At 39.8% G+C, this 144,179-nt stretch overlaps 1 protein-coding gene across 3 annotated transcripts; it reads left to right on the forward strand.

The window, feature by feature from the left end:
- The first annotated feature begins 13,709 nt into the window (after positions 1–13,709).
- Positions 13,710–104,076, forward strand: LOC146621779 (spermatid perinuclear RNA-binding protein-like). 3 transcript variants are annotated; one of them, XM_085367530.1, is made up of 19 exons: positions 13,710–13,919; positions 23,376–23,536; positions 53,250–53,368; positions 62,073–62,302; positions 63,656–63,821; positions 67,667–67,811; positions 76,740–76,858; positions 81,830–81,925; positions 82,126–82,237; positions 85,882–85,979; positions 89,095–89,188; positions 89,385–89,453; positions 96,166–96,374; positions 97,777–97,920; positions 100,681–100,815; positions 101,949–102,089; positions 102,303–102,426; positions 103,585–103,635; positions 103,736–104,076. In XM_085367530.1, exons 3-19 carry the CDS (start codon positions 53,366–53,368, stop codon positions 103,819–103,821), a joined length of 2,022 nt encoding a protein of 673 aa, XP_085223656.1. In that variant the 5' UTR covers positions 13,710–13,919; positions 23,376–23,536; positions 53,250–53,365; the 3' UTR covers positions 103,822–104,076. The 3 variants fall into 3 exon arrangements, with proteins under 3 accessions (XP_085223656.1, XP_085223654.1, XP_085223655.1); XM_085367528.1 differs by lacking the exon at positions 23,376–23,536; XM_085367529.1 differs by lacking the exon at positions 13,710–13,919 and having other exon boundaries at positions 23,276–23,536.
- The last annotated feature ends 40,103 nt before the right edge of the window (positions 104,077–144,179 follow it).

Raw genomic sequence — 144,179 nt, forward strand, 5'->3', positions numbered from 1 at the left:
GGGCTGGCATTTCCTTGCTGGCCCACCTTGGGCTAAGTCTCTGTCACTTGGGCTTTTCTTCCCACATTTGCTGCAGTTCTCTGCCAGTGTCATCATGGTGGTAATCAGGCCCACTTCTTGCCCTCTAACCTTGTTTTTTATCTGCCTCTCAATTGCCTGCTTCAAGTCTGACCTGCAAACCTGTTTACCTGGATCCCTGCTCTCTGAGGGGTTTTGCAAACACCACAAGTCACCTGAACATGATTATCTCAGTCAGTTCCTTCACCTGCAAAGAAAAGTACTTACCAGTTACTCACCTAGCTGTCCACTCTTTCTGACTCTCATCCACATACTTGAGATATTCACCTGCCTGCCAGTAACCCCTCCAGAGCTCCTGTTTCAGAAAAGAAACTGTTCTCAATAATTACAATATTTCATTGAACTCACCTTGGCTACTCCTAACTCTCCTCCCTGTCTCCCCTCTCTGACAGGGATGCCAGGAATGTTTCAGTGTCCCACTGGGGAGCTGGAGGAGGTGGCTGTGGAGAGAGGGTCTGGTCATCTCCATTTAAACTGCTGACCCCACAACCCAGACCCAGATAAGTGGGAGAAAACAGATGGATGGACTTTTGTGACTGATCCTCTGTATAAAAGCTACAAATGCAATCCATGCAATGCATAAATTACAGTAAGAAAAGGGTGTGCAGAACACAGATTTTATGTCTGTGAAGGTTCTCAGTCATCCAGATCATTGTAGTCTAAGGAGCTTGGAAAGAAAAGCGTCTGGACTTCTTTAAGTCCAGACACTTTTCTTTCCAAGCTACTTAGAACACAGATTTTAAGACTTACCAAAACCTTGAACAAATCAATGAACAAAAGAGATCGTCAGCACAGATTCAGAGGCAAATCTGAACGTATTTACACACAAAAATGACGTAAAAATTCTATCATTATGTTAGTGAGGGCAGGAAGGCTCCTGGAAGTTTTGTAATTTGCATTTAGAAGTAGGAGGGGAAAAAAACTTAACGCTACCCAAGATTAATAAGCACTGCAAAATGCCCCTGAAAATCAGATTAATAGCTCGACACTATTTAATTTCAGGCCAGAACTCAAATTCAAAAACTGATTAAATTCTGCAATTAAGTACGCTGGACCCGAACCTGTGAACACTCCCACCAGAGCTGTCTGCCACTGTGTTTCACTGCTTCAGCTTCAGAGAGCACTGAATAAAAATCTGCTGCTTCTGGCTCGTCACGGGCTTTCTGAACATCCACTCGCTTGTCAAACAAAAGCTAAGCTCAGCATTTGTGATGGCTGAGTGATGTGTGCATCCAGAAAATGTCCATCTGGCAGTGGATTTCTCATCCATGTGTTTGTCTCCAGAGAGTTACTGCAGCTGAGTAATTTAACTGGGAACAGCTACAATGCAGAAACTCAAAACGCAAAACAAACACAAACATATTTTCAACAATATGAAGTTTACAAAACTTCATCTATTTAATTTCTCTGAGCACACAGGTTCACTGTGTGCATTAGTTGCTGCTTTCCTCCAGAATGCACCGCTGTGAATGTGTCCTCTAGCTTGCGCTGAACAAATCTGTAGGGCTGCCTTATTTAATCTGTGCAATAGTGTCAAAATAGAAGCATCCTGTCTCAGAGTGATGCTACAAAAAAGTAATGCATTTGTTATTTGTAGGCTGGACTGTTGTAATTCCTTATTACCATAAGTACTAACAGGGACTAGAAAGAGAGATTATATGCATTTTAGCTTCCCTTAACTGGCTCCCCGTTGAATTATTCTGATTACATACAACATCCGATGATCAGGACCTGTCTTACTTCAAAGCCCTATTAGTATTGTATCACGTCGACCGTGCACTTTGCTTTTAGACTGCAGGCTTACTCGTGATTCCTTGAGTCTCTAAAAGTAAAATGGCAAAGCCTTCAGCCATAAGCTTCCTGGGAGCTCCCAGTTTGGGTGGAGGAGGCAGACACTCTGTTCTTTTTGACAAAGCTTTTAGTGAAGGCAGAGGTTAGTAAATACTAGTGATTAAATGCAGATTGGTGTATAAACACATAGTAAGTATCCAGCCCTATATGCCTATATTGTCAAAAAGCAAAGATTTCAGCCTAATCTTAAAAAGTCAAGTCAAGTCAAGTCAAGTTTATTTATAGAGCACATTTAAAAACAACCAAGGCTGACCAAAGTGCTGTACAGTAAATACAGATAAAAATACAATAGAACACAATTTCGTAATAACACCTCGCTGATAAAAATAAAATAAAAATATATAAAACAAATAAATTAAACCTTTCTAAAAGCCAATGAAAAGAGGTGAGTTTTAAGAGCGGTTTTAAAAGTTTCTAGGCTTTTGGAGAGTCTGACGTGAGGAGGTAAACTGTTCCACAGTCTGGGTGCAGCCACAGCAAACGCCCTCTCTCCCTTTGTCTTTAATTTATACCTGGGAACATCTAAAAGCATCAGGTCGGCTGACCTCAAAGATCTCCTGGGGCGATAAGTACTAAGGAGTTCTGACAGGTAAGAAGGTGCAGTGCCATTTAAAACCTTAAAAGCCAGCAATAAGATTTTAAAATCAATCCTAAAGGCAACTGGGAGCCAGTGGAGAGAGCAGAGAACCGGAGTGATGTGTTCTCTTTTTTTTGAACCGGTCAACAGGCGAGCGGCAGCGTTCTGCACCAGTTGAAGGCGATGTAGACAGGAACGATCTAGGCCAGCATAGAGGGAATTGCAGTAGTCTAGCCGTGAAGTAATAAAAGCATGGACCACTCTTTCTAGATCGTTCCTGCAAAGGTAAGACTTGACTTTGGCTAAAATCCGCAAATGATAAAAAGATCCCTTAACTACAGAGCTGATTTGTTTATCAAGTTTAAAAGCATTGTCAAAAATAACACCAAGACTCTTAATGGAAGAAGTGCAATCGGAGGTTAGGGGTCCCAAAAAGTCAAGAGAGAAGTTGGGATCTTTAGGAAGCCCAAACACAATGACTTCAGTTTTGCTTTCATTAAGGTGTAAGAAGTTAAGAGTCATCCAAGTCTTAATGTCAGACAAGCAGGAGAGTAGCGGCTGCAAAGAAACATTGCAGTTCAACCTCAGAGGGAGGTAGATCTGAATATCATCGGCAAAGATGTGGAAGGACACATTATGTTTACGGAGCACATCGCCCAGAGGGAGCAAGTACAGAATAAACAACAGGGGGCCTAGTATGGACCCCTGAGGTACGCCACAGGTTAAAGGAGCTCTGGGAGATGACAGTTCACCAAGGTGAACAGAAAAACTCCTATTAATCAAATAGGACTGGAAAAACTTTAAGACAGTGCCCTTTAAACCGACACAACGTTGAAGGCAGGATAGCAGTATGTTGTGATCAACAGTGTCGAAGGCTGCTGTCAGGTCCAGGGTTACTAAGACAGCAGCACAACCAGAGTCAACAGTTAAAAGCAAATCATTAAAAACTCTCAGAAGGGCGGTTTCTGTGCTATGCCGAGCTCTAAAACCAGACTGGAACTTCTCATAGAGATTGTTATTGTCAAGAAATAGCTGGAGCTGCGTGAGGGCGGCTCGTTCCAGTACTTTAGACAGAAAAGGGAGGTTGGAAATGGGCCTATAGTTAGAGAGTAGGGATGGATCTAGATTAGGCTTTTTAAGGAGAGGTTGAACAACAGCGTGCTTGAAGGGTGTTGGAAAACAACCAGAACTGAGGCAGGCATTGATCAGGACCAGAAGGAAAGGTCCGACTGAGTCCAGAACCTGCTTCAGAAGCCGAGAGGGGATAGCATCGGTGGAACAGTTGGTAGTCTTAACCTTGCAGACTATTTCATGCAGCTGAGAGAGAGAGATTGGTTCGAACTGATTAAAGGCAGAATGGCACAAAGACAAAACACAGGGATTGGAAGGTGAAGATGGAATGACAGACTGCAGGGAGGAAATCTTGTTTACAAAGAACTTTAGAAAGTCATTACAGAGGGTGGCAGAAGGTGTGAGGCTGGTGGATGTGTAAGGATTTACAATGGAATTTAAAACACGAAACAGAGTCTGAGGTTTATGGACACTACTGCTAACCAGGTTTGATATGTAGGAGGACTTGGCCTCTTTAACGGCTTTCTGATAGGTTGAAAGAGAGTCTCTGAGGATATTAAAAGAAATGTGCAGCTAAAAACAGAGAGCGTGTGTGTTTCCGAATACATACTTGGAGCTGGTTTCACAGAAGAGGGGCCTGAAAGCTGAAGGCTCTGCCTCCCATATCCTGGGAACCACAAGTAATCCAGCAGTCTGAGAGTGAAGTGCTCTATTAGAATTATGCAGTACTATGAGGCCTTTAAGATCACGTGGTGCCTGATTGTTTGTTGTTTTTCTCTGTCTATGCTCCTTTTTCTGTCTTTTTTCCCACCTTGTAGTTTTTCCTCCCCACTGTTGCCAAGAGCTGCTCAAAAAGGACCATCTGTCAACATCCTCTCTATAATATTGCAGGATCTTTACAATATAAATCACCTTGACATAGCTGTTGTTGAGAATTTGCACCATATAAATAAAACCAAACTGAACTGAACTTCATAAGTAGTCAGGGATCTCTTCCATATCGAATTCTCTTTTCACTGAAATCACAGAAAGAGAGGACTCCTTTTTTTTATTTGCTCTGCTGCGGTGAATCTGAACATGGCCTAAAAAGTAGTCAGACTTTGCATAATGTAGCAGGAATGAAAGTCTAAATATCTAAGTTTTCAGCTTACATAAATCCACAGGATTGTAATAAGTGTGAAACCAGAACGATGCCAAGAGTGGAACAATCCAAACTTGTGCGTGTTTATATGAAAACAGGCTGTAGGGTTGCAGCAGTGAGGGAGGCTCTCTCACTCCACAGTCCACCTGCTGCTAAGTGACGCAGACAGGGCTGCCACACACACACGCGCGCAGGCACACACACACGCTCACCCCTGTAACCCGGCACTTTGCTGATGCAGCAGTACAACAGCCAGTGTGTCTCTCCATCTAAACAGTGTTACTTGAGAGCGGTGCAACATGACAGATAAGCCTCGTCCTTCTCTCCACTTGAAGGGCTGAGACGGCTGCTGATGCACACCGTTACAGATAGACGTGGGGGACCTGACGTCTGTGGCGTTAAACGCATACCAGATGGAGGGAGTCAGCTTTGTGCGTGTGTAAATGTGAGATTGTGTGTGCGTTTGTGTGAAAGAGACAGCTAACTTTAAATGTGAGAGAGAGAAAAAGAAATATCGTAGGAGAATGAGAGCAGAAAAAATAGCGCGAGTGTGTGTCTTTGCTGCAGCGTGAGAGATACCAAACACAACAATGGTGCGCACACACCAGTTCAAACCACAGGAGCCTAAATGATCAGCTGTCACATGTCGTCTTCATCAGCCCCAACTTTCAGCTGAACCAGAGTGTGATTATTAATTAACGAGAACAACCAGCTAAGCATGGAAATTGCTGCAATTATTGCAATTTTCAACATGACGTGGCATAAAGTCATCAAAATCAAATGCTCATTTGGATAATATGTGATGTATATTAGCACGCTGCACTTCTTAGTTTATTCATCTGCACGGTGGTGGTGACTCACCAGCAGGATTACTTTGTATTACCTGAATTGCCTGGGCTTCTGCTGCCAGAGAGCTTTTTTTGCCTCTACACCTGAGATCAGTCAAAAAAGTGTGATGCTCCACTCTGCTGGAGGATCTAGGAACCAAAATCACCTCTCAGCATAACATTAATAATAATATTACAATATATCCATTATTGACAATATATCAATATTTCATCTTTAAGTGTGTCAGGATATGATTGACAACAACAGGGAGACATATCTGAGTATATGGGCAGGACAGCTCGCCGTAGGGTTGGATGTGAGAGAGTGTGGTTGTTTGTCTCTCAGTGTTTTCCCTGTGATGGACCACTGACCCATGTAGTGTAAAATTCACAAAGAGCCACACTAGAAAATGGGAATCGGATCAAGGTCCTGACATGTTAAGTTTACTGAGAGGCATTAAAACAAAAGTTGCCTTCACGGCGCCTCATTTTAAGATTTGGCTTGAGATGACTCACTGGTGCACCGCTCGTTCCAGTTCAGTAGCTTTGTGTTTCCTGTCTGTAACTCCATATTTAGAGGTTTAGAGGAAAGAAAACAAAGTATATTGAATTAATCTGTATTCATTCATATCACAGCCAAATTAGAAACGAGAACAGTATGACAGAATTAACTGTCAATAATCCAGTAATTTAAAAAAATAAGGGGGTGTATTATAAAACCAGCTGGTTAGCACATCTGTACAATTCAGTGATTTGTCATACATGCTGATGTGAAAGTGCAGCTGGTACCTACAGCTGTTTCACTTGCCAAACACTCGGTGGAAACTGGGGGTTTTCTCCTGGTGACCAGAATAATCGCTGTGAAAGATTTCATCACTAAAGTGTTAAAGGAATTATTAAAAATTTGTTCAGACCACAAACTCATCTCCACCAGACATGTTGGCAAATGTGATTAACAACAGAAAATTCATTTGTGAAGATGAGAAATCAGAGTAATTATGTATTCACTTGCTGCCACTACTTCTGTTTGCACGTATCTGATACACAGATCGTGGCTGATCTCAGGGCAGTCAAAGCAGAGCCAGGAGTAGCTTATCTAACATGCTGGTCTCCTGTCAGCCTCCCATCAAAGACCAGAGGGTTGTCCACAATATGCAAACAACCAGGAAAACCATACGCTTCAGAGCTTGACAAGCTGAAGCTTTGCAAGTGGAGCAAAGACACACCCAGGAATCATCTGTGGCTCAAAGTCGAGCTAAATCCAGAAACAATAATCAGCTGTAGCTTCGAGACGACAGTGATTTACACGATGGATGGAAATAGGCAACATGAGATCCTTTAGAGGACAGAAGACTGTTAGAAATGTAAGGAGAGAGGACACTTTTACTTTGTTGGGCTTTAATTGATGTCTATTTTTAGATGTCTCTGGGGAAGTATTACTTGCATTGGATGGATGGATGGATGGATGGATGGATGGATGGATGGATGGATGGATGGATGGATGGATGGATGCATATCTATAGAGAGAGATCTATGTAGATATATACAGTTTAAGTGCTTGCATGGACATGCTCTACATTATCTCTCAGGTCTTTGACAATGAGGAGGTTAGTAATAGGGAAAGAGATCGCTTTCTTTTATGGAGCAAGACACATAAAAGTGTGTGTGTGTGTGGGGGGGGGATCATGAAATCTACCGGCCTGTGGCTTCAACTGGACTGAAATCATCAGCAGACCTCAGTTTGAGTGTGTCACTGCAAACTAAACATCCCTTCTGAGAGAAAGCAAGGCTATTTGAATAGAATAGAATAGACAAGGAAAGCAAAGTGCAAGTTATATACTGGTGGAGTTATGAATTTAGATATCATAGATTTGATGCCATGTCCAGACTGCAGAAAGCAGCAGTCAGTTCTGCCCTTATCTGACAGTGCAATCGAAAGAAGAACTCGTGCCAACTCAGATGAGCTGTTTTGTGCAGATGATTATTGTGGTGTTCCCTGAAATTTTAGTCCTTTGGTGCAAAAAAAGTTTGAAAACCACGGGTAAAGCTTTTTTCAGACATGGGATCATCGCTGGTTTCATCCAGTGGTTAAAGTGACATCATTCAGACATGAGTCACTTCTCTTTTAATGTTCCTCACAGCTTCACTGTAATAACACTAACTTGTGTTATTTTTTATTTTATTTAAATTAAATGACATGTAAATTTGATCTAAACTGAGTGACATGTAGCTGGCACAGGTTTGTTGGTCAGAGCGGTTGGAGGTGCTGCAAAATCTGCCCAGATGTTGTGAAACAACCTGGAATTTTTGACATACTGCTTTTAACATGCTCCGTATCTGGGTCAAACTAAATCTTCTTTTAGCATGCTAATATGGTAACTGGAACACATCCTCCATGTGCCCTGTTGGCCACACCTCAAAAACGATGACATGACTAGCAAGCCTTGTCATAAATATTCTTCCACAAAAAAAAAATCACGTCTTTTGAGATAAAAGGAGATATAAGATTTTTTTTTTTTTTAAATAAACAGAGAACCTGGAGTGTATGTTTGAATGCCGACATGCTCACAGAACATGTGGTTTCCCTTTTTCTGTAATTTACACAGACATGTAATAGTTGCATTGCTTGAAAATGAAACTTTAACAGTCTTCACACCTTTGCTGTGGATCTTCACACAAATTCCACTGTCCCTCTCTTTTATTTAAATGAGCCCCACATAACAGGATTCAGCAGGGAAAAAAGAAGCGTTCTTGAATTTCATCAGTTACAGGACAGACTGTCCTCGTGTCCCTGAAACAAACATTTCATGGTACGTGCAGCCATTTATAACAGTGCACAGGTTCTCTGAGGTCAGCGAGGGGTAACAAGCAAAGACCATCATGCACAAAATCCAGACTGTCCTCGTTTAGGTGAAGTGGGAAAGCACCTCCTTTGCCAGTGCACATCAATTTACTTTTTGTATTTATTTTATTTGTTTTTGTAGTAGTAATAGTATAAGTAGTGTATTCATCTGCAGATGTCCAGGTATCATAGGCTGAAAGGCAGCATACACCCAGGAAAGCTTTTGAGTCCATCACAGTGCAAAAACAGCGAGCCAGACAACCACACACTCACATCCACACTTAAGGCCAATTTAGATTCAACAGTTAACCTGAAAGGCCCATGTGGTCATTTCTATGGGGAAAACTAACATGGCTGATCATGCCTTCTGCCAGGCAATAATGAAAAGTGGAAAAAGGGTGAAGGAGAACACGCATGGGTGCACCTGACAACCAGGTTCAAACCCAGAACCCTTTCTTGTTTTTTTTTTAAAGGATATGATCTAATAGCACTTCCTACCGGTATGCAATTTACAGCCTTTTGGTGACTTCAATATTTCATTGGCACAATTGTGAGTGCTGTTGTCTGTCTGGTTGTACTAATTACTGTTGTTTCTGTGGTGTTTGCTGTATGCACCTTAATCCATCTCTCACTTACTTGTAGCCTACAGTATACTCTATGTATAGAAGAATAGCAACAAAGTTGAGTTTATCGCCATCTGTGCTGCAGCACAATAACTTATGTTTAAAAGAGATTTAAAAATACTTTAACACAAACAGAGGTGTATTTAGAAGATACGTTTAAACAGAAAGCCAGATAGTTAAGTCAAATAAAATCAAGGTTAAGTTAAAGTAAAGTGCAAAAAAGGGCAAATAGGTGAATGTTAACATAAATAAATTAAATGAAGGAATAAAAGCAATAGAAGATTAAAATGTCAGTGTGCACGCTTCTTCAGGTTGTTTTACAAGTAGATGGTCCTGATGCCAAAACCGCAGTCACCTTTAGATCTAAGGTACACTCGCGCTGTCTTCACTTTAAAACTACAAATACACCCAGTGTCCATGAGGCTGATGTGTTTTATAACCCCTCAGTAGAAACCCAGTTTAAATCTGAAACGTGAGAGTTAGTGTTTTAGTCCAGACCAGCTGTGGAGAATAATCATGCAGGCACTCATATTTACCTCTTAGCATGACTTAAAAATCAAGTGAAAACACATTTCAGATAGGCTCACATTCCTTTTGTGATTTCAACCTTCACGTGTGGGTGTCTTCACATCGCCATGACTTTGTTTGGCAATGCTGGTTCTAGAATTGCTCTCATGCCATATTTGACTGGCAGTGCCAATGGTTTCTGCTCTGCTAATCTCTTTTTGCTGTTCTTGTTCATCACTTGTATTATTTTCAATGTAGAACCAAGCCTTTACTTGCATAAATGCATGCAAGCCTATTGCCCAGACACTCACCTAGACCTAACAAACAAAACAGGGTTTTGATGGTTTTATGTGGATGTGATCTTAGTTCTCAGCCATGAACAGCAAGAAGGGCCCCAGAGAAGAGAAGAGGTGAAACTAGGATACGAATTCTGCAATGCAGCCTGAGGCCAGACCCAGATGGGTTTTGAAAGATTACAGTAAAATCTTAAGATTCACTCTGAAATGAACAAAAAGTTAGGAACTGGGTGAGGCAATGATGCCACCTCATCCACTTCCGACCAACAGCCAAGTTACTCCCTTCAGAGGGAGCCTGAGTAAAGAGAATCCTTTATGATAGTGTGTGAATGTGTGTGTGAATGGGTGAATGACTGAATGTAGTGTAAAGTAAAGCGCTATACAAATACATGCCATTTACCTTTTTTTTTTTTTTTTTTTTTAGAATGGAGGGAATTATGGAAGTCAAGGCTCCAGAAAATAAGAGGCTCAACTGAACGAATGGTTTATTTAATGGCACTAATTTTGTAGTACATGTTATAAATTGGATGTGTTTTTAAATTTTGAATTCATGTCTTTGAAAGCTGGTTGTCAGTTGGTGGGCATATGAACTGTACAGCTGTGTCACATTTTCTGTGGATAATTCAGCAGCAAAGTGATTCACACTAACTGGTAAGTGCACTGAGTGACTTTGTTGTGGGCCGAAGTCAAATTAGCTTTGAGAATATCGCGTTACAACCAGCCAGACTAGAGGTGCACGCCGGCCGCCGCAGAGGTCTGAGTGGTTGTTTTGCAGCAGCCTGCTATTGACTGGGCACAGCTTAAGAGTAAACAGTGCACCAAAGCACGGTGTGCAATGTCACGGCAGTTTTCAAATTAGAGGCTGCAGATGGAACATTTAAACAGTTGAATGGGAGGGCTTGCATGCACAGTAAGAATAGCTATGGACGATCATCCATTAATCTTCACCCAGCAGAGGCTAGCCTCCTGATGTAGCTACATTAAAGTTGTAATTTTGAGCTCTATTTTTAGTACAGCTGTGCCCAGAGTCCCTGAAAGTCCTTGGCTTGTGTTATCTAATCTGCAGGGAACTTACCTCCCCCTCAGCCTTTACACCTCAGCCTGAGTAAGCTGCACATCTCACAGAAAATCTTATCAACACTGCATCTAAAATGCAGAAAAGTACAGATTTACAAGCACAGTTTGCTTTGCTATATAGTGTACAGCACATTTAAGCCCAACAGTAGAAGCTCTTTTAGGCTCAAATTAAACCTGTATAGCCGAGTGAAAATCATGAAAATGCGTGCATGGTTGGTTGCAAATAGACAGAAGTTGCAGCACATAGATACAGTATCTGACTCAATCTAAATACCTGTGAACCCGAAGCATAACTGATCTATGAACTATGCCAAGGTACTGCAGATGGCATACCAGCATCTTCCATAGCAGCTGTGTGAACGAGTGAATGAGAAACACACTGTAAATAAGTTTGTAGAAGCACAAAGGTTAAATAAGCATAATGCATCTACCGACCATTGTTTCTGTGTTATAAATGAAATTGAGTTGGATGAAGAAAAGAAAAAAAAAACACATAAATAAACTGTAATCTGGAATAAAAATCAGATGGAATATTCAGTGTTCCCAGAGCACTGACTTTTCTATTATCAATAATCTTTATTATTCACCATTCATTACCAGCCATCACTAATGAGCAATAAAACAGCTTTTAGTTTTAGTACTAATTTCTATCATCCATGGAATCAGGTATTTTTCTGTGTATTACTGACTGAGAGTGAAACTGTCAAGAAGCTTTAGCTTTTGTAGCCTAGACATACACAACAAATCACATAAATATAGACTGCCTGAGCATTGTGCTGATTAGACACATTCAGTTTTTCCTAAATTTAAGAGTTAATAGAGACCAAGTGTGGGAGAAATTGATATGTTTAATCTCATTCATTTTAGATTATCTCAGAATATTTTAAGTTATACCTTTCTTTTCCAAGAGTCTGGGTTAACCACCAGGCACCTATTGAAACTCAATAAAAGGCTAGATTTTAGGGAAAATTAAACTGTATTTGAAAATATTTTATATACTATATCAAATATATGATAGTCATGGTAACTGGTGGGTGCAGACTTACAGTGTCTCTCTGATAGAATAGCATTAGCTTTTATGCAGTTTTCTGTGTGTTCATAACTTGAGAAAAACTCCAAACTGAATTATAGATGAAAAACAACTTGCAAAAAATAAGCAAATTTCTGATTTAATTTTAATCCAGTTCCATTCTTTCAGTAACATTTTTCCACTCAAAAGGTCCTTAAAGGATACAAAAAAAAATTCTACTGGAACCAGTCCCTGAGGATTTTATCAGAATGGACCTGGTGGGTTGTATGATATACGATCTTAACCTATATAATTTTAATATATTTAATCATCTTATAATTTCTTTTTTTTTTTTTTTTTTTTTTGCCTGTCCCGTTTGGCTCTTTTGCCATCAGAATTGTTGTCTAAAGGCAAAGAAAGATGCCCAACGGATTTACTTTACCAAATTGACCATCCCAGCCTTGCCATAATGGTCCATTTGATTCACCATTTATTGTTTATTTTATTTTCACTTACTGAACATGGGACAGACTTGACTGGGGGAAAGAAGGGGAGAAAGAAAGAGGGAAAGAGAAACAGCTGAGAAGAGGGACGGGGGAGAAGGGCAAAAGACAAAAACCAACAGAATGAGCAGAAAAAGAAAAAAAAAGAAGAAAAAAAGAAAAAAAATGCATATATCAATCACCTGGGTCACCTGCTGAGAAAGAAAAAAGAAAACAAGCAGAAGAGAACAAGAGTAATAGAATAAACAACATCACAATGATATATGGGAATATGACAGTAAATACTAAATATTAAACATTATTGTGCAGCACATAAGATCAACAGAACACAGTGTGCTTTGAGGTAGGAGCCAAAAAGGGTGTAGTTTGTGGGTGTGATCACCCGTGTGTACACCTGTGAGCATGGACGCGCTTGTTTTTTTAAAAGGTTCCTTCATGTAATGATCTGCTAGAGGGTGTGGGGGGGCCACAGCCCCGTCCTCCAGGGCATGAAGCAGGTATGGAGGAGATCAAAACTCCAGACATCCAGAGGCCCCCAGAACACACGAGACCAAGGAAGACCAACAGAGGGGCAGCCGCGCCACTGTCCCTTATAGAAATCATCTTATAATTTCTACAGAATCATGGAGGAATTTAGTGTGCATCTCATTCTGCCAGATTATTCCTTGGGATTAAGTGGAATAGGTGTTGAAAAAGGGGACAAAGATAATTAAAGAATTAGTGTAATTATTAAAAAAGAAACAAGCCCACATTCTCATATGTTTTTACATTTTGGAAATATAATATAATATAATAATATAACTACAGAATTTTAAATGTGCACCTTTTAGACTTTTAACAGATTTAATGCTACCCCCTTTTATTAAAATTATGACTTAAAATTATGACTGCTCTGCAGGTTAAAATATTATATAGGGGAAAAAAGACTGGTCCCAACAAACAGATTTTTATGCCAAAATGTTTGTTTGTTTTGTTTTGCTTCGCTTTTTAAAAACTTTTTTAATGGGGGATTGCAGCTTTTATATTGCCTGGTCCTATTGATCTGAAAATGTAAGACTGCTTCCATAGGCAGAAAAGGACAGAATGTAAGAATATTGCTTGAATTCTTGAATGTCACTAAATCTGAAAGCTGTACTGTACTCTAAAGATAGTGTGACCAGGGCACAAACCCCATTTATAGAGACAAACTGGACTGCAACTGCTCATTAGACGATCTCTGTTTTTGCAGTAGCGATCGTCGTGCGCATGCGCGGCGTCAGTCTCCACTCTCTCTCCCTGCGCTGAACGCTGACAGGCAGCAGGCTGGCCGGAGACCGTTGGTGCTTCCGCCGCCACCGGCTTCACTCCACGTTGTGAGCTTCCGTCCGGATACAAAGTGACGCCGGAGCGGGACTTACATTCAGTTAAAGGACAGAAACAACAGCAGCAAAGTGTTTTCGGAGGCTTTGGACTCGCTGACCGGCTGAGCTTTCTCCTCTCCCGTCCTCCTCCCGGTCGTCCGCGGACAGTGGTTTGAGGTAAGTGTCCGCTTTTTGTGACAGTTTTTGGGATGAGCGGTCGGCTGCTGCCCTGCGGGTGCCTGGTTTAACTTCAGACCGGCTTTAGCTCAGCTTCAGGACTCCGTGTTTTGTTTGAACGTGTTTGAACCAACTGCTCGTTCACGAGACGGACAGTTTAACGGGAAGTTTTCCTCGCGCGTGGAGACCCGCGAACCGTCCTGAATGTGGCTTTTAAGAGAAAACAAACTGTCAGCACTCCTCTACAGGGTATAAACCCTCTCCTGTAGGTAGCGTGTGTACTACCTGCTAGTAAATGCCAAATGAAGTTTTCGCTGGCGTTCATTTGTGGCTCTGACCAGCGGAGAAAGAGCACCTGTTTGTTGGAGTATTTGAGGAGGACAGGTAGGCCCGCATAGCGCAGATGCACCTACACCCTGCATGATTTATCACACATTACCCTGCAGGTTTCCACTGAACAGCATCAGTACTTTGCAGCCTTGGTAATGCTGCATGTTTAGTCTGCTGCACTGCCTCATAGTATTGCTGTAAATACAGCACTCCATCTGCTAAAGGCTGAAATATGGATCTTTTGGACAAACAGCCTTAATATTCATGCTACTCTCAGAGGCGTGTCGGGGGGGGGGGGGGGTCATTGGGTGGTACTGAGCCCTCTTAGTGTAACAAACAAAAAACCCACAACAGGACAAACTAGGAAGTTTTCAGCAGGTGCGCATTTATTTACCACCCACATCAGAGGAGAAAACCTTTGCTTTCCATTGAATGTGCTTCCTTGTCAGGAGAACAGACTGTTACGTACATGTTGTAGCTGTGCAGTGTCACCAGGGGGCAGTGTCAGAAATGTGTGGACCAGGTCTGTGGGCTACTCAAGCTTGTGTTTATGTGGTTGCTGTGTCTTTGTAGCTATTGCTGTTCAGTGCATGACTGTATCTCAATACCGAAGTACGCAAGTTTGTACTTGTGTACTTTGCTAGTACTTCCAGTACTTCCAGAGGACAAGTGGAATGGCAGTGTATCTGATCACATGACATCTCAGCTCAGCCCAACTCATCTCCATGTTTTTACTCCAATCCATCCATCCATCCATTCTCTTCCGCGTATCCTTTTTAGGGTAGCGGGAGGGCTGGAGCCTATTCCCCCCACCTTGGCTATGTTTTTACGCCCATTCCCCCTTAATTTCACGGATTAATATTTACGGTGGAAATTGCCCATGATATGCTTAATTACTAGATTTCTTTGAAGAAGAACAATAAGCATAAAAAAGCCATCAAGGTGAAATAATATAGAAAGATTTAGAAAATAGCTTAATTTAGAAAAATTGCAGTAAACACTTGTCGTTGGCTGTAGCTCAGGAGGTGAAGCAGGTCATCTACTAATCGCATGGTTGGTGGTTTGATCCCTGGTTACTCCAAGTTGGCGTGCCAAATATCCTTGGGTAGGATGCTAACCCAAAGTTGCTTTCCGATGCATCCATTGGAATGTGAATGTTAGATAGAAAGCACTCACTAAGAAAAAGCATAGAAGAAAGTGTGAATGGGTGAATGAGGCGACTGTTCTTTAGATCTTAAAACAAGACTAATATGATAGTAGTCAGAACCTCTAGATTTAAAATGTAATTTATATGGCACATGTATGCACATGTTACTGAAATGGGAAGTGGACTGGTTGTTATATGGCACTTTTCTACTCTGAGCACTCAGAGCAACCTCACTGCTTTTAGTCTTCATGATTATTATTAGTGATTCATATGATCTGTTTCACACTGTTTATTGAACAAAGACAAACTGTTCAGATGCTAGAATGATTTCATTTTTATTCTGGTAGACTCTCACAACTTACAACAGACAGCTGGCGTTTAGAATAGAGTTGAGTAAATATTAAAAACATAATTTGATCATTTATGGTTTATCGTTTCATAGCTTGACATCTGTCTCCATGAACAGCATAAACATGCTGGCCCAGATGTTTCTGCTTCCAGAGAAAAGGCTCATACTTTCCTCCTGGATTAAAATATTTTTAATGTTCGTTTTAATTCAGGAAAAGCTGCCGTTACAATAAGTACAGCACATTTCTACTTTAGGGAACAAACCAATTTTCTCAGAAACAAGTAAAACACTGAAATAAACCAAACATCAACAGTTAGAAATCATATGAGTGAATTATATCTAGTGTTTAACTTTCACTGAGTGGCAAAAGGGTTTTGAAAATGATGTGCCAGGACTCAGATTTTCTGCCAGGTATAATGATCCTTGAATGAGTGGTCAGCTGACAGCTAGTGGGGTTAGACCAGCAGAAATGGATATCTACAAAAACATCGGAGCACTTTTGCAAGCAGGCAATGTCTTGCTGATAAATCAAACAGATATTTGAAGTTTACAAATCTGCATTCATGCCTAAAAACATTTTAAAAGTTTAATTCATCAAAGACAGTAATATTTTAAATTTTACTTACAGTTTTGGCCGCTGTCCTCCACTATTGCCGCTTTTGAGTTTCAGATGAAATGAATTCTGGGGTACTTGGCTGCACCAAGCACACACAAGTCATGATTAATGTACCCTCGATAGAGTGGGCGGAGCAAGAACACATCTGGGCATTTTCAGCAATTTTGAATTGGAACTGTACTGGGGTTGCTACTTATTACATTTCATAAGTACAGAAGTACACACATGTGTGCATTTTGAAAAACGGCCCATACCCAAAATAAGATTTGTTCTAGGAGTGTGCGAAAGGGCTCCTTGTTCCGTCTTTTCACAATAAAAGTTCTTGTCATACACTGTGTGACTGGGCTGTGCCATTTCATGTCATCCATGTATAATTTTTTGGAGTGGAATATTTCACAATATCATTGCTATCGCAATGCCATGTGTTTACATATCCAAGTGCACACAACAACAAGACAAGCCTCAGCAAGCCTCAGAGCTGGAGGCAAATCTCAGCCTCTGATAAAGATTTAGTACCTTCAGCAAACTCCACCAAAGCACAGTGCTTTGGAAGATATTCAAAAAAACCGTTCTGCAGCCCAAAAGTAAACAATATGATGGAAATTACTGATATGGTTATGTGGTGGAAAAGCAGCGATTTAAGCAGCTGGTTACAAAGACTTGAACGAAAATAAAACATTCAAGGTAAAAAAACAAAAACAAAAAACATTGTTTTATTTTGTGGCAGTGTTTTGCAGCGCTTCTCAAGTTATAAAGTTAAATTACTCTAGTTGTTGTTAGTGTTACAGTTATTTTATACTTAAAAGACTGCATAAAATTTCCTGGGAAAACATTCCTACTACTACCAGCAGTTTGGTCTATAAAATGACAAAGTGGCCTGTCCAACACAAGCATACAATGTACTATAGTGAGTTTTAAGGTAGGGCTGCTCGATTATGGCAAAAATGATAATCACGATTATTTTCACTGAAATTGAGATCTCGATTATTTGATGATATTTATTTAACAATAACAATGTATTGAATAATGGCTTTAAAGATTGTCAAAAAAGAATATAAAATAGTGTGCAAATACTCCTGCAAACAGTGCAAGTGTTTGCAATATAAGAAATAAATGAAAAATGTAAACATCTATGTTTAGTGAACTTTGCAGTGTTGCTCTGTGGTGCAGCTACGACACCGCAGCAAAGTTTACACACTGTCTACTTGATCCACGTCTGACTCCGCGAACCCGTAATGTTTCCACACCACTGAAGTTTTTTTTTTTTTGTTTTTTTTTACCTCTCTTTTCAACCAACGGCAGTCACTCTCCTCTCCAAATAACTTCTGCTTAGCTTTCCAAGCTTCCCTCGGGTCCTCTTAATTGTTGTGATGCGTGTTCGAAATGCAGAGAGGTGCGCTCGATTTGCAACACGGAGCAGCGTGAGAGTAAAGCACGAGGGAGGTGATCGTTGAAAGCCCAGATCGTAATTTAGATTAAAATTCGATTAATTGAGCAACCCTATTTTAAGGTTTGAATAAAATATATGTAGGCAATGTGAAGATACATGGACATAAAATAAATCACCATAGTCCTGCTGCCATAAGAGTAAAAGCAACAAAGATCTTTCTCGTCTCAAAGGACTGATAATAATAAGTCAAATAATTTCATCATGGTTGTTGAGAATAAAGGCTCAGAGCTCTGCAGCCTCTGCAGCTGTAATGAGGATGTTCAGGTTACAAGGAGGAGGACTGGGTGAGACTACACTGGCTGTGTAATCATTGCCATCGCCTTGTGGTCATTTGAACACACCCTGGACCATGTTTGTTTAATGAGGAAAAGATTTGACATGCGGAAAAGAGTTTATGTAGCCATTGTTTTTGAAATGTCTCAGTTAGGGAACTTTAGTTTGTTTATATTTTATTTAAAACTGATTAAAAAAAATCATTAAAACCACAGGCATTCCTTAGAGAAAATGTCCTCATTTTTTGGAAATCTGATGTGTCATGTTCAAATGCAAAATGAGAATTCTTTCCTATTCAGACATTAATATTAATATGTACAATGTACCATTCATGCCTTGTAAATAATTCATTGTGTGTGTTAAATTGTGCCAGGCATCTTATAACTGTTTAATTATTAATTGGAGGATTAATTCTTCGCGCTATAAATAGCTGCAGCTGTGATTGTTGGTGTGTAAAAATGGTTGACGTGCCCGGCGTTTTTGGCGAACCTTGCCATTAACCTTGCCGAACGTTTACTAATGTTTCTTTCTTTACATCTGCCAAGGTATTTTTCCCTCCATTACTTTTTCCCCATTTAGAAGTTTTTGTTCTATTCACAACCTGAAAAACCATCAAAAAACTCACATTTCTTCTCTCCGCTTTCTGCTGGTCTTTGTTGGCATTTTTTTTAACTTCTGGGAAAAAAAATATTTATAGGTGGAAATAATACAACGTGTGTGTGTGTGTGTGTGTGTGTGTGTCACACTACATGGCTATCTGCTGACTCCAAACACTGGCTCAGTCTGACTGGAAGAGACCTGGGCCATTTGCCAGTGATCATGTCTTATTCACATGTATAATTAGCCTGACAGTTGTTAAGTGTGTGCCCAATTTTAGACAGGATGCTACAAGATCATCATCAAAACAACAGATACCAGTATTGGGAGTATCTTTTGAATCTGCGAGGTTCAGTAGAGTTCTCAGGCAAACAATGCCAAGCAGCACCAAAGCTTTTGACAAAAGACGTTTCACACAAAAAAGAATTGAATAAGGATTTGGATTTACCATGGCAGTAGTTGAAGCTTTGTGACATTCAGGTGTGAAATTCATTTTAGTTAATTGGCTGCATACAGGCAGATATCAAGTAGGCTGAGCCGGTCAAACCTTTGGATAACAACTTTTATCTTTTTTTTTTTTTTTTTTTTTTTTGTATGTTCACATTTCATGGGTTACTTGATGTTTTTTGTGTTAGTTACAGAAAAATACTAACTACTAAATACTAATACTAAAAATACTAACTGTTACTAATACTAATGTTTAGATTTGTATAGGGCTGAATGATAAACAAATTATAGCAGTACTAAAAATGCCCTTTGTTTAAAAAGAGTGTAAATCATTCAGAAATTAACTAAAACTATCAACAGAATGTGAAGATGGCATCTTATGTATTGTGCTGCTTTGATACTGGTTAAAGTTGAAATGGGGACCATTGCGAGAGGGGAGAAATTGAAACCTGGGGAACACAACAAGGTGGAGATAAAATGAGAAATCAAGACAAATCCAGTGTGTATTTATATCAGACATCACAACTTCTACTCTTCCCAGAAAGTTAGACAAATTGATTCATTGTATTAAAATGCTTAATGAATGAAACTGCACATTATATTTATATGTCTATGTAAACGGTGAAGTTCTAATCTGAATTTTAATCACATTCAGGGAATTTGTACAGTTTAGATTTGTGTCCAAGAAGAGACATTTTAAAAATTATTAAAACTGGTGTTGGCTCAAGGTTTGTGTAGAATTCATGTTATTATTGTAGACAGTTGACATATTTTGTTGGCTAGAAGAGCTGATATTCCATTTATCCAAGGTAGGGCCTGGCACTAGGAGACACAAGCTAGTGTCACAGACCCTGAGGCTTGTTCTCTTCCAGGTCTGAAAGAAGGGATCTTTTGATGTAAAGTGAATGTATTAACCAGTACACCAGGGAACCATCGCTTAATCAAACTGAGAAAAGTAAAGCAAAATAAAATATAAAAACACACCATATTTATATGCTAAAAATGGGTAATTGTAGCCTGTTCCTAGGTGGTTGCTAGGCAACATGATGGCATCATGATATCTGATATAGATACAAACCTTCAGGTTCCTAAGGTGTACCTGGTACAGGTAATCAAACAAACCCACAGACAGAGTTGTGGTCACATAGAGCAGAGCAGCAGGCAACACAGCAGCAAAGAATCATACAGGAATCTTCCAAAACTCTGCCTTTAAACCTGAGAGAAATTATATTTTTATATTAGTGGTGATGGTATTTTTTTTTTGCTTTGTCACCCAACCCTTTTCTTATTTTACATCCACTAAGGAGGTTGACTTGGTTTGGTTTGTCTGGATTTTTCAAAAATATCTGTATGTTAGCAAGAACGCTTAAAGTTGTGGGTGGGTTATTTTGCCTGAGTTTGGGCTTTGCCCAACTTGTAAATTATTAACCTTTAGAGTCATAACCAAGGACTCTTGATTCTTGGTACATTTGTCATCACATCTTCACAAATGCATATCAAATTAAGATAAGAAAAATTCAAAATTCAGAGTTCTTAAGAATTGCCCACACCCACCCAAGAAAATAATCCGAGACTGAAGTCATGCACTGTGTGGAGTGAATTTTTAGCTGTGGGGGAGGCTTGGAGTCTTGGACCGCTCTTATAACAAGTGAATCAGAGTCATTGGATTCAGAGGCCAAAAATAAGCCTTTTTACCAGATGTAAAGTAACTTAAAAAACCCTCATGCCTAATCTATGTTTAATTATATTACTCTGTCACATGTCTGTGCCAGATTGAACCAGCTGATTATGACTTAACAGTCACTTCTGAAGCTGCTGCTGTTTTAAATGACAGTTTGAGGCTCAAATGAAAGCAAGTTGGTATGGAACAGCAACAGATCCTCTCCTCCTCAGGTTTTACTGCTTGAAAGGCAACGGGGAAGAGAAATTGGGATCTTCTGGTCCTTACCTCTGCTGTAATGGACAGTCAGCAGCTTAAAACATGGAAATATTAGTGTTTGGGAACAAAGAGGAGCTCTGTACTATTACTGCTCCCCTGCATTTGCATTCCATGCATTTGCCTGAACCTGATAAATACACACACACACGCGCACACGTCACAGGTTCAGGTTTCAGATGGGGGGGTTGTACTCGGTGAGCAGAGCACTGCTCGAAGCAACTGGCTTCTCCAATCCCAAGGAAGGTAAATAGAAACGGTAACCAGAGCCTAACCTTGGAGCTCAGCCTCCTTGGGATGGGGTGCAGCTAAAAGTGTTGACGAGGATGCAACACTGCTCTTGTAAATGAGGATCAAGTGTGTGTGTGATATTTTGATTTCAATTAGAGTTGTCCTGTGCTGTATGTAAGGAATACACAAACAGTGAATACTAAGAGTTTATTTGAAGCTGTGGTGACCAGTGGTGCTGAGGTTGACTTCAGATCAGCACAAACTCATTGTGTCTGACATAAAAAACAAAAAAAACAAAACCATGCAGTGTTTATTTTTCCACCATAAGTGTCATGAGCTTTAATTTTTTTTCCTTGATACTTTTATTAACTGAGAAGTTAACAGATTAGGATGGGACAAGTTGGTAACTGTTTTGAATGACTTCCTAGTTCTTATGCCAATCAAGAGAAGAGATGTTACGTCACTGATATTTTTGTTGCACATTATGTAGAATTTCTATTGTAGTAAATCAAAGGAAACCCATTGGCTTGGCTTCTCTGGCCTAACTACTCAGAAAAATCTCTGGACTCATCACTTAAAGCATTAAATAACAGAGAACATTATCTATTATTAAAACTTTTTTTTTCTCAAATGTAGTACTGCCAGTAAATCTCTTACTTATGTAGTGGTGAATGACAGGCCAATGACAGGCCATGATAACTTTGTTATGAAAAAGACTATAAAATGAACAATGATCCAGATTCATCTCGCTCAAATGAAATGAGGAATTCAGACTCCATGGGCGTAATCGATTGTTAAGGACAAAATACAGGTAAAAGTTAAAAATGCACGCCCTCCTTTTTTTTTTTTACAAAGTCATCCAGTGGACGGGATTGGACGTTTTTGGTGGACTGCATGCTGGACATCCCAGCTGTGCAGCTGTCTAAAATCACTTCACGGTCTTTTCCCAACGTGTCGGTTGTGACATTAGCTCTGGAGCACCATCACATGGTATGTTTTTTTTTTTTTGTTTTTTTTTTAGCTATCCCCAGCTGTTGTGGGTCACTTCAGGTTCTGCAGTACATGCAGGGGATGGCAGTGATGCTGTCCTTTTGATTTGCCCTCCCTGCAGTAGCACACAGTGTCTTTATAGCAGAGCTGCCTGCACTAAGTGAATATCTCAGGATGTTTTATATTCCCTGTTGATCTTCCATTTTCATGAATAACATATACTGAGCATGCCTTTATTTTTTTTAGCATGGAAAGGCTTTGAAAACACATTTAGATGATCGCGGGAAGCTAAAGCTCTCCATGGAAACCAGCCTCATGAAAGTATTTGCTGTTAGAAGATCTCAACCCAGACAGACCTGCCACACTTATTTAATAACTACATGTATGAATGAGAAATGGTGGATTAACTTGCTAAAAAATGTGGTGATTAGGCCAAAACCGCTATTAAGTATTCACTGGGAACTGTTGTATAATGACTAGCTTCAAGGTAGCATTGTTTTACTAATTCTTATAACTTTTTTAAGGCTGTAGTCGTTTATTTTATATTATTTAATATTGTACTACACTATATTTCATTCATCTCATTCTCTTTCTCTTGACAGTAATGTCTTTAAAGATAAGAAATGTGTTTTGGGGTCAACTTGAAAAGCAGATACAAAATGTCAAAGTGAGATCAGAGGTTAAATGTGACATAATATTTGGATGCTAACTGTATGACATTTAGATTTCCCATATACCTTAGTCACCCTTTGTAAAAATACACAAAGAAATCTAGCAGTGAAGGTCATACTTTGCTTACATCTTGTGGGAATCTCACTGGTGCATATCAATAGTGAAATATCTCTGCATCTCTTTAAGCTACAAGCTTCTCGTTTTTGTTGAAGAGTGGGGGATTAATCCTTTTAACCTGAAAAATATGTTCATAAATTGACTGTGCATTATTGAGATGAGATTATACATTTTTCCACCAATAATGGTGATGTTTAAAACTCGCAGTCAAACAGTAAATTTAGAGTTTATCACAGAAATAGATTGTATTTTATGACGGTAAATAGCGGCAATAACAAGTTCCTCTTACTTTCTTCTCCAGTGGGGGAACTTCAACTCCACTGTTGGACTACGGGGCGGTAGTCCTTGTTCTTCTGTAGCCTCAGTGAGCTGCAGAGTTACAGAGCAGAAGAAGAATTGGCATCGCCAGCCACCATCAAGAGTTCATCAAACTGAGCTGAAAGACCACAACATCGTCGACCTGTCAGTATTCTGGACCATAAGTCCATGACTGAAAGGAATCTTACATATAAGATGCATCTGTGATGCTGCAGTTCAAGAAATATCTAATAATGAAAACATAATCAAAAATCAAACATAAATAATGGAGATGGGAGCAATAAGATTTGATGTTCTTTAATAATGCATTATTACAGTGGAGGCCACAGATTCAGCCTGTTTTTAGAGACGGATAACTCAATATTTGGCTAGTAGTAGTAGTATGGCTTCTGTAATTCAAACTGTTTTTCTTTTCGTTTTTGTCCTGATATTTGTAAATTTGTCAGATCCGCACAAACCCATTTGTCCTTTTAAAAGACAGCCAATGCCTGAGATTAAGATTAAAACTTCATTTTCTTTATTTCTTATGACAGAGAAGCTTTGCAATGCTGGACACATGTAATCACATAAATTATGAATTGAAACTGGCTGGCTGCCTCTGCCTCAATTTTATCCCACAACTTAGACATTCACATTATTCACACTCTCATTACACATACATATAGGATCTTGGGGGTGGGCACAATCACGGAGTCCAAATTACCATCAGGGTGTATACCTCACCCCTGACGTCGTTGCCCACCTCTCAATTTTAAATACACTTAGTCATTGAGGGCCAGCAGGAGGGACTATGCGCTTACCTGCTGCTCCTTGGCAGGTAGCTCCATACCCTCCTGGGTTTTAATTGCACCTTAGAACACATATGCATCAACACTACAATGAGCGGGTGGAGGGAGGTTTGGAGTCTTCTTCCACCCCCATTCTCTGCGGCCTGCTGGAGCGGGAGGGCTAGTAGGAGGAGTTGGCCGTCCGACTGCGGTCTGGGGTGTGGGGCCTCCCTGCTGCTGCGGAGTCGGGGTGGTCTGCCTCTCCCCACCGCAGGGAAAAGGGTAACACCACCTGGGTCTGGGTGCAATTCCCCCCTCCAGGGGCAAGGGTACCTAGACCCGGTTTGTAGAGTACGCTTGGGGAGTGTGATTGTGTGTACAGCGTCTCTTTATGTCTGTCTCCACGTTGATTGAGTGTGGAGTGAGTGCATATGAGAGCATGAGGGTGGGAATGGATGTTTGTGTCTGTGTGTGCCTGTATGTCTGTGTCTATATGTCAGGTTGGGTATCAGACGCCACCTCTCTGGGGACACCTCAGGCCCTCCAAGGTTTGGAGGCCTATCTCCACCCACCACCACTTCCCCTGCCGGTGGCGGACTCCCTCAGGTGTCGGTGTGTTGGTGGTTCTTTGTGTCTGGGGGTGGGCGTCCGGGTACACACCGGCTCACTCCTTGGCGGCCGCTTGTCGGGGCCTGGGGCTCGCTCGGGCCCCTTTGGAGGTGGGGTGCCCCCGGCCTCTCGGCCTGGGGCTCGGTCACTCAGGCACAGCTGGGGGCCGGCGGAGCTCACGGGCGCGTCACTGCAACTCCCCCTGACTTCTGCTCCGCGGCTGCTGGGCGAGCCCTCATCTGGACTCTCCTCAGCTCTTACTGGAACAGTGGCGCGGCTGCCCCTCTGTTGGTCTTCCGTGGTCTCTTGTGTTCTGGGGGCCTCTGGATGTCTGGAGTTTTGATCTCCTCCATACCCGCTTCACACCCTGGAGGACGGGGCTGTGGCCCCCCCACACTCCCTAGCAGATCATTACATGGAGAAACCTTTGGAATGCAAGCATGCTGATCCACACAGGTATGCACACATGGGTATTCACAGACGCGGACTAAAGCTTTCTTGGCTGCTGCCTCAAAGCACACTGTGCGCTGTCTATCTTGCGTGCTGCACAATATCGTTTATTATTTAGTAAATATTGATATCTATGACTAGCTAGTTTATTGTGATGGTGCTTTGTTTTCTCTATTATTATGTTGCTCTTTGTTGTTTGCTGTCTCCTCTGTTTGTTTTTTTTGTTTGTTTTTTTTTTTTTTTTCTCCATACAGGTGACCCAGGAGTTCTTTTTTTTTTTTCTCTCTCTTCCCCCCCCTTCTCACAGTCTCTTCTCCCCTTTGGTTTTCTTTCTTTCTCTCCCCCTCTTTCTCTCATTCATTCCCCCTGTCCTATTTATTTAAAAAAAAAAAAAAAAAAAAAAAAAAATGACAAAGGATGAACTGAAGCTCTGCCATCACGTAATGTCGCATACTGCTGTTTCTGATGTCATTTAGAAAAAAAAAGAAAAAAAAAAGAAAAAAAAAATGAATTGAAACTAACATTTAATGAAAATTACATCAGCATATTGTTCTCTCGACCTGCTGCCAGCATTGATCTTCAGACTCCGGTCTGCTCTCATGTATTGGCTGGTCTGCAGAGGCTTCTTGTTCTCTGTAACTGAACAGAGCTGTTGAGGTAAAACTGTGAAACCTGAGTAGAGACTTTCCTACCACCATCAGCTCCATCTTCTCTTATTTCAGCTCATCCTTCGCCCTCATTTCACCAAGCTAGAGAGCCCGGCTCATCCTGCATTACAAACCTCAGAAAGTAACCTTGCTTTAGAGCCCTGATGATGACAGAATCCAGTTGGAGCCGGCATCTCTTTGGTTTTGCTAGGGTGAAATGAATATCTCATCATCTGAGACATTTTTTTTTATTTTTTTTTAACTTTTTTTCAAGAGTCCCTGAGGACATCTCTTCTCCTGAGCTGTTTGATGTGCTCTGAAAACAGAAACCCTGCAGCACTCTGGATGTTTGAATTGTGGTAGCTGCCAGTCAGTTTATTTCTGCCAGCACCAGAACTTGTTTACCAAACCCTGCATGGACTTTGATCACAGCCCTGTTAGATTACATTTACACTCAATTCCTCAATGACATGCATCAAAAGCCAGAACTCTCTTGAAGTATTTCTTCATTTGCTATTTAACTATTTAATGTGTGTTGTGGTTGTGACTATGAACTTGTGTGGTGCTATTCAGCAGCTCACTGTGACTAAACTATGTCTGGTTGCTAATTTTATTTCTACTTTGCATGAGTGGCCAGTTTTCAAGTGGACAAGTCTCTTACTTTTATTTTGAAAGTTCCACTAACCAGCTAGCCCAAGCAGTACATCTCTGGAGTTGGAACAATTGGTGGTGGGCTATTTAACTGCTGGCTGGTATTTTGGCCTGAATTATAGTCAATATTTAACAGTTTAACTTTTTTAAAGTAGTGACTCGATGTCATAGCCTCTGAATAGCAATAAATGAATGTATAGATGGATGCTACCACCTGTGGAAAACCATTAAACCTGGAGCAGTAAAAGGTTATGCAGCAGCAATAAAAATCAATGTTCCACCGAAAGTAGTGAAAAGGAAAACATGGGCAGTAAAAAAAAAAAAAAAGGTGAGGAAGGGCTGAACATATCAGATCTTTTAAAAGGGAAAAGAAAAAAGAAGGGCACTGGGAGATGATGCACCCAGATGTGCAAAACTGACATGTTTTCAACAGCACAAAGCAACTGGAAGCTGTGGATAAAGAGTGAAATGTTGAAGAGTTCAGACTTTTAAGTATAATACTTGTCAATCTTTTACAGAGAATTTTGTATGCGACATTTGTATGTGGCCAAATATCACAAATCTCTTTAATTTTTTCAAAGATGACTTGCCTATGAGAAATACAAAAATTCATTGTATCCATTGTCTTTTTATAGTGACAAAAACCCAGTCTTCCACCAATATTGACCTATAAATTAGCAATGATGATCTTAGAAATTACTTTTGTCCTGGCTCAGTGGCCAAGTTTCTGCCACAGAGGTAACAAGTACTTCTGAAGGAAAGATAATGTACTCTGGTCAGACATGCTCCATCTCCACCAACTTGGACTCCAGCTGCTGACAGTACTGCTTGAGCTTCATGTAACAGATGATTATGTTGTTTAGCTTTTTATTGGTCATGAAATATTTTGCTAATACAATGATTGCAGGAGAAGAAACATGAACAAGATTGTTTGAGAGTTCACTTAGAAAAGCAAATGTACCAATTTTCACTTCATCTGTGCCTATGTGTGTGTACACATCGGATATTTCCTGACTCAAAATGCATTTTTAAGAGAGAGGCTATTGTGCTTGTTACCATGATTAGTGTATAGTTGATGCAAAGAGTCCATGCCACCTAATTGAAGACGTCTTTGCATTTTCCTGGTATTTCTGCTCATTTATTTTTATAACCTTGATCCACAGATAATGAAATATTGTTATTGCCACTCTAGTGATTTGACTTTGGGAGAAGTCCAGAGTCTCTTTGGGGAAGGGTGACAAACTTTTTTTTTTTTTTTTGGTATAATATCCGCTGTCACAAATACAATGTAAGTCTGTGAGGGAAAAACTGTTCTTCATAGTCTGATTGTCCTAACATCACCCTGTAAGACTGCCAATACCTGATATGATTGCTGTGAAGATGGGTGGGGGAGGTGAGCATCATTTTAAATCCCTGTTTCTGCTGGAAATAAAACAGTGCAGTATGAGATGGGAGAGCCAAAACAATAGTACTCAGAATAACTGCAAGGTTACTAATAAATCTGTCACTTAATCACTTGAAACAACTCCTGTCACATTTATTGGGTTTTCTATGTAATTTCTAATGTAAAAATATTGATTAATTGATCTTTCAGAGTCAGCAACACATGAACCAGTCTCACTTTAGGAGTTTGTGTGCTGCCTTAGTGCTGTCTAATTTATAAATGAAGATGCATTAGTAAACTTATGAATTTTTTAATCTCTGTATGCTGAACTTGCACAGACATTAATGTATACTGTATTACATTTTGGCACTGGTGCAGCTTCCTGATCAGCTGTCAGGCTCAAATTCAGTTCTGATGTGTTTACAGGCTGCTGGAAATAATGCATTGATTATAATGGTCAAAGGTACTCACAGTAACATGTAGGGGGTCAGTTGTGAATGCTGGGTTGCCAGTCCCAATCAAAGTCTGACATATATTTTATAACAACCAATCAACCCTGCAAAGAACTAGGATTTGTACCAGTCCTAACAAGCTATACGCATCCCAGTGCATTACCTGCACTAACCAGGCTGTAGTCTCCAGTTCTTCCACACAAACTCCAGTTACTGTGCTGAATCAGGGGTGATGGAAGCCTCCCAGGGATACAGGACTAGGATGGAGGATAGTTGGTTTCCAGATTTGGCAAGAACAATGTTCGCCTTCACAGTAAACGCTGTGCCTTACCCCTGAAAGCAGCATGTTTCAACTAAATGCTTTTACTGTCAAAGCGAATTTCCGTTTCTGGTTTGCGTCATTCTCGTCACACTTTAGCTACCTCTTAGCGAGTAGCTGGTTTAGTTGGATACTCATTTATTCCTAGCGACCAGTGGTTGCCAGGCAGTTGCCAATGAGTCTCTAGACCGTTTGAAAGAGATGGACTTGAGCCACTGCTTGTTTGAGGTTTGCTGGAAAAAGGCGCATAGAAGCAGGGTACTTTGCACACAGCATGAAAGGATGGTCTTCACTTTCTCCTCTGTGCATTCGCGTTCATCCAGCTTCCTGCAGATGAAGGACAGAGCTTATACACTGGATAAGCATAAAAATGGATTTCAGGGTGACACTGGCACATTGAGCTGAAACTAGCCCTTTTATCTATCATCAAGACATCAGCAGCCAATGATCCCTAAACACAGCATGAGGACCAAAGAAATATGCTGTGACTTTATTTCTGTAGATACTTTTTGTCATCATTCAATCAGTCAGCAGGAAATACTATCAATTATCTGTTGACTAGACTGTTGGTGTCTATTTTTCCTAATATAATTCAGGTTGGTAGCTATGACACCCAATTAGGGCAATTAAACTGAAAATAATGTTAAATTGAAGCGTATCGTGCCAAAATAATTGAACTTTACAGTTTTCTTTGGAATGAATGTGACATGTTTGACTGCATATCATTTTGCTGTCCAGTAAACGATGTGAGCAACAAAGGATACTGGAAAACTTTCTGGGAAAATCTGGGCTGATTAAGAGAGACGTGCATCTCACTGTAGATGCACAGCTCTCATATCTAGAAACATGCTGAGTTTCTATTCTGTTAAAGGAAAGAAAAAGGAAATGTCACTAGTGTGATGTCAGTGGAGAGTTTGTTTTGTCTCAGTGGTCCACTCAGACTCTCAAATATGCTGTCTGTATTTTTGGCACGTAAATATCTGAAGTAGACTCAGATGGTTTGGATGAAATTACATTTTTTTTATCACCACAAATGTAATTAATGCTATTGATATCTACGGTAGTTTTTTGGCTCTGATCCCAACCCAAGTTCAGTAATAGAGCAGACAATATTGAATTGACTGGAGTCCAGTGTTTACCACAGAACTGCTTTCTACTTGTGGTGATAGCAGGGGTGCATACACGTGTGGATGAGAGTGCGCATGAAAGATGGCGAATGCTGTTCGCATCCTAAATGACTTCTGTTTAATAAGTGATGACCTAATGATCCTATTTCTCGTTCCTTAAGCCTAGCGCATTGGATGAGCTCTCATCCTCATAATGAATATTTTCACCTAACAAAGCCACGCCAGGTGGCTGAGTTTGTTAGCTGCGTAAATCCATAATTTTTCGACAGTCCTTACTGTTATCATGGCTTCTCAGGGTGTGTTACCTGTTTTTGTGAAAACATGGTTTTGACACAGTTTAATGTGTATTCTGCTCTGTTCCTTTGTTGGGTTTTAAATAACTAGAATATCCCCACACTTCCAAATTAGGTCAAAAGGCGACAGTGTCCTCGTCTTTTCAGACTTGGGCTGTGTGTTGGGGTGCTAGCGCTGTTGCTTTAGTTTTCATTTTGTCTTTTTTTTTCTTCCTACGTAAAATCCTTACATACTAGTGTGTAGCAGCCCACACATTAGCACATGTGATGCTGCTGGCTATGCTCTGTGTATCAACCTAACCTGACATCGCTGTAACTCTATTGCAGCCACATGACTGGTCTGTGGGGTGCTATTACCATTGTCACTGGCTGTTCATGTTGTCTGTGAAAGTATGGATCTCTGTCAACTTTATATTGATGTTTTATATTGCGATAGAGGAACTTTTTTCACGATAATTATTTTAATGTTTTTATTGTCCAGCTGTACGTTGCTGTGCTAATATATTTATATTAGCATGCCTATAAGTCTTTTTGCTAGCCAAAATAAGCTCGACTTTACCTCCAGACATTGCTGGTATTTAGTTTTCCATCTTTCTACACATCCAAAGTTATAGCACTGCTCCTTTTTATTTATTTATTCTTTAATGGAAGCTTTAGAAACCAGATAACTACCCCAGACTCTGTTGATGCTTGTAAATCATTTTTTTCATGTCTATGTTGATATGAGATTTTCTTGTAACTGTTGGGAGAACAGTTACATGAGCTGAAAGAGTTAGCTCCCGGTGGTCTCAGTGTCTGTTTGCTTTTGGGAACTGGATCATTTGAATCTGAAATGAATAATAATGTCAGACTTAACAAGTGGATAAAGTAAGAGTCTCTACTTTTTGGAAGCACGCTGTCTTTTCTTCTAGCTGACAAATAGTCATTATTCTGCTCTGTAGCCCTGGTGAGCTGTAGGTTCTGTTTAGAGCGACCATGTTGCTCACAGTGGGTTTTGTAGAAGAACTACCATCTCAAGCTGTGATCCACAATAGTGGAGTTGAAATCCATCAGGCCACAAGAGAGACAACTTTCTGAAGAAGCATTTTAATGATATCAAGGACCACTGCGGTAGGGGTCTGCAGCTATTAGGAAAATCTGAAACTCTCATGTGAAATTTAGTATTTTGCTTAGTGTGGCCTGAGTTTGTTATAAAAAAACAGATCAAACTAATGAAGGAATGTAAATATTTGGTGATCAGATTAAAACCTGACAATTGAAACAACAAAACTGTCCAAATAACTTATTTGCAGGTTGTTTTTCTGTGTGGCTTAATATAACCACTTCAGTGCTTACATCTCGAGGTAAGGACTGTCTCAGGGTTTATACTATAAGATGGCTTCGACTGTCAGGCTGATGAGAGCTTACATTTCATCTCTTTGCTAACCCTGAGTGATATCTCTCATCTTTTGGTAGCATCATAGAGCTTTTTTTACTCAAGTCAGACTTTTGAAATTACTTGCTGCTGAACTTTAAATCAACTCATTAAACCAGGTTTAAACTGGAAGAAAATAAAAACACTTATTGGTGTATATGAAGTTAAAGCTGAGGTCATCTGATGCTGTTAGGATGGGTGATTTATTTTTTTTTTAAATATTTTTTTATTTCCCCCTCCCTCTCATTTCTTCGCTTCTTTTATTTCACACAGCAGGAAAGCTGTGAATAGGTATGTAAGCTGTGAGTGTGATGAGGTGGAGTCAAGAGGCACACTAATGAAAGCCATCAGTGGACTGAACTACTTCAGAGGAGACTCTCCCACAGCTTCACCTGAGCGCTATCCAGTACGGGAATTGCATCATGGCCCTCAAAAGCTGCCAGGGCTCAAGCTTTCATCTTCACTGTTGAGAACATAAAAGCTCAACTTTCTTTGTGTTTTTCATAGTGTATTTAGGGCCTGACAGTGAGTAGGTTTGGCTCAGGGCTCAGGACTGTTTCAGGCTGTTCTGATGGCCCAGCTGGTGGAAAGTACAGCCACAGCAAGCTGGTTGAATCTCAAAATGCTCTTTATATGTGAAAAATCACTTTAAAGTGAATGGACCTATTATGCTAATTTTCAGTTACAAGTGTTTATTCTTAGACTCCACTACAGTGGCTTTGCATGATTCACAGTTATGATTCATTTATGTTCTGCTCGGCTTTGGTACAGCTCCTTTATTTATAAAAAATAAAATAAATTCCTGTCCTAGCTCTGAAATGTAAAAAACAAACAAACAAAAAAAGGTATTTGAGTCCCTAGTTGTTGTTGTTGTTTACATTTATAATAACAAGAAAATAAATTTTTTTTTTCCAAAGGTACAGAAAATTGTATACAATAAAAAAAAAGTTTTTGTTTTTTTTACTTTTAAAGTTCATCTTACAAAACTAACTGCTGGTTTCCTGCTGTCAGTGTTGGAAGTCTGTGTGTGCAGGGCCACAGATGGCAATGGACTCTTGTACCTCAGGAGACCAGCAAAATGTAAAGCTTGTTGACTCTCCTTTGCATCATTTGGAAGAAGAATAGCTACTGCACTGCTGTCTCTAATGGCAGATCTTAATAAACTAAACTAGTCATCATGGCTCACGCTGAACTAAACTATATATGAGTTTGCACTTTGAAATCAACATTACAGTTTCCATGTCTTCAAATTTAGTAGGATTTTTGTGCGTGACCTCAATTTTACCGTAAGATGGTAAATGCAGCAGACTGTGCTGATGCTTTTGAAGTCATAACCTCTCTGAACTCGCCACTTTCCTACTTTACAGGTCTTTCTGTTTGTTTAGTTTGTTAGGGCTCTTCTTCTTCCTCGCATGTTTGGCATCATTTTGAAATGCTTTGTTCCTATAATAGGATCAACCAATCATCTGTCATTTGCATGTGACTGCGTATAGATCCACAACGGACTATAAAGGCAGGGAAAAATGCATCGCTATAAAGGAAAGAGCTGTGTTGATTTATTTAACAAGAATAAAATAGAGGAATAATGTTACCCTCATTATTTTGTTTTAATTGTTATTAGTGGCTCTATAGTGTGGTGGTGTACAGTACGTGTTTGCCTCTGATTTTGATCCTGGGAGGAGACACCTTTGTGGTTGCATCATTAAGGGCATCTGGTATGAAAAGTCTGCCAAACCAAACATGCGGCACAACCCACTGTGACAGCCACCTGTGAAACAGGGAGCAGCCCAAAGTAGCTTTTTCATTTTGTTTTCATAGTCAATAAAAGTTAAAATCATAATGAAAATGTAAAATTCATAAGCAGCCCTATCTCAGTCATGAAAAACAGTTTTTCTTGGTGTTTGCTTTCATTTTCACATTCTGGTTAGGGAAGGTGGTCCACACTGCTAGGTTTAGACACCCAGTGTACTGTGCTGTGGAAAGAGATTAAACTTTAGGCCAAAATACATTATAGGAACATCTTACAAAGCTTAACACAACATTGATAATGAAACTTTTACTTGTGCGTCTTCATACGACCGTAACATCACCACCTCTTAAAGGCAACAGCCTACTGAGGCACCTAGAAGGTACAGAGACTCGTATCAGCTCAGGTTGGCCGTTCATTGAACTGAACTTTCAGTGAACACCGAGATCAGGTGCTGAAACCTCCAGAGATAATATTTAAAGAGCAACTCTGATGGTTTATGTGTTATGGTAAAGTCAGAGTAGAGAGACCGCTCAGGCCCTTGTGTGATTTGCTCTGTTTTGTGAAAGATTAAGGGATTCAAGGTAAAATCTAATGATGCTGCTGTACCTTGGATTTGGAAGCAGTATAAAAATGCATGTTTTTGTATTTGTTTCAAAGCACTATTTCTACGTATACTATCTCTTTTATGAAAGAAACCAACAATTTTCACCATTTGTGTTACATATCGTTTGAATTGAAATAAAATCCTTAAATTTCATGGCCACTTCATCAGTATTTTATTTTGATGCCAAATCTTTGCAAGGTTGCATAAAAGAGCTCATGTTGGGAAATGGATTTTTAAAAAATAAAACATCATAATATCAGGACAAAAACGGTCCCTAAATCCCTGCATAGACTGCCCCGAACTTTGAAAGTGGATTTCAGAGTGCGGCTCACAGCTTTATTTGATTCCTCAGGTGTAGTGGCAGCAGGTCTGCTGGAGCGCCGCGAGGTGAAAAGTCTGGCGGTGAGATAACTCTCTCCCAGGCACTGGATTGTATGAGGTGAATGGTTGTACTGAATTGGGCTGAGTCCATGAAGGCTGCCTGGACGGGAGCCCAATACTACGCTGCTGTGTATTATATTTAGCTTCTTACACTGGAACCTTATTCAGGGCTCACACAGGGCTCCCAGGGAAGTTTGGGAAAGGCATTTCATTCTGTGCACTCCCTTCAAAATACACAACAACCACACTAAAATAACAATGAAGGCTATGCAAGAAGCAGAAAAAATAGATTGAAAGAAATTTGTTTGGGCTCATTGGTGAATGGGTCAAATGTTTCAGTTTTTATATCATAAAGGGATGAGCCAAATGCTCAAATAATTCTATGCACCATTTACTGTAGCACACAAATAACTGCAGTGGGTTTTTGGTCAGTTTCCACAGATGATTTTTGTGCTGAACTCACTCCTGAGTGGACATTATTTACCTCACTTTATTTGTCTAATCGTGAAAAAAATCTAGCTTCTTTATCTGGCGTATAAACACATATTACATTACAATGTTTTTACGTGTCATTGTTACATGTTTTAAGTAATCATTTGAAATTGATCTTAAATGACAGTTTTGGCTTCCAGTGTTTATTATAAAAGAATCTTTGTGCTTAAGATGGTTTTTCAGTGTTTCTTTTGACTTGTCAGGTGTTAGGTGTTATTTATTCTTTTTTTTAATGCCTACTTAATCATTTATAGCTTAACTGTAAATTTAGTTAATTACCAAAATGAACTGAAACATGAAGTTAGTCTTTTCTAAAGCTCCAACACTTCAAGTTCATATTTGTAATTTATATTTTATTGTGATTTTATTCGTACTGCAATTTTACTGGAAAGCACTTTGGTGTACTTCGGTCTTAAAAATGTGCTATATAAATAAATTTTGATTGATTGATTGATTGATTTACTTGTGTTCTTGCTAAATGAAAAACTACACTTGTGTGCTATACTCCGAATGTCAGCTTGTTACTCTAAGCAGTAGCCTGTAGTCAGAGTGATACTGACACCCATTTACTCAAATATATAGTTGTTCAACAGTGCAGATATGTGAAATCGTTTAGGAAGGAAACGGCCGAGTGTAAGTGTCCACGTTCTCTGCCCTCTGAGTTCCTCTCTGCTGAGCTGTGAGTGGTCAGCCATGCATGGCCACATGATGTCTCCATTACCTGGCTGAGAGGCGGACATGCTGCCTGCCACACGCACACTTATATACCACCTGCTGCTTGTGTTCACTGCAGGCAACTCGCTTCATTGTCACTCTCTTCTGATTGGTTGCAGCCCGTGCCATGAGGCGAAATTGGATACAAGAAGTGTTTTACAGCTGCACATATACCAAAGTCTGCTCGCCAGCTTATTTGTTGTTGTTTAAGGAGTCCTCTGCAGGGCGTTTTGCACTAGTTCAGTGGTTCTTAACCTCGGTTCGATCGAACCCTAGGGGTTCGGTGAGTCGGTCTCAGGGGTTCAGCAGAGCCTCCACCGTGACATGCACGGCTCATTTTGTGCACCAATAAAAAGCATATCTATGTCTTGAATTTGAAAAAAAAATCATATTTTATTTTTCACTAAAGAGGGGTTCAGTGAATGCGCATATGAAACTGGTGGGGTTCGGTACCTCCAACAAGGTTAAGAACCACTGCACTAGTTATTCTTTGAGGCTGTATGGGTTGCATCCCTATTGTTGTCTGTTTTAATTATTTGAAGCTGACAGCTAGGAGAAAATGAGCAATTAATGTGGACTTGAAAGGTAAAAAATGGGTTTATTTAATGTGAATCTCTGTTTACAGTAGGACAGTTCAAAGCAGCTCTTTAACCAGGGTACAATAAAGCTGGAGTTTCCATTAACAGTTTACTTTCTTGATTAAATTTTTTAAGCCTTTATGAAAGTTGATATTTTGTGGGTTTTTCCTTTTTTTCTGTTTCTCATGGGGGTAAGAATGAATAGTAAAAAAATAATATTTTTACAGTGATTATTTTGTTTGGTGAAGGACCCGGCTCTATGCTAGTAAAATTCAAGAATTAAACATAGAGCTGGATATAATCATAACAGGTCCGTGTGGAATAAAAACTTCAGGTATCTTTAGTTCAGTAAAGAAAAGATACCCAAAAGATATTCAAATTTAAGAGCAGCACAATTTAACAACTCTGAATATTTTTTTTTTTTGCTTGAAAAATTGCTAATTAATGAATAATTGTCCTGCCTATAAAAACTGACTTTTTTTATCTGGACGTAGTTCTCCAACTGGAAACGCTAAGTTCAGATGAACAGAACTGACTTTTCTTACCTGGATGATTGAGCATGCATCAAGAAATTTATTGGACTGGCTGTTCCTTAGATGAGGTGTGGCTTAAAAGCTGTTAATGGAAGTCAGGCGAAGGGCAGCCAGTCAGAAAAAAGGCTCCTAGGGAGCAGAGCTTTAAAGAGATGGGAGCAAAACGGCGGTTTTTCAGACAAAAGATGCACTAAGGCTCTCTGTGACTTCATGGTATAACATAAATAAGGATTATTGTGAATTTTGAATCGCGTAAAGCTATTATAAAATGGCTCAAGAATAAAAATATAGAGCTGGAAATGAGTTGGGTGAGGCAAACAACCTAAAATCTTCAGTGTGAAAAAACTAATACCTGAGTCCTGACATTGAAAAATTACTGCCTACCCACTGAATGAAAAAACTGTTTGGGTAAAATTTTAGCTTTGAGTTTCCATAGAACAGATGCAAAAAGGAAAAGGTTGCAGACTCCTGAAACTTTTCAAAGATTAATCCAGGCTTCATGTTCACGGTGACAGAATTTGAAGAATCCATAGAATCGACAATAAAACCAATGGATGTTAGAAATGCATTCAACAATGAAGACTAACCAGGCTTACCCTTACAAACACAGCGGTACTGTCTGTTAAAACAGAAAGCGGGTTTCTATTCAATTACTGTTGGTAAATATCCACAGTGCAAACTCAACTTTCCTGTTAATTTCCTGCAGCAGTTCACACAAACAGAAACACACGTACATGCATGAAATGTAAACTTAATCTGCTGCATATAAAACTTTCTTGGGCAGAAGCAAAAGTGCTTTACAAACACTATAAGGATAATAAGGAAGATGGTACAGCAAGCAATAAAAATGCAAGGCAAGCTTCCTTCTATGGATGAGAATAATAAGGCAGAAGTGAAGAAAGCGGCTGCTCTCTGTTCTGTCTCACAATTTCCAGGCGGAAATTCTTCTTTGAGTCATTGTCGATACAGAGACAGCTTTATCTGGGAGATGGTTACACTTCTGTGCTATGACAACATCCTCACATTCACAGTTTGACTCAGTTTTCCTTTGCAGGAAAACTTTGGTGGGTAAAGTTTTGGCTATTGTCAGCAGAGTCTGGCAAGTTTGAAATCCCTTACCTGCAGGGAGAAAGAAGGACAGAGAAGCACAGCTTAGTTAATGAATTCAGATCCTGAATTAGCTTAAAATGCTCAAAAAAAGTTAAAGTAAACATCTATGATCAAATAACAGCCAAGTACAGTCCATCTGGAGAAGCTGTTCAGTGGCAGCAACACAGCCAGACTCGAAGTTTGTGTCGTATTGTTATTCCGTCTTACCTGTTATACACTTTAGCTCAATTCCTTTGGGAGGGATTTCTATTTTCCTAAAAAAAGCAAGTGTGCACTCATCTAGAAGCCAAAACAACAACAACAACACAGTGCTGCTGAAGTATATTTGCTTTATGGTTTTTATTTTTCTCTTTTTTTTTTTAACTCTGTCTGAATGCAGTGCAAAAAACGAGTGCAAAGAATAAAACACTTTAGCACTAAACAAATTTACAAATTATTATACAAGAAGCTCATTTTTTGTTATACATTTGTAAAAATCTCTGCAGTAGATCCTGAGGTAGACATTCTGTATTAACTTAACTTAAATTTTGCAAATATATGTGACAGATTAGGTTTTTCAAATTAATAGCTCCAGAGGGACAAACAGAAATTCTGGTACCTTGAACCACTTTTGAAAAGGTTTTTTAGACCTGTCTGCTGCCCTGTTAGTGGGAATAAGTGGACAGATGGTAAAGATGGACAGTACTAGGTAATAACATTTGCTTGTTCCTTTTTTCCGTTTTTAAACTTCTTGGATGCATGAGCTAAACCCAGGCAGGCTTGAAGTCCAATGGCAAAAACTTTGCTGACAAAATGATTAGGCCTACTTGTGTCAAAGTACCACATTAATGGGTTATTGAAGGGTTTCACTTGCCTAGCTGAAATATAAGGTTCTTGTTAAAATGGTCCTGTTTGGACCATTTTGAGTTCTTACAACAAAACTGCTTAAATTTAGAATCTCTTCGTCCTAGTGTGACACAAGCCCAGTGCACAACATTTGTCTAAAGTGTGCATACAATTACACAAACATGGACACACACTGCTGCTGATGCTTTTTAGTATCAGCCAGGGATGAGATTGTTGTGCTTACTTGGATATTTTCAGGCCCTCAGTGCAGCGCTGATCCATTAATGCATTAATGAAGGCCTAATCCTCCTCTGGAAAAAAAAAAAAAACCCACTGAAGCTGCCGTTTCATAACTAAATAGTTGAGTTTCCTGAGCTCTCTGTGTGGGCGTCACCCGGCTGGGCTTTATAAACTTCACCTTCCTCCAAAGGAGCCTGACTGCAGGTGATCGTGCAGATAGTGGGCTCAGTCTATTGCTAAAACTGCTGCTAATGATCAGAGGTTAACCGTTCTGTGGAGAGACCTGAACACATGCCGCGAGGCGCCAGCCTAAAGCTTTATGTTCAGTGTGCATGCTCCAACACTGCAAAGATGACAACAATTACTCATTTATACATTTTTCTATCTGCTTGTTAATTTTTATTTATTTTTTGTTATCATTTTGAGAGCTTACATCTGTACACATAACTCCTGAATTAAATGTAGGCATGTTCAGCACCAGAGTAGTTCAGCTGATTGTTGTCTGCACGACTTTGATGGTACAATTTTAAACAGCTGTAGAAAATAACAGGACTGGAGGCTGAAGCATGCTGTGCCAGACTGCAAATCGGCAAAAAACACAGCAGGGTGTTCTCCATATACCTGCATATACAACTGACAACCACAGTAAATAAGTGAAAATTTAAAGTACCGTTATTTAGCTTTAGATGTACATTTATAATAAAATATTTAAGAGGAAAACATTATTAGAAACTGTTTATACAAACAAGCAGAACATGGGTCAATATGGGCAATGAATGCTCTGTCATTGTGCTACGGTGTGAGCTTTGCACCAGGTGTCCTTTGGCACTGATGTCATCACTACTGTTGGATGCAGAGAGGGATCACTGGCCTTCTAAAATGTTTCAGAGCCCACATTTGGATACTGGAGAGTGTCTCTTAGTGGAGACTGTGGTTAGGGTCCAGCTCAGGAGCTTTCGTGATTTTTGCTTTACTTAAGTGCTGCCAAGCATTGAGAATTAGTTTTATTTTTAAAATGTTTTTTCAGACACAAGCTAGCTCTGTTACACTTATGTATTTAAAAGGCTCGCCATGACTGTTAATTACACATGTAATGACAGAAAGAGTTACTATGGGAAAAGAATGCAAAAATATCAAAAATCCAAATAAAAGTTCTCTGGGCAAAAAGGTCCTCAGCTGATATCAGTCCGGAGCGTGGTGCATGAAATGATTTACTGTTCTGTCATCAGTCGCTGTGTGTCTGAAGTAGCAAGAACTGCACCTAAACTCCCGCCAAACAGCTGTTATGGCTTTGTCACACAGTATGTAGTGTGGTGGGTGGATAGCCAGTGGGTCTAACACTTTCATGGTGGAAATCCAGAAAACCATCCACTGTTAGCACTGTCTTTTTTTTTTTCCACAATCACTTATTCATTTTCATAGTCAAATGTGCAAATGTTTGTAATATTTGATTATATAATCAAATTTAGAATATTTTCTGACAGGCTTACCTGGCTCAGCTTTGACTCGGTGCCATTATGGTATTGGCTTAAAATACACTCCTTCAGAAAATTAACCCAGACCTTTTTTTTTTTCTTCTTTTCTTTTTCTAACAACCATTTAATTGTGACACCGGGGGATCCTTAACAAGCTTCCAAATATGGCAAGGCCAGACTTTAACAAATACTGCTGTTCTGTTAATTTTGTCCAAATGATGATTTCAACAGAAGCCTGAAGGCTCTAGTCAGTCTTCGGACTCTCCCTGTTGGTCCGAGAGTCTTGATGGTGCATTAGGGTTCAGAGCCAAAGAACAGAGCTGTGTGTTTGTTAAGGAAAGCTTATTTCCAACAGTGATACAATATATAATCTGCTGATTATTGAGGATTTCACACGTACACTTTTATTGCGCGGGCTGTCCTGGTGTATTGATGGCCATCTGTGCATAGTTTGTCACGTATTTTAATGTTTTATCCATCCGAGAACATGCAAACACACACGTGCTTCCATCCACACTTCAGCCGCTAATACAATCGAATTCTGTGGAAAACACCATCAATAATTTATAATTAGCAACTTTTCCTTAAAGCTAGTATGAAAGAAGCATGCAGTCACCCATTGGTTAGTGTGTTCCCACGACGAAGTCTAGAGCTGAGCATTGGTGGTCGGATCTCAGTGTGAAACTGTACGTTTTTTGGCTAAAACTTTAGTGCATATAGTTCATCATGGAATGAACTGTGTTCCAAAAACTGGGGATTGAGCCGATAAAGGACCAGTCATGTCACAGAGAAAGTAAGCATGTTTTCCCAGACATGCTCTTTTTCTTAGAGGAGTCTCCCCCTCCTGGCAAGGCCTTTTTTATTCCTTACAAAACTGAGGCTCACACCCTCGGGCCCACCTGTGTTTTTTTTTTTTTTTGTGTTTTTTTTTTGTTGTTGTTTGTTTGTTTGTTTTATATATCTATACCCATATAAGCAAAAATACATAACAAATGAAATTTTTCCCCCTTTAAAAAAAAAAGGTAGGACTTGTGTAGTTCATCTCACACAGCCAATAATCTAGTTACTATCTCAAGACACCTCAGTTGTATATCATAAATCTTGACCTCAACTAATGGATCTTTACAGCCAGTACCAATTTAAGATTTAAACGCAAACAATTGCAGAGAAAACAATTGAGCCCGGACAGGCCGTGGTGTGAACTGTTAGTCGATATGCTCTGTTTTAAATTGTGTGGACCGTCACCCTTTGCTTTGTCTGCTTAAACTACGACCAGGATGCCTGATGTTTGGAGGCCTCTGCCTCCAATTAGCACTTTTCTAGAGACCCTGATGTGGTCTCGCCTTTCATCTTTAAAGCAAATGTGTAGAAATTCTGCAGATCCCAGCCTGTGATATGGGATAATGGCTTCTTTAAAAAGACTGTGAGCAGCAGCTAAAACTTCACAGACAACCAGGTGTTAATTAACATCCCTCTTAATTTTGATGATATTTTACACGCTATTTTTATCTCTGGCTGTTAGCCCTGACTCTTCTTTCCAGTGCTTGGCTTTGTTAAGATCTAGAAATTGAGTCTTTTGTACAAATCTTTAGAGGCTCACTGAAATGTATAACACTTATTGTAACATTACTCCCTTTTTCTCGCATTCTAGTCTTACACAGGAAACTAGGCCTGGCTCAGACATCTCACCCTGTCTGCGACTCCTGGCTATAAATTCAGAGCATGCTGTGATATTTTTTTAAGGTAAATATTAGAGATGGCACGATACCACTTTTTTATGTCCGTTACCGATATCATAAATTTTGATATCTGCCGATACCGATATGAATCCGATATAGTGGGTTTTTTTTAATCAATAAAACTGTTTTTGTTTTTTTTTTAATATCTTGCTGCATTTTGTATACGTTCATACTCAAGTTTAAATAAACAACAACACTAAAGCTCATCAATACTGATCAAACTAATAAAGTTAAACCTACTCCATCCTTCCTATTCTGGTATTTTAAAGAGTACTTAGCAGAAATATTAAGCAACCTAACTAATAGGGTTGCAAACTCCCAGCAAAGAAAAATAGGGAACCACCCCCCACCCTCCACCTCATGATGCTTAATCGATGTAATCAAATTTAATTTGATGCAGTGTGAAAAAAAATGCACAGAAATAAATTATTTTTCAAGAATAATTAAATAGATTCAACATCTTTCTTCAACAGAATTGCAGACTGCACAGATGGTACCTTCCCAAAGGAAAAAGTACTATAGCTTACTAGGGTAAATGGTAAATGGCCTGCATTTGTATAGCGCTTTTCTAGTCCATAGGACCCCAAAGCGCTTTACACTACATTCAGTCATTCACCCATTCACACACACATTCACACACTGGCGATGGCAAGCTACATTGTAGCCACAGCTGCCCTGGGGCGCACTGACAGAGGCGAGGCTGCCGGACACAGGCGCCACCGGGCCCTCTGACCACCACCAGTAGGCAAACACGGGGTTAGTATCTTGCCCAAGGACATTTGGCATGCAGCCAGGATGCAGCCTGGGATCGAACCACCGACCTTCTGATTAGTGGCTGACCTGCTCTGCCACCTGAGCTACAGCCACCCAGTATATTAGACTTAACAGTTACTATATACAGTAATGGACTTCTATATATTTCACACAAGATTAAAACTTTGGGTGTAAGATCCAGATAATTATTTATTAAAAGCTAGACATTTTAATGAGAATGAGAATAAGAAAGAAAAGTATGTCTTTGTGCCCCCTTTTCCCTGTTAATGCCCTATCGGCCCCCCTGGCTAAACTTTGCTAGATCCGCCCCTGCACAGTTACCAGCCATCAGCTGCGTAGAAAAAGATCCTCGAGTAGAAAGTAATAATAAATAAATTCTAACAACAGCTTATCAAGCTTAAACGTGCTGCTGTTGTTCAGCCGCTGGTTTCCTCTTTCTGGTGCAAAGTGGGCCAAAAACAAAGAAGAGAGACGGACTCGCGACAGAAAAGCCGATCAGCTGATCATTGATCAGTTTCATGATTGAAGTAGCAACAGGAGAGGGAGGGAGAGAGAAGAGGCAGTCGCTCCATATATCGGTTGTTAAGCTTAACGTGTGGAATGCTTTACAAACATTCAGAGATCAACTTACACACTTGCTTTACTTCTCTCTGGGAAAACTTCCTCGGAAATGAAATGCTGGTTTGGTACCAAGGCTACAAATACACACAGCCGCTCTATCACGTGAGCACACTGCTCTGAGGTGCTACGGTTATGAGCCGAGTTACGCCATGTCGCAAGTTTTGCGAGGTGCTTTTTTGATATTTGATGGATCGGATTACATTTTTTATTTCTCTCCGATATCCGATCCAGTAATTTACGTCAGTATCGGACCGATACGTAATATCGGATTGGTCCATCTCTAGTAAATATAGCCTTGTCCCTAAAAGCATCTACCTTCGGATGTGTACCTTCGGATCTCTGTTGCTGAGTGTAGCTCTTCCCTGCCAGCTGTGGCTCACATTTATAACATTTGTAGTTGGGTTTATTGGCTCTGCAGCAGAGTCGGACATCTCGGGCTCTGCCAGGAGATCACAGAGGATCTGTGCAGCTGGTGAAATATGTTCTCTGCTGTGCTGTGAGGCGTCATAATGTTCAGGGTTACAGTACCTGCACTGAAACGCATTATGATTCTGCAGAGCTGGTGGGAGCGCCCACACAGATTGCCTCAGTGTTAGGAGAAAGCTGCAGAGAATGAGGCTCTGTCACCGAGGTTAGCGGGTCAAGACTCACATTGTTTTTGAAATTAAGTATAGAAGAAGGAGTTTCTGACCCGTCTTCACATCCTGCACATCTGTCATAATATGTGCTCTCACACTGAAAACCTGCAGCATGCCCCAAAAATATCCAAATCCGGAGTGTGTTCTGGAAATCACATTGCAGTCAGGATAAAGGAGTGAGTGTGCACAGACTGATGGACGGGGGAGATGGTGAATGAGGCTACGGTTTCATGTTGTCAGGACTTGCATGTATTTTTCTGTACAACCCTTATCAGTTTGATTTTACATTACACAAATTTTTCATAGTAAATTAGAAAAGTGTATACTTGAGTTTTTTAATGCTTATTTTTTCCTTTTTAAGTTCTCTTTTTTTTAAATGAAAGATGTTAATGTATGGAACATTACAAATAGTAATGAGAGAGAGACTAGGATGCAAAGGTGAGTCTCAGCTTGAATCTGATTGGCTTGCTGAAGCAGCCTAACAACTTCCTGTTTAATATTTGACACAGAAATCCAAACTGACAAGCATTTTGCGTTAGATTCATAGATTGTATAAAATATGGATGTAACTTTCTGGTCAGAAAAATGTCAATTTGGAAGTGCCTTAAACCTGCAATTTATCTGAAGGTCACCAGATGGCGATAGTTGTGGTTGCAAAAACGCTTGCAATTGGCTGGGAAATGGCTTTCTTTCTGGACCTCTGTAAATACTTACGAGTTTATGGGCTCAGTTGCTCACCTTGTGTCATACTGAATAAAACCAACACTCTTATTTTGTACATTTTGGTCATACCACATTATAAAAAGGTGGATTAGCCATGTTTTCCACGGCACATCGACTAATGTCAATCACAAATCAGCAAGCAGTCAATTTGTTTTGGGTTTTTTTGTTTTTGTTTGTTTGTTTGCATTTTTGTGTAACCAAGATGGCGGAGGCCAAACATTTTTTTTTTTAAATAAACCATGCTCGATGTAGACAATTGGCAAATAAATAACATTAAATGTTAAAGATTTATCAAGTCAAGCTCAGAATGAAGTTTGAAAGGACTTCACAGGCAGAAAAACATATTTAAAAATGGGAGAAAATTAAAATTTATCAACATATTGAAAATGCGAAACATACAAATACACAAGGAAAAATCCAAAACAACCAAAACTTTAACATGCATTAAAACCAACCGAGAGAGAAGATGAGAAAGAGCGAGAGGAGGAAAAACACACAAACTTAGAAGAAAACCAAACAGCCAGCATGGTATAGATAAAGAAAATGTGCATCGGCTTGACCTGATTACTAAATGTGACTGAAACCTAACAGTTGGTGTGTCTGGTCTCTGAATATATGCTTGCTCAAATTGGATTCAGATTCATTTTTGACATTGGCTATTTGAGAGTTTGGCCTCATGCTTGGAACAAGCTGCATCCTGTTTTGAATGAGCTTCATTCTGCTGAAAGTCCAGCAAACAACCCTTGTAGTAATACAGCTTTCTAGAAAGGAAATGAGCGTGATGCATTGATTACTTGACAGTGCAATTCTGTCGGACACCTGGCAACAAATCTCCTGGGAAAGAAACTAAAACAGCCAGGCTATAGGCTTTTGTTTTCCCCAAGCTTTTGGTAGTTTTTCTCTGCTTAAGTGGTGGATGGTAAAACTGGAAAATACAGAGGAACTATACTTCACAAAATAAATTCCTGAGAGAGAGGGTCATGGAAACAAAAACTAAAACATGAAATCATGTTAATTTTATTCTCATTAGTTTTTGAGCCGTTTTACTTTAGTTTGCAGGTATCACTTCAGAAGCAAATCTCAAGTGTAGGAAACAGTGTCATTCTCAGCACTTGGATTATTATGAGAGAGTCTGGATTGTCTTTTGTCGTCAGATCAAATGTTAGTCAGAAAAGCTTTGTATAAGAGAAAAAGCCTTTTTCTTCTCTTCTTCCCATCCCCCCCTGGTGCAAGCTCACAGGATTGCGCAGGGCATTATTTGAAGTCTTGTATGAACATAAAAGCCTGCTCATAAAAGTTCCCTGCAGTGAAAACGACCTAAATAAACACAGCCCTGAAATAAAACTCTCCCCAGGTTCAGCTAACCTTTCCTCAGAATGGAGGATGGGGACAGGAGAGGCTAGAAGAGGCATTAGGGACCGAGTGCCTGAGCATGGGATGGTTTTGTAGTGGCAGAATGCAGCTATTTGGTGGATGTAGTTGTCCAGAGTGCATTACAGCAGCATGAGTGGTTGCATTTTTAGCCAGGCTACAGTCTGACCTCTGACGCTGGTAGTGATGGTAGTGTTTCAGTCCCACTGGGGATGGAACCAGTAGCACTTCTGCCTTTCTGCACACACAGTCGCACACATTCACAAAGGTTGTATGTGGAAGTTGTCTATTTGAATTTCAGTGAGATTTCTGAAAATATCTTGAGCTGTGAAGCTGTTTGTTTGTCTGAATGCATCATTCATTCATACCTTAGTCGCCTACTGTGGCTCACGCAATCCTAGCAATCTCTTACAACATCCTATATTCTGCCAGTTGTGTTTCTAGTTTCCAATCTTCTGACTGACACCAGGTTTACTGCATCTGCTCACGTCTCCTATCGGATTGCTTTCTGTATATGGCCACATTCAACAGAACATGTAAAATACAAACTAAGTGTAACACATCCGAAAATGTGATCTGCAGTATTGAAAATACTGTGTTATTCAGGCCACTCTCATTCCAAAATCTTGTGACGGTTTGTGTAACACATCCCAACCACCTAAACATTATTACTGCCCAGGGCACACCCAGATCTCATCAACCTCTCCCACAGTTCAAGGAACGTGCTCAGAAAGAGCCCATAGCTGAGTGACTGTCCAATAAAAGTATCTGAACATGTGTCAGAACAAGCCTGATCTGCAGAGGTCCCAACCCACAAGCCACAGTGCATCCTCTGCCAGTGGTGTGTGGTAGACACCAGAGGTCTTTTGTCCGTACCGCAAAATATGAGAGCTGTTGTGAAGCATGAGTGGGACCTACCCACTGTTACATGGTTTTAATTTTATAGCTGATCAGTGTGCAGACATTGTTTTTTTGGGCTCAGCCTATGACCTGTGCTTTTTTGCAACAAGCCTTGCCACTATCGCCCTGCAATAAAAGCTATTTTCAGTTTACTCTTTACCTGAACCATTACACACCTGTGCACACCAAGACAGAACATGATCTTAATATAAAAAAGGTGGCTAAATGGACCCCAATGACAGTGTAGTTCACTACAAATCATGCCAAACATATCAATAGTGTCCTTGCAGTTAGCTACAGTAATTAAGGATGCCTTCATTTCTTTGCCATAGCTGTTGCTTAATCCTCCTCCTCCTGGTTTGTATGTTTTTTTTAAATTCATGCATTGAAGTGCCACATTTCATTTTACAACCTTTCGAAGCCCCTGTTGGTAAAGTAATGAGAGCTCAACAGCAGTGTTGTGGGATGGTCACGACATGGGAAGATATAACTGGAGAATTCCTTTCACATTCAGTCTAATTTAGAATTCACGTTAATGTAAATCTAGACTACAGGATACTTTTAATTCTTATTGTTGGTTAAAAACATATTTTAATACATTTTAAATGCACATAATTTGCTTTGTTTTTCATGTAACTTGCAATAATTAAAGAAAGTGCCTCACAGAAGAAAAATCAAGCAAATATAATAAAAGTGTCATCACACTTGTTGGCAGATGCTAAATATTAAAAGCCTAGGTCTGGATTATGATATCTTTGTGCTCCTTATTATTTAATTAGGGACATGTAAGATCCCTTCGTGTAACTGATCCCCCTCTCTGTGCCTGTCCTCACAGCCAAGTTGTTGCCTGGCTCGACCCTCCTCTGTTATAAATAACCAGTCCTCATAAGCAACTAAGGTTATTTGTATTTCATGTGCAACAAGCACTGCATTTGTACCACGTCACTGAAGCGCAGTGAAACTAATTTTGCTTTTGTTGCTTAATTCTTGCAAACATTTGTCTTTGACAGGAGTTTAATGATGTTAATGACTGTTTGACAGAATCAAATGAAATGCATTTGCAGAGTTTTTGTTCTTGCCGAAGCTCTGAGATTGGGGAGTGCGTTTTAATTTATTGTCCTATAATGTGGGTGTTTTGAAGCCCTTTGAGACTCTAGCTGTGATTAAGTTTATGCAAATAAACCTGACTCAAAGAGAGTGGCTGCATTTAACGCAGTGTTTACATCCTTTATTATGCAGGCTTTTCAGTGTAAAACATGTCAGTCCAATGATAAAAGTTGTGTGGAAAGTGTATTTTTAACAGTCTTGCTTGCTAGTGCTCGCTCCCTGGCCTGCTTTTTACTTTTTTTTTTCTTTTCTTTTTTTTTTTAAATCATCATTGTCTTTTTGTCACATGCTGAGCTCACCATCTGCCACTGCTGCAGTATCGTCAACGTCCTTAAAAAGTCATTGCTGTATACTTAATTATCTTGCTTTAATCACCTGCCCTCTTCAGGGAGATGAAAGGTTATTAGAAAATGAGCCCACACGGGGATTTTATTAAAACTGAAGCACAACTCTGTATGCAAGTGTATATACAGCCACGGTTGGGGATGTAGGTCCTGTTGTCCTTGTACCATGTGCTTCTTTTTTTCTTTTTCTTTTTATATGTGGTTGAAGCTACATCCATCACACTTGAATCCTTCCTCTGGCTGTATTTATATTAGTTCTGTATGACTTGTTTGTGTTGTTCTGGTTTTTGTAGTGTGATTGATTTTAGATCCTCCTACAGTTCTGATCAATTCCACTTTTAATCATAAAATGCTGATTTAAGAAAACAACACAGTCAATGAGATAATTTTGTTTTTGAGCATATTGAAGTTCCGACATGTCACGTCACAAGGAGGCTCGCCTGCTCTTTCTTAACGAAATTAATATAATATAATATAATATAATATAATATAATATGATATAATATATGACACTAAATAATGGCACATTAATCAGCTGCCTCTGTAGTGAGTTTCCTTGGGATACCTCTGGGATCTTGGACTGCAGCGGTAGTCCAAGGAACACGAGGAAATCACCCAAGTAATAGCAGTGTGTTTACCTCCACCTGCAGCTCTGTAAAACGGTGAGAGCAATTTTGAATTTTTCTATTATTTTGTCTGCAAATGTGTCACTTACACGAGTGTAGAGAAACCCGTGGCCTGGTCCTCGGTCTGTCTGCCAACAAAAGAAGTGGTAACTACATCACCTTACTGCGTCCTCCATCCTCTTCCTCCTCAGTAATCCATCACTGGCACTCAGTCAAATCACACTTTTCATGCTAGAGATGTGTTAACCAAATGGGAGCAGAGATGTAGCAGAAAAGTGGAGCGAGGAGGCCTGAATCCTGTGGCAGAAATGCAGCTCTCTTAGTGTGAGAAGCAGGCTCGTTAGCATTCATGTGTTGCGTTCCTGGTCTCTCACACGTAGCAACATCCTCCATTATTGAGCAGTAGTAAATGCTTTGAGGTTGTGCTGTTTGGGGAGTTTGTGCTCCAAAAGAGAGTAGGAGTGGGGACGCGAGGCTTTGAAAGGCAGAAATCTCAGCTAGTTATTGTGTTGTATTGATCAAAATCCTTTTTCCTGATATTTCTCTGCCCACTGTTGCACTGTGTTTTTTCCTTTTACTGGATGGTAAAAAATGGCTGTTCCACATAAAGCAAAAGAAGCAGCAGCACCACCAGCCTGCTCTGGTCTGTCATTGAAAACAAGGTCAAGGTGACGGAGAATCTAATTGACGCTTGGCTCAACCCCGCCAGTCCCCCCGGGATGTTTAACAGCAGCGCTGCTCACTCACCCTCCTGCACCGCCATTGCCACGTGGTTACACCACAAGCTGCGACTTGCATCTCATTAGCATTTGACAGTGTGGGCCAAAGCTGCAGTTTCATCTAATGCATTTAATGGTGAGACTATATTCAGAGTAATTTAATTAATGCCTTAGTGTGAGTCTGCGGTCAGATAACATTAAAACAATTTCACAGCAGCGTCACAATCAAAGTGGTGTGTTTCAAATTGTTAATAGCTGGTTTATTTTTATTCATAATAGGGAGCACATCTTTGATATCATCCATATTAAACATAAAGCACCATCAGTGGGTGAATTTTTAGATTATTATAGCCAAATAACTTACACTTGGTACATGGTACATGTTTACAGGTCTGTGATTTGAAGGAGTTGTTGAGCAAACTGAAGAAATCCTATGGATGTCATCATATATCTTTTCTTTCTGTTTTTCTCTTTAATTTTGACTGTTTATTATTCTGCACATGTGAGAATTCAACCTGGTAAATATTTTCAAGGTGCAGTTGCTTAGTAGCGCCACATGGTAGTGGAAAGGCAGTTCCTGTTAATAACGTTGGACAGAAATTGGAGGCAGCCAAGGGTGTAGCAGGAGGTAGCCCTCGGCGAATGGAGCTAAGGGACTAAAATACTTATTTCTACATTTACACCTGCTTCTAGACTTTTTAAAAATAATTTTAATTTTCACAAATGTGAAATGGATGATCTGATTGGATTTATAACAGGACAGATTCCCCTGATTGCATTAATTTCCAAGCAATAGCTAGAGATTAAATCACAACAGAAACTTGGGTGCGTAACAAGCTGCTGACTTTCTTGTGTATAAAGTACAAAATCCAGAGTCTAAATTCCTGAATATATTAGAAATATTTTGGTAAAGAGTTGTGGAAAGACACTGATATGTTTTGCTGAAATATTCTGCTCTTTTAAGACAATACGTTTATTGGTTTATTCATTCTTTTCAGTTATTGTGGAATGGAAAGCAACATTTCAGCAAAGAGTCGACCAATCACACACATTACTAATGCAAACTCCTCACAGAAAGTGGTTATGAAATTCAAATCTAGAAACAAATAATGCGCCATTGTGGCACCTATAAAAAAGAAAATCACTGCTCAGAATAATCCCCCCTGGGATTTACAGAGTATGTGATAGGTTACAAAAATTAGGTGGTGAATGATGGTTAGCTTTCAATTCAGTTTCATTCAGTTTCATTTCATTTCAAATCTCAAACAGTCACCTCAAGGCACTTTATTTTGTAAAGTTAAAGCCCTAAATTATTAGAGAGAAAACTCCAACAATTGAACGATCCACCCGTGAGTAGGCAATTGGTAACAGTGGGAAGGAAAAACGTCATTTTAACAGGAAAAATCCTCTGACAAAACCCGGCTCAGGAAAGGCCAGCCATCTGCCAAGAGAAGAGAGCAGAGGAAGGTGGGACAAAAGAGACACAAACGAGAGAGCTGGAGTTTAAAATTACTGACACATAACTGTAAACAGGACTTTAACTCGGGAGATTGTGGTTCATGCCCTGTGTTATTACTAGAGATGGCACGATACCACTTTTTTATGTCCGATACCGATATCATAAATTTGGATATCTGCCGATACCGATATGAATCCGATAGTGTTTTTTAATCAACAAAACTGTTTTTTAAAATATCTTGCTGCATTTTGTATAAGTTCATACTCAAGTTTAAAACAACAACTACACTAAAGCTATTCTGTTATACCTGTATACAAAAAAAATATTTCATAGTTCAGCAATACTGATCAATCTAATAAACTTAAACCTACACCATCCTCCCTATTCTGGTATTTTAAAGAGTACTTAGCGTAAATATTAAGCAACCTAACTAATAGGGTTCCAACTCCCAGCAACAACAAAAATAAATAAATAAAAAATAGGGAACCACCCCTCACGCTCCACCTCATGATGCTTAATCGACGTAATCAACCTTAATTTGATGAAGTGTGAAAAAAATGCACAGAAATCAATTCTTTTTCAAGAAATATTAAATAGATTCAACATCTTTCTTCAACAAAATTGCAGACTGCACAGATGATACCTTCCCAAAGTAAAAAGTACTATAGCTTACTAGGGTATATATATTAGACTTAATAGTCACTATATACAGTAATTGACTTCTATTCATTTTACATCAAATTAAAACTTTGGGTGTCAGATAATTATTTATTAAAAGCTCGACATTTTAAATGAGAATAAGAAAGAAAAGTATGTCTTTGTGCCCCCTTTTCCCTGTTAATGCCCTATCGGCCCCCCTGGCTAAACTTTGCTAGATCCGCCCCTGCACAGTTACCAGCGTCAGCTACGTAGAAAAAGATCCTCGAGTAGAAAGTAATATTAAATACATTCTAACAACAGCTTATCAAGCTTAAACGTGCTGCTGTTGTTCAGCCGCTGGTTTCCTCTTTCTGGTGCAAAGTGGGCCAAAAACAAACAAGACAGACGGACTCCCGACAGAAAAGCCGATCAGCTGATCATTAAGCAGTTTCACGATTGAAGTAGCAGCCGGAGAGTGAGAGGCAGTCGCTTGTTAAGCTTAACGCAGGAATGCTTTACAAACATTCAGAGATGGACTTACACACTTGCTTTACTTCTCTCGGGGATAACTTTGTCGGAGATGAAATGCCAGGTTGCTAGCGAAGCTCCAAATGCTATCCAGACCACCGACAGGTCCCGCATGCCACAGCCGCTCTATCACGTGATGCATACTGCTCCGACGTGCTAACGTTCTGAGGTGAGTTACGGCGTGTTGCAAGTTTTGTGAGGTGGTTTCGTGATATTTAATGGATCGGATTACATTTTTTATTTTTCTCCGATATCCGATCCAGTAATTTAGGTCAGTATCGGACCGATACCGATACGTAATATCGGATCGGTCCATCTCTAGTTATTACCATTTTTTTATTTTCAGAGTAGAATTTCTGAAACAACAGTGGAGTCTGTGGCAGATTGACGTCAGCAACGTCAGATTTACGTCCCGCCCTCACATAAAAACTAAAAGATGTGGTGGATTTGTGGAAAGTGTGGTTCCACTCCAATCTTTGCTTTACTCTGATGCTTTTCTGAAAGTTTTCTCAGTTTTCATACCTTCTGTTTTAAGTCCACTATAGTTGTACGAGAATGGAAGATTTGTGATTAATAGATGTGCAACATGGAGCACAATGTCCAAAAATGTGACATTTGGGATTATTGTTTAAGTCTTGATAATGCAGCTTCACATTTATAGCATGTAGCTGATGTTTATTCAGAGCAGCTTAGAATAAGCTCTAAATCCTGGATCACCCACATTATAAGCAACAAACTGTACAAATACAAAGATTAAAGCAATACCAGCAATCCAACAAATGAATAAACTCTCTGAGTGTGTGGGTGTAACAAAGGTTAATGGAGGACTTAATCTTTATATTTTGTCTCCGCAGTGAGACTCTGACCGAGGAGCCGACAGTCGAGAGGTGTTCGACTGCATGAAGAGGCCGAGTGACGGGACTCTGGTCCTCACCTAAACCCCTCCCACGACCTCTCCAAAAGCCTGGACATGGTGAGTCTCCTGATTATGTCTGGTGTTTGTATATTTTGTGTGTTTAGCTATCAATAGTGTGTTTCCAGCTGTTATATACACATATTCACCTGTAGTGTGAACACTGATCAGGTACATGATCAGTCAGCACGATGACCGATCATGTCTACCTCGTTCAGGGAGAGGAAAAATAGATTGAAAACAAAATTAAAATGCTAGAATTCTCCAGTATAGCACGACAACTTGATAAGAAGAATAACTCTACTTTTCCATGTCCTATTTTTGAGAAAAAGCTGATTGGATGATGCCCTGTGATCTTATCACCCCAATCATAGCTGTTATTAATGGTTATCAGTCACATACACATCCCCAGCGGGCATCTTCTCTCCCGTTGAGCAGGCTCCATAGACTCTTACCATTCATTGTAACCACTGACCAGCGGAGAAAACCAGATTATGTAGACATCTAGTGGTTGTGTGAAGAAGTGCATGTAAAAGCTCTGATGGTAAATGCTGTGATAAATGTTGTGACAAAGTTTAACAGGCTGGGTTTTAACCCAGACTGTGATTTATTTTTTATTTCCTCACCCTAGAGCTAATTGTCAACAACTGCAGTTCCTCTAGAGGCCACTTGAGGCTGTTTCAAAGGGAAGTAAATCCCTACTGACTCCCAGGTTACAATGATAAACTTTACAGCTAAAATAATAATGTACCACAAAAAAGGTTTTGGCCTGTATGCCTTGTTCCCTCTTTATATCGGCTTTATGGTGGATTGTTTCTTCTCCACTGTTGCTAAGGCTTTAGGTGTATGAGCAGTCAAACACCTAGTCATACAACACGGGCAGCTGTTCTTGTGATGCTTGTGGTTCTTGTGCCCTTTGGACCATTTATAATGGAATTATCTAACAAATAATTCCAGGAAGTTTGGTCTTGAGATTAGTCTGTCAATTGGCACTAATTGGCACGCAGGCCTCTGGGCTTTCACAACGCAGTCTTGTACTTAATGAATGACAACAAGATAATCACTGCATATTGGGTACTTTCAGAATTGCCTTAAACTTTTATGGCATAGGTTCAAGAAGCATTTGTCATGAATTTTAGTGCATGTTGACATGATAGCATCACACAGGTGCTGCAGGTTTTTCAGCTGCACATACATGATATGTATGTTCCAACACATCCCACAGGTGCTCTGTTGGGTTGAGATTTCAGAGATGCTGTTCTGCTTGCTTTGGTTGAAAGCAGTCATCTGACACTAACAAACACGTCACATTCAAAGACACTTAAACTGCCTTTCTTCCCCATTCTGATACTAATTTTGAAATTCAGCACACGACCTTGACCATGTCTATGTGCCTAAATTCACTTATTTTTACAACCATATGATTGGGTTGATTAGATATTTTACAAACAGTTTATCAAGTACACCTAATGAGGTAGCTGGTAAGTCTAGTCTATGAACCAAACAGAATTTGTGAAGGAAATGTTGTTAAATTGCAATCGAATGATGGATCCAGGCACCGCCACACCTCCAGCCTTCAAATGTAGATTTTTGTTGTTTTCTTTCTGACTCGAGACACAGCAGGAGAAGAAAATAACCACATTTGCATTAGAGTATACAACACTTTAAGCAGAAGAGGCCACCTGCGTCTGATAACGACTGATAACAGTCATTTAGTTAAGTAACGTTTTCACACTCATCCTGATGGTAAAGATTCTCTGAGGTAAACAACATCCAAGGAGTAGAGTCTTCAAGTACTTTTCTGATAAAAGTGAAGCATTAAACACAGTAATGGAGTCCAAGTCTTACACTCTCACCTGTCAGGCTTTTAAACCTCTGAATCACTTTCTCTTAAAGTCGCAGTTTGCACCCGGTCCTTTTGAGCTCCAAACAAAACCGTTTTGAATGGTGCCAGTCAATCATTCCTGGTGCTGAAGGACTCACTAAGAATGGACTGAAAACAGTCTTTACCATCAGACAACCCCCACCTTTTATTATTAGCAGAAAGTATCATCCTGTATGTGTCAGCCTGTAACATTTTGTGTTCACGCTACTTCCTAAGTTTTGTTTTTAACCAAACAGAAGATATTATCTATTGCATTTTTGTTTGTGCACTCACCAGAAATAATGTCTTCTGGAGAGTACTGGCAGGTTAGTGGCTTGTTTATGTGTCAGACAATATAATTAATCGTAGACATTGAATGTGCCAGCCAAAAGGATTGGAAGCTTGTTTATGTTTTGTTGGGGGTTTTTTTGTTCATTATTTTTAATTTTGCCATGTTAAAAAACACTTGCCTCCTTTCCTGCTCTGAAATGGTCTAAAATTAGTGGAACTCTTGTCAGGCAGTACGCTGAGAAAACCAAAATAACTGCAATAATGCCTAAAGCTATATTACATTAAATTTCACGAATGCTAACTGTTAAAAAAAAGTGTCTTTACTATACAGATTTTAAAAACAAATACAAATGTATATTTTACTTTGTGGTGGTCAAAGATTCCACAGGTGGTTTAATTACTTGCTTTCTGTATTTAGAGCACATTTGCAGACTGTCATGAATGAGGTGTGCGGACAGCTGAGGTAGGGCTGTTTGGTATAACGATCTATATCGGATGACGATGTAAAAACATCTATCGTTTCATTTTACGCTATCGTTTGTTTCGTGATGTCGCAAAATAAACTGTTTACGGCAATATTTTTTGATCGTTTTGGTGGTCATTGTAGTGGCTACATATATATTTGTTTAAGTTCTCTCTTTCTCTTATATTTAATATAAGCACATTATGGACGGACAACCGCCTGTTTTTATGTGTTGTTGTTGTTAGCAACAACGACGGTAAAACCATCACGTATCCACTTGTTTATTTTCCACATAAACCTTTCACAATAAAGCTCAAGATCCTGTTGAGACTTTTCAAAATAAACTGAATCCCGTGAACTAGTATGCAGAGTGTTTATGGATGAGAAACAAAAAAGAGCCGCCAGGTGCTAAAAAATAAACCTTAGACTCAAACGTTAGAACAGGCTATTCCCCGCAGCACGCCGTGTAATAAATACTCACAAAGAAAACGGCGGCCGTTACAACTTGTGTCTAAAAATGTATCGTTTCATGCATCGGTTAAAACACTCGACTCCAGGTACACAACGCCCAGCTGGAAACACTTCACGCAAGTCGAGCTGCCCGAGATTCACAAAATTTACAGAAAATGTTAAATTTTTGTAATTTGTATCATTATCGGGACTGATAGATGTCTTATATCGGGATATGAGATTTTGGTCATATCGCACGGCCCTAACCTGAGGTCTGATTCATAGTAGGAATTTCTCGCATATCTTAGAGAGGAGATATCTGCAGACCCGAACCACCTGGGTGGACCAAAATAAGTATTTGTAGACTTGAGCAGAATCACTAAAAGTTTCCATCATGTGTCTTTTTTTTCCCGTAAGTGAGCCTCTATATTCAATTTTAAAGTAAATCTATATTCAAAATTGAAAAAATGAATATACTGCTCTTTGCCTTTGGCCACTAAATTAAATAATTGACATGGCTATAGAGTGAGTTCTTAAAGGCTGGATGTAAGGAGTTTTTGTTCTTATTAAATTCAACATCTGGTTAAGTCACTCATTGGTTTCTGAAGCATACAGAAGTCCCATTGACCTTGGCATTTTAAAACTGGATGTGATGAGCGAGTGGATCTGACTGTGATGCCACAAAGTTCAGGTTTAACTCACTTTCGAAGCCAAACGTAAGTGAACTACTGTAGTGGCTTGCCGCTTGGTTTAAGCATGCAGCTAAGATGTCCTGAGAGAGCGTTTATGTACATCTTTTTATCAATGAAGAAAGACTTCTGGATCCATATCTGTATATGTCTGCTGGCTTAACAGTAAACCCGGCTGATTTTACTCTGTGAAAACCTGTTTGTGTCAGGTATCATCCTCCTGAGTGATTCCACAGTGAAAACAAAATGTTAAAGGAATTACTTCTGATTTGTATGTTAGATTTAAGTACAAGACATCCTCCGAAAAACCTTGCAATGCAATTAATTAAAGCAGTAGATTTGATTATCTTCTAATTGCAGCGCGAGGTTGAACTCCCAGCTGACTCGTAGGCCACAAACAAAAGGAAGCAGCCCGATATGAAGCCAGGCTGTGATCCAAATCGGCGCCGATGCCATGAAACTCTTAATCTTTCATGTAGATCTTGTTAATGTTTGTGTGTTATGGTTGTCGACGCTGCCCACACTTGCCGCTACACAGCCACGAATGCCCCGTGGCAGTTCAGCGAGAGATTAGCTAGGTCGTGATGAATGACCCCCGCAACTCCAGCACAAGCCCTCGAGATTCGTGGCCATGAATTATTAAAGCACCGTCATAAATAACTCACCGTAATGAGGGGTGCTTACACGCTGCAGGCAGGGAGAACAGGAGGAGAGAGGGGAGGACTGGAGTAGAAGAGGAAGGGATGATTGAGAGAGGTAGCAGTTTGACCTTGGACTGAAAGCCTGCCGTGATGTTCGACCGGCGTACTCTGGCTTGTAAAAGCGAGCGCTGATACGCTTTGCACATCAGCCCTTTTTCATCTACCCCTCAGAGAGATGGGCTCCATCCCTAAGCACATGCCATAAATGTTAATGTTAAGTAACAGCAGCAGAATCTAGGCCACGCACAGATTGGCAGCAGCGCAGGTTGCTTCAGGTGTAATGCTGTCATCGTGCTGACTGTGAGGAATCTTTCTGACACCAGAAACAAGCATTTGCAGCAGCAACAGGAGAAGCACCGGGAATCGAAGTATAAACGGTGTGTTCAAGTTCAAAGAAATCGATTTGGCTTTGGATTTAGTCTGCTTCCTCCAACAGCGGCTTCAGCTTCAGCCTGCTTTCTCTGTAATTAAAAGGAGTTGGCAGTGCTTTGAAGATGGTGTTTGATGAGTAACAATGATGATGATGATAATGATAATCCAAATTGCAACCATTGAACCAGTTTTCTGGTATTTTGGCATTGATGACCTTTAAAACTTGGCTGCTGAATATCTGCATATGTGAAATCTGTTATAATCATTGATCAAATTTGGCACTTTAGTGACATGGCCATAAAACGAGAGAGAGAGAGAGAGAATATTCTGCTGCTTTAAAAGCCTCCAGGTTTCTGGGAAGACCCTTCCTACATATGCAATTGCAGACTTGGTTTTTACCCTCAGTTCAGCTTTGGTCTGGAAGAAATTTGTGTTTTAGCCCCGCCCCCCTCAACATTGCTCTCATTGGCGGCCCCATGTAAACAAAAGGATTGAACAGCAGATGGTTGGGGCTGCAGTGTCTGAGGTGACCATCATGTTGTGTTATATAGTCCTGATCATTTTGTTTTACTTGTTTGGGAAGCAGGTTGTAAATGAGTAAATAAAACTGTGTGGGTGGACCTGTCCTGCATTTTATCTACTGTAAACCACATCAGCAGTTAGTTTGCTTATTAAATGCTCTATTTATGGCTTTAAAAGCAATGGACAATGAACACAAAGAGTAATGAACGCACAGAACACATTCTTAGTTTGAATCATTACTCTACTCTGTTGACAGCCTGGTGATGATCCAGATCATCAGCACTGAATAATTTCACTCATCACTGGCAGAGGAGTGAGTTAAGAGAACCTCAATTTCCAGGGTTGTTGTTGGTGAGCAGATTGTTGCTCCACTAACTCAACTGTCGTGACAGAGCCTGTAGAAGCCTGTAAAAGATTCCTGTTATTCAGTAGTTATTACTCCTTAGTTTTCCCTGTAAAGAAAGTAAGTTGTTATATTTTTGCAGTAATATATAACACTAAACTTTTCATATCTCCATGTATCTGTTTAAATCTCTATCCACATAAGCGTAAAAGGAGGGTTTTAGTAGCCTGTTTAAATAAAAGCTGACAGCCAAGTCAGTAAAAAATCAGATATAACCAAACAGATGTTGTGTAGAAATGCAGAGTCCTACAGGACGGTTCACCTCTGCTGTCGTCAATTAAGCTTTGGCTTCTTGGTTAGGGTCTGCATGCAGTCAGCTACAGGCTTTTAGCATCATAAATCCTGCCTGTGACCACGTTAACGTGTTGCTTTTGTAGAGCTTCGACATGTTAACTGGGGTTGTCACGATGCTAATTACCCAATACTAGAAGATACACAGGAATATATTCAATACTTGATACATTTTTTTGATATGACGGGAAAAAATTATAAAACAAAAATAAAGAGGCATTAACATAAACGATGGCACTAATTTTAATCTGTCGAATGTACTGCAAAGAAATATAGACATTAACATAATTTTAAGATGTATGTATATGACAGATTCTCGTAGGTAGTTAATAAAAAAAACAAAACATTTTAGGCTTTTTGACTTGGTGCTGTGTTTCTGGTGACTTGGCTCCATATTTTCATTGCTGACCAGAGCTGGTAAGGTCGACTACACTGTTTTTGTCCAGCTGCTGCTAGACTTTTCACAGCCTCAGTCTGAGCTTTTAAGAGTAGTGTTACAGTTTCTAGACACAAACACTTGTATTATTCTGTTCTATTAATGTTACAGACAGGGACTGATAATGTTTGATGCCAACTCTCACATAAATATTATTTTATTATTAGCCATAGCTGCTAGCTGCTACCTTAATGATAAGTTAACAGATAGCATTTTTGATCTGGCACAGGTTTTATGCTGGATGGCCCTTCTTGACACAATCTTCCTGTTTATCCAAGCTTGGGACCGGCTGAGGCCGGTGATGCTAACAGTAAAGTGCACCGACCATGTTACCATTTATAAACACTGTTCAGTACCTGAGTGCTGTTAAAATGGGAGCTTTGCTGACCTCACAAAATTTCTCATAAAAGGCACGGTGCTTACCTGTCTGCAGGTGCTGCGGGGAAGTTGTGCATTAGCGGGAGAGGTGTTTAGTATTAATTAATATCTAAATAGTGACTTTTTTCCCCTTAATCTATTTTTTAAAATTGTTTTTCCTTTGTTTACGGTCACGTTTTGCTTTTCCCTCCATGCAATAAGAAGTTGTTGTTGCAATAATTGTCCTTAAATATTGTACACCTCACTGTTCTTCTTATTCTTATTCTAAATGACTTGAGTTTGAGTGAATGTTGCACACATATAATTCTTTCTATCTAACCATCCTGCTAACTGAATAGCTTGCATAGGTAAATAACAACTAGTTTAGTGATTAAGGGTGTAATGTGTGATGTTACCCAACACTGTCCATTCATGAACTTTACATGTATACGTCTAGTGTGGCTACTTGATTATGGCAAAAATCACGTTTTGATCGCGATTACCTAAAATCGATCAGTCACAGATTGAACAATATTAGACTTAACTTTGGAAAGGAAGAAAGTTGTCATCTTAATGAAGTCAGTTTCTTTGAAGTTTAGTCAAAATAAATAAATGATTGTGAACAGAAGCAAGCTTACCACAGGCTGCTAAGGAGTGAAGCACATGTAGGAAGACACTGAGGTGTTTCTACGCCAGACGAGAGACTTTATCTCTCCGGCATGTCCTGGGTCTGCACAGGTTCACGAGTTCCCAGTAGGACATGCTTGAAATGCCTGATCTAGGAGAGATCCAAGAGGCATCATATGCTTAAGCAGGCACCCTAACCACTTCAACTGGCCTCTTTCTATATGGAGGAGTAGGACCTCTACTTTAAACCCCTGCTGAATGAATTAACTTCTCACCTCATCTCTTAAGCTGACCCCAGTAAGGAAGCTCTTTTCTGTCGATTGTAGCCTTCTTTCAGTCACTAACCACAGCTCGTGACCATAGAGGAGGGTCAGAACAAAGATCAACCAGTAAATTGACAGCTTTGCTTTGAGCCTGGCTCTTTTCACATCAACGTTAATGCGTCTGTCGTTCCCTTTCTAGACTCATCCTCCAGAAGAAGCTGTGATACTCAAACTCCTGCACTTGAGGCAACGACTTATAATCTGCACTCCACACTCTGTCAGCTGACAGCCATATTTATTGCAATCAAATATTATTCTGCAAATTATTGTAGCAGTTTTTAGAATTTTTGTTTAATCTTTCTTGTGAGATAACAACGACCGACTAAGTTTCCCAACTAGCCTGCTCACTGCTCAGTCCACTGTTTTGGCTCTCAGGAGCTTTCAGCTACCTCAAGACCAGTTTGATAAAATTCATCACTCTCCAACACTGCCTGTGGAAATCAGTGTCTCTCTGTTGGCTAGGGGCTAATTTCATCCGTGATGTTTGGTGAATACAAAAAAATGTGGATTCACAGTCAGGGAAATGGAGTCAAACATGCTCTCACAGTCGACAGAAAATCAGCAAAAAAAAATTTTCTGCTCTGTGGTTTTGTTTTAATAGGAAACTCTTTCTGTTATTTATAACTGAGAATGTTTTAAACTGTATCTTCAAGTCTTGTTTTTCATTTTAAAACATTTTCTACTGAAAAAAGAAAAAACATTACAGCCTCTTTTCAGTCATTGGGTCATTATGTGCTCACTGGTGTGATATTTATGCTGATTAATAACGTTAGATCAACTAGACCATCTCAAAGGTCACAAGTTGTAAAGGCCATGGGTCTGAGTCCATTTAAGTCCATCAGTGAACATATTTCCTGTCTCCATGTCTTTGAATCTCACTATGACCCTCCACCTGCTCTCTCTGTGTGATTCATGCCTGATGTAAGCACCAGCTGGAAAGACAGTAAAAAATTCTCTCTCTCTCTTTCTCTCCAGAGGTCGTTTCGGTCGTTTGCAAACGACGACCGCCACGTCATGGCCAAGCACGCCAGCATCTATCCAGCCCCTGAGGAGCTGGAGGCTGTCCAGACGCTGGTGTCTACCGTGGAGGGAGCCCTCAAGAAAGTCTCTGATTGGATGGATGACCTCAGCAAATCCTCAGGGAAGACATCCACCAATAACGAGGCCGGGGATGACACGGTGGAGGAAGATGCTGCTGAGAAAAAGTACGTCCCACGGCGAGTGCTCTTTAATGTTTGTACCGTGACCATGACTTTTATGTTCGTGCAGTATTTTACTTCAGCTCAGTTTTATAAGAACGCGTTTTCAGAGCGTAACATGACATAAATTTATGTCTTGTTCTAGTTTTTAAAGAATGTTTTTACCTTCAGCTGTTTCCTGTGCACAGCTCGCTCCCGTTATAAAACTGTGTCGTATATCTTCATCGGGTAGTGAGGTGTGATGACTGGGCAATTAAACACGCACAGCGGTCATAAATTCACTGCATTTGGCTTGTAGCCTAAACATCCACACAGAGCTTCTATATTAGCAAAACACCTATATGAAGATTTAGTGCAGAGCTGGTTTTATACAAATAAAAGGGAACCAGGACGGTTAAAGAAAATCTTTGGTTTTTCATGTGATGGTGCAGGTCAGTACAGACACATGTTAGTACACACATGAACTGTTTTTCTTTGGGAGGAGGGGATCCTGAAGGAGCTTTGTGAAGTACACGTGGTACCTGCCCCTTTGCTCAGCATGTCATTCACGATCTGCAGGACTTCTGCAAGTGACACGCACATACACAGATTGAATATATAAATACACCAAGCCTGCATTCTCTTTAATGGTCAGCAGGGGGTGACTCATCTGGTTATAAAAATACTTCTGGTTGTACTGAAGTCTATGGGAATGTTTGGCTTCCGTGTGCTTCACAGGCATTAAAAAATATAGTAAAAGTGGGAATGACCTGCATATTACAAAAATCCCAAGCACCCAACAATAATAAAATGGGCCAAATTTAGATTGGGTATGGGTATGCTTTCATTTTTTTTTTTTTTATGGAAAGAGCTGCAAAACTCTGATTGCATACTTCATACCACATATACTACACATAAAGCATTTTTAAAAAATGTATTTTTATTAGCCTTGAAACTAATCAAACGTATAATTTCCTACTATTATCTCTTATTTTTCATATTTAAGGAACCATTAACAAAAGTTCTTGTCAATGTTTTCTGTTTTTAAGTTAAACAATTTTTAAATATTTATTGGCCTAAAAAACTAGTGAAAAAGCTAACCAGTGAGGAAAAATACATGAGAAATATTTGTTTTAGCTCAGATTTGTTTAAAAAAAAAAAAAAAAGAAAAGAAAAAGGATCGTTACCTTTGCAGACAGCAGAGATCGTTCACTAGATTCTTGTTCAGCATTGTTCAATGTTGCTAATCCATTTGGAATATCAGACCCTGTTGAGCAGCCCAGGGCTCGTTCTCTGGCTTCAGTGTGTGTGTTATCACCTCTAAACTCTCTGCATGGCTGTGGGATAATCTGACGCTGGCTGCCTTCCATCTGCCCTCAGGCTGGATGCTGCATCGGTGCTGTGTGGGGTGACGCGTGTCGGCCTGGTAGCCAAAGGTCTCCTCATCAAAGGGGACATGGACCTGGAATTGGTTCTAATGTGCAGAGAGAAACCCACCAAACTGCTGCTCTACACCATCAGCGCCAACCTCCCCCTTCAGATCCAGGTACGCTCAGCCACACCACCACTGTGGTGTTCAGCACTCCGCATTTAAAATGAGCCACGCAGCTGAGGGAGGCTTTAAAAAGTGTTTATGATCCAAGCTTCAGTGGAACAACACCCACAGAGGTTGTTTGGTGACATTGAAGAACAGACGTGCTCATAATGATGATGATGATGATAAGACCAGTAGAGGAGCTCTCATGTGGCTCAATGGGACAGTAATGTATAGTGTATAAAATGCATCAGCTGCGATGAATATCAAGCCTTTCCCTTAAAAAAGGTTTAAAGTAATTAAAAAAAAAAAGAAAAGAAAAAACAACTTCTTTATAGACAGTTCAAATAATTCTGTGTGCATCCGAGCGAGTGCTTCAATTAATGCTTCATATTAATTGGAAATCTTGGAGACTGTTTTTCACTTTGGTCTCTCCGACCGTCATCATGTAAAATGTTAGCAACCAGGTTTTTTGTGACTCACTTTCTTTACGACCACTCGCCACACAGTTAGAGGATAGACATTTTTCCACTGTACACTAGTGACTAATGGTTGACATGCAGTGGTGACTGGTCTCTTCGCAGGTGTGACTGAGGCCTTGATTAAAAAAATTTATGTTTTAAAATATATTCATTTGGATTTTTAAAATGATGCAGGCACTCTAATGAACCGTGGACAGTAAATGGAGAAAAGCAGAAATAAAAGTCAAGGTTTCAGACTCCGTTCAATCCAGAATCCAAATACTTTCTCTTCACTGTGATGTGTAACAAAGATAGGCTTTCAAAACTAGGAAGGATTACATGGTTTTGTACCACACTTGCGTTTGGCTTGTTTATAAAAGCCTAAATTTATTAGATCATTTTCATGTTCTTAGGTTAATTAATTTTAATATTTAAAATGGGTTGTTATTGATATTCCAATCCATGCAAAAAACAAATAATCGTTTAATCATTGTTTAGACCTCTAATTAAGACTCCTGCAGAGCTTTAGCAGCACATTTAAAAATAAATTTAAGCACAAACCAACGGAGGAGCGCTGCAGTCTGAATGGAGCACAGACTTTTATAGACATCTGTCTGGGTGACGGTGTTTCTTTTTTCTTAAACCAGAAAAGGATTATTTTTAGTCCATGGGAGAGGAGAGGGTACAGAGGAGATGATTTGAAGTGGATATGATATAAGGAAGTGACTGCTGCTGCTGCTGAGATCGTACTTGATTTATGTCTGCCATTCTGTTTCCTTTAGACATCCAAAGCCCAGACTCTATAGTGTAAACTCACCCCTGCACCTCTGGCCACTGGGACTTTCCCTGCTTTTGCTCATTTCACTTGAATATGATGCATCCCGACACTCTGAGAGCTCAGCGAGTTTAAGCATCCCAGCTCTGAGCTCTGTGCTCCTGAGTCGTACAAATAATTTCATCAGAAGATCGCCTCCCTACGCAGTGTTTCCCCAAGCAACTGCAGTCACTAACAAAGCAGCAGTGTCATCCACAGAGCCTAAATTTCTTCCTCTTCCCCTCATCTCAGTTAATTACCTGCCAAAGCTGCCGTGCGTGCTTTATCATCAAGGGAGGAAACCATTTGAAGCTCTCGTTTCCTGGGCCAAACTGGGAGAGATTGGCAGGCAGTGGGGTGATTGATGGGGTAATTTCTCAGAGAGACGCGATAGAGAGAAAGCACTTGAAAACATGCCACTGAAGGTAACAGCAATCTTAAGGGTGGAATAAAAGAAAAGAGGCATGCTGGGAACCGGCTGGCAATAACAGGCGTGTAAACTCGAGATGAAAAGCTGCATGTAAACACAACTGTTTGTGCCTTTTGCCGCCTTGATGGGCCTGCTTAGTGTTTCATTGTTGAGATGTGCTTTGCCATTATTTCTTTCAGTGCCTAAAGGTCATCTTTCACACGCATTTCCATAAATTATAAAAAGATAATCTGTTATTTAAATAAAGGAATGGTTGCAAATGGGCAGAGGCTGTTCAATAATAAGGTCAGCAGGATTATTTAGTTTTAATATAATGACTCATGTACAGGTAAATTCCTGATATATATGTTCACAGCTGTTACAACCCCACTTTGCTACGTGAAGGGAGAGCAATATTCGTTAACCAGATAGCAGAAGGTTTCGTGAGCTGCAACACAACGCAAAGACACAGAGTAATAAAAGCGTAAAAGCTACCAGAGGAAAAAAATGTAATCCTTAAGTCACTGACCTGACTGACTGATATCTAACAGCTTGGTGTTTGTAGAAAAATTAGTAACAGTTAGTACCTCATCCAGCTTTCTGCCTCAAACAGAGAGAAACATGAGCAGCTTACTGAAACTGAAACCTCGCTGGGAGAAAACCCACAGCACGCAAACCTTTCTATTGATGCCTGCTATGTTTGTAAAGGAATTAAGTAATTTTAATCAAGTACCAAACAACAAAGAGGAATGGGGCAGACCGCTCGCTGGACCAATCAAAGGCAGGACACAGGAGGAGTCAGGAGCTGAGGAAGACATGGAAAATGAACAGGTCTGCACAGACTAATCAGAATAAAAAACTGTTAAATTACACAAGCAGGGAGGATTGGAGTGACCTGGGGCCTTAACAAAAACACTAATCCCACCAATACGACAGAGGTCATGTGACACCCACCGATGGGGCGCTCTGAGTTTCTCTTTTTAACACAGTAATTTTTTTAATTCGCTCATAATTCATACATATTTTTCTTGCTTGTAATCACTGTAAACCCAACATTTCATGAAAATGTTCAAATTCCTACCAGGAAATAGACTGTTTATTCAAAATGTCTATTGTCTCAAACATTTGCTTCTGAATAAAATGTGATGCTCACTTTGTAAATAATGTAGGGAAAAAGTCAAACTCTAAATCTTTAATGTAAAGGAGGCAGGGGTCATACACAGGAAAACAAACAGCAAGACAAATATTCCATGAAATGGAACAAAAGGTCATACACGAGGGAAAATGAAAAACAAGAGGAACAACAGAAACCAGCTAGAAAGCCTGAGCCAAAAAACAAGACCATCTGGCGAGTGGAAGGTGAAAGCCGTGAGTTATATATACTGAGGTGACTGATTGAACACAGGTAGGCAAATTATACAGAGCTGGTACTAACAAGGGCGGAGAAGATAATCACAAACTGACAGTGTAAATAGACCAGGAAGTGTAACATAATAGAGGAAATTACTTTAAAAAAAAATCACAAAACATGCCGGAGATTCGTTTAGGAAGCCAATGAAAAAAGAAAGCTGATGATTTCAAAATCGAATTAAAGCAAAAGTATAGAGCATCACCTCTTTTCCTGTCCACTGATACTTTTTAACTGCACATGACCAAAGCCTACTCAAGCAGTAATTGAGCTCAGACTACAAGCTGAAAAGCAGAAAGCTCCTGGGAGGAAAAACTCTGGGATCTTGAGACAGCTGTGTGACATGAAGGACTCGGGGGGGGGGGGGGGGAGGGGGAAACACCAACCCAACCGGAGATTTTCCAAAAATGGTAATGAGCTGTTGCATTCAGCAGATTAGGAATAACATAAATGTATGAGCAACTTCATCAAATTCAGTGCTTTTTAACACCCAGCATGTGGCTGCTGCTTTGAGTTTCTTCACATGGCTGAGACTTCTCATAAAACAAGAGAAAATACGAATAGCTCTGTAAAAACTAAGTATGTCCGTTCATATTTTACATCTTATTTTCTTAATTTAACAATAAAATCTGACCATTAGTTCCCTGAGCTTGAGGTAAAACAGTCTCCAAATAGGTAGAGCAGTGATGCCTTGTTACAAACAGCAGGAGTCAGTGCTACAACTGTGATTCGATTTTTAATTAATCGTGCAGTTTTGCTTTGCAGACAATGACCGACGACAAATACGAGGTGCGGTCGTGCGTGCCCGAGGCGGCCATCCAGGTCTGCACCACCAAAGACCCCCATCTCACGCTGAAGATCACCCTCTCGTCCTTAGCCATGAGGGACGAGCAGAGCGCCACGGAAGAAGGTATTGACTCCTCCTCCATTCCCCTTCCACCCCCTCCCTCCACCCACCTTCATCTGTGCCTCCTGCTTCGGCAGGATGCCTCACCTGTTTTTATCTGACCTTTTTATGACTACAGAAGGCTGAAAGGGAAGGAAGAGGGGAAGGGATGTAAAGGTAAACCTGAGCTTAAACTAAAAGACAGTCTGGGGAAAACTGGAGGATGATACAGCAAGAGGTCTGAAAGCTGAGAGGCAAACGGGCAGAAAAAAGGAGAAGGGATGATATGGATCTGGGTCAAGTGTTGTGGAAATAGCCAAGGAGAGATGATTTCCACTGAGAATGTTTGGCTTGGATTGACGAAAAAAGATATTTCCGTCTTTGGTGTCCTTTTGTGTCATCCTGCATTCCTGCAACTCTGATAAGAAAAGAGTCAGCCTTCTTTTAAACAGAATAGATATATTTTAAACAACTCTGGCTGTACAAGTGAACCAATATGTGTCACCAAACAGATATTTCATCTCGTGTAACCAGCTGTGGAAAAAATAAAAAAAATAAAATCTCATTTCAGGTGACCAAATTTGATGGGAAACGTGCTCAAGAGCCGCCGGCGTTTGCCATCAGCGGTTTCATTGTTTGTTCTCGGCCCACAGATGGGAAGGAAATTAAAAATGAATGATAGGCGAGCTGGGACTGAAGAGCTGCCATTACAGAAGCGTGAGTCCCTTAGTGGTTCTCACTCACAGTGGGAAAGATTGAGCCTTCACAAAAAAGGTAAAAAAAAAAAAGGATTGTGCCAAACAGGAGAGAGGCAGAGCACAGCCGAGCTCAGGGCAACAAGGAAGGGAAAACTGTTTTTCTTCAGCTTCAGCACCCTGTCAGGACTCACAAGGACACAGTTTCTTTTGTTTCATTTCAGTGTGAAATGAAACACAGTGACATATTATACTGTTTTCATACACTTCAGCAGAATTTAAATGAAATATTCTAAATAGACTCAGGTGAACCACAGAGTAGCTCCCTGAAGAAACACTTCATTTAAACACCTTTTTTTTTTTTTTCATGCTTGGTTTAATAATTTCTATTTAACGAGATATTATCCTGAGATATTAGGATTCTTTTTAGCAGGTGTGTCTCTGGTTGACCTAGCATGTTTCCTTCCTGGCATCTGTACACATTCAAAGAGTGCTTTGGCAGTTTATTGAATGAATCTAAGGATTGACGCTGTTGATTGTTAAGCGACCAGCAGGATTATTTTTTGTTTTATTTGTTTTTGCTACATGCAGAGTAAAATTTGGATCCAACCAATAGAATTTGGAACAAGTAGATCTTAAAAAAATGGGAGAAAAATTACACATTTTAAGCAAGAATTACTCATTTTATTCGAATGTGAGGAGGATGCATGTATACAGTTGGACCACCCAGGAGGACGTTTCCTCTGCAGAAAAATAAACAGCAATTGTAAAAATTGCAAAGATTTGGGTATCCTACTAAATTAGTACTCAGCAGTCCCTCTATGGCAGTTTGCAAATGCTTTTTATAGTCAGGTAATAGTCTTTTTATTCTGTTCTCACTTTTAAACCCTCTTTCTCCAGATTACTTTAAGTTCTCACTGCAGATGTTCAGCTCAAATGGCTGAGGGGAAATTCTGAACGCTCCAGCTTATGTTTCTTATAGTAGCTAAAAGTGGCTTTTGATGTCTTCTTTGGCTTTTTCTGCTGTTGCTGAAGTAATCTTTTCTGTTTCATTTTCTTGACTGACTGCAGGACATCAATGCAATTGAAATTTAGCGCAATCCATCCTTCCCTCCATCATTGTAATGTTTCTGTGCCACTAGCTGTTACACAAACCCAAAGCAGAATATTTCCACCCCAGTGCTAAAAAGTCAGCAGTTGATTCTTTCCATCAAGCACTGACTCCTTTTTTCCAAATGTACGTTTGGTGATTGTGGCCAAATGGCTCTATTTTTGTGTCATTTGATTCAGATGTTACTTTGCAGACTATAGATATTGACTAGTTAATTTTGTGATGAGCTGGCTCTGAGCAGCTTTGTATCTGTGCCCAGCAGACATGCAATTTTATCTGGTTTTATTTAGTTTCAGAAAGTGGAAACTGTAATGTGGAGGCACATTTTTGACTCTTCTTGCATCATCAGCCCTGCGTCAGTTTAGACTTAACAAGTTCATGAAGTTCTGTGACAAGCATGCCAGAACTGAGTTTTGTCTGTAGACAGAAACACATGCATGAGTGTTTCAATGTCTGCAATATAACATGAGATTTAAATTTTGTGTTACATTGTGCAGGTTAATAAACATTCGCTAACTGTGTAACTCCTTTTAAATTTGACCACATTTATTGTAGAACATTGGTTCTTACTTCACCTGTGGCATCAAGCTTTGGTTAGTTACTGAAAGATGATGTTTACAAATACCAGCTGCTGAAGGTGGTCTAATCTCAGCTTTAGAGAGAGGACAAAGAGCTCCGAGTAGAGATTTGGGTATATCTAACTACATGTAGATCTAACCTCCACCCTCAAGAAGAGCTGGTGGAGTCGGAGAGAGAGAAAAGTCTGAGCCTCTGGGCTTGTGATCTGGATGCCAATAAGAGGCAGAAAATATAGATGGATGGTTGAAATAGATGGATGGATCCATAAAAAAGGTATTTAGGACGGCCATAGAGTTTAACGTTTCCAAATACTTTGCAAACCTGAAATTACATCTGATTAAGGCTGTTTCCACACAGACAGTTTCAGGAGAATCAGGTCTGGAGAGATTACACAGTTGGCAGGACATGACACCCACTTTCTAGCTGCGAATTCACTGAAATATTAGCAGCATTTTTCAGCACAAACTGAACTTACACAGACTTTAAAATAGAGAGCTGGCAGGTTAAACATGAGCTGTGCAGGGCATTTGTATTCGCACATGCAGCGCTCATGGTTGTTGCCTAGCCCTCACGTCATACTGGGCTCTTTTTGTGCCACTTTTTTCATTCGTATGAACGCCATTTCCGCTGTGTTGGGTGTAGCATAGCCAAACTTGCCAGCCGGTTTCGTTTTTGTAAAATCTTCAAATTTTCAGTCTGATTTTCTTACATCAGCCTAACACGGCTTAGCAGCAAAAATACTCACACTCAACACCCTAGGGACCGTTTTGTGCCCCATTGAAACCCATTATAAACGCTATTTTTCACGGCAAAAAAATTACGGTCAAATCGATCGTGATCGGTTATGTTTCCGCTTCCGCTTGCAGTACTGGCCTTAGAGTTGTAATCTTTTTATTTGTCCACCGGGTGGCGCCCTTGCTCCACATGTGACGCCTGCTGGAACATACACACCTTCTCCAGCGGCCTGCTCGAGACAGATACCAGGAAAAGGCAGACTAATTTCCCGCGTGCAGCAGCAGCTTGGCCCGCTGCTCGTTCCGGACCATTTTCTGACCTTAGGATCGTTTGAGGGTGCATTAATTTTTTTTAATCAACAGGAAATGACGTATTTGTTTTCACGTGGTAGCGGAAGTGTGTGCTGCAGACACGGGAACCGAACCATATGCTCCGGCGCTGCGCGAAACACACCCGCGGCAGAGGCACTCCTCCCCGGGGGAGCAGGAGCAGCAGCGCCGCCTGGGGACATTTTCGGCTTCTGCAAAAAAAATTAAAAACGGATCGAAATTAATGTAGGTGCCAATCTTTTGTCCATCTAAAGGCCTAATTATAATAACAATAAAATATTACTTCAAATGTTTTTTTTGGAAAATATTTTATGTTTTATGTTTTATGTTTTTGGGGCAAAAAAAGCAGTGCGCTCATGTGACGAAACCGGGATATAAAGGGTTAAAATCCGCGAAATGTAATTAAAACTTGACATGAATATTTCAAGGAGAAGTAGGTCTAAAAGATTGGCTAATTTAAAGTGGAATAAAATATTAATATATAAATTTTTTATAGCACTTTTTGGGCGTGGTCGATAGTGTGCATTTTATGAAATGCGCTCCTGGAAAAAAAATAAAAGGCGATCGAAATGACTGTTGGTGCCAATCTTTAGTCCATCTAAAGGCCTAATTATAATAACAATTGAATATTACCTCAAATGTTTTTTTTGGAAAATATTCAAGTTTTTTGTTTTTTGGGGCAAAAAAAGCAGTGCGCTCATGTGACGAAACCGGGATATAAAGGGTTAAAATCCGCGAGGAGAAGTAGGTCTAAAAGATTGGCTAATTTAAAGTGGAATAAAATATTAATATATAAATTTTTTATAGCACTTTTTCGGGCGTGGCAGAAAACGGTCCCTAGGGTGATGAACGTAAGTTTTTTAAAGTATGACGTGAGGGCTAGAAAAGTTGAGAACGTGTGGTGAGGTGAGATGCTTCAGACATGTCCAACCCTGACGCTTTCCAAGGCGGGGTTTCTGAATGCTTAAGTGTCACAGTCAAGTCCTGATAAGCAGTAGAACATGGATCATAATACAAATAAATAATTGATTTGATATGAAGGTCGTGAAACCACTGAAAGCGTCACTTGTTTAAAAAAGTTAAACAGATAACAATGCAAAATTGCTAAACCTACACTTGTAGAGGTTTGATTAATAAACAGTAGGGTTTTTTTAATTCTTTGATTGAAACAGATTGTCTACTTTAACACTCCATACATCTCCACTGATGTGTACCAGTGCATTTTATTGAAAAATCCGAGCAATTAATTACTTAACTGCAGTTTTCAGGCTTTGAAAAAGCCATCTGGTGGGTTGAATAGAACCCTTTGGCAGGCTGAGAATGGCCCCAGGACACATGTTTGACACATACTGTTTGTTTCATTCTCTCTTTTTAAATAATAAGGTTACCAATGGGGTGTCTCTTCTTTCTTTGCCAAGTAAAGGTGATATCAAATCAAAATCAAGTTTAGTTCTAACTTCAGCTGTTTCTGGGTTTTTGTCTTTTACACATGTTAAAATAGAGTTTTATCAGTAATAAAATGCCAGCCAAACTCAACCCTATCTGTGCTACCTTGCAGGGTCTCTGAGGGTCTTTTTTCTGGTGACTGACCCCTGACAGTCTAAGTGGTTCCCTGGTTTTTATCGTGTGCCTCCTGTAGCTGGCCGCTGCTCACTGACTCTTGGTTTTGTTGCCATAGCTCCGCAGGTCGCCTCGCTGCGTGGATTGGCACATCTCTGCGGCCCCGCTGCTGACGAGGCATCCCCCACACCCAACAGCAGGAAACCCCGGGTACAAGGGGCTTCCCCAACAACCAAACCAAACCAACCCACTCTCACTCTCTGCCTCAGACATGCTCCTCTACCCCCCTCCTTCTTCTCCCACCCCTTCCTCTGTTAACTGGACTTCTCACTGGGTCACCATGAAATTCTGGTCCATGTCTACTGATAGAGCACACACACCAAAAGGACAAAATGACTACATTACCCAGCAGCCCACATCCACACCTGTGCTCACTTTGCTTTAATTACTGGGGCTGACCTCTGTCTGTTGATCAGTTGTTATTGGCTCAGAGTGACATCCCATAATTTCATGTTGGAAAAATTGTGTTAATTGAATTACTCTGATGTCCCGGTCACTAATCGAAATTCCCCTAAGCTAATGATGTCGGGGAGAATTTAGTGGGGGTTGTCCTTATTTGTATGTGGTGTTGACCTCTGACTGATGGTTCCTTCATGGCCTGCCTCTGGGAAATGATTTTCACCGCTCACTGTTTCACACACATACTCCTTATTTTTCCTTCATGATTAAATCTACGTGTGTTTTTAGCCCTCTGCTGTAGTGGAGCTTTGAGTTTGTTGCCAGAATAATTCACTTTTTAATGACTGGCCAGCTGGTCCATCTAAATCTGGTTGTTGCTGTCATTTAGATGTAATTTAATTTGTAGGTGGCGCTCGGCAGTCCTGTGAACTCAATTACAGGCAGTCATCTTTAAATGAAAGCTAATCAGAATATTTAAAACAAATGCCAAGCCATGAGACAAGCTAATGCCTCTAGTAGCTTCTTGTAGGTCTTAATTTTAAAATTTAACTCTGGTTAATTACCAAAATTTATCATTGGTTTAGGTTTATATTCAGTACACAGGATTAAAAAGAAGTTCAGTGTTGATGATGAATGATGCTTTAATCCCTGCAGTTTGTATCAAACTGACTTACAAAGCAAAGAGCAGAGACAAAGCTACACGTGTTAGATAAGAATGAACTGTTTAGTTGATTAAACAACACAAAATTGATATTTGGCAATTTTATGTCAGTCAGGGATTTTGAAAATACAAACACTCACTTTTTTCAGCTTCTCAGATCAGATAATTGCTAGTTGTCCAAATGTTTTTAGTTTTGTGTTGTTAGACAAAAAATATAAAGAAAGAAATAATTAAAATAATTGATGGGATGACATCAGTAGTTATTTTTGTATATAGTATTGCATCAGGCAAATCACAGCTGCCTGCATATTGTCTTTATTGAATAAAATGTTTTAAGTCAGTCTAATAAATAGTACTTATAGTAAAAGTAGCACATGACATCTGTTTCTACAATTTTGAATTTTGAAATTTATAACTTCAAAACAGCAAAACAAACAAGCCGTCTTAATAAATCTCATTGGGTTTTTTTGTTTTTTCACAGTGTTCATACCAAGCAGAACAAGTTAAAAGCACCTTTTAAAACAACAAAACATAAAAACTCAAAATGGTTGAATAGAGCCTTAAGTTGAGAAAAATGTCATTATAGTTTTTTTGGGGGGAGGGGGGTTTATTAGGGTTCCTAATAACAACCGAGAATCACCAGTTAACCTAACATGCCTGCTTTTTGACTGTGAGAAGAAGCCGAAGGAACCCACACTGGTACTCGAAGAACATGCGGAGTCCAGCCAGTGGATCTGAGCCCAGTACATGCTTGCTGTCAGGTCACATTGCTAACTACTGAACCACTCTGCTGCCAAAATAATTAGAATAGTAATGATAATGAGGTGTATTTCAAATCTAAGGATTTAATTGGCTCCAAAGACTCCATAGATTTCACTATAATGAAGAAGATGTCATGCAGTAAAGGTTAGGTAGGTCTCTAATGATTTAGTTTTAGACTTTACATAAAACTGAATGATTGATTCCAACTTACAAAGAAAAACGATCATTAGCCTGGCACATTTAAGAGCAGAGGAATGCAGTAAATGTAAAGGTCTGACGTGTTTGTAATACTTTTAAGATTTTCCATTAAGTTAAATAATTAATTATTGAAAATAATAAGCACCTGTAATTAGCATGGCACACTTGAGACTCCATAGATCCACTCAGCCTGTCGTGTAGTGTGTAAAGTGTTTGTATCCATCATGCTCTGCTTTGTTGTCTGTTTATCTATATGGAACATCGTTTGCGTGACCCTGGTATCCAATTGTCTACTTTGTACTCCGTCTTTAGTTTATAGCCACAAACTAAGAGCCTCTTAATGGCTTGTTGTCGGGGTTCACTTCATTTTCATTTGTTTCCGAGGTCTCCAGATGCATCAAGCAAGCAGAACGTAAAGAGTGCGCCCACACATGCACGATTAAAACAAATCACGCCATTAGCTGCACACTTGCTGCCAAAGTGGTAAATAGAAGCCAGAAGTCCCGGGGGCAGAACATGAAGGTCCTCACTCAGTCTTGGTCTTGGAGGAGTGACATGGGAGAAATCCCCCGTCTCTCTCATCAGCTCCTTCATTTGTCTTCCACCTCTTCCATCCTGTTCAGCTTTCACTACGGTCTCTACAGCAACAGACTGCCAGACCACATGCATCGCTCCTCGGCTCGCTTTACTGCTGCGGTGCCACATGGATAAATTGGAATTTGAATACTTGTGGATTTAGAGGCTACACTGCTGTTTCCTCTCTATGAGCAAGAGCCTTTTAATGCTCTGCGTCAGCACTCCTGTCAGCTTTAGTCCCAATTTAATCTCTGCTGGCTGTTGCTCATTGGAAGAGTGCTTTGAACCATAATGACACTGATTCGAGTGAGATGGTACATCAATCAATATCTGATATTTGCAACAATGTCTCAGCTTGCAGGGAACTCATTATCTTAGATTTATTTGATACGAGATAACCTGCGGGCCTTCACCGAGCTCTGCAGTGTGATCTGCGGTCTGTTCCCCCTTTTGTTCGTCTGCTTGACTGTCCCACAGTGGGCACCCCTTAGCTGCTCCTGAGAACAAACAGCCTTCACTTTCTTTCCAGGGTGGCGTTCTCACTCTCAGATGTTTATGTTGTCATCTGCTGTCACTCTTCTTCTGCTGTCGTTCTCCCATGGCTTGGCCTCCAGTCATGGCAGGAGTGCTCCCCACAGGAACCCGGTGTGGAGAGACTGTTTCAGTCAAACATAAACATCTGACCGACCCCGCAAGAGTGAAAATACTAGCATGGCGCCCCAGAAAACTGCAAAGCCTTTTGAGCAGGATGACTTTTTCCCCCTCTTCAAGTGGAATAGCTAATGTCTCTTTGCATCAACTCTGCCTGTGACCCAAACTCAGACCCCCTTGAGCCAGTTTTTCTCGATCCATCCAATGTGTTCTTGTTCTAAAGTGTTATTTTTAATCTCTAATCTGGCTTTTGGTCCTGAGTCATTGCCATGCTCTCATTTTCGTCCTGCGCTGTAATCGATAACACACTAATCTGGCGTGTTCCATTGCCTTCCGCCACTGATCTGCATCTAGAGTGAGACTTCGGCCGGGCAGCAAGACGCATGTGCTCACGTCTACTCCGGTTCCTCCTGTCAGTGTCATGAAAGATCCTGCCTTGTGCATGAGAATCCTCCCTCTCCCAGAAAAATCACACAATTTCTCAAATTTCCCCTCCTCTTAGCTCATTCGGTCAGATCAGTGGGTTTGCCTAATAATTAGCTGTCCGACCCTGCTGCCTGTGTGTCTGTGTGTGAGTGTGAGAGGTCAGCGTGCTCACGCTCAGTCTGTCTTGTCTCATCCTGTCCCTCTCTCCAGAGGAGGGCGAGCAGGACGCTGACAAACGGAGACAGGAGGAGGAGGAAGAGGAGGACGTCCTGGACAGGCAGAAGTGCCAGGCGGCACTGGCTTCACTCCGACACGCCAAATGGTTCCAGGTGAGCACAGCTGGGCTGTGACAGATTTCTCTACACTGTCTTTATATTCTGGCAACCTGAGCATTCAGCCGTGTGCCTAAAATTACATTTGCTTGGCTTTAATGTGTGACAGCAACTTGGTTTTGAAGGAAACGTAATGGCACCTAGATTTTCTTTTTATCACCATAATAAATGACACAAAGTAATGAAGTCTATCATTAGCACGCAGGTGTTACGGCATTGACATTATGAAGCTTTTTACTGCTCAACTGATGCACTCATTCCAACACTGCTGCAGCAACAAAGACACAACCTGCTCCTTACGTTCAGAGTTTTTCGTTCTCTCTACTTGTATAAGCTGAGGCAGTTTTCCACCTAACACAGGAACTTCCCCTGACTTCTTTTAGGGCTAATTTCAGGGGGAGTCTGTTCACAGTCCTGTTAGTTTATGCAGTTCAAAACCACTAGCATGGATCATTTAAGGTGTTTTTTTTGTCCACATCTGTGCCCTAGCGCTTCAAGGTAACTAGTCATTTGTAGACTAGCAAGGTTACTGCTGTGCAGGAGGCAGATTTCAAAGTGTGTTCTATTCCTAACCATGACCAAGTAATAAGTTAGAAAGTAGAAAAACAGCAGACCAAATGGGACAAGAACCAGGCTGTCTGATACACCTGCAATTACCCGTCCAACCGCCCGCTGTGGACGTTATTACTCAGCTGAAACACAGCTGTTATTTTTCTGCCATGAAGTTTTATATAGCAGTGGGACAAACAAGTGGTCTGACAGAATGGCGTTATAAGACATTTTGGGATGAACATGCACTATTTTGAATACAAACACAAAACATATCGGAAGGGGGAAGCACATCATCGCTGAGTATAGAGGGACTGATGTCATAACCAATACCAATTTCAGGAGCGTCTCATCGTGTGAACCTGTCTGTTGGCATGGATGTCTGTTTTAGGAGCCACTGCTACCAAATACACTCTGTGTTTTTCTTCAACTGTCTTCAATGTGGTCCTGAAAACCTGAAGTAATTTACATGAAAATAACACTTTCAGAAAAGCTGTTCACTTTGTTACTTACTCCTGGACCACGATGCAAGCACGTGTATAAAGGACATAAGAAGAAGACTGAATATGAGCTGGGAATTGTAAATTGTTCACAGCAGCAGTAAAGTATATTTGTTTCATTTCTCTTACATAGTGATAATGCAATTTTAAGACAGTATGCAAATGAACTAATGTGCACAATAGGTCTAAATTTATAGACATTCCAAGGTGGCCGACTGGGTGGTTGGGGGGCAGCGGGGTGCTCAGGAGCCGTCAGCTTGTGGGAAGAAACTGTTGAACAGTTTGTAGAACCTGCTTCCAGAGAGGGGTGTAAAGTATGTGAGCTCTGGGATGACTCAGTGAAGCTTGTGCATCTCATTTCCCTGAAACTCATCAAGCCACAATGAACACATTAATGAGAGGTTGAAATGAAGCTCCTTTTTTAATCATTTAAACAGCAGATATAGGCATCATTCATCATGTCTTCTGTTCTTTACTCCTTTTCCAAAGCTGCTTTCCTGATCTATTAAAGACATGCATCAACATTTAATGACTGAAATCATTGGCAGTTATTTTTGCATTCGCCTAAATGCAACATTTGCAAAAATGTGGGGAGGAGAGTATTTAAATACGTGATTTAGTCATGTTTGTAGCAGTCTGTTTACTCCAAAATGCACCATTACTTAAAGTTGGAGAAAATGTTATTGTGCGCTTTATTTAGCTGCAGTAGTTGCTGTGAGGTATGGCAGGTAGTTATCCAAAGGAGCATGTAATTGATGTGGGTGGATTGCTTCAAACTGTGGGGGCTTTGGTTTTTCCCACTAGCTCTTAACCCTGAATATTTGGAGCATAGCCTCGGTTGTTCCTGGTCTTTAATAAAACTGTTATTTTAATACAACACAATGGAACTTAATGTGGAGTCAGAGTGAGAACATTGGCTCAATACAAAACACTAACAAGCAACTTGGGCTCGATTAAAAAGGCAGCAATATTGTATGAATTTTACAATGTGTCTTTCAGGTGTCACTGAGCGTAACTGATGCCCACAGGTGGAGCTAGATTCTTTCCTTCGACCTGAAATTGTCAAACCTCCCATACAGACAGAAAATTAGAGCGAGGTGTTGAAAAATTCTGGAGAGAAATGGATATAATATTTAAGATTTCTTGCTCCCTCAATGGGTCTGCTTTTTTGACTTTCCAGTTTTCTCTATTTTTGTTGTATTGCTTTTGTCCTTATTTGAATTAACTGATTGCAAATTGTTAGTAGATAACCTACAGAACAGTTCCTTCAACACAGTTTTGCACTTTGTGCATTATGCTAATAAATCTTATGTGTGCTCTTTGCCGTATTTAATGGCAGATCAGTCAATAAGCTCAACTCCAGATGTCAGAAAACTGCTCTGGATAACGATGCATATTCCTTTGCCCTTTCTTTTGTGAGAAACTTGACCAGTGAGTCCAACTGTGGAGTAACAGAGCTGAATATAGATGTTTCCAGGATGAGCTTGTAGAGTTTGTTAGAAAAAGAACAGGCAGCATGGGAATAGAAGAAACGGTAGAAGTAGTGAAGTTTTTATCAGCGTGAGTAGCTGAGGAGCCTGAGATATAGCGCCGACGGATACGGGGTCATGAAGAGGTTCTTCACCAAATCAAGTTTCAGATGAGCTTCAGCTCTGCTGTCCTGAATGAACTGAGCTTTTCCTCCACTTGAGAGGCAGGAGAGAGAGATGAGGGTCAAGGTCAGGTGAACCGGCCAGTAGTTTCCCTCGGGGAAGGAGAGCTAATTGACAAGTACTATCAGAGTGAAGGGCTGCACTGTGGCCTGAAGGTGTAGCAGCACAAGCCGGGTTCTGTTTCATCATATTCAGACGGGGCTGACATGACCTGAGGATCTCCACTGATTTGTAATAACTGTAGATACAAATGGCGACGTCTGTCTCATTCGCCCTGTCTGCGTAGTTTCAGTGAGACCACCAGAATGAAATTACAGTCTTGATTATTATGAAAAGCCATCCTGTGTAAATTAAAGTGTCAGTAATCTCAGGCTTCTATTAAAGTCTAGATGTAATAGCCTCAACCACCGTCTTCTTTGGGTAGTTCAGTTACTTTTCTCTTTATATTCTTCAAGTGGTTTCTTTTAAACTTGAAAGAATTTAGCAACAGGTTTGCTATTTTATTAAATGTAAAGGTGTTGAGTGAATCATCTGTCCTGAGTTTAGACACTTTTTTTTCTACTCTTAGGGACTGTGTGGAGAATTATCGTATTTAAAAAGTGACAAATAACACTCTCTGTTTGCTTGTCTTTTTATCTGATCTGTGTTTGTACAGCGTGCACAGAGCACAAAGTTTCAGGTCGTTGGACAGAGCGGTTCGCATCATACTTTGGCTACAGTTTGGTCCCTCTCTCGTTACTGGTGTCCCCCCTAGTGACTGCTCCACTCTGTGTAGGAGGAGAGTCATTTCTGGGTTCCTAAGTGGTCCAAAAACAGCAGCCCGGGGCAACGCTTTGGTCTAAATGCACTGTTCTATCCACTCCATAATACATCAGCATCTTCCTTTGTCCACATTCCCACCTCTCTACCAGACTTCATTAAATCCAGATGGATTTAGCAGCTCTGGGTGGCAAACGATGCTGAGATGTCTGCCTCAGTAGAGGGAAAAGTAAAAAGAAATCGATGTGTCATTTTTTTATTTTTTTCATCTCTCTAGTTTCCCTGTAATTCAAATTTTATCAATTTAATCATCTAAGAATGATGATTATGAGGAAAATGAACCACACACAAACTTGTAACAAACCAGCTATCCACCAAAATGAAATTATTCTCGATATGAATATTTATGCAGGCATTCTAGTTAATCACATTTTGAAAACTACATTTCGGCTTCACTTGTGTTATCTCAGTGTTGGCTGTTCATTTATTTCTTTGGAGAAATGTCCCATTCATTGGTCTGGTCAGGATTTTTTTTTTTTTTTTTTTTTTTTTTTTAAGATTTTGGTGGAGTTTTTCATTTTTCTTTTTCTTCTTTTGTGCCTTTTCTCTTTTCTCTTGTTCCACTTTGCTTTGTGTCTGTACCACAGAGCCCAGCAGTTAGCTGTGGTACATGCAGTGTTGCATAAATAGACAGAATAGAGAGATTGCAGAGCTTGTAGGGTGTTTGTGGCTCTCTAAAGAAGCACCTAATGCATCCGTTTTTGTCATACAATTGAACGATTAAGGAAAAAGATGTAAAAAGTACATATTTATATAACATATATACAATTTGTGAACAGATTAAGTTTGTCTTGCGCATTTCTTCCAAGTGCAAGAAGTCAGAACTGGACTACCAGGGAGAAATCTAAACATGGCAACCATGCTGGGAGTGGTCCAGCAGTGCATGAGAGGAATGCAGTCTTGAGGTGGGAGCTGCCCAAATTTTAATCAGATAAGGAGTTTGATTTTTGGGAGTGTGCAGAGTCATAAAGAGCTGTGCTCTCAACCCAAACTCTCCCTCAAGACAAAGTCAGCATGTGAAATTGCAGTCATTAATTAGGCAAAAACACAATAAACCACAGTTAACTTAAAGCTTAAAGTCAGCAGGAATGAGGCGACAGGATAGAAAAATTCAGATTCAGCCAAGGTACTCTAAGCCTGAATTTAGAGGTTGTGACAGAGGCAGCTGCTGCAGTATTTATTCCACAGCTGAGCTCCCCTGAATGTAATACGTCTGATATTTTCACATTGTCACGTTAAATCTCGCACTCAGTCTCTTAGAGATGTATTAGCAGCATATTGAAATTTCAGAACTCATGAAAATGCCTCTCATAACGCTGCACAATTTTCATCTTTCAGAGTCTAAAAGTTTCACTTTTTAGAGCTGGCGCTGCTGAGCCTGCAAGCACTTGCCTATTTAAAATGCTTCTCGTGCTGTTGGTGACTTTTGCCCGTTTTTCCCTCCCTAGGCCAGAGTCACAGACCTCAAGTCCTGCGTCATCGTTTTGAGGATCCTCAGAGACATGTGCAACCGGCTGCCTGTGTGGCAGCCTCTCAAGGGCTGGGTAGGTGACGGCTCCAGAATCAGAATAATGTTTGGCGTAGATACATGGAAGATGCAAACTGCAAGCTTTATTTTAAGTTTGTCCTTTAAAAGTGCTTGGTATGTGTGACGTGTAATAAACTGCCCCAGTAACAGAATCAGGACTGTGACTGATTTAGTTCATCCTTTGCTGAGTATTTTGTGTTTGTTCGTCCTCTGCAGCCTTTGGAGCTGATCTGCGAAAAGGCCATAGCCACCTGTAACCGGCCGCTGGGTCCAGGTGAAGCCCTGCGCCGCGTCATCGAGTGCATCGCCTCAGGGATTCTTCTCCCAGGTCAGCAATCATTTACACTTTCACTCTTTTCTCTCTGCTGCAATTCAGAAGCCACAGCTCATCCAGGAATATCTTAATATTCATGAAGTCATATAAAATCTGATGAATACCTGAGAGAAATTTAGAGGCAACTCAACAAATACAGAATTCACTGAGAGGTATGCACTATGAGTTGAAGAACTGCGGCAAATATCTGTAATATATAGACTTAGGATAAAATATAATCCCAGTTTTGCTTATATTTAGTTCATTCATTTAAACCTGAGCATGCACTGTTACTCTGCAGTGCTTACACACCTGATAACAGGTGTAAACTGTAAACTATCAGAACAGAAATCAGAAAAAAAAGCAAATAAACTAAGAAGCCAACGTGTACAGAAACTGATTTTCATTCAGAGTAACATAACATTACATAAAAAAATAAAATCTTACAAACAATTCAGCTGCATTCGATTTCATTTGTATAGTTGTCAACTGTCACCTTGATGCACTTTATATTGTAATGCTAAGACCCTACAATATTAGAAAGAAACCCCAAAGATGACGTGATGCCCTAAGCACGTGGCGACAGTGGGAAGGAAAAACTCACTGTAATCATTTAAAAGAAAAAAAACACAAGAGAGATTTTACCTGAGACATGAGTGGTATCCAGTAAGGTCATAAATGTTTAAGCCATTTCAGGTAACATTTGATGTTCACCAAGAATTAATGCATCACATAGTCCAAGTGAAACAGCTCCCGTGCCCTGGATTTTTACAATACTGTAAGGCATAGAAGACACTTGGAACTCGTTTTCCTCGAGAGTGCGTGGCACATCACTGAGGATCACTCACCCTTTTTCCATCACTCAACTCAAAGATGTGTCACAATACATGTTGACTTGCAATCTCACCAGACATATTTACAATCTTATTGAATTTGTTCTCGTTAACGTCAGGGAAATAAAGATACGAGGCAATAAAGTGGAAAGTTTGAATACTCTCTCCAAAACAACAATATAAAAGATCAAGTGTGTGTGGTTGCTTCCTAAGAGTCGCAGCTTCCGCATGGAATTCAATCGCTGCAGTGCGTCTTTGTAAATGACACTTGTTTGAATGACACAGTTTTTCATCGATTGCTGTCCCCAAGCATTTATTTTCATTTACAACCTCAATCCAGTCACCATTAATGTGTCTTCCTTGCCACTAAAATAAGAAATAATTGCCTTTGTTTTCTCTGTGTTTAACTGAAGAGACACAGATTTGTATTCAAATTGTGCATTTGTTTGTGAATGAGGCCCAGTGATGGAAAGGGTTAGCAGCAAGATACAATAAAGCAATACTTGGGTAAAAGGTCCCCCAAAAAAGTCAAGAAGAAACCCAAAGAGGACACAGTGAAAGTGGATAAGCATAACAGGTAGATACAATGGCCAACTACCGCAGAGATGGGCAGGAAAACCAGCAACACAAAACAGCCAAATAAGACAGGAAACAGACATGAAGAAAGAAAAGCAGAAGACATCAGGAAAGGATGAGGACAAAAAACGATAAAGATGAACACAGCATCAAAACTCCTCAGACAGTTTTAGGACTTTGAGTTTTTGCATATGACATCATGGAAAATCACTTCAAGAGGTGTTTGCCATACTGGATGTGATAACTGTTAGCGATATCCAATAACGCAGGGGTGGGCAATTCCAGGCCCCGAGGGCCGGTGTCCTGCAAGTTTTAGATCTCACCTTGGGTCAACACATCTGAATCACATGATTAGTTCGTTACAGGGCCTCTGGAGAACTGCAGGAGCTAATCTAGCCATTTAAATCAGCTGTGTTGGTTCAAGGACACATCTAAAACCTGCAGGGACACCGGCCCTCGAGGCCTGGAGTTGCCCACCCCTGCAATAACGCGTACTTTGTTTACATAGAAATTATTGCTGCCATGTTTTTTGGCCTATATTCTGCTGCACTGTTGCATTCATCAAGAAAAGAAAGAAAATCTTTTTTTTTTTTTTTTTATCGCTTTCCTGTTGATTTGGATAAAAGAATATGGGGGCTAAAAAACTCTGATACAGCCGTATCAGTGATATTATCAGTTATAAGGTGTTTCTGCCATCCATCTACCAGCCTCAGTCCTAAACTGAAGTCCGGTTCTGAAGTTGGTCATCGTCAGCAGATCAGACATGTGACCCTCCTGTCTCCAGACAGCTGACAAGAGCCGGCTAAAAAACATAATGCTATAAGCTATGTTTATGCAAGCTATTTTTAATGTTATGCTAACGTCCTAAAACTCTTACTTTTCCTGTGATAAACAGTTTGATTACATTCTCACAGCACATGCTAAGTTCACGTCTACCCACGTTAGATCCACTCCAAAAAAGGGTTCAGTAGCAGTGAACAGAAGCTAACTGATGGAAAATTATGGATATTCTCAACAATTCGCCTCAGTATCACTCTCATCAATCACAAATGATCTACACTGACTTGTTGAGAATGTTAGGGATAATACGCAGAGCCATGTCAATATCAGAAATTTCATAAACATCCGTTGGATACCCGAGCAGTGACCACTTGATCCTGTGACTACAGTTCCAGGCAGAGTCCCATGACTGAGGCTTCTTACTCATCTTGACACAAAATACTGATAAGCCTCCAAACTTTTATAGGGCTTCAGATCTCATCCAGTATAATTTGAGGGGTTGTTGATAACAAAATGATGAAAATCGTGAGGCGTGAAGTTGGGAAGAGGGCCAGGGTTGCACTTCACAACATGAGTAAACACACTCAGAGGGAGTAAATAAACATCCATCCTCAGCTCCTCCTTTGCCCAATTTCTCCACATAACGAGCAAGACGCTTACCATGAAAGTGTTTTACTTCCTCTGAGAGAAACACTTGTTGTTTACTCATGATTGCCATAGTTTCTCATCTGCATAATGTTTAGCAGGTTTTTCACTCACTTGATGTGTCCAAAATGGCCGACGAATTAATGTCACGTGGTAAGCTGTGACGTGTCTGCAAGACGTCAACAGGTGGTTTTTCTGCAATGTAATGTCTTTACATATATGGTCCTAAGATTCATGGCAGGCTGTGGAGTGCACTGTGATGCGTTCATGGTTTCCAAACTGGGGCACAGAGTCCCAGCGGGTTCACAGCAGCATGATTTCATTCAGTTAAAATTGGTGATGGAGTATTTTCCTGAATCATGGGAACATTTATCCCCGGAGACTCTGTTTTCATTTTCGTGCAGTCCACATGAAGAAATGTTTCCTATTTACCTCCAACAAACAGAAATATGTTCTCACGTTTATTTTTTCCACCGCTGTTCGCTGCCGTGTTTGAATGCTTCATCTGGGAAAACTTCAGCTCGAGCGAGTTCGTCCTTGTGATGATGTCACTGGACTTTTAAATTTTGGCTCCGAAGTTCCTTCAGCATTGAGGGCAGTTTGTTTCATGAATGCACTCGGTCACTGATGAGTTATTATTCAGTCTGTGCACATTAAAGTAAGGTGAGCTTGTTTGTAAAGCACCTTTCATGCACTGAGGTCTTACTGAGTGCTTTACGTGAGGCATAAAAAGCATTAAGGCAGGAGGAGAATAATTTGTTTACCTGTTGAGTGAAATAAAGTTCGAATGTCTGACTGTTTTTTCTTCTTTTTTTTCCTTCAAAGGGGGTCCAGGAGTTCATGACCCCTGTGAGAGGGAGCCCATGGACGTCCTGTCTGACCTCAGCGCCCAGCAGGCCGACGCCATCACACACAGCGCTCAGGTCAGTGAACATGTTACCCATCCGCCTGCTATGATGACATCACGGTTTCCTCTTCCTGCAGTGTGCATGCTAAGCTCTTCAACCCACAAAATTCAGAATGTATGTCACGTTTTTTGACATTATTTTTTCCCCATCCATTTCAGCTGCTGGTAAGTGAGAGGCAGGGTACACATTGGACAGGTTGGCTGTCTGTCACAGGGCTAACACACAGATACATCACCATTCACACTCACATTCACACCTATGGGCAATTTAGAATCACCAACCTAACCACACGTCTTTGGACTGTGAAGGGTAGGTGGAGTATCCGGAGAAAACCCACACAGGTACAAGAAGAACATGCAAACTGCTCACAGAAAGGTGCCAGCCAGCTGGAGGATCTGAGCCTTCTTGCTGTAGGGGAAGAGTCGACTAATTCACAGCTTAATTGATCTTAAGGCTTTGGTTTGCTCATTGTGTATCACTTTGTAGTTGAAGGCTCGTGGCTAAAGGACATTTCAGGCTCTGGTAACCATAGGCATATATAGTATAGGCATAGGTAACCTTTTAATTCAGTTCCGTTTTATTTATATCGCATCAAAGCACAGCAACAGTCACCTCAAGATGTTTTATATCATAAGGTAAAGATCCTACAGTAATACAGGGAAAACTCCAACAATCAGATGACTCCCCTGTGAGCAAGCACTCGGCAACAGTGGGAAGGAAAAACTCCCTTTTAACAGAAAGAAACCTCCAGGAGAAATAGGCTCAGGGAGGGGAAGCAGTTACATAATAATGAGATGTCGTGTGGAGCCTGGTCCTGCATGGCTTTATAAGACAAGGTCTTTATGTTGTTAATAAAATAAATGCAGAATTTCACTTGAAGCCGGTGAAGAGAAGCAAGAATGGGCTGACGTGTGAGCGCTGACTAGTGTTTCTGGAACAGCTGAAAGACGAGCTCGGGAGGACTAGAGAGAGAGAGAGATCCATGTGAAAAGTGAGTCACAGTAATCGAGACGGGAGAAAATCAAAGTGTGTACTAAAAGTTCAGAATTACTGGATGACAGTAGAGGTTTGATTTTTGTGATGTTTTTTAGATGAAAGAAACTGGAGGTGCTTTGAGATGTGAGATTCAAAGTTCAAATGCTGGTCAAAAATAACACCAGGCGTCTTAGCAGAAGATCTGATATTGCTCGCAGGCGGGCCGATGTAATGACTGACCTTTTCAGAGAAACTGTCGGGCTGAACACCAGCGCCTCAGTTCTGCCAGGATTGAGATGGAGCAAGTTTAAAGACAACCAGTGCAGTGAAGGAATCACTGAGGTAGGAGAGGATGTTGAGTAATGGTAGTAATTACTCAGCAGATATCATACTGATATGTTTTTATTCACATAAAGGTACCGATTTTTTTTTAGTATTTTAGCCATCTGCCCCATAGTGCAGGACTTTTTCCCCTCGGGTGGGTTTCAGTGTGTTTGTATAATACTGTTTGCTTTGTGTGACAAAGGCGTTACTACTACATAATAACCACATTCTTGTTAACCGGTTATCTGAAATTGATCTGAGATTACTCAGTAAATATGACAAAATGTCTCATGTGTAATAAGATGAAGGCATGATGAAGCTTACAACATTCTGCAAGAACAGACTTTGAGCATATTTTACATTTGAACACCTACTAGTATAATATTCCTTCAGTCGAGCCTTCTGAAGGAACGGAATGTCTTATTTTGAAGGAAAAGAAGACACAAACTGTGGATTTAGTGAGCCGTTATGTCCCTTTTGCACAATGATACACAGTGAGGTCCATTAATTTACAAAAATTGTGTCATTGCCCAAAAAATTATGAACCTAACTGTGCTTACACCTTAATATTATATTACCCCCTTTAGCTCAGCCAAATTACTCTCGCTCTTTGACCGTAGCTGTAAAGAAGTTCCCATTCATAATATGCTGTTTGCTCCTGGGGGATGAACCTTGAAAGCTTCAATTAAAGGACTCCATGTCTCACCTGTGGGCCACAGCTGTCCAGGTTTTAACTGGTGCTGCTGAAAATCTCCAGTTTCATCGAGTCTGGGATGAGAGAAGAAGTAAATTTTTTTATTTTATTTTTTTAAACACTAAATCACTAAAAGAAAGATTAAAGTTAAGTTGAGAATATTTCCGTATTTTCAGAGATCAGTGACGTCCAAACTCGTTCCTCCCTGGAGGTGAATCAGTGCTGCAAAACCACAGATGTTCTGAATTTAGAGATCCATTTTCCATCTAAGACACTCTTCTTTATGGATGTTAGATTTACATCTTTCCCTCTGAGAAATTCCCTTCCTGCTTTCCAACTATAAAACCAGCCACAGACACTGAGAAAAATCAGTTCATGTGCCAAGAAAGAAAAAGTCAGACTCAGCCATGCAACTTGTGAGACCTTGAAACATCCCACTATGGTGCGTTTCGATGCCCCCCTCCACCCACTGTACGAAAGTCAGCATTTTTTCCAGTAAATCGGACATGTAACACTCCTTCCCGCTACACCGATTGATGGAGGGTTATTTAAAACGAGTCCTGGGCCTCCGCCGGTGGAGCCCTGAGCTCATGTCAGCACTATAAATAGCTGAGTGTCCACAGAAACACGGTTTCTGACCTCAGATAAGCAGCCCCTCAGTGCTGCAGAAGCTTTGACAAACTGGCAGCTTAATTAGCCAGCTAATGACCGTGGGAACAATCTTCCTCATCTACACCCACACCAAGACTACTACAACTACTACCACCACCACCGCTGCTGCTCCACACAAAATAACAAAATCTGGCCCCCGGGCAGAAAGTGTAGGCTCAGCAGTGAGAAATATAAAGACATCCTCATCTTCATCTTTGTTTTGCTCTCTTGATGAAGTGCAAGTCTGGGAATATATTTTTCCCATTTCCTCCTTTGTTTGTGCCTCGTCTCCATAATGCATGAAGTTTCTCCCAACAGAATTAGTTGGTTTACACAAACGGCGAGCAGCTCGCTCAAGTTTCCCCGATAATTAAAGCACATTGATCTGAGAATAAATGGCCCTGCTCTCCTGTGAGTGCAGGAGGGTTTCTGTTGCTTTACCACCGCAGTGATGTGCCCTTATTCTGTCGGCTGTGTGTGTTTCAGCATGCGTTACGCCTCCTGGCCTTTGGACAGCTTTACAAGGTCTTGAATATGGATCCTCTGCCAGCCAGCAAGCCCTCACCGAGGCTGTTAGAAGGTGCGTGCAGACTTGTTTGTGCTCTCTGTTTTGCAAGTTTATTCGTTTCCCTGTTTTTACCTTTTTTAAATTCATTTTTGAGCCCTCTGTTCAGATACAGTCCTGGCAGCATTAATAAAAACAGCATGCTTAGACGGCATGTGCGTCTGAGTGGGCAGTGTGATGTTTTAAGTGCTCGGTCGTTTCCGCTCTGCAGGCGGCTGTCAGAAGAGGCTCCGGGAGGACATCGGGTCAGACGACAGAGACTGCATCAAAAGGATGAAAGGTGACTTTGACCGTCAACTCACCCGTATCGAAGAATCACTGCTCATATGATCGAAATCCTCTTCCTCTCACTTCTGAGGTGCAGCAGACACTTAGATTCAGGCTGATACACGTGGCTGGCTGTAGCTTTATATTAAACAGAGTTCATTGCTGGAAGCTCGAAGTCACACAGGAGAAAAGAGCAAGACTCCGATATAATGAATATTGATTAAAAACCTTATGTTGTGTGCTGTAATTTAACTTTAAAGTGGCTGAAGGGGCTCATTTATTAACCCAGTCCATATGTTTCTCTATGCTCTTGTGATATTTCCAAACATAAAGTTTCCTACATCAATCTACTTCCCATAGTCACTTAGATAAATTGGTTCATTGGTGTGCTGGTGGGTTTTTATAAACTTTATCAGGCTTTTGTTGTATTTTCCACATCTAAACTCTACATGTGCATGAAGGATATCTTTTCAGGGATTTTTGCATGTTTAAATATTATATCGCTCGTCCTGATCTCTGTGTGGATGAACAGTTGGTAGCTTTTCAGGGGCAGGTGCAGTTTCAGGCGATACATCCCTTCTAAACATGCCAAGTATGGCATAAAGATCTAGTTGGAGCTGTGATCCTAAAACTTCTTTCTGCATAAGAAAACTGAAAGCGTAATTCATTACATCATTATGAAAAGACAAAAAAGGAATATAAAGAAGACTATAGATATGATACAACATGAACAGAGCTGCTAAACTAGCCGGCTTTCTTGAAGGTCATAATTTATCTGAAAAATGCTTAAATAGAAGACAAAAAGAGACAAAAACACATATGCATAAGTGTAATTATTGCAATAAAACCACAGTCAGACACTTGCAGTACTGTGAGTACATGTGGGTGAAAGTATGTGTGTAATGTGAGAGTTCAGCATGCCTCTGGTTTCTGGAGCAGCAGGATAGCTGGGTTAGATTTATCATGAATTTATTATTGTTTTATATTTTACTAATGTTATTTTTATTGCATCTTATAACTATTGCTTTTTGGTCTTTTCTTTCTTTCATATTATTCTGGCCAAGAGCCACAGAGAGGTTCTGGCACTTCTTGGAAACGGCTCATCAAATATTAATTATTTATACAACTGTAGATACCATATGCAGTGCCCTCCAAAAGTAATGCACAATAGTTAACTGCAAATTGTGTTTGAATATAAGATCATAATTTGACTGAGATGAAAGTTAGAGACTAGCTTCGGCGTTTATTTAAGACCATAAAATCATTGGATGCAGTGATAAAACCATAAAGCCTCAGCTAACTTACATTTTTAAGCTCTTTTGTTCACGGTCATCTTCTGGAGTTTTTGAAGATTTCATTTTTAGATCATTGTGATCAAAACTAACACAAAGAGCAAACATCAACTCTGTTTCAAACAGACTCAAATTTTATGAGGAGTGTCATCAAAGCTGGCTCTCCAGATACAACCGAGCGGTCTTCAGCGGAAGAACAAAGGCAGCTCGTCAGGCGATGAGCGAGACTGGAAGCATTTGCTGTTTTGCTTTGCACCAAGAATTCATTTCCCACTCGGAGACCGCCAGCCCAGAGTTTTGCTGTAATGTCCCGTACCATCTGATGGAGAAAACTCTGAGGAAATGCTCTGAACTGGTGCCTCTGAACTAGTACCTGCCAGCGTGCAATCTCGTGCCAACACAAAGTGCTTTGAAAACACTGGAGTTTTTTGGCCACACCAGCACAGTTTGTACTCACCATGCGTCTGCTTGCCAGCTTTGCTTCTCTGTGACTTTGTCCACTTCCAGAAAATGAAAATCTGATTGAAGGATCATTGCTTTGACCCACTGGAGTTGATCCAGCACTCGTCACAGAGGTACAAGAGGGCATAAATGAATGATCTAAAAATAAGCCGCCACATTGGAACCTGCCAAATTTAAGTCAGATTTTTTTTTTCTTTTTATGAGCCCATTCCTGGAACTTTTTGGATTACAGCTGAACATTCATGAGTTAACATATGAACCAATGTGAAAGTAAGTTTGTTTTTTTTACTTCTTGTAGATAAACCCATTTTTATCTTTCTCTTTTAAATTTGCCTTTTTAATAATGATTCTTCTTAATACTAAGCTGATTTTTGTTCATTCAGATTTTGTTTAAACAGCGCGTTTGCTGTAATATTGTGGCAGCGGATTTTCCAGCTCTGTAAAAGTTATTAAGGCGGTGGTTAATTTCTCCTGCTCTCGATGAACAGTCGAATTACCCCATTGACAAACGTAATTTTCCAGCAATGTGCACTTGTGCATATCTGAGTGGCAATTAAAGTGCTGATGAAGTGCTTTAGTGACACAGCGCTAATGTGTTTGTAGGGACTGGCTGTTGCAGGTTGTGTCCTCTAAAGCGCTATTTGGATTCCTTTCCACCATCATGATATTAAAAACTCTGGCTTGTCTTTAATGGAAAATGGCGACATATTAAAAATGTGCACAAAAGATTGATCCTGTGCAGGTCACATTTGCCACGTCGCACAGAGGCTGACTTCCCTGGACAAAAACTCTTCACAGCAGATAAGTGGATATTGACTGACGACTAAGAGACAAGGCTCATGGTTCAGTGTGTGTTGGACATGCACTATAGCTGTCTGTAAAAGAGGTCTTTGTGTAAAAGGTGGAAAAGTGAAGCACTGGAGCTGAAAGAAGTGAGCAGCGGCGCTGATCTTTTCTCAGAAACCGGGACGCTTTGTTGTGACAGGGATCAAATCGGCCTGTCAGGCCAAAGAATAACACGGCACATTCACTTCAATCTCTGTATCAGAGGAGAGAAAATGGCCTGACCCTGCTGAAAGTGATCCATTATAGTCTGGATGTGTAAAACCCAGCAGGCAGCGACGTCCGATATCTTCATGAGATCTTATTAGGAATCCATTTCAGGAACCAGGTCGCCCCCTTCACTGCATCTCAGAGCGGCGTTAGTCAGCAGCATGAAGCGGGTTAAGGAAGATTTCAGGCAGCAGTGGCTTTTAGGTGAGATGTGTCCTCGAAGCAGAAAATTGTGTGAAGTTATCAGATTTCCACAGAGCTGATAGAGAAGCTGGTGAAGCTTAAAAGACATTCAGCTTCAGACAGTTTTAGGAATCAATCAGCTCAGGTTGACAGAGGTCTGTGTGACAGTGGCTTAATGTCAGATTTCAGTCCTGAACACCAGAACAGTGTCAAACCACCCAGATTTTTATTAGCCTTCTGAACGCTCCCTCCTCACAGAGGGTTTTGTGGCAGCTGTTTGGACAGCACTTACACAGGCGGCGTCTTCTGTTGTGACAGTGTGTTTATCAGGCTAATTTTTTAAGTATGGCATCTTGTCATATTTCTTGGCTGACATAACTTCATATGGTGCTGTCAGGACATGATTTACAGTGTTGTGTGGCCCCCCTGCTGTGCTGCTCTGTTGACATATTACACAAAGTTTCACTCAAAACACAACTTCTCACTGATTTTTCTGCTAATGAGACATTTTTCCTCTAGTGCAGCGGTCTCCAACCTTTTTTGCGCCACGGACCGGTTTATGCCCGACAATATTTTCACGGACCGGCCTTTAAGGTGTTGCGGGTAAATACAACAAAATAAAACTAGTACCGGTACCGAAAAAAGAAGATTTATTCATAACACACGTGAAAAGACCCAGGAAAACCGAGTAAACGATAAAAACGATAACAAAATAACGCTGAAAACCCTGAAAACTATACATTTCACACCTGAGCCTCAACTCTCGCGGCCCGGTACCGGTCCGAGGCCCGGGGGTTGGGGACCGCTGCTCTAGTTCACTCAAATTCAATGAAATATTGATGATTTATGTCAATTTTTTAATAATAATTTTTACTTGCCCACTGATGTCTCAAAGGATTTTAACTTTCTCTTGGTTCAGACCATAAAATCCATAAAATCCACGTGCACAGGTCACCTGATATGCACAGATCACATCACCTGTGTTCAGACACTGAATGGTTTTAGCTTCTATGGTGTATTCAAGTGCATCACATCAGCTTTCACTTTCAGATCATATAGGTTTCTCTCCTAATGCACTACTTTAGTTCTGTTCTTTATATCCTGGTCTCAGCAACAAAAGAAAAAGAATCTTTGATCATGTACTGTGCTGCACACAGGCTAGTGTTGCATAAAATTAACTACAAGTAACAAATAAAAATGAAAACTTGCAAATAAACTTCAGTTTCCCTGAAAATCTCTCGCTCAGCTCTCCCCTCTGCAGTGAAGAAATCTCACTTTGAGAAAAAACATGTTTGGCTTTAGTTGCCTCTTCAGCTCAGCAGCTTTCTGCCTCGCGTCTCCTCCTCCGTGGCTCTGCATCTCTGCTGGTGCGTGGAGTTGAAATGTTGTTTGAATACAGAGCCTGTGTCGTGGTGGAAACGCAGGCCTCCCTTCACACACGCTTCTCAGTCTCCCATCTTTCTTTAAACCGCCTGCCCTCTGCACCAGTCTTTTTTTTTTTTTTTTTGCCAGTTTGTGTTCGTAAGCTCGGGTGCTGGGAAGCTGAATCCCTTTGTTTGGTTTGTTGTGTTCCTGTGCAGACCACAGCTGAGCTTAGGTGGACCAAAATGTGTTAGCCAAAAAGGGATGTTCCAACTGGATTAAAGCATACAGAGGGCTGTGTTTGGCCATGAGTTTGACACCTGTTTTGTACAGATATTCAAATGGATATTTTTAGCCATGGACTGCTCGTTAAACAAGACATTTAAAGATGTCTGGCTGCTTTTTCTGGTATTTTATAGACAGTTTAATCCAATAATTGCTAAAAAAAAAAAAAAAAAAAAAAAAATCAGCAGATTAGCTGACAGTGAAAATAATAATTAGCTGCAGCCGTAAACTAAACGGTCTTGGCACTGATGGCTGCAGCCTTCGGCCTCTTCACTCCTCCTCCCCCTCGCTCTCAGAGTCTTGTCTGTCAGTGTCACAGTAATTAAATTGGCCCTCGCTGGGACCATCGTCTCCGGCAACCCTCATCTGCTTCCAGTTCAAAGGAGGTGACGGAGGCAGAGATAGAGGAGGATTAATACTGCTGGGCTGTTGCCACGCAATTATCTCACCACCTCCCACCACACACGCGCATGTTGGGTTTTACACACACACTTACAGTGCTTTAACACCTCCCCCTGTCTTCCTTCCGGCACCTGTCCACCAGCACCTCCACATTCGTTTTCTTACACCTCGTCTGCATCCATATTCATAGAAGTCGCACTCAAGTCTAAAGTGCCTGTCAGAACCTTTCAGTAATTACACACAGTGGCTGCAGAACCAGGCGGCTGCACACTTCACAAGCCTCAAGTGTCCCCGCTGTGACACCTGTTACACAAAAGCTGAAATCTGTGGGTGGCCATATGCAAATAAATGATCACCTCAGCATCATCGATAACTCTGTAGTGTTTCTCAAGAATCTGAAATTACACATGAACGTTTCTGCCGGCCCTCTTCCTCTTCAACTTTGCCCAGTCCATTAACCCTGCGTTAGATTTGAATACCTGTAATAATGGTACAGGTGGTGACAGCTGTAGCCTTGAAGCTCTAAAGCATGTTTTTTTGTTTTTGTTTTTTTTATAAAACTACAAATTAAAACTCAGATGACAAGAATAATTAAAAAAAAAAATCTAAACAGGTAACAGAATGTTTCTATGTGGATTTACTCGCTTTTGTGACGAGCCCCAAGTGGTCATTAGAGGAACAGCATCTGTCAGTCAGAGGAGCCATAACTTCTAGCCTTACCAGTATAACTCAAGGAAGAGTGGACACTATCCACAGAGGCCAAAATGGTTGTTTATTTGTTTTAATACCTGCAAGTTCATCTCTGTTTTAGAGTTGTACATTTTAACATACAAGTCTGTGGGTTTGACTCCGTTTTGAAGCCAGGCTCAGGTGGCCCTAACAGGAACTGCACTTTTTGGAAATTGATTTCATTTTTCTGCCCCGGATGTTTCCACTTGGTGACATCTGTTATCACCTCTCTATGAAACCCTGCAGGTTGTTTGAACAGTTTATTTTTTATTAAATTCATAGATTAATAAATAGAACTGACTGGATAAGTCCACGTACATGGATCTGTCTCCATTATATTGTGCACACGTTTATGTAATGAGCATTCGTCAGTTCCTTGGAAACAACCAGCACCTGTTTAATTGATCAGTTTTCCTGTGGGTCCGAAGAGTTTTTGTTTTTTTAAAGCATCTTGTTGAACTTGATTTCAGACTGTGATGTTGTTCCCATTTCTATATTAATATTAAAAGTTTGACAGCTGACAAATGTCATTTGACTTAAGATCTATAAAGGACAGAACTGATTTGTTTACAAAGTCAAATCTTTTGTAGCCTCATAGCACAGTTGACAGAGTTGGACTAAAATCTGCTTATTATTAAAAATGCTTATTATTTGGCGACACTCAGCACTTGTTTTGTAATGGATGTCACCAGGAGTGAGGTTTCATTTCCAATTCATCAGTGAGATATTACTGCTCAGGACTCCGGGGAGGCAGCTCATCTCTCGTCACTGTGTAGGTGTGAAGTGTCGCTGGCTGAAGTGTCAGTGGTGTAACACCCGGACGGTGTCATTCTAGTCCCATCAGCTAGCTGCTAATAGGAAAGAAGCTGGGCCAATGAAATGGCTTCTCTCACTTCCTGCTTGTGGAGTCATGAGGTCTCTGTTTCATTAATAACATGTGCATCTCTCCTCTTTAAGTGCTAGACTGGAGGATGACCGATCCAAACCATCCCATGAATGCTCTGATGCGTCTGAACCAGATCCACCCGGGCCTTCAGTACCGCCTGCTGTCCCAATCCGGCCCAGTGCACGCTCCAGTCTTCACCATGTCCGTGGAAATCCAGGGAACCACATACCAGGCCACAGGGAACTCCAAGAGAACCGCCAAGCTCCAAGTAGCTCTCAAGGTACCAACACAGTTCAAAGAGCTGCATAAAAGTCACAGAAGTCTGGGGGTTGTATTTTAATGAACCTTAGATGGGTTGTCTGATAGTCATCGGTTAGCAAATGTCTTCTTTGGGACATGTAAACACCTCAAAATCCAGAGTATGATTTGTGCTTAATGTTTGAAAGCTTCAGATTGAGACAAACTAAAATGATGAACATCACTACCATTTAATTCTGCTCAGGGTCACAATGGGCTAGAGCCTATTCCTTTAGATACTGGGTTAACTGGGTTATCATAGATAGACCGATTGATTTATAGGGACTTGGATTCCACAGCACTAGCTCCATAAACACTTAGACACAGACGAGCAGATACAGAAAGATTAAAAAACAAAACAAACAGGAAACATCACAGAAAGTGGATTCGAACTGTCCTGCAGTTCTTTTAGGCTCTAATTTCAAATTCTAATACACATATAAGAGTTTTCAAACTGCTGAAAACTGTTTTATAATAATGATAATAATAATGGATTGCATTTATATAGCGCTTTTCAAGGCACCCAAAGCGCTTTACAATTCCACTATTCAACCAGGACAGAAAGCACAGGGATCAAACCGGCGACCTTCCAGTTACAAATGCACTTCCCAACCTCCTGCGCCACGGTCGCCCCCCGTTTTAGTCTTCTAAGACTAAAAAGAACAAGAGAAATCATGAGAACAAAGGAAATCCGGTTTGTCGTTAGTTGCAGAAACTCCACTAAAAGCAAAAGACATAAAAAATAAAGGAAAAGCAGAATAGGTCCACTTTAATATCAGCACAGGTATCAAGTTGCTTTCTCTACTTTTAAAATTATGACATCTGTAAGTGAAGCAAGTAAAAGGGGGTTCAGAGGGTTAACAACACCACTTTAGCTTCCAGTCCTGTGTCTGCCTGTTAGTTTGGTTTGTCAATAATTTTGTACTCGGGTGTTTAAAAGCTGAACATTAAGTTGGACAAAGAAACAGCAGCTGAAGTTTTCTTCTAAATCGATACGAGAACACACAATGTTCTTTTTGTGACAAATCTTTTATTGAACTAGAAGTTTGACTGCTCACACAGAGTCTTTTTCACACATATTTATTCATTCAGTTGCACTTTCACACTCTCAGCACAGCCAGTCTTTCTGTTCTTGTTGTTCGCTTTGCAGCCTCACTGCAGCAGCTGGGGTTTGAGTGCCTTGCTCAAGGACAGCTCAGTGACAAATGATGGATGTGAAAGCGTGACTCATCTCCCATTTGCGGCTGTCAGGACGTCACAAAAAGTTTATCCGCTACTTTTGGAATCCGATGACTGTCGTGTTGAATGCAGCAGGAAGTCGTGCGGTGATGAAATTTAAATGAACGTCCTCTGGCTGTTTTTGTTTTCGCTGCTGTCGTCCTCAGGCGCTGCAGGCTTTGGGCTACGTGCTCGGCAGCGATGGAGACGTGGACTCGCTGAGTGCCGACGAGAAGTCAGATGGCGAAGGGAAGAACGACAGGATGTCCACCAGCTCCAGCTCCATCACCTCCTCCACAGACACACAGGAGGTGAGGAACGAACACACACACACAGACTATGGCCTTTTGTGAAAGGTTCTTCCTGATTACAACACATCCATGAGGTTCATTAGAGATTCAACACAATAAAAATTCTTCTGCAGATTTTCGGTCGTCCTGATTACAAAGGCTGGAAACCTTGGATTTAAACATGTTCTGTGGAACTTTCTTTTCATGTATTACTAATTTTTTTTTCCTGTCCTTATGTGAACAAAAATGTAACCTTCCCCGACTCTGTTGCCTCTGAGAGCCTGAAGGACAAATTTTCTAAAAATCCAAAAGGCCGTCATGTTTCTACTCACTCCCGGATACCTCAATGCCTCTCTTAAAATCACCACTAAAATTCATTTCTGTTTTATTCATATGGCACCAATTCACAGCAGCAATCACCTCAAGATGGTTTCATCATAAAGTAAAATTTTAGAAAGAGGATCCCCTCTTAGGGGCAATTGGTGACTAGGGGAAGGAAAAACTCCCTTTTAACAGGAAGAGACCTCCAGCAGAGTGTGGGGAGAGTTTGGGTTTCACAACCACACTTAACTAATGTTAGGGATTACCCTGAGGCCAGCAAAACAGAAACATGTCATCAGGTATCAATAACATGAGCAGCGTGAAAGCAAGTTTTGCTTAATCATCTTATTAGTTCTTATATCTGTAGCTCCGTTTGTCCCCTGCAGTCCCTTGGTTGTTGAGGTTGTGTCTCCTTTTTACGTGTGTGTGTGTGTGTGTGTGTGTGTGTGTGTGTGTGTGTGTGTGTGTGTGTGTGTGTGTGTGTGTGTGTGTGTGTGTGTGTGTGTACAGTAGGTTTACATACTTGCACACTCAATGAGAGTGAGACTTCACAGTCAGAGCCGCCCCTCGCTCGTCACGTCCGGCGTCAAACCACTGACAATGGCGATGGTGAAAACACTCAACTTGGGACTTCAAAAACGTTTGTCGACCTCACAATGGTTATGCCCGTGTTTTATAAAGAGCAGACGACCTTGCTTGTAGGTGTTGTGTGTGAAATATTAATCTCGATAGGTTTACAATCATTTTTTTAAAATGACAGATACAGCCATTTAAAATTGCTGCTCGGTCAGAGCTCAGCTGCTGGGAGTCTGGCGCCATATAAATAAAAGTTAATTGAATTTCATTCTTTTGATAGCTTTCATTGTAAACCTCCTCATCCATTAAAATATAAAAACTCAAAGTTGAGTTTTGAAAATGTAAAATAAATAAAAGTTTACTGTCAGTTTGACCATTCAGACATGTTATACTGCAAATCACCGAAACTATTTCCAGTAAGCATTTCTTCATTCATCCATTTCAGTCTAATCTAATAACATAAAAAAATAGATACAATTTAAAAGAAAATGAAATACAGTAAAATAATATTCTTACACACAGGTTTCCTCATAGATCCCAAACCAGATGTGGAGGTTATTTCTGAGACTGGTAGAACCTGATTTTTCATTTAGCCAGTGGTTTGCTGGGTTATTAGTTCATCAGACCATGAAGAAGCATGAGCTTCATTTTATTCTGTTAGGTTGCAACTTGATATTTTGATTTATTCTATAGATTTCTTTGAACTCTTCTTTAAAGTATTGAGCCAGACTTTCAGATAGTTTTTCTTTTATTTTAAGTGCTCTCCAACTTACATCAAGATGTTTCAAAGTTGTTATTTGAAAATACTTTTTTAAAATCATTTTCAGTCGTGTCCTCAGAACGTTTTTTCAAGCTCTGTTTTAACCTTCCAGTCATAGAAATTAAAGTGTGTTAGATCAGTGTTAACTTGATAGATGTGCATGGGTGTGTGACTATCAGTGGGCTGCGTTTTATGTGGGCTGGGATGATGTCTTTGAAAATGTGAGCAAAAACACAAAGAACCTCATAATATAGGCTGCATACCAAAACTTATTACTATGTGAATTCCATAAATTTTAACAAATTAAATTATTAAAGTGTTTATTTTTATTCGTGGTCAGGGTTCAGACAGGCCCCGGGGTTTCCTGTAAATTTTGCGTGGTTTATTCCCTACATTCAGGTTGAGGGGTCATATGATGATGATGCTTTGATTGAACAATCCCAAGAACCAATATAGAAAAAATATAATTTAAAAAAAGGTATCAGCTCTCAATAATCAGAATTGCATAGATAAAAAAAAAATATGGTAGCCTGGTGGTGCTGAGAGCACCGTCTGCATACTTCATTAAGACCAGGTTGAACGCTAATGACTGTTTTGGCCTACCTGTCAGCACAGAGTTTGTGCACTTATAACCATCTAACTAACTAAATAATTAAATACTGCGGGCTGGACACTTATTTGTGGGACATACGCCCGTTGTTGCATTTGTTGCGTCTCTTTCACAGCACAACTCCCACTAGGGCTTAAATACCTGGGACTCTCCACTTCTCCACTCTTCTTCTCTCTGAGAAGTGAAGAAACTTCTTGGATGAGAGAGTGAAACATCTTCAAGGAACTTAAACAGAAAACAGAAAAGAAGCAGCTTAGTAAAGATGAAAAACAAAAAGACTACATTTTCTAATTAGCTGTAATAGGCATTTGTATCTGTAAGCTGTGCAGCAAATACTGAATATCAGCAGCTTGTTCTTTCTCACTCTTCCAGCATGTAGGAGGTATACCTGATGTGAACGGGCTGCTTAGATAGCTTGTCTTACTTTGTGCTCAAGAGCTCATGTTTCCTCATTCGGGGGATAAACCGGATGTAAAGCCTGCAGCTGATTCTCTCTCTCTGCATGCGTCTGCAGTCTAGAGCTCCTGGACCGATCCTGACGGCAGGAGGTAAGAACCCGGTGATGGAGCTGAATGAGAAACGCCGCGGCCTCAAATACGAGCTGATATCGGAGAGCGGCAGCAGCTACGACAAACGCTTCATCATAGAGGTAGGAAAACAAACACACCTCCGCTCTGTCTCCGATGTCTTCTCTTATTAGGAGCAGATGAACGACAGAATGCGTTTTATGTTCAGAGCTTCCTGTATATGAAAACAGCTTTAAATGCCAGCAAACGCAGCCGAACATGAAACTAGTTTAGTCCCTGTAAAATCGCTGCTGTAGTTTGTTTTCTGCTTGCTTTTTAAGGCTATATGTTGTTGCAGTGCTTTATGCAAGAAGCTCTGTGTTTCTTTATGTGGCGATGATTTCCTTTGGCATTAACAACAAAAGAGCTGCATATGTAGATGTCTTATTAAGAAACAAAGGTGCTCCAGAGACTATGTTAACGACAGGTGTGGGACTGAATTACTCATATCACATAGCAGTTACTTTAATTTCCGGTTTCTCCCTTGTCGATTAAGTCATTATTAAAACAAAAGAAGAGCTTTTTCAAAGCGGTGCTTCAGGAAAAGGTTGTTTTTGACTTTTTATAGATTAAGCTGGTTGGCATAATCTATAATAGCGTGGCATAATTTATTAGATTTATTGTAACATTGATAATGAAAATCTGTATGTTTCTATTATATGTAAATATAACAGAAAAATGTAAATTTAATATGTAAATTTGTTTTTTAAATTTTAAGAAAATTCATTTATCTTAAAAAACAGGGCCTTAACTGGTATTAGTCTACAGACATCAGGCTTAATCATGCTAACATGCTTTAAAGGGGGATTTAAGGAAGCAGGAGTTAATTGTTTTAAATAAAATTCTAATATTGCAATTTAAAAGTTGGATAAACAGTTTACTGCACTGTATGTTTGCTAGCAACAAAATAAAGAAATGCACATTCAATGAGAATCAGTTCTGCAGCTGTACTGAAGCCGTGTTGTGTTTGTGCAGAATGTGTTTTAAATTTTTACATGATGGGAATCGAGGCAGCCCGCTCAAATTCAAGCATTTTGATTTTCTTCTTTCTTTCAAACATAAACTTTTTCTCTAACCATCGGGGAACAGCGTTTTGTTCTTATTAATAAAGTTATTGTTGAGTCGATCTTGTACACAAATCCAAGTGGTTTTTTTGTTCTTCTTTGTCGTCTTGAACCCTGTTAATATGAGCTCTCATCTCTGTGTGCGATAACAGGTTGAGGTAGACAAGCAGGTTTTTCGGGGAACGGGTCCCAACAAGAAAGTAGCCAAAGCCAGCGCTGCGCTCGCCGCTCTGAACAGCCTGTTCTCCGGCTCTAAATCTACGACCAACAAGAAGAAACGGCCAAACCCTCCAGTGAGTAAAACATTAAGGTTCTCAGAATGACTTTCAAATTAACGTCCTGCATTGTGTCCTGCAGATATTGACAGATGAGACAAATCAGAGAGTTTTAAACTTAAATCAGTCTTTTTCCTTTTAGCAGTTAGATCAGGATGTGAGTAAAATGTTGATAAATTCCCAGTGAAAGAAAACATGTATTGTTCTGACTGTGGTCTATTTTTTGTGCAGCCAAAGCGACCCGTGGCTTCGGTCCTCACCCTCCCAGCCCTCGCTGCCAGACCTCCACGGGTCCCCATTATCCCCAGAGCTCCCTACATCAGCACCCCACCCGCACATGGATACATCCCACCAGGTGAGTCACACAGCAGTCACATCATTGTTTAACATGTCCGTTACATATACCAAGGGGAAAATTAATAAATCAATACTCCTTCATTTGACTGACTGTTATTAAGCTGTACAAACCTGCGTTATACTGAATGATCTTTAATTCAGTGCTCAGGATTTACACCAGAGTGTAAAGTGTTTTAATTAGCTTCCTCTTGCTGTTAGCCTTCTGTATAAGAATCTGGAAATAAAATCAGTCCCCTACAAAACAAACAACCTTTATTTCCCACATACACAGTTATACAGGGTACAAGATGTAGTGAAATTCTTGCGTCCGAGCTGCAGACATAGCCGCGCCATTCCAGGGCTTGGTTTTAAGCATGGGGGGGGTCTAGCCAGGACCTACTGGATACCGGGTGGGAATTGAACTTGTGACTCCTGCTCCAAAGGTGTGTAGTCTTACCACTACACTATCCAGTGTCCAGGTCCAAGAGAATGGAGCAGATTAGCACCAAATATTTACCCAGAATAAATTTGAAGGACCTATCTCAAGTAGTTTTCTAGATAATGGATCTAGTGCTAAAAACACTTAACAACACCTCACCCTGATTTATTTATTGGAGAAAACTAATGACAGCCTGGACCCAAAATTTTGTATAATTCATATTAAGACATGTCTTTCCCAAGATTTCTTTCAGGCAAATTCATCTTGGTCTGGTAGGATTATTATTTTTATTTGATGAACTGACATGACCCTTGTGTCCACCAATTACAGTAGATTAGATCTTTTTTTCCCCCCATTTGAGAGTAACTTTAGCCATAATTCGGTGCTCTCTCACTGGTAAATACACACTCGTGTTCCATCTGCGCCTCACAATTAAAGCTGTAGCAGATTGATAGTGCTACATTAATTGAGTGCAACATTGAATTGCCCCCCAGTGCTGTACAAAGCTGCTCAGATTAACAAAGTTTCTGGCGAGGTTCATAATAAAAGGGCAGCTGAGCAGACAATCTACAAGGGAAAAAGGGCTGGAAGCACAACAGTTTTTAATATGATTCAACATAAATGTAGGTGAAAACTATTGCTGAGATGATAATAGATTACAAAAGCTGTGGGTGATACTGGTGTGTATATATAGGTGCTATTTAATGATAACATTTGATTTATTTTATCCCCCCGCAGGTTTTGGTGCTCCTTATGGTTACAGCCCTGCAGGCACCCTCCCTGCTTACGGTAATTTCCTAGTTTCACTTTCGATCCTTAATCCATCCATTTAATCTATTCCATCACCCCAACATTTGAGTTTCTTTTTCTTTCTTTCACTCTTCCTCAGGTTTTCCCTCCAGAATGCCCTCAGTAGTTGTCCCAGTCATCAGAGTTCCCACAGCATACCCCGTCACCCACCTCTACCCCTATTAGGACTCTCCCTCACCCACTTCACAGGAAGTCACTTGTTAAAGGAATATCCTGACTGGCTGTGTATTCACGACACAAACCCAACCCTGCAGTCTACAAACCTTTAAGCATCAAATCAGGCAGTGGGATTTTTGTACAGCATTCATCCTCTGGGCTAAAACAGTTTCACAGTCATGTCATTACTATCCATGTGAACACAGAGTTTGACAAAAAAGCTCTGTATCATTAAATCATTACGCAATCAAAAGTTCAGCGTTTAATGAGGTAAATATGACAAATTAAACAGCCCTACATGTCCTGCTAGGTAATACATCCAGCAGAGAACACAATAATACAGTGTAGTTTGTTTTTCTTAAAACTTACTAAACAAAAATATATTATCCACTTAAATGTCATTAGTATTATGAGGCGCAATAAACAATAATTTATGACCATGGTTGAGTTTCGTATTGTGGGAATTTCTGTATAGGACGACTACATGATTATCGGTGAGAGTTTTTGCAGTGGGGGGAAAAGCAACTGGTTCTAATACATCATCCTACAGTGTTCCTAAATTATTTTAATGATCCAAACATTCCCTGTAGGATTAAATTAACAGGATAGTGATATATTTAGAGGCTCTTATTTTGTTCCCTTCGATCTACTGAAGATGGCTACTGCAGAGAATTAAATATGGCATGAGCATTACAAGGAAGTGAAGTGAGACTACTGAAAATACAATGCAGTAAATATGTAAATAAATACATTAAATGTTCAGAAGGGATCTAAAAATACATTTAACTAAGTATTAAGTATCTACAAAACAAATGTAATATACTAGCAGGTAGGTTACTTAAAACTAAATGCATAAATTCAGGTTTTTAGGGAACTAAATTAGCAACAACTACACACGGATGATGAAATGGCTCACTAAAACTAACTTTTAGCAAAAGAAACACAGATGACAAAGAATACGATGGGAATATTCAATAAAACATCATCTCTAGTTAAATTATTTATTTATTTATTTAATTTCCCTAAAGTGTCCCAAAGCTTACCATATTCTATTTGATTTAATAGATTTAAAAACAAATGTTTAACTACTCGAGGGAACTAAATTAAGACCGGGTATAAAGTGACTACAAAGTAGCAAACTAAATTTTTTTTAAATTATTTTTTTTATATATATTTTGAAAAAAAGAGAGTAACAAATATTCAATGTGGAAACTAGAGAACTAAAAATAAATCTGGAGGGAACCAAAGACCTTTCAAATCTAAGTAACTACTAAATACCAACAATATGGAGCTATACCGTGATTGTAAAGAACCAAAAGAGCCAACACCACACTAAACATACAATAATTCAGCGTCCCTAATAGAGTAAAAAAAAAAAATCAGTTGTTGTAGGGAAATGAATAATTATAAACATACTTTGTTAAATTAAAGCATGTCCTTGAGGTGAAAGTGATCAGAGCTTCTTTGTCAAAAGGCTATGTATTCCTTTAACAATCATTCATATATGTGAATGTTGTTTTGTATTTTCATTTCTCTCAGTTTCTGTTAGAGAGAGAAAAAAGACAGGTTTACAATATTCGGTTGCACTGAGAAATATTTTCCTTTCGTTTGGATATCGAGTGTCCGAGTTTACACTTACTGTTGAGTATGAGCCATTTTGTGTTGAGTTCAAATAATTTCTTCTCAGAGAGCTGTTTTATGTTTGTAGGTAATATTCTTTTTAAATAAATTAATATTTTTGTCAACAACTGATTAACTTGTGGTCCCCAGTTTGTTGCATGCTGAAATTTCTAATTAGTATATTGTATTAGTCACACTAATTACTCTGTTACAGGACAGGCTTTCTTGCCAAATATGTGAAACGTTTAGTTTTTCCCATGCCGATGGATATTCATCGCATTAACCAATGTATGGTATTGCTAAAAAGCCTCTGGACACCACAACCGACAGGCGAACTGGAGGGTGCTGACAGTCCGTGGGTGATACTGGTCACAGAGAGGTTTACAATGCTGCATCAGATCCCGTCTTTATTGAAGCAACGTCTTTGTGATCATTCTCACCTAGCGGCAGTCAACAACCACCCAGTTTCTAGCAACTAGTGGCAGGGTCGACCCCAACTGCTACTGGGATCGTATATGTCAAAACGTGGGTAAGAAATAATTGTAAAGTATTGAACATCCACAGTCAGGCAAATATAACCTGAAGAAACTTTGTCCTGACTTGGGTAATAGAAATGCAAAACATACTCACCTATTCCATCTCACGTGTCCTCTAAGAAACCCTTAAACATGACCTCAAGTTTATTATAATTGTTACATCCAATTTTCATAGCTCTGGCTTTTGTTAGCATCATATTTTAAACTTTCAAGGCCAAGCACTTTTTAAAATAAAATCTCTGAATTTTTTGATGTACAAACAGATTTTTTTTTAAAATATGAAATCTGTCTTTCTGCAGTATTTATCAACTCAAAACCTTCTCATAATTTGAAGATAAAGTCCACCCGGTGCCTTCAGAAAAGAAGCTTTATTATCTTTGACATTAACAAATTTGTCATTGGCTAATTGAAGAATCTCAAGATAATTATTAATTTGAAGCTTCTAAAATTCATTATTTAAGGCTTTGTGTCAGAGGCGTGAAGGTTTTAGTCCTTGCAGTACATACAGAACAGTTGTTAGTTAATTAACTGTTAATATAGCGATAGCTTTAGAGAAGGATAACAGGTATTAATGTGCACAGGTCTTAAAAACAATTAAATTAGATTTCTAAACGATGCTAGTAAAGCCATGTCTGCAGTAATCTCTAATGCTCTTTCTGCCTGACTTTACATCGTGGTCACCAAGTACAAGGCTTTAATAGGTTTCTCTATTTATCTGTAGGTTTCTCTGTTTCCCTGTTTAAAGGGCTTGCATCCATCATGCATGCATTGAATCTACTTAATTCTTCTGGCCTTTAACAATCCTGAGAGCCAATAAAGCTTCCTCTAAAAACAGCAGCACCCTGAATGTTAGGGATCCGTATCCTGCTCTGCTCATGTTACAGGTTAAATTGATGACACTGGATGTTTGGTTTGTTTGTTTGTTTTTGTTAAACTGACTGCAGAGAGAAGAAAATATCTTAAAGGTGGAGTTTTAATGAACTGCATTAACACCATTTAAAAACCAAAACTGTTGCACTCGATGAGTTTTGATCCCCTGGGGCTTGTTCCAGTAAGTGAGTTTAGTTTGATAAACTTGTGATGAAGGAAACTGGGTTTTCTGCTCCTGAAGGAGAGCTCACATTCTGGGTAAGTTTCTACAACAAACTCCCCGAGGGCTCCACCGTGAACCTGCTCAGGCTGAAGCAACTGTCTCACTCATACAGTTGATCTCCAAGCCCGTATCCTCGATCAACTACAGTATAGAGAAGTGCAGTTAGGTTCACTGCTTACACTGAATCGGGAAGAAAACCTTATCGCCACCTACAACATATTAAGACTTTTATTCATACTTTGACTTTACTAGCATAAAGTAAAGCCCTGCATTATTCACAGGTCTAAATAAGCTTCGTTTCTCTTATACTATGCCTCAGTGCAGCTCCCCAATTTATCCTCTGTGTTAATGAGCAGTTCGACTGTTTAACACATCAGTGATACAAATTAAAGTCGACTAAAACACAACATTTCCGAATTTTGTGCTGCCTCTGTTTTCTGTGCTGAAAGCGTCTCTCTTGCGACTTCCTGTTTGGAAACTCGTTAAACTCTGGTCAACCAAGACGACCTCTTACGACTTCCTGTTTAAAAATACTGCTGGATAAACTTCCTGTTTTGATGGTCCCCTCTTCATGACCATCATGCTACAGCTACCTGCGTCTCCACACAAATCTGCAGAATCAGACTGTAACATATGTTTATAAAACATGGGGGTAACTTCAACGTCTAAAAAAATGAAGCCAGCCTGGAAGTGCCTGTATTCTTTTCAATGGCCAGCAGGGGGCGACTGCTCTGGCTGCAAAAAAACGAGGCAACTCTCTTGTTTTGTGAGAAAGTGCATTACTACAGTTGTGAAGGAGGATTATCCTAGGTATGCTCATTGGCTAACTAGCTACACTAAGATGAAAATGGTAAAAACACTCTGCTCGAGGCGTCATAGAGACCTCATTAACCATTGGGTGACATCCTAGTAGCTGTGTTCATCTTTTATACCGCCTAAGGGCAGGAACAGCTCGACTAGCAAATGATTTTAACTTTTGAAAAAGTTCAAATCTCTATGATTAACAAGCTCCAGCTTTTGTTGACAGAGGGTGGACCATAACCCTTGACACGACAGATTCAGTGGCTGGTAGGCAAGCTAGCTTTCAGAGACAGTAACCAACTGTGGCCACAAGATGGCAGTAATTTTCAGATTGGATATAGGCTGAGATCTGCTTCAGAACAGCAGCTTTTGGTATGGACTTATTCTTAGTGGGTTTATCTACTCTCAGAAAAAAAGCCTTCCATTAGCTGATAATGATTCCTAATCATGTTAACCCTGCCTGTCTCCTCTCCGCAGGCGGCCTGTACATCGACAGTGCCTATTACCAGCCGCAGACCATAGCCACACCTATAATCATCCACCTGGGCCCTCAGGATCTTTTCTGACCCTTCCAGTCCACAGAGGAAAGACACAGCAACAAACTCCAACCTCCCGTTGAATCCCTCACCCTTATTAAACACTGTCAGCACCCCTGGACTACAGCGGCACAGCTCTCCCGGGCTTCTCCTTCAACAGCAGCAATATTGAAAGCAATATAGGAGAAGGAAACGCCCCGGGCAATGCTCTAACAGGTCCAGGTCTGGTTTTTGGGGAACAGGAGGCTACAGTCGAGACTCACTTTTTTTCTGTCAGAAAATAATAAAACACGAAGCAATACCCCTGCTGCCTTCGGGAATCTCAGCGTGTCCCAAAGCAGCTCGACTCGAAGCGCTATTTCCAGTCCAGCTGCTGAACTCAAACAGGCCATCAGCACATTCACAACAGTGTGACCTACTGTATGTAAATATGACATTTACTATCTGTACATATGGATGTGTGTGTTTTAAATATATATATAAATATATAAACATGTTAATAGATTTGAATATGTAAAACCCAGCATTTATAATCTATCTGAATGTAAATACACTAGTGACTGAAGTAGGTTTGTATTTAAAGCACTCTCAGATATGATATCTATAAATATTGAAACTTACATTTTACAAATTGTCTATAACGCTGTATTGCTATGTTGATTCTATATAATCCCAAATTTAACATTATTGCATATAGTAGATTAAGTAGTAATTTTCCAATCTGATTGTCTTCATGTTTTCCATCTCTGCTGGTATGGTTTAATCAGTGGTTCCCAATATACGGGATAAGGACCCATAAGTGGTCACATGGCAAGTTTTTAAATAGGCAGTTTAAAGAAGTTTATTCTAAATCAACATTATTAAATCCTTAAACTAGATTAAATTTAATTCACACAGTGTCTATTCACAACAACAGTGGCTTATACTTTGTATAATATTAGAGATAAAACGGCAACAAACAGATAATCGACTATGAGAAACACTTGGAAACAGTGGGAAGAACTCCCTTTTGTATACCATCTACATCTATCTATATACGTACCATCTGCATTCATTCAAATATAACCCCAAGTAAATAAAGTAGTGCTTTCAGCGTTAATCTCGTTAAAATGGCGTTAACGCCTTAACCGCATTAACGCGGCAAATCTCCGTCTCCACCGTGCGTGGGGCTTCACGGCGTCAATGCGTTAGCGCGGTTAGCTCGTTAACGCGTTAGCACCGTGCAGCCCCAAGCACGGAGCGATACGCACTAACTCGCTAACGGAGACGTTAGCGCCATAACTGCGTTAATGTGGTTATGGCGTTGACGTCATCTTAACAAGATTAACGCTGACAGCGCTAAAATAAAGTCTCAGCTTAAAAATCAAAGATGCCTGTTATTCTCATGGCGTGGTCATGTTCAATGAAAATTCTTTGAGTTTCGACAACAAGCCTTCATCAGGAAATAGTACCTCTTTGCTACTTCCACTAATAAGAGTCTTTGTTTATTAAAACAATAGCAAAGTTCCATTGCAAAGCACATAGCTGCCCGGGCGCTGCACTGGGTGAATGGGTTAAATGCAGAGGAGCAATTTCCCTATGGGGACTAACATATACACACAACCTGGTGTGAAGGATATTCCACCAATAGGATGAGGCGTACAAAAGGATGTCCACATAAAAAGACATCTTTGGATCAAAAAGGACAATCTACGGGTCATCAACCTGGACATCCAGAACCCATCCGAATTTCAGGTTTTGGAACGGACCACTTCGTTCTTTACATACAAAGAAGCAACAAATAAAGAAGACGTACACAAACACAAGCTTCGATTTATAAATTACAGACCAGCAAACACCTCGGCCTAAATGAGGGCTTTCTGTAGATGTGAGTGCTTTTTGTTGATTCCTATTGCTAGAAGATTCCTGTTGGTTGCACATGACTAGAGAAAAGCGACGGTTTCCATCCCTCTTTCTAATTTTCCCAGATTGAACATCATCGACTCCTCTCCCCACGTCCCTCCCACCAGCGATTCAAGCGGGGGAGGCGATGAATGGAAACGACAACAACTACAGCCCATCTACTGCCGAATTTATGACCTCAGATGTAACTGTGCTCGTGACATGTTTTATATTTAGGGCATTGCATCATGTTGTGAATTAAATTCATAATATGATGCAATGTGACAGGATATCATACCTTTTTTTTCAAAAATCTCACACACAAAGGCTGAATGTTTGATCCTCTTACATAACTGACACAACATATGAATAAAAAGATGAGTTCTCCTCTCTCCATGTTCTTCATAGTCCAGCTATGTGCCATGCTTCTTTTATAGTGAAGCTAAAAACATCTCCAAGGATATGTCTGTGCATCCTTAATCACAGCTTCTTCCTGTGCCTCGGCCTGTCCTCTCTCCTCTGTCCTCTTGATGCATTTTAGGAAGTGAGACATCCCTCAGCTTGGAGTACTGAGATTGATTCAGGGTCACAGCGAGGAGGACAGGGGAGACGAGGAGGCACAGATTAAAGCCTCATTAAATCCTGCTTGCTTGTGGAGTTTGTATGCCAAAGAGCATTAGAGTATTGGAGGTAAAACATGAGCATGCCATGTGAATAAAAGCATTTCAAGTCATTTTTAATAAGATTTTTAAGCTTTTCTATATCTGCCTTCCAAACTGCAATTCAAACAAAAACGACCTAAATGAAGAAAGCACTGCACCCCAAACGCACTCTAAACACGTCTCAGTCTTAGGTGAAAATTTTGGGAACCACTGGTTTCAAACGTTTGTAGACTTTCCTGAAAGAAAAGGTCCACAAGCTTGTTAACAGTGCCAATTCAAAATTCTAATATAATTATAATATTCTGATATTTATCACAGTATACATATTAATGATATATATATATATATATATATATATATATATATATATATATATATATATATATATATTAGGGGTGCAACGATACACAAAATTCACGGTTCGGTTCGATACTTTGGTGTCACGGTTCGATATTTTTTCGATACAAAAAATGTTCATGCCTTTTTAATTTGTCATTTATTAAAATTATAAAAATATATTTTAACTCAAAAGTACAGTTTTTAAAATTAATGTTGCTGAAACAACAAAGTAATAAAAAATAAATAAATCTATCTGATTGAGAAATCACTCATCTTTGGAAAAGAGTTTATTACAGAGAAATGGCTCTTTCCAAAATAAGCTATACTATACGCTTCTTCTGGGCTATATTCTCAGCAGCATATTAAACATATCAGGTGATTAGTAAATCTGCGTTCGACTACTCCACCTAGGCTGCACTGTCGAGCGCAGATCCACTGAGCGCTCAACACAGACAGCATCGTCAGAAGGAAAGTTGATAAAATAAATTAAAAATTTTGTATTGTTCGATACATATGCGTACCGAACCGAAAGCACTGTATCGAAAGGTTCAATATCGATACGAGTATCGTTGCACCCCTAGTATATGTATATATAAATATATATGTATATGTATATACACAGTATGTTTACAGAATATACTACAGAAAATCAATCAACAAAACAGAATTTGCCTTTTTTGGCTCATTTGGTATTAAATACATTTTATGCATTTCATGGTGCCGCAAAAATCAGTGCATGGCAAAACATATTTATTTAAATTAGCATTTTACCAATGGCATCACCATCAAAATTGTGCCAGACATTTGCTGCATTGCTAGTGTGCATTAAATACTTTTTATTTAGCGTGCCAGCCAATGAAAAAGAAGAAGAAGGAAAAAAAACAAATAAATCCATGTCAGTGATTTGCTGTAGGTTGTTAGCTTTACTTTGATAAGCACAGATGAAATACAGTTTCCATTGTTCTTCAGTTACAGGTTTGTTGGTTTGTTTTTTTACTTTTATTTAACCGGGAAGTGAAGAGTGCGTTTCTTAGGCCGATACAGGGAGCATTAATCTAGTAAAACATGCAAACTGCACAGAAAGACCCAACACATGTTTGAAACCAGCAGCATCTGTGCTAATCACTGAGCCACCGCGCTCCTCATTAAAACCAATGTGAGCAGCAGTCAAGCGCAAAGTAGCACTCTGAAGCTGCTCCAGTTCTACATGATTGTAGCAAGGATGCAACAATCCAACATTTTCCAGTTCACGTTTCACCACTCTGGTACCAGTGTTTAAATGAAACAAGGGCTGGGAAATCATTTCTATGGCATCATCAGGCTTGACTCGAGATGTGAGTAAAATAAAATGTTACAAATAAATATCCAACAAAAGACAAAAGCGTAAATGAAATGTTATCACTCGTGCTTACAACACACATCAGCTTTCCAAGAAGTGTAGCAGCTCACAGCTGATCGCAAGTGGACTCTGAGTCGAAATGAATTTAACAGATGACCTCACATCTGACCAATATCCAATCCAAATACAGACTACTTGTTGCGTCCCTAGGTTATAAATACTCATTATTGTATAGACACTTCATTAACATGTTTTAGCTGTATACCAGAAACTATGTATGGAGGCACACAGGGCTACAGATGTTAATAGAATAGTGACTAGCTAACGTTAAGAGGTACCTAAAATATGCTTAAATTAACCAGTTTCTGGGGCAAAAAAAACTCTTCAAGACAATTTAGCAAATTTGGTGGGAAAAACAACTGAGAGACATTTTTTAAAAAGTAAGTTACAGCATCAGTACAATTTGATTTAAAAGAATGAAACATTTCTCGAAGCAGCAGCAGATCATATTACATTTCTGGTGACTGGAAGCACAACTGTCTCAAGCAATATTCAACTCAGGAACATCCAAACCATAAAAAACAAAACAAGAGTGCAAACTTGATCTGATTATGAGATGTGGAAATTCTCTACAGTGTAACTGCAGAAGGGATGAAACAATGTTCTGACAGATTATATTACAATGAATGCCACCGTGGATACAGTGGCATTCATTGTGATATCCAGATTGTTGTGTTGAATGTCTCTGGTAGAATGTAAAACATGTACAACATTTTTCCTTCTTGTGCAGATGATTTATCAGCATTATGTATCCAAAAGATGAAGAATTATTAAAATTATGTTTTTTTATTTCATTTTTCAGTTTATCATTTAATTCAGAATTAATTTTAAGGTCTAAGTTTAACTTTGAAGATTTACTTTTGGCTTTGGACATGAGAGTGATATCATGAACGACGCCTTTAGAGTGTTAAACGGTAACAAACCTACCACCCGTCGCTGTATGGAAGTTCATTAACAACAAAAGTATAAAACCACAAAATGTGACCAAGTTTATTAAATTCAGTGTATTTTAAACCTGATAGGCCAGCACTACTAACTGGGTCAAAATGCGAGTAGAAATTGCTTCATTATCTCACGTTTGCAACTTTTACATGTCAACATCTGTATTTACAATTCTCAAGATTTTTTTAATAACACCTTATCACAACCACTATGAATAAAGTGTGTATTAGTAGTTAATTATCTTCAATTAATAGTTATTTACGGCTGCTAAAAATAATAATAATTTGAGTTGGGTAATGGTTACTGTAACCAAGCTGCAATTTGACAAGAAACAACCAGATAAGTAACCAGATGACGATCTGTCCGATCAAAATAACATAAGATTGTGAACTTTTGTCCTGTTTCTCTTTGCTGCTGATTATTAGTGTTATCAACTTATCTGCTGCTCTCAGTCAAACACAGACACACATTCAACAAGTGTATTAATAAGTTATTAATATAGTTTCCCCACAAAAGAGTGTCAAATATAAATATAAGATAAAAAATGTAATATATTAACATGTTATATTAATAATTCAATTAAATACTATTAATTGTGCAAATAAGTTCATTATTTTTAATTTTTCAATGCTAAATTATTTTTTAATTAACTTACATTTATTTACACTTTTTAAAATTATTATTATGTTTATTTTTCCATTCAAATGTATCTTTTCTTCACATTTTGGATTAATTCATTCATTTACCTATTTATTTATATATTGTCACATTTCTCCTTCATTAAGCAAAGGAGGCACTTTTTGTTTTCAAATGTTTTTTTTTTTTTGAAATTGGAAATTATTTTCAAATTAATTTTAAAACATTGTTTTCATTCATTTCTTCTTCTTTTTTTTTAAATTTCATTATTTACTTTTTTATGCACTTAGAGCTGAGGCACCTATGTAATCCATTTGAGAACAAGTCCAAACTCAGAGTATTCAGTCATATGTACAGCATTTCATAATTCCCTATACCAACCCTAACCTGATCACATCTGCAAACACACCTTAATAACTGAGTCTGCAATCTCTCTTAGAGTGGAGTTCTGCAATCTCTTAAACTAAACTGAAATCTTGGATTGAAATTCCTCTTTTTTTTGTCATTCTTGAACTTCCATACATCTCTGCAATCTGGATTTCTTGTCTTTAATGTGCAAAATGAAAAGTGTTTTTCTGATTTGTGACACCAAAGCAAAACAGAGAAATTGATTAAAAGTGCAACATGAATAGAAGAAAGGGATAAAAGGAGGAGTTGTAGAAATGTGTACCAGTTGTTTGCTTCTAACCTCTTTTTCATCAGGGCGAGCGCTCCCCAAGTCACGCTCAGCTGCTGCGGAGCTAATTACATCTGAGAGAAAAAAAAAGAGTGAAAGAAATGTCTGATTACACACTGAGAGAATCAGATAGCAGCACAAAACAAGACATTTAAAGCAGCTGTTTGTATAAAAAGCTGCAGCACTTAATGAGAAGAAATGTGTAGAAAGAGTGTAACTCTGCAGGATGCTTATTCGGTCTCCAGTATCCCACCGATGTTTCCTCCATCTCACCTCGATGCTACATGACAGCCAGGAGACTAAAAACAGACTTAACACATTTTAATTTTCCACTGAATTAAAACCAGTGTTACTGCTGTCGAGGTAACGTTCAGTTTTATTACAATCACTGATCAAAGTCAAAGTGTTGATGTTTTCACCTGCTGATTCATGTCTGAAATGTTTATGTGTCTTTTAAATAAACTTTCATTTCCCCTAAGGCAGCACTTTGTTCTGCTTTAGTGAAATTGCAAACGTCACATAACCAGAGATGGGCGAGTTACTGTGTATCTGATTACTTTTTTCAAGTAACGAGTAAAGTAAGGGATTACTATTGCAAAAACGGTAATTAGATTACCGTTACTTTCCCGTAGGAACGCTGCGTTACTGCGTTACTAAAACCGTGATTTTTTGCGAGAATGTCTCACGATAGTGACGTAAGCGAGTGCGCCGTTAGTGACAACAGCTGTGTGCAGATCAACAATGGATCACATATCGATTGTGGGAGAGAGTATGAGCGTGCAGCGTTTAAAGCGTGGAAGTACTGACCTTACTTTGAGTTTGATTCCATAAAAAGTGACAAAAACATTAGCGTCCATTGTGCGTGCGAAGAAAACTTCTTTTTACAGTGAAAAAAAACCCCTAAACTTCCAAGCAAGCGCCGAGTGCGCAACGACATAATGGGAAACTCACAGAGAAACTCGCGGAATCTTCCACTGACCACGGCACACCTGCACCAGGGTAAACCTCCGCCTGCCGTAGTCCTGCTTTACAGGTGAAAATAGAGCAACAGGACCGCTGAGTCTTTGATTTTATTTATTTTCTGCTGTGTTTTACTTGCATCTATTTGAAAGACTGAGTGTAAACACAAAAAATATTTTATTTTATGTGCGGGAATGTGTAGAAAATAGGTTTAAATGTTAAACTAATTTATTCAAGTCAGAGAATGTTGCATATAATTAAATCTTTGCTTGATGCATAAAGTTAAAAGATTAAAACTAATAAAACAAGTTAAAAAAAAAGAGACTTTTCCATTTGATTACATTTTGTATGATGGATTATGTAGAAAAAGTAGAATTGGGCTGAAAGATCTATCGCTTTATCACCTCTTCAGGTTGTAAATCGTGTTTTTAAAAAGTAACTAAGTAACTAAGTAATTAATTACTTTTGAAAATAAGTAATCAGTAAAGTAACGGGATTACTTTTGGGGGGAAGTAATCAGTAATTAGTTACTGATTACTTTTTTCAAGTAACTTGACCAACACTGCACATAACACATATTGATAAAAACTGTAATACTTCTGAGGCTTTTCTCTGTTTTTCATCAGGGGATCATGTGGAAAGTTATGAAAGCTTGAACTGATGAAAAACTCAGTTTAAGAAATGGTTGTAAAGATACTGAGGGAAAGAAAAAGAAAAAAAGTCACAGCAACAATCTGGATTTTCACTGGATAAAAACCCTGAAAAAGATCTAGGCTGGAATGAAAAGTGGAGTAAGTGTGCAGGTGTTACCAGTCCTGCTGTGTTTACAGTCAAGAGTTTCTCTTCAGGTTTGCACTTCTGAAACCAGAAGTCCAGAAAATCTGAATTCTTGACTATTAAAATAAAAAACTTGACCTTTGTGACTGCGATTTCACCGCAGACAGCAAACGTATGCAGAGAGAAATCATCAACTATCTGTGTACACTTATAAAAGTTAACTAAAAAAAACTAAAACGACGTTTAAAAAAATAATAAAAATAAAAAAATACTAGGGTTGATAATATCAGTCTTTGTTTATTGTGGCAAACTTTTTTGGCAAAAAGATTAAAATAAAATACAAGTCAGAGGGAGGCCATGAAGACCAAAACGAATAACTTCACAATGACTTACGGTGTGATGCAATGAATCGTTATTGCCTCCATTTTTGCAGCTCATGCTTCTTCCCCGTGTACCAGTTTGTGTCCGTGCACAGGAGGGTGAAGATTCTCCAGTTTGAAGGGGGAAAATTGTCTGCATTTGGAGCAATGATGGTGGCATATATGTGCAATTTTTAAAGTATTTCACGACCATCTGGTTCTGTTGTTTGCAGCAGAGGATAGAGTGTTAAAGAATGGCACAGACTTGCAGTCCTGAACGTGAGATTTTTGGCACAGTGTGACATGTGCTGTTTACATCCAGTATTTGCAGTCAGCAGTCTGAGTGCTGCTTCTTAAAACCACCATGAGCCGGAGAAAAGCCTCGACGTCAGCCACCCTGAGATCCCCTACAGCCGACCTGCAATCAGAGCTACAGTACGACACCTCTGCGTGAGATTAAAGCAGTCGTAAGGGATGGGTGGGGTTTTCTTTTTCTTTTTCAGTGTGAGGTGGAAGCATGCAGATGCAGACGGTGAGGATGGTATCAGATGGAGATCCAGATCCTGCTGGTATTTTTAGCTTTGAGAGAGGAGCCAGAAGGTGTTGGATTACGCAACGTGGGCACATGCCACCCTCACTGATGGCAGTTTGTCATCTTATATGAGCACCGAGGACCACGATGCAAGGAAGTATACTGCTTATTTATGTTCTTACCCAATCAAACACCTCAAACATCGGCCCAGAGCATGAAGAACAATGTAAAACATTTTGCTCTAATATTAATAATAATAGAAACATTCTTGCTGTTGTTGGTTAAACTTTCACACTTCAACCATAATTTCGCAGACAGAAACTGTACATTATATATACGCACCAAGTTAATGGCATCAGTGTGTCTGTGTGTGTTTGTGCTGTTTTTTATTATTCGGTTCATCAGCAGTCAGAGTCCCTTTGTCAACACCCCTGATTTTTTATTACGAAACATATTAATAAATATTTTTTGTCCCATAATTAATTGATAACTATAGTTATATATCTTAGTTTAAAAAAAAACAGTCATACAATAATATTTTATTTGGCTTTTTTCCTTAAGATCAGAATGAAATCAGACACTGAGCTTCAAAAATCTTCTCACAGGACTTTTTGAAGGTGCAGGCTGCTGCGAGTTTTACTGTGAGACCACAGCCTCCTCTGCTGGTCGTCTTACTGAGCCGACAACATTTACCTGAGAGGCTTTTTGAAGGTTGAGGTCAGTATTTCTTCATTTGTGTCTATCTGACTTAAGGTTTTCTAAGGTTTTTTCTTTCTTCTAAAGATGTGAAGCAGCAAGAAGAAAGCCTAACAAAGTGAAGATGGTAAAAAAAGAAAAAAGTTCAGTAGAAATGCAACAGAAACAAACAAAAAAAAAAACAGTTAACAGGAGGAAAGAGAAGAAATTCAGAAAGGAGAGAATAGCTGAGGAGGATCGTGGTTTTTAAGACAAGTGCCTCCTGTCTATCCCTTCTTCTTGGTCTTCTTCTGTTTTACTAGCAGTTGGCAACTCATTTAATTAGAGCAGGTAGTTGTACTGCCCTCTAGTGGAAGAGAATGTAACCGTTGTCCATTACTCACGCCGATCGCTTAGAGTACTAATCAGGTGGAACCAGATAATATTCTATGGCACACCCATGTGCTGCAGCACAGTGGTTGGGAAACACTGCTTTATAAAGCTGTATAATAACTCTTCACTCTGTGACAGGTAAACACACCTGTCAGGTAAAAGATTTTGTATTATGCAGCTGTTGTTTGTTTATTGTTTATTGTAGACTTTACTATTTTTACTTTGTATTACTCTGCTGTGGTATCAGTGAGGTATCTATCCATCTTAATCCACATGAAGACACATGGATGATCTGAGTTTGCAACACTGAAATTAAGTGTCACAGCAACTGGATGTCACGCACTACAGCTAAAGGAGGGATGCTGTTGTTTGCCAACAGCAACACTGACAAGCTGAACAGGAAATGAAGCAACAAGAAAGCATCAATCCCAAGACCCTCTGTGATCCAGGCCCTCCAAGATAAAACAGATAAAACCAATATCTGGCTATCAGTGCCTGTTTGTATTCCCCACAATAGCAGACATTAAACTGGTTTCATTTTGCTATTGAAACCATATATAGTTATATAGACTATATATACTCTGGTTATAGAGTAAAACATGGTGAACAAAAAAAAAAAGCTTGTTCTAGTTTCAGGTTGTCATTCTTTGAGTGGAAGTAAAACTGATTTCGTTTTTAACAGAAACTAAATGTGTGTTTTAGCCCTTAAAATCTGGAATATTTCCTGTAAGACACGAGGTGTTATAAATGTTGGAAAAAATTAAGTGATAAAATTTGACCAAACCCATAAATTACATGGCGCATGGCTTCATTAAACAGATGATGGCAGCAAACCTCCGGCAGTCTGACTGAGCTGCGCTGCAGCTGCAGAAACACTGCCGGCTTTGTCTCCTTGAATTCGGTGAATGTTTAATTATGAAGTGAACAAAACATGTTATTGTCTGAGCCAAAGATTCGGCTGCATACACGCCGTTATCACAGGGTGTTTTCAGCTTATTTTAGTTACAGCTTCAGTGAATCAGTGAGCTCCTCCGGCCAAACACACTGGCACTTCTCCAAAAAGGTACCTTGTGTTTTAACCGCCAGCAGTAAATGGTTCTGCATGTTTATCACGAGGATGATCTAAAATTATGCAACCTGGTTAAAAAAAATAAAAAAATAAAAAAATCAGCTCATTTACTTTTTCTATTATGTGAAGTTACAGAAAATCAGGTCTGAAGTGAAGGCAGCTGTCTTTGGTAAAACACAGAAGACTTAAAGGATAGCGAAGCGTAAAAAAAGAGGTGTGTAATAAACAGAAAACATCCATTTAAAGTGTAGAATTGTTATTGATTTTGACCTCTGCGTAACCACCATCGTCCTCAGGCAGCTGAACGATAACACATGAGAAACAAGGAGAGTCAGGAGGAAGCTCAGAGAAGAGTTTTTATGCCTGTAAACCACTGCTCAAAAATTTTGGACCGTGTAGAAACGTCTGTGTTTTGAAATAATGTCTCAATAATATTTTTATTTAACAAACAAAGCAATTCATTCACAAATTTTACAGATAAATCTACAAAAGTGTACAAAGAACCATAACTGCTGTATTTTCTGTGCATTTTCAATCATCAACTTAAGAATTCGCCTTAAAAAGCTGTGTTTTTGAAGCCAAACATGACCACATTTGGATGAAACAGTAAAGCTAATCAACTAATGCCAACAAGCTTAACCAGCAAGCTGAATAATTACTCAAATTAATCTAGCCAACATCATCTGCATCCCTGCAACCGCAGCACCAATCTGTCTGTCAATCTCCCCTCACTCATGAACAAACCCTGAGATACTTTAACTCCTCCACTTGGTGCAGGAGCTCATCCCTGACCCAGAGTGGGCACTCCGCCCTTTTTCAGCTGAGGACCATGGCCTCAGATTTGAAGGTGCTGATTCTCATTCCCACCACTTCACACACAGCTTGGAACTGTTCCAGTGCGAGCTGGAGGCCATCACCCGATGAAGCCAACAGAACCACATCATCCGCGAAAAGCAGAGATGAGATTCTGAGACCACCAAAGTGAAAGGCTTCCACCACATGGCCTCACCTAGAAACTCTGTCCATAAAAATTATGAACAGAATCAGTGACAAACGGCAGCCCTGGCAGAGTCCATCACCCACCGGAAGTCCGACATACTGCCAGCTATGCGAACCAAGCTCCTGCAACAGTTGTATAAGGATCGTAGCAATGGGCCAGAATTGGTCCGTCATGATGAAGAGAGAGCTGAGGGTAAAAGCGAAGCACTCAATTTACCGGTCAATCTACGTCCCTACGGTCACGAGCTGTGGGTAGTGACCGAAAGAACGAGAAAGCAGATACAAGCGGTGGAAATGAACTTCCTCCGAAGGGTGGCTGGCATCTCCCTTAGAGATAGGGTGAGAAGTTCGGCCATCCGGGAGGGGCTCAGTAGAGCTGCTGCTCCTCCACATCGAAAGGAGCCGGTTGAGGTGGTTCGGGCATCTGATAAAGATGCTTCCTGGGCGCCTCCCAGGACACGCTGGAGAGATTATATCTCTCGGCTGGTCAGGGAACGCCTGGGTGTTCCCCGGACAAGATAAAGGAGGTGGACAGGGAGAGGGAGGTCTGGGCTTCTGTGCTTAGGCTGCTGCTCCCGCGACACAGCCCTGGATAAGCGGAGGGAGGAAGGGAGGAAGGAAGGATGAATGGATGGATGGATGGATGATCTCACCAACACTATAACATATTCTTCTTTGATGGCTTGTCTGTATATTATTTGTCAGAATAAGGCAAAAAGGCTCTAACACCACAAACAGCCCAGTTTGGTAACACCTGTTCATCAAAGGAGTCACAAACAACACTTAGTTTGAATAAATAAAGTTAATTTAGTGATCTTTGATCTGGCGACAGAGTAAAGGGATTTTCACATCTCCTATTTTTAGACTATGGGAAAGTGTCAGACCACTGTGCACACTGAGTAACATTCAGTGTTACTCAGAATATCAACTTTCAGAGCTCTGATGTGCAAACCAACAGAATCACTGAGAGCGAACAGAGCAGAAAAACAAATACCTCAAGATAATATTGTTTTTTTACCCACTCTGTGCATTTGTGATGATCATGAATTCACGTTCTGCAGCTGGGGTCTCGTTTGCTCTTGCAGATCCCAGTTGATCAGTTGTCCCCATATCTATCTATGACAGGGTTATCCATAAACCAGGAGACGACTGACTCCAGATATTTAACATCATTTTTGAATCAAATGTGCCAAAGTGATTCATCAGTGCATCTTTGTTCGAGCTACAAACAGAATCTATGTATGAACTTCTAGATTTGATTTCCTGACACGTCTACATCTAATCTTTTGTTGATTTACACTCTAAACACGGCCCAACGGACACATGCAAGAGTAGAATTGGTGTTTGATGGTCTATGTGCCAACTCACACAAGAAAGAGTGCCAGGTTGGTAATACACAGTCAGAAACTCTACCCGGAGGCCCTGTCAAAGCACCCAGATCTATCAAGCTGGTACCATTTCAGTAACACTGTGAGTCACAGTACTGATGCCAAGTGTATTTCTGCAAGAAGCTTAACCAGGTGTCTTATTTAGAAATTTGTTACTAATGTATAATTAACAATGTATTTTCATAATTCCTACAAATTAGCATTGTTGAGTACAATTTTTGCTGTCTCTTTGGACTTTGTTCTTTAATTCAGCAGCACTTCTCTGCTTCATTCACTGAGGACACAACTGCAAACGTGGAGGCAGCCAATACTGCTGAAGATGGCTAACATGACGCCCAACAGCTTTTGTTTGAATATGGACAAATGCACAAAAAACATCTGTCCCAATTCTGATAAATTGTCCAAGTATAAACAGAATAAAATGGTTAAAGTTCATGTTCATACACCCCAGTGAAAAAAAGCAGTCAGTCAATGGAAAGATCACACAACTAAAGTCTATGTGCAAAGAGACAAAACTGAAATTATTAAAAATAGATTTCACACTATTCGACCAAGAACTGATGTCTCGACTTCCTCTGCAGCAGCAGGAAGACCTGAACCTGAAATATTAATGAAACCACAGAACCAGAGCCGGTAACACTGTGCAGGAGCTTTAACTGCTTTATTTCATCTAAAGACAGCAGCACTGTAACCAACCTGTATCTCAGATACACTGAATAAAAATATCTATCATTCAGGAAAAGCCAGCAACCGCCCGAAGGAACAGAAATTTTCACTCTTATATGGTAACAGTTGAAGGTGTGTTGGCTCCATTTTAGTAAATACAGATCAGCACAGCAGGATGAATTTACTCGACTGATGTGTGTTTGCACCTGTTGCACTGTTAGTGGGTGTTCGTGCACCATTGCTTAAGTGGTAGGTATATGCAAATATATACCTACCACTTTACTTACAATTGTGTCACAACTAATTTAATATTAATTAATATTAATTCATTAATAGGTGTAATTTAAGGGGGAAACAATTATTTTATAGTGAGCAGTTGAATGCATATTGGGTTAAACATCATGTACTACAACATTCATTAGGTTTCAATCACATGTGGGATTATAACATTAACTTTCTTTGATTTTGTTTAAGTTTTACACCCAAGTTTCTCTTTATTTATTAAAAAAATCATGTCTCTACTCACATTTGTGATTTTCACAGACAGGACGAGGATGGCATCGGTTTGGGGAACCTCAGATTAGCATCCCTGTTTGAACCTGTGTAAACAGTCACTCCAGGATTAGTTTTTCTGTTTTCTTCTTATTTTTGTTTACAGTACAGAACAGCAGACCCACATGACAAAGAGCTGTTACGACCATTTACTCAATGCAGAGAAAAAATCCATTTGCCGTGTTGTCACATTATTTTAGTGATTGATTAGCAGGATTACTTTCTAGAGGCCCTGTACAGCTGAACACCACAGAAACCAGTCGCCTGTGCGGTGCAGCTACAAAGGAGTCCTCCCAATGAGCAGAGCAGAGAGCCTTGTTAGTTTCAGCTCCTTGCACACTTCTCACAGTGCGACTGATTTTTGTCCACACATGGTCCATATCCTCCATTGTGGCCCATAGATTATGCTCCTGCAGTATTCGGTGACTCATTAGCTGCTGGTTCCATTATTGATGCTCTGTTTGCATGCCGCAGAGAAACCTCACTGAATAATAGATTGAACCCGACTGCTGCCGCTTTTGGGACAGAAAGGTGGGGAGCAAGAACAGAAGGAAAAAAAACGAGAATGGTCGTGGCCATCTTTATTTACTCTGCAGAAACCAAATGTAAGAATAATCATTTTGTACCGTTTTTAAAATGTAAAGCGTTTACATGATACTTATTATTAGAAAGAAACTTCTAAGTAATGTCACTTTTCTAAAAACAACTTCTTTACAAACATGTAGGACTTGAAAACAGACGCATAAGTGTGGTTATCTCGTGATATTTTCTTTCCAGAGTCAGCTGATATCTTGAATTTTCAAATAGCTGCAAATGACCTTTATCAGATGATGAGTCAGAAAAAGTATGTGCGGCTGTTTTGGTGCTTGTGTCCACTTGTGAATGATTTCCTGGAAAGTTAAACAAATAATGTGCTGCACCATTGTAGACTGTTTCTGTTAAAGAAACAATAAATACATTTAAATTATGTTAGCACTGGCTTGTGTAACGTTGCTAGCTTATCTGATAAACTGCCCCTGAAGTAACCAGCTAACATTAAAGGACCAGTTGTGTCCAGTTTTCCAGTCAAGTTCACCCCTCTCCACTCAGCCGGGCGCTTCGAGACTTTACCGACCAATATGTGATGTCAGAGTAGCCATGTTTAAATATATTTAATGGTCCTGAAAAGCAGTCCCACTGGAAAACCAGCTGGAAAATAACTGACGTCAAACCTACACTTTGCTGACAGATAAGATCTTTTCAACGTCAGAGTAATGTTTCATAAATAACTACTTAATTAAAATCACACTCAAGAGCAAAAAAGACAAAAGGTCAGTTTTATAAATAAAGTCCTAGCAACGTAATCTGATACCAGTATAAATGCAATTTAAAAAGCAAATTAAAGAATCTTAAAGGCAATTTTGTTCTTAACTGGTAACCACTGAAATGAGAGGCCAGCAGAGCAGACATTGAGTCCCTTTTAGTGCTGCATTTTCCACCAGCAGCAGAATAATATGTCTGTTTTCTGCAAATCTGCTGCCACCTCCACAAATTTCCAACCAGTGCCTCCAACAAGGTGAGCTGTGCAACCGCCTTGCAATCAAAAGTCACCCAGAGGTTGAGGATGTTGTGTGCTCAACCTCTGGATAATCAGTGGACCTTTGCAAGTACTGTAATTGTTTGCCAAAAAGATGGAAAAAAAATAATCATCCAATCATCAGCAACCAATATTTCCTGGTTAAAAGACAGTTTCTGTCCCATCTTTTCTCTAGTGTTTGTAAGTCACAAGAACATTTGTACACTGATACTACAGGATGAGCCCTTTTTTAGAGTTGGAAAAGTTGCAATATAAAATCTGTCTTTTATATAACTGATGCAAGAACTATTACCCAAATAATTTATGTTTATTTTATTTATTTTTTTTCTCTGAGGATTCAGAAGTTGTGACTACTGTTCAGAAAGTGTCCAACATCGTCTCACACAAAGATCCTCTTTGCTCCATATTTGGTTTGTTAGGATCAAATCACCCAATCCACTTTATGCAATAATCAAATAAAACTATCTGCATTGGATTTCAGTTTATTTTTACACAATCTGTAGCTGCAGCAGATGAACAGATGACAGTTTAATGACTCTCAGATATCAGGCGGGTAAAACAACGAAGTGTTACTGGAAGTGATGCCTGCTGTCGAACATGGTCTGTGGTCATACGCTCACAAAGGCTGTTAGCAAACATCGCTACGTCTTTCAGTAAGATGACATCCTCACATAAAACTCTGTGCTCGAGTCAGAAAAAGAAAACAAACAGCAGGGCGGTTAATATGATTTCACCGCAGAAAAGAGCAACGCTGAGTGGAATTGGACAGTGCTGAGTGTTATTACAACATTTATTCAAATCAATTCAAAGTGAAAACAGCTTTGTTAACATGACAGCAATGGTGTGTTTCTGCCAAAGCTGCACAACAATCTCATTTGTCGAGCTTGGCAGGAGGAATGTGAGTTTAACGGTGATGAAAAGACTCATTATGATCTGTGAAGAAACCCTTAAAGGGAGTGTGTACTCTGGATTTTTGGCTGCTGTTGTTAATTTGTCAGTGGGATATCCCATCAGCTCACTAAAGGCTCATCAGGGCTTCCACATGTAGCTTTGTTTTTGCCAAAGTGCTGCAGTTTAAAGAAGTGTGGTTTACATTTTTCCCAGGCTACTTGAATTTTATTCAACTATTTCCATTTTCTGCTACTTTATTATACTCCACTTGTGTCTGCATGTTTTATGATCATTCCACTATTTAAAGAGTAGCCTAACACGGGCTAAAAAAGGACTGTTTTGCTAGCCTCTCTGCTTAAAGAGGACCTTTAGGGGGCTAAATAATGAGATCAGGATATATTCATGTAACAACTCTGAATCAAAATCTCAGACTAAATAGTGAAGTCTGAGATATATATCTCTATCTATCTATCTATCTATCTATCTATCTATCTATATCTATCTATATCTATATCACTTCCCCAAAAAAGTAATCCCGTTACTTTACTGATTACTTATTTTCTAAAGTAATTAATTACTTAGTTTTTAAAAACACGATTTACAACCTGAATAGGTCATAAAGCAATAGATCTTTCAGCCCAATTCTGCATAATCCATCATACAAAATGTAATCAAATAGAAAAGTCTCTTATTAAAACTTGTTTTATTAGTTTTAATCTTTTAACTTTATGCATTAAGCAAAAATTTAATTATATGCAACATTCACTGACTGGAAGACATTTAAACCTATTTTCTGCACATTCCAGCACATAAAATAAAATAGTTTTTGTGTTTACACTCAGTCTTTCAATTAGATGCAAGTAAAATACAGCAGAAAATAAATAAAATCAAAGACTAGCGCTCCTGTTGTTCTATTTTCACCTGTAAAGCAGGACTGCGGTAGGCGGAGGTTTGCCCTGGTGCAGGTGTGCCGCGGTCAGTTGAAGAATCCGCGAGTTTCTCTGTGAATTTCCCATTACGTGGTAGCGCACTTGGTGCTTGCTTGGAAGTTTAGGGGTTTTTTTTCACTGTAAAAAGAAGTTTTCTTCCCACGCACAACGGACGCTAATGTCACTTTTTATGGAATCAAACTCAAAGTAAGGTCAGTACTTCATTTGAAAATGCCGTTTTTGTGTCGCAGTGTGGACAACGAAAATGGAGGCGAAAACGATGACGTATTTTAGTCATGTGTTGCAGTCATGTGACCAATTAAACGAAGATTATGGAGGGCATTATGCAGCAGTTGTTTTGTTTGCTCTCAATGTTGACAGCCCCATTAAAGATTAAAGTCAGTCTGTACATGCTCCAGATAGCTTTTCTTCAAATTCTTTAATTCTAACTCACTTTTGCAACTTTTGTATTACTCGCTGCAACAACTCCACCTCATTGTTAGTCCATTTAAAAAACTCGGTGCTTTTACTCGACATTTTGCCGTGACGTTTCAAAGAGCCAGAAATTAAATTAACGACAGACAGAAATGAGGCAGGTCGAATTGTCTTACGTTTCACACATGCGCAATACAGGAAGGCAGCATTTTCAGTGTGGATGAAAACGATTGAAAACTGATATCTTCAACGTCATGCTGCTCTGTTGCATGTTAATTGCCCCTTGGGGATAAATAAAGTCTTTCTGATTCTGTCCTGTAAATACTTTCTGTCAGTGATTCCTGAAATACTGTTTACATGTGTTAAAATCACAGTGATGAGATGAGAGAGAATATTTGTGCAGGGGTTTGGAAGTTGTTGGCCTTCTGTGAGGTTGGAGAGTTGTTTCAACGATTACCTAATGTGTGACAAAGGAACTCACTGTGATGCTAATGATAGTCTGCGCTCTTACCGGTTTGTAAAAGTTGGTCTTGGCCTTAAAATTACTGCAGCAGTTTATCAGAGATGTGCAGAGCACAGATGGGGAGTTTAGAAACTACAGGTGATTCATAGTGGGCAACTTTAGTAAGCAGGCAGAGCTTTGATATTTTCCGCTATGACTGTGAATTTATTTGGAACTTGTAGATGGTGAGGATTACCAGCAGCTATGAGCACAGCGCCAGAGCTTCGTGGTTCTGTCCTACAGCAGCGTTTCACTGAAATTATTAATCACTTGAAATGTTTAGAACAAAGCGCCGCATATTTCTGGCAGAAATAAACACACATACATATTGCTGTGCAATCGGAGTGCAAGTGTGTATGAACCCTGTAAATCAGGGGTAGGCAACTCCAGGCCTCGAGTGCCGGTGTCCTGCAGCTTTTGGATCTCACCCTGGGTCAACACACCTGAATCAAATGATTAGTTCATTACCAGGCCTCTGGAGAACTTTAAGACATGTTGAAGAGGTCATTTAGCAATTTGAATCAGCTGTGTTGGATCAAGGACACATCTAAAACCTGCAGGACATCGGCACTCGAGGCCTGGAGTTGCCTACCCCTGCTGTAAATGAATGAATGCTCCTCCACACTGCTCCTCCTGGTGGATCCTTGTGTGTAACCCAACCGGACTCTACCTTGTGTAATTTTGTCTTGGATTGGGGTGCACAGTAGAGAGACCAGTCGGATACAGGCGTTCAATTTGTGGCTTGGATGGCACCGTTTATTTAGATGCTGGGGCATAAACCATAAACCAGCTCTGCTGCTGGCCCTTGCAAAGCAATCAAAGAAAACATTGAGCCAAGATGGCGCTCGTGCAAACAAGAAACTTGAACTACGGTGTCCTGTAGAGGACAAATGGTCAAAATTGCGCAAATCTACAGTGTCTATGCAGCTCAACAGCGGCACCCTATGATGTGTTCAACTCACTACCTTACAGATGAATCGTCCACGTGACAGGCGGAGGATATCATTATGGCCGTTGGTCAGGATTCCACTGTGCATCACATTCTCACAGGAACGTGCACATATCAATCTGAAAACTTACAAAATGTATAAATGTTGTTTTATCTGTTAAATCAAAGTAACGTCACCGACCCGGCGTCTCCTTTAGGCTGTAAGCTTCAATGTTTAAATGGCACCAGTTTAAAGCTTCAGAGCTCTAATGTGAAGCCATCACCTTAGAGATGAACATCAGCACCACCATCAGCGCACTCAGTGATAAAATAATTAACTTGAATTAGGTTTATTTTACTACTCCCTGTGCACTCCAGCATTCATCGCGTGTCCTTTTTCCAGCAGTGTTGCCTTTTGCTGTTATATTTTTTTATGTTCTTTATAGATTTTTGATCACCATTTTCTCATGATCCGATTGTGTCACTGATTAGAGTAGGTGGCACTCGGAGGGATCATTTTCTGTGGAACGAATTGAATGAAACCCCCCTTTTAGACCGGTCAGATGCTGCAAACGCCACTTTTTGATGGTCTCTTCTATTGTTAAGCCGCTGCTAGTCACTTCCTGTGTGGATGCCCCCAAAGCATCACATCCTTCATCTATCAGTAATAAAAACAAGCTTGAAAAATGTTGCATCCATTTACAGTGCAATCTTTTAGTATGACCCTTCTCCCTGCAGCTTGAACCAGTGACTGAAGCCTAATATCCCTCAGAAAGCACTTAAACTAACTCAGTTAACAGAATGAAATGGGTGGGTTACATCAGGAAGGACAGCTGACATTAGAGTCTGTGACAAATCAAATATGAGAATTTATTCGCTGTGGCAACTCCTTCGTAAATACAGGAGAAGCCAAGAGTGTCTTTGTTAATGTACAGTTTGTTCAATGCATACAGAACCAAAGACACTAAGTGTGTTGTCAAAAAAAATGACAGCACATGTATCTGCTTCAATGTGACGTTTCACATTGCGTTTGTATTTTCCTCAATTCCGTGTTTTTGCTAAAAAAATCCACCATGAGCTCATAAATTCTACGAACTCGGGCTTACATAACAAGCAGATAAGATGAAGAATGCACTGCCATCTAACCACGTCCAAGAAATAACTGTTTGTTCCTGGGAAGCCAGTAATATTAGCGTGATAAGAAGCAGGCGTGTGACTGGAGAGCTGACAGGGAAAAGTGAAGGAGAAACACTTTGTCTCTCTCTTTAAAGCTGCCACCACGAGCACTCGAGGAGAAATGCTTTGATGTAGTTAACAAAGTCAATACACAGTGCAAATCAAAGAACACGCAGATGTTTGGCATATTTGTATGACACACAAACATTAAATGTCTCTACGTTCAACTCTTTAGTTTTCCTAAAATGGTTTGTTTAAATTGTTAACACGCCTCATTTAAAAAGAAGAGCCAGAACCATCTGCTGCTCGCGGAAAGACTGAATGTAAAAAAAAAAAAAAGCTACAGAGAGGGAGAAACTGCTTTAAAATATCACTTTGTTTTATTCATTTGATCTTCGCTTCTTCGTCTTTAGTTTGGTATTTTGTTATGACACGATCCAGCATATTTAGCACATACTCAAAGCTTGTTAAATAAATCCATATTTAAATCATATAATTAAACCAACAGACGTGCTTCAAACTTACGCAAAGAATTCCTAAAACTACTCTCTGGAGTTCTGGTTTCATGGGGCAGAGATAGCTGCACATGAATGAACACGTTTACATTTTTGTAGCCCAAAAATGTAAACGCGTTTGTCACATTTTTGACTGTAGGGACGTGGACACGTGTTGTAGTTCAACTTTAGTATGAGACACTTTATGGCATCCACCATTTTTGTTCCATCAAGCGAGCAGTAGCAGACTCCTTCAACCACCACGATGTGATGCAAACACTTGTTTGCCTTTTCTGTCTAGAAGAAGCTGTGCGTAGTTATTTTATTATGAGCTGATTCTTTGAAGCATCCTTTTGTTTTGCAGGGATGGAGCAGCTCCCCCTGATTAGCCCTGAGTGAGTTAATTTGGTGCAAAACACGAGAGAGAGTTACCCAACATGCATGCTGGCCTTTCAGTTGCTGACCTCTTTTCGGCTAGCATCTACTCGAATGTGATGTCAGCAGACTGCATGCCACTGATTAGCCTGGGAGTGACGTCCATGGATGAGTCATGAGACCGACTCCTTCACAAGAATCAACTCTGCAAAATTTTGACACTCAGCAGTGAGCGAAATAGTTACACGCAATCACATTTTACCCAAAGTCTGACAAAAGTCGCAGACTGGGCAGCAAATACATGATCTACACGACTTAGCAACCCGAAACCACATTGGGGCGATAATGGAAAACAACAGATACTGAGTCAAGTCGATGCTAGCGGAAAAGAGGTACATTCAATAGTGCAACGTATCACTGTTCTGGCCAATGAAAGTGTGAGTTGCGTGCAAGTGCAAGCAACAGAATCCTGACTGCAGTTCCCTCCGCAGCCCTGACTTCCATTAAAAACAATGATTTTTCTGAGATTATGCAGAGCTCCTTTAAGTAAACCGAGTAGTTCAGTCACATTTCTTTTTGCACTTAGAAATGCAAACACAATGCTCCATTTTATGGAAGTGCTAGTCATCTTACTTGAATGAAAAAGTCAGGTTAAAAGTGTGCTTGACCAGTGAGAACAAAGACAGCCCATGTAAGCGAGAGAGCTGAAGAATGACAGGAAGTATGGATAATAAAGCTGGAGGGAAACTGGGGAATTTCAGCTTTCTGTGTGAGACGTTGGCCTCATGGTGTTGCAGACTTCAGACCGCACTCTTTTAAAAAAGTCAAGTCTGTAAATATTTAATCTGGACAAGGAAATTTAAAGTCCTGCAATCTGAAATAAAGTGATCTTGTTTGTTTAGATCTACGCACAAATCATTTTTCTTCTTTCCTACAACTTACAAACAACAATTAGCTGAGCCTCTCTGCATTAGTTACTTCTACAGAAATCTATGCTTACTTCTTATTTTGAAGTGTCTAACCCTTATTTTGAAGTTTAAGAGTCTGGACACTAATAAAACTTAAGTGAGGATTAGAAAACTGACCTCACCTTCGCTGCTCAGGAGAAAAACTGCAAGCACATACATAAACTTGTTTCCCCACACACCTTTTTCTCTCGTCTTCTGTGGCAGGCAATAATAGAATTCATTAACAGCAGCATGATGTAATCTGTCTGTGTGTGTGTCTGTGTATGTGTGTGAGACCCAGATAACAAGAGTAAACACTGCTGATTATCAAGACCAGACAACACTGTGCTGTAATAATAATAATAATAATAATAATAATAAAACTAATTTAATGAAGGTCCTGAACATCCATAAATCAAATTAAGATCCGTGTAAACAGGCGTCCCACTTCATATTGGACTACGCAGCATTTTTACACCACATTTTAATCTCCTGGTTTAATTTTGTCTCGTTTCCAAAACACACGAGTCTCCCAAGAAACGTGCGGCCATCCTATGATCCTAAAAACTGATGCCACCCTATAAATGGAATAAACTGAATTTAACAGCCGCTGAAAAGAAACAGTAACAAGGGGACGTCATAAGTTAGCTGCTTATCATTATTGTATTTGGGAAAATTATAGTAAAATAAAATGCGGGGAGGTTGTTCTGCATATGATCGTACCCAACCTCTGATCTGCATCGTTTCTGTCAGTTTATTATTACCTCTTAACATTAATACTCACACAGATATACTCTTGGCCTCAGACTTGCTGGGAACTGATCGATATGATTTTCTGCCTTTTACCCTTTTTATCTTTCACTTTGCTTTAGTTGAATATTTACTGGTTCACAGACAAACTGTGGGAACTTTCCACAGATACAGATCCACTGCACAGTCACCCAATGTGTGTGTGTGTGTGTGTGTGTGTGTGTGTGTGTGTGTGTGTGTGTGTGTGTGTGTGTGTGTGTGTGTGTATATATATATATATATATATATATATATATATATATAAAAACACCCAGCACGCCCCTGCGGGCGGTTTATCCTTCAAGCTCGGGTCCTCTACCAGAGGCCTGGGAGCTTGAGGGTCCTGCGCAGTATCTTAGCTGTTCCCAGGACTGCGCTCTTCTGGACAGAGATCTCCGATGTTATTCCCGGGATCTGCTGGAGCCACTCGCCTAGCTTGGGAGTCACCGCACCTAGTGCTCCGATTACCACGGGGACCACCGTTACCTTCACCCTCCACATCCTCTCCAGCTCTTCTCTGAGCCCTTGGTATTTCTCCAGCTTCTCGTGTTCCTTCTTCCTTTTTTTTTATATATATATATATATATATATATATATATATATATATATATTTATTTTTTGCACATGGCGAGGAGCGTGTCAGGCTACATTTCACTGTGTGTTATACTTGTATAACTATGCATGTGACAAATAAAGAACCTTGAACCTTGAAGATAGTGTAAAAGATGCACGTACCCACCACGAGAAAAGCCAGAGATGGATCCGAGCTGTCAATCGCAGCTTCTAGCCACTGACCATCCTCTTTTCTGAAACTCAGAATAACCAAACTTTACAAAATGAACTCTTTTATTCAATCCGATGTGAAATAAGTGACTGAGCACGTAAACTCAGGAAAGTGTCTGCAGAGGTCAACTCTGAGGGACGTTTTCCCACAAACCTCTATAGGACTGGAAGCCTGCAGGGGATCAGTGAGCTTCCTGCTTAAGTGACAGACTTTGGGGCGGAGAGTCGCTTTACCCTGAAAAACTGTATTTGGCTGGTGTACTAAACTTGATCTCAACTCATTTCTGCCTTTCAGAACTGTTTACACAGCTGTAGTCTTTATGTCTGTGGTTTGTTCCTGTCTGTTTATACATACATCTGTCTGTGGTAACAGATATACAGTATGTAGCTGTATATAAGAGACTAATTAAAGTTGATGTAGCACAGCACTGGGCCACCTCCTCGTACTAGAACATCTTCAGTCCCTATTTATGAGGCACTGTCACCATAGAAAGGAGCTTATAAAAATGTATATTTAGCCGTTTCTTCTCTTTCTTGATGTTTTAAGTTGAGTAGTCACAGTGGATGTCAAATAGCATTTTTGGTTGAAATGCCCATTCCAGCAATCCACTTCCATAATTTCTAAACTGTGCATTGCTCTGTTGTGACTCTTCACGCCAAGAGGACGAACGGACCCAAACCAAGCCGGCAGAAAAGCAAATTCCCTCCCTGCAGGGGTCGGATGTTTAGGTTTTCCTTGAATTTGAACGTGTGTGACAGCAGTCAGGTGAGTCCTCGTGACTCCAGGCTCTTTTCCTCGGTTCTAAGAATAACCACCAGCATGAACGGGCTGTTTTCACTGTGATTGTAGATAGGCCCAGCAACTTCTTATCGCTTTGGTTCCCACACATGCTCAGCTTCAGCACACACACATTCAAACACTGCAGCCACTTTCAAGACCACACTGCAAAAAGCAGCTCTTGTTTGTGTTTTTGACATACTTCTATCATGGGTACTTCTAATGATGATTTCCAGCCACAACTTCAGTTGACTCTACTACATTAGATTCACAGCAAATTCATCCGTATGTTACACTGGACCTTTCTGCAAAAGCTCAGCATGTATGCTAAATTACTCATTTTTTACTCCATTCTCCTCTCTTTAACTCCACGCTCTTCTGATTGGCCACCCCTCACAAAAAAATGACCTCTGTGTTCACAGCTATACCTGTGCCTGAGATGACCTCAACAGTGATATCTGCTCTGCTTGTTTGCTGTTAGATGCACATTTTTAATTTACAAAATTGTTTATTTATTTTGAGACATATTTAGTTAATTATTTGTGAGGACAATTTTTCATTTTCATTCATTGCCTTCTGTTATGGTTGTCATAAATGTCCCCACAATTGGACAGATTCTGACTCTACCCTGTTGGACTGCAGCAGGTAGTCCTCCTCCTGCTCTGGAGAGCCCAGGCGACCTCTGAGAAGATCATGCTAACCAGAACATGAACTCAGAGGTTGCAGAACATTTTGCAAAATACTATAACAATGTTTTTATTATCAAAACAAAATAAGGTAAATACTTTTCTCATGGAAGTTTTCAGCATCCTTCTATTCATCCATCGATTCCCTACCGCTTTTAATGTCTTTTTGTCATTTTTAATGGGCGCCAAGAAAGGAGTCAATGCTGCAAATTTTTAATCAACCAATCATCGTGCAAAAAAAACTAACTGCATTGTCACAACAAATATGTGAGGTTCTTTGTGTAGGTACAGGTGTAGAGAAAAATTTTAGCTGTTTAAGTCAATTCATTCCTATTCAATCAAAGCTTTCCAGTGAACACACCCCGGCTTAACTGTAGCCAGCGTGTGGAATTAATAGAAAGTGGAATGGCATCCCTAGTTCAGCTCTGTTCCTAGTATGTGATCAGCTCTTTAAGAGCAGTCAGATGCTAATAAAACCCTGCAGTTCATCTGTACACATTTAACCCAGGACAAGGGGAAACTCCTGAAGTCATGGCAACCATGCATTGTCATTTGCATTGCCACAATTCTTGTATCATGACCATATTTTAAAATTAAATGAATTTAATATACAGGCAAAGTTATAAAATTTTGTCACAGTCCAAACATCCACAGCCCAGACTGTAAAACGCTACAATTAGACCTTCATTATGGTGCCAGTTCTAAAAAGAGTGTGGGTGGAAGAGACCCAGGATGGACGTTTCCAAACTAAATACATAAAAAAGTGTATGCACGTCTAACCTTAAAACTCCCTCCCTCACCTCTCCTTCTGCTCCCAGTCCTGGTCCAAATTTGGCAATGCTGGTCTCTGCGAAAAGGCATTTCCTCCTGGGGATCGTGGCTCTGTGTAACTCTTGACTGCCGTTTGAGTCTGACAACATCACGGTTTTCCCACACGAAAAGAAAAACAAGCCCTGACATAACATGTTTTTGAATTAAGGGATCAAAGCTGTGAGAGCAGAGGCTTCGTGGGAGCCAAGCATGCCACCCAAAAATACTCTATGTGAGAAGGGGGGGGCTAACCACCGTTAGGTTTTAGGAGGGCATTCAGAAATACGGTCACATACTCAGAAATAAGTGATGCAAATGAAGTGACGCACCTATCGTGCCTGCGGCGGCAGAGTTATCTGAAGCTGCGTCACTCGGTCGGGTTTAGGATCAGCATGTGCCCAAAAAATGAGGCTCCCCAACTACATGAATATACTGAATGACCAGGGGGGTTTTTCTATCAGTGGATTTATTTCTTCCCTGATGCTGCATTGATGCAGGATTCATCAGGCTCAGACTGTGAAAGAGTGACTGAAAGAGCATGAGAGATCTTTTTAGACATGGATTCATCCCCACAGAGAATCTTTGAGAGCTGCTCAAGAAGACTTTATGCACTGGGCTGAATCTCCAGTGCAATAAGTAGTAAACACAAAGACCACAACTCGGCACTTTGATGGAAGCTTTTGGAAATTGCTGCAAAATGTAGAAAAGTCGTGGAGCAACACTGTTTAAGCAACTCTGAGTTTAAGCATGAAATCGAGTGCGAAGAACTCCCACGGTTCAGCTGGATGGGATAACAAAATACATCTGTCTACAAAAGCAATGTTACAAATGCAGTGGTGAAAACTTCTTTACGGCAATACTTGATGATTAAGATGAGATGATGAGCAAATATTTACACCGTATTTGGCAAATTCTTTTGTTACATCAGTTGAAATGATGATGAATCGATAATTAAAAAAAAAAAAAAAAACTTCTTTCAGCTTCAAATATGAATAATTTTACCTGGCAGATGTATTGTACTATAGAGGGTGAGAGCATGTGGTATGAACGTTTTCCTGTATCAGTGGAGCTGAAGGAGACTGTTGGAGAAGCTGCTCCGCTGCCTGTTCAGTAAGTGGTGCAGAGGGTGTGCAGGGTTATTCATGATGCATCTACAGCTACAGAGCCAACGATCATTTTGTTGCTTACACTAATGGATCTCAGCTTCCTTAAGATTTAAAGGCGGCTAACCCTTTTTTTCTATATACCTCTGCAATCCTCCTCCTGCCCATCACTAATACATCCAACCATGGTAGAATCGTCAGAGTATTTCTGCAGCGGCATGAACGGAAGCTGTGCTGAGAGTCTGGGGCATACAGGATGAGCAGGAAGATGGAAAGAGAGCAGATGTGAAATAAAGATATAGCCAATGCAAAAGAGCCTTAAACTTGCATCCTTTCTCATGGTCTGCAGGGCGTAACTCCTCTGCAGAAAGAAGTCAGACTGTGTAGTTTATGGTATACAACCCTACTTCTCACTTGATTTCTGATCTTGGCAAACACTTTCCTGATGGGGCTACGGGTTCATTCACTGGTTTAACACCTTCTTTAAAACAACAGTGTTCGTTTTGTTAATCATGGTCCCGTTAAGACTAAAGGAGATGATAAACGGAGGCATGATTTAAGGTGTGGCTACAATGTAACTGAAAAATCGTGACTATAGTCCTGTTTAGGTATCCTCATTTTCTCAATTGGCTCCACCACCAAAACAGGGAGACTGTTTTGATATGATTCAGTCCTTTTCTGGTCAATTTTAATGCTTCTTAATCCATTTACATAATCACAGAATGTTCTCTGCGCTTTGTTTTTATCATCATAAACCAACTTCTGTACTAAAACGTCCATGTATTTGTGCTGAAGTAAACAGATCACACAAATCAAAGAAACGTCACTTAAACAATCCCACATTGTATAAGATGTTGACAGTACTCTCCCCCTATCAATATCTTTTTTGTGAGCCTAATCAATCGCAAACACAAACAGTCCCTTCATGTGAGCGCAGTCAGCCGATTAGCTTGGCACAGAAGAACAACAGTGACATGAGCCAAATAAAGCATGACTCTCCTCTGAGAAACAAACTGTAGACGGAGTCGGAGAAAGCTCAGCATGTGGGGGAATTACATTCATCATATCTGGGTTGACTCAGTAACCAAATTGTCCAGTCACACAGTAAGAAATCACTGATTATGTTTGTCCTTTAGAAATTTTTTTTTTTTTTTTTTTTTTTTTTTTTTTTTTTTTACATGCTTTGTTTTATAGTTGAGGGGAAAAGCTTAAACAAGCAGAGGATGCAGCTTTTTTTTTAGTTTAAATGTTTAAAATATCAAAAGGCAAAAAAAAGATTGAATTTTCAAATAAATCTTATATTTACAGTACCTCTGTGGCCTGTGTCTAATTGATACCATTTCTTTGTCTATAATGAAGAAAAACTAAACAGTAACTATTGAAATATCACGACTATGAGTGAAGTACACGTGCTGGGGGCGTGTTCATGGTCACACTGAGCAGGTGTGCATGCAGGAATCTAATCCAGCGAAAAATCACCACTGATCCATCCCAAATAACTACTGAGCAGACTCCGACTCCAAAAATGCAACGTGGCAGTTTCCATAAGCTTCATTTTTGTACAGTGGGAGGAACTGGAGCGAAGTCATCCATCTTTTTCTTTAAAACAATCACAGCCGCTGACACAGAAGAATTGCATGCTAAACAGTAAACTACTGTCTTAAGTGGATAAGGTCAGCTAGGGCCCCAGTCACATAGGCCTAGAGACTGGTCAGCTACGCCCTGGCAACCTGCAGTTGCTAGGGAAAAATGTGTATTCCCTGACTGTTTGCGAGTGGAGGTTACTGGATGTCGTTAGGTGAAATTTGTTGCAATTAGCATGGTAAACTGCACCAGCGTCTGACTCACTGAGGTCTCACTCCTCCATCCTCCTGTGGATGGAAAGGGGCTTAAATTACTTTATAACCTTAGCTAATAAAGTAACCATTATCAAATTTGCATAACACAGCAAATGGACTGGTTCTTATATAGCACTTTTCTAAGAGCTATATAAGAACGAGTGCTGAAAGCACTTTGCTCTAAGACTGCAGGCTTACTTGCTTCCAGGTCCCTCTACTGTGGAATCAGCACCCATTTTGGATTCGGGAGAGAGTCACACTCTCTACTTTTAAGATTAGAATTAAAACTTTTCATTTTGATAAAACATATAGTTAGGGCTGAATCAGGTGGCCCCTTAATGCTCACTTGGTTATGCCGCAATACGTCTAGGCTGCTGAGTGTTTCTGTTTCACTCACTCATTAGTTATTATTAATTTCTGATACTCTTCCACAGCATGTCTTTGTCCTGTTTTCCTTCCTAACCAGTCGCAGCAGATGGCCCCGCCCCTCCCTGAGTCTGGTTCTGCTGGAGATTTCTTCCTGTTAAAAGGGAGTTTTTCCTTCCCACTGTCATCAAAGCGCTTGCTCATAGGGGGTCATATGATTGTTGGGGTTTTCTCTGTTTACTTTGTATTGCTGTAGAGTCTTCACTTTATATTATAAAGACCCTTGAGGCGACTGTTGTTATGATTTGGTGCTATATAAATAAAATAGAACTGAATTGAACTGAAATGAAATGAAAGTGATAGCTGGCTGACTACGAGTAGCTTTCTGCTTTACTAACATTATCACTCTATGATACTAAATTATTAATTTTAGCAAGAAAAAAAAAAGATGTATACCAAACATAGCATATATGTATGCAGCTTGCATGCTCCCCCGCAGTCCAAAAGTCTGCTTTTTATGAGCCTCTCCGTGTTAGTCGTGTGATGGACTGCTCCCTGCACCTCACTCCGGGAGCTGGGAGAGATTCCAGCCAGAAGCAGTTAAGAAAACTAATGATTAGATGGTCTGAGATTCCAAAGTTATCAGTTTGGGAGACAAGTATTAAGTGTGTGTCACATTCAGTTAAGTTGGCAGAGCACAAGCACCAGAGATTATTTCTTTTTAAACAGACAAGAGCTACAACTTTTAATGTAAAGCAAATATTATTCTCAAAACAGGTTAATAAGTGCAGTTTTTCCACATTTTCCACATTTCTTCAGTCTGTTGTTTATATGAACAGTGCAAGTTCAAGTGTCTCTTAAAAAAAAAAAAAAAAGGTCCAAATACTCCACATGTAGAATAAAAAGTAAACTAAAAATTTGCTTATGTATTATTTCTTTATATAATGGTAGTGCAATTTATTTCTAAAAAAGTAAATTACTGGTCATTTCTGTGCAGTTTTCAAACTTTGCAAAGTCATCCGGTGAGAAGATAGATGGCTCGCTGTGCAACGTTTGAATTTCTTACTCTTTATACCAAATCTGTTGTAAAACCATAAAATTGCAGCATATTGCATCCAGTAAAGGCTTTCCTACTGCACTAGTAGTGCAGTTCAAAGAATGTCATAATATGCAGTGCATATACTATATATAGACAGATAGAATCATTTGTGCTGAAGATACAGTCTAGTGGACTTTTGGATGGTGGCAGGAAGTTCAACCCGAAAATGAAAACCTTGAATAAACTGGTTGCACTCCAGTTGCACTCCAATGCTTCGTTCACAGTTGTTAAGGAACTAATAACTAACCTCAGCTAGCTTAGATTTTTCCAACATTACTACAATATGGAGCATTTAAAGGATTTTGCATATCGAATCAATCCCAAACCACATAAACAGAAAATCTCTTTTTAATAATCAGACAATTACACCTCTATTTACAATAATGTTCAGCAGGTTTTCAAAGTTCGGGTCACAAGCTGAGAAGCAAACAGTTCAACCAGAGTAACAACATTAAAAGTCCTTCATTCAGATTTTTTTCTGCTACCACTAGTGATTTGTTGTTCGAGGGGAAGCTGGAAGTTGCATCACACCCACTCCCACAGATGAGCAGCACTGCGAGGCTTTCAAGGAAAATATCAGGACTTCAAAAGATCTGCATGTTATTAACATATCTGTTTTTTGCACATGGAACTCGTCAACGTAATCATACGACTTCTAATGACAAAAATGTCACTTTTGGCAGATGAATGTGATCTTTTCCTGACAGCAGGAAAAGGAGAAGGTCATTCCTGTTTCCTGAACTCGTTGCCATCATCAAAAAACAGAGTGAGCCATCTGTGTTATGCAACAGTATTTAGAAGACAAGAAGCACAGTCAGTAAATTTCTCTCAGTAGCATCATGAGACAGACGCACTGATCCAGACTGAACCAGAATCATGCAGGTAAAGTCTGACGATGAAGCATCCTTTGCAATAAATAAACCGGAGCGTCCGACATGTCAACATTTTACATTTCAAAGCAGATTCTGTAGACAGAACGCCACGAAATAGCACGACACAGAAAAATGTGCTAAAAATCTAAACAGAACATTTCAGGGAAGTCTCCAGAAAGTCCTGCAGCTGAACCCTGAACCCTGACATCAGTCTGACCTCTGGCGCCTCAGCCCCCGTGGTGAAAAGGCATGTTTGTGTTTCTATTGGGAAAACTAAACACTGGTTAAAGTCACAATGAAATAAAAAGAGTAGTAATGATAATGATTTTAACAGTGTCACGTTTCTCTCGTTGAAACATTTTATAGTTCTCATTTATTTCCATGCACACTGTGAGAACATAATTAACAGTAAAACGACCAAATGGACATAAAAATATTTAAGACATCAAAGACAATAAAACCGCATGTATACTCAGAGTATATGTGAACTAAAGTATTATTAAGAGCATGTTTCTTCAGAAAAATGTTATTTGTCAATTACACACAGCACATTTACTCAAAAACAGCAGGCAAGCTGAAGTTTAGACTATAAATATACGATGGATACAACCATAGGGACTCAGTTTTTTTGGGTCTGCATGTTAAGACTAACTCTTGAGCCTGGAGTGATTCTATTTGGGAGTCGGGGTAGAGCGGTAAACACAGACACCTGCTAATTAGTGTTAATTAACAGACAAATAAAATGCTAGAATCTCACCACAACTGAAGCACAAACTTCTTGGACAGTCTGCAAACTATATCATTTGTCAGATTATTCCATTACAAACATTCTTAAAGGCACCAACTCTGCATACACAGCTTAGGGTGAGTTCAATGAATCAAGCAGCTGTACAAATTAACGTTACAGGAGCTAATTCTAATCAGAATTTGTAAGATCATAAAGTTATTAAAGTTTGCAAATTGATTCTGAAATTGAGGCGCTGCAGTATTGTCTTACTGGCAGTTCTGGGTTCAAATTTCCTGGTCAGCTAGAGGCCTACCTGTGTAGTCTGCATGCTCCCTCACAGTCCAAAGGTGGGCTTTATGTGTTAACTAGTGATTTTAAACTTGCCACAGACATGCCTCTCTGTGTTAGACTGCTCCCTGCACCTCACTCTATGGAGGCTGAGAAGCACTTAAGAAAACTGATCACCAAGTAATTGCATGCATATGCAGCAACTGTATTATTACTGGGAGGTGGCTGAGGTTTTTAACAGACAAGAGATACAACCTATAAAGCTACTGTCAAGCAAGTATCTTATTAGGCCTACTGTTATCTTTGATTACACATGACAACAGTCCTAAAGTTTAAAAAAAAAAAAAAAAAAAAAAAAAAAAAGAATCGAGACAAATGGCAAATGCAGTTACTTAAAACCACCTGTGACCAGTAAGTAATCACAGCAGGCTAAATAATCCAGTGCTTTATGTGAACATTGATAATCGTGACTCGGTGTGCTCTAACTATTAAGGTCTTTATCTTCGAGCTGAAAGTGAGAAATAAACTCCTTGCTCCCCTGTGCACAGAGGTGGAGAGCAGCTATGTAGCATCTCTGGATCAAGTGAAATTTCGTGCCCGGAGCCATGTTTAACAACCTTTTTTGCAACCATATTACAAAATTAGCAACTGGCAAACATTAGCATTAACAGCTTGGACCATTCCAGTATCTCAGACAGTTTTCCAATTCAGCATCATCATTTCTCCTTTACTTTAAGAACCGTCTCCAGCAGTGAAAGCTACTTTTACATTTTATTTTTTTGGTGCTATTTTGATTTCTTTTCTTTGCATGAGCACAGTTTCTATCTGACAGCTGTTGATGTTCGTGACAAGAATCTTTCAGAAGCTTTCAAATGCTTTAGCTTCTATTTGTGGTCCGATTCGCTCAAGAAAGGATCTTGTGGTACAAATTACATGAAACAAATGTGTCCAGGAAACCATTTTGCATTCTGTCGATGGTGTTATTCTCGTTACTGTTTCAAATTTACAATGAGCCATTACAGGAATGTGACTTCATGTTTTAGCTTTGTGGGGTTACTGCTCGAGTATAACTGCAAATATTTCAAAGTAAAAGGCTTGTTAAGAAATGGACAGACTTTTATTGTAACTATTTCAAATTAAAGTATCCCTAGGTGTTATATGTATGTTATGATTTATTCTCTATCATATTTAAGGTTTTGGTTCATATACTGTTGGTGGGGTGGATACTGGGTTTGACAACCATTCACATTTACACAAATGTGTGCATTATAAAAAGAGGAAAAGCTCAATATGATTTCACACTTCTGCCCAATAAGAGAGTTATTACTTCCTATTAGCTTAAGGCAACGTTGTATTTCAGTTGAAACAGTTGTTACCTGAAAACCATCACTTATGCTGGAGAAAAAGAGAAATAAAAGCTTGCCTTTCTTTGTGCTTGCTTTAAATAAAAGGCCTGTTTCGTTCGGCATCTGAGGTTATTAACAGCACCGGACACTATTCAAATAAACACAGTAAAAGCACTTGCTAATACAAACTGTGGCTAGCTTGTTTGAACACTCGTGTAGTTTCTCATTCACAAAGAATGCAGTACATGGCACACCCTCATTTTGGCTCATTTAAAGCTCTGTTTATTAATGTGAGCTCTTCTAAATGAGCCAATAAATTAATTAAAACAAAAAAAAAAAAAAACCACTACGAACTATAGCCAAGTACAGCCAGTGCAGTTTGGATTTTCATTCAGTTTTGCAAGCAATTTTCATGAAAACATACATTTCTTTTAAATGCATATGATAAAAAACTTGAAAAAGTTTGATTCTACCTTTGAGAACAAACCAGCTAAATCCCAGAAAGACAGTAAGTAAACATGTGTGGCTTCTGGTCTAATACTCTTATGCATGAAATACTTGTAATGTTTTTTTTGTTTGTTTTTTGCCATCTAGGGGTGGCATATGAAGCAAAATGACTTTACAACAACACTTCCACATTCAGCTGTTCTCCAAAGATCACCCACCCACTCACCTGCTCTGAAATGACTGACAAGTAAAGGAACAGGTTCCCAGAATTCTGTGCAAATGTTCATCAAGACCATCGATGAGTTTTTGTTTATTCTTTAAAAATTTTTGAAGACTGCAGTCACCTTCCACTTTGCATATCCATCCTACTTGTGCAAGTCACTGTGACACCCAACCCATCCTTCTACTTCTGTTGTTTAATGGTCACTGGCAAATAGCAAACACGTGGGAAAATGGGTAAATTACCGGCACCTTCCTATCATTATTAAACCTATCCCATTCCCTCTTCTTTGTCCAACTACAATAAAGTCAAATTGTCAAGATGCTTTCAGAAATTTCATTGTGACTTTAAAAACAAGTCCTGTGAGTTTTTTAACGCAGCATACAAAGAAATGCTTTGCCTTCTACTCAACACTAAATTATTTTTTATTTAAATGGCTCCAATCCGGAGGTGCAGCATGTCAGACCTCTG

Source organism: Diplotaxodon limnothrissa, linkage group LG12 (assembly GCF_057381915.1).
Source record: "Diplotaxodon limnothrissa isolate DT_005_m linkage group LG12, D_limnothrissa_male_GT1.1, whole genome shotgun sequence".
NCBI classification, from domain to species: domain Eukaryota; kingdom Metazoa; phylum Chordata; class Actinopteri; order Cichliformes; family Cichlidae; genus Diplotaxodon; species Diplotaxodon limnothrissa.

Excerpts from the sequence above, each read along its gene's own strand:
- LOC146621779 (XM_085367530.1), top strand. Across the intron at positions 82,238-85,881 it reads CTCAGGGATTCTTCTCCCAG|GGGGTCCAGGAGTTCATGAC; the intron begins GTCAGCAATCAT and ends TTTCCTTCAAAG. Across the intron at positions 102,090-102,302 it reads AGAAACGGCCAAACCCTCCA|CCAAAGCGACCCGTGGCTTC; the intron begins GTGAGTAAAACA and ends TTTTTTGTGCAG.